Source organism: Ascaphus truei, chromosome 1 (genome assembly GCF_040206685.1).
Source record: "Ascaphus truei isolate aAscTru1 chromosome 1, aAscTru1.hap1, whole genome shotgun sequence".
NCBI classification, from domain to species: Eukaryota; Metazoa; Chordata; class Amphibia; order Anura; family Ascaphidae; genus Ascaphus; species Ascaphus truei.
Window position 1 is genome coordinate 336305224 of NC_134483.1, and position 144179 is coordinate 336449402.

The 144179-nt window shown below is 42.5% G+C and overlaps 2 protein-coding genes across 8 annotated transcripts; one reads left to right on the forward strand and one right to left on the reverse strand.

Moving 5' to 3' along the window:
* Positions 1-17232: 17232 nt before the first annotated feature.
* Positions 17233-119857, reverse strand: LOC142498980 (N-acylethanolamine-hydrolyzing acid amidase-like). 7 transcript variants are annotated; one of them, XM_075607693.1, is made up of 11 exons: positions 119551-119857; positions 115445-115612; positions 114441-114567; positions 108102-108192; positions 102351-102427; positions 65037-65209; positions 52336-52398; positions 26891-26957; positions 18049-18077; positions 17430-17566; positions 17233-17334 (listed from the first exon to the last, which is right to left on the reverse strand). In XM_075607693.1, the coding sequence occupies exons 1-10, from the start codon at positions 119763-119765 to the stop codon at positions 17434-17436; spliced, it is 1143 nt and encodes a 380-aa protein (XP_075463808.1). In that variant the 5' UTR covers positions 119766-119857; the 3' UTR covers positions 17233-17334; positions 17430-17433. The 7 variants fall into 7 exon arrangements, 6 of the variants coding, with proteins under 6 accessions (XP_075463808.1, XP_075463818.1, XP_075463858.1 ...); XR_012802599.1 differs by lacking the exons at positions 17233-17334; positions 17430-17566 and adding an exon at positions 28830-29092; XM_075607703.1 differs by lacking the exons at positions 17233-17334; positions 17430-17566; positions 18049-18077; positions 26891-26957 and adding an exon at positions 18127-18760.
* LOC142468513 (uncharacterized) lies at positions 36629-42508 on the forward strand. The gene is made up of 5 exons (XM_075575115.1): positions 36629-36656; positions 39702-39773; positions 41172-41249; positions 41615-42454; positions 42501-42508. Exons 1-5 carry the CDS (start codon positions 36629-36631, stop codon positions 42506-42508), a joined length of 1026 nt encoding a protein of 341 aa, XP_075431230.1.
* Positions 119858-144179: the final 24322 nt, after the last annotated feature.

Here is a 144179-nt window from a genome sequence, read left to right on the forward strand (position 1 = left end):
GAAAATTTCTAGCTGCACTCTTTTGCAACATCATTATGTTAATTAAGTGCTTATGCAATATAGGCATAAGGGTATCACATTTTTAATTGTTTGTTAATAAGCGCTGCAAGCAATATAAAATTAGTTCCATATGTAGTATAGTAGTCGGTGGCTCCTCCTCACAATCATCTCATATAAAGTTAGACTCTTCTGAAATCATACATTGATCCGATTGTATCTTGCCCGACATCTCTGAAATACAGCAAACACATGATGGTCAAAGATGGCACCTTACTATATATGTATCTGTGACAACGCGTTACACATCTCTATATGATTGTGTAGATACACACGTCACTCAGTTATATGTTAGAAGTACAACTATACATCATTATGTATTCGTTTGTAAAATTAGTAGCACGCATAACTATGTATATGAAGTTAACGTTGGGTGTATACTTAAAAATGTGCGCGCACATCTTACTGTGCGCACGCACTTCACGCTTGGGTCGACTAAGTGTTAGCGCATGCGCAAAACAATGCGCACGTTGTGCGTTCAATACATGTTGTAAATACCATTAACCATAAAATATTTCTTTCTAATACAATGAAGGAGAAACTATATTCGTTCTAAACGACTACATCTGTATTCTTTTTAAACAGACGTGTGTGGACAGAAAGCCCGGCCAATAACACAATGTGCATATGCAATACGTGTGACGTCATGTTAAGCCAGCGTGAAGCGCACGCAAACACTCCTCCCACTCAATTAACATTCGGCTAACACCCAGTGCACGCCCACAAACACAGACGAGCACGCATGACACAGTGCAGTTACCGTAACTATAACAAAACAACACAGCCAATAGGCTTTGACGCGCGCACGTCGCTTGGGGGCGGGACTTACATCCGTAATCCTTTTTAAGGACGCCTTGGCACATGACAAGGGTCCCACGTCATACGTGGTCGACCGGGTTTTTTTTTAGATGTTGCATGATAAAAAAACAGGTGTGTGTTACAGTTATGGTAACATGTTGCTAATATGTTTAAAGGGATGGGAAAGTACGTATATTTATTCCGTGAGCAATGTGTACTAATCTTTCTGGTTGTACTATATTGTAATAGGAAACAATGTGTTTGTGATCGCTACATGTTATGCAGTCTGCAATGTTACGCTGTATCCACGCATTTAAAGTAAAAATGGTGGTTACAAAAAAAAAAAAACTTTTAACGCTGAGTCAAGGCATAACGATTGTTATATTTACCATTCTTGTAGAAGTAACACTTCATCTGCCTGCAACTGGTCGCTCCAGAAAACCAATGCATTTGCATCCATGGTTGACCCAAAGGCTGAATGACCTGTCCTGTATGACACACATCTCCTCCATGAGGCGCTCATAGGAATCGCCACTGCCTTCTTCAAACAATTGGTCCGGAGGTAGGTTCATTTCTTTGGTTACCCATTCGAATGCGTTTGCAGCAGAAAGGCTTGGTAAAAAATCATAGTAGTTATGTCCTTGTAGAATGTGTGTTTCAGGAATGGAGGGTGCAGATATTGTAGCAGGTATCGATTCACACGGAACAGTAGTAGCGGATCCATTGCTATTGTTATTAGGAAGAAATATGCTATTTAGCACAATATATGTGCCGTGTTCCACGGTGATTTTATTTTCCTTAGCAATCTGCCAAAAACCATACCTTTCTTGTAGGTTATCCTCCACACGTTCAAAACATTCATTAGTTGATAAAGTGAATCTTACAGAGGATTTAAAATTTCGCGCCCGCCCAGGTTCTTGGTAATAAGGATACTTTGTTCTAATCAAATCATAGATTTGGCCCACTTTGGCTTTCTGTTCCGCAGTTGAGACGATCGCCTCCGCTATCATCATTTTATAGCCTTTGTGTGGATGGCTGTTTTGAATGATATCGTCAGCCATTGCAGCTTAACAGAAAATGTGACTGTACTTCAATGTTCTCTGCTCAGAATGCTGAAACTATTAGAATGTTATCTATTTAGTGTCTTTCCATTCAAGGTCAGAAAATGTTTCTTCTTTTACTCCTGTTTTCAACCACCAATTGGAGTTTTACAAATAATTGGTTCACATTTGTGGTTTCTGATAGGCATTTCAGTGTGAATGCCACATTAAGCTACTTTTATCTACTTTCTCAAAACAACTGTACAATTTTAATTAAAAAAACAATGTGGGTTGAGGAAAGAAACATTGTCCGCTTTATGAAAATAGTGCTTACACAGCCATATAATGAAATACACACACACCTGCAAATGTTTTTATCTTTTTTTTCTCCATACATTTCAGTGTCTATTTTTCAGTCTGGTTAACTCCCTGACTGCATCAGAGTTTAAGTAAGTGTGTATATGTATATATATATATATATATATATATATATATATATATATATATATATATATATATATATATATATATATATTACAATATACATATGTATATGTGTGTAAAACCAAACTTTAATGTATGTGTATATTACAATATTTAATGGCTTATATGTAAAGAGGGATTTTAATATTGGTGTGATTTATTTAAAGGTTTAAATAATAGAGGCTTACAATGTTGTATGGCCTTTTGCATTGGCTTGTGAGCAATTGTGATTTACCATCAAACAACGCCTTTTTTTAATTTAGAAGGCCTGTAGTGTTACAACCAATAATATATCTATGTAATCCAGTTCTACACAGATCATATTGATGGCAGTAAGTAGGCCTTGTATGAAACCTATTTAAATGGTGATAAACATGAGTGAATTAAGTGATTAATAATTGTTTAAGGCCCATACTGTTATAGGCTCACAGTAAGTATATTTCACAAACAGTAGGCCTGTATTATTACAATACTGTGTTTTCACAAGGAAGCATTAAGTGTATGTTTTGTGAAAATACATGTATACCAGTTTAGATAGTACAAATAATATATATATATATATATATATTTATATTTATATATATATATATACACACACACTGTGTGTGTGTACATATATCCATACATACTACATATATATTACTAAACATTCACAGATATGTTATTGAAAACAGAACTCATAAATGATTAAAGGACAACATTAGAATGTTCAAGCAAGGTGAAGGTAAGTAATATTTAACACTTAATCCTGCTGTACACGGACAAGAAAGATGTTAGCAGTTAAATAGATGTGTGTTTTTAATTGCATGTGAATAATATTTACATGCAATGATTACATCAAGTAACACACCCAAATAAAATGTTTTGCAGGTAAGTAAATGGCAGCTTCTCTAAACATAGCAACTGGGTCCTGGTGGACCATTACTGAGCAGATGATTAATACATAAATATTAATAACACCATTCATTAGGACTGTTAACATTTCCAAAACTTCACGTGTACAATGACATACTTGAATGTTTGGAAACAACAGGTCTTCAGCATACATACAATATTCATTAGATAATCTGAAGTCAACAAAACAAGGCCAAAGACATATTTACTTAATTATAACATTTATTATTTTTTTTCCTTTTGAGAGCGAGTCACAGGCCTGCTTGTTGTCTATTGGATTTTTCTTTTTCGTTTAGCTACAACTTTAGTCACAACAGAGCCACTTTGAGTGGCCTGTGGCACTTCACGGGCAGGGCTTGTGGCCAGTGACTGTTCATGGGCAGGGCTTGTGGCCAGTGACTGTTCACGGGCAGGGCTTGTGGCCAGTGACTGTTCATGGGCAGGGCTTGTGGCCAGTGACTGTTCATGGGCAGGGCTTGTGGCCAGTGACTGTTCACGGGCAGGGCTTGTGGCCAGTGACTGTTCATGGGCAGGGCTTGTGGCCAGTGACTGTTCACGGGCAGGGCTTGTGGCCAGTGACTGTTCACGGGCAGGGCTTGTGGGCAGTGACTAATCACGGAAAGGGCTTGTGCCCACTGACACATGTGAGCAAGTTGGTACACAGTGCACAACTGATGGTTGGTCCGTTTCATGTTTGGGTTTTTTGGTTTGTGTCCAAAAACTGGTCAATAGTAACTGCTTGTGCATTTTTGTTTTTGCCGCCTCCTTTGTAGGTGTCAGCTCCAGAATTTCTACAGATGGCAGCGGTAGGATGTTGTCAGGAACATGCACAGAACTTTTTGCTACTTTACCGGTAACATCCCGACCTGGGGAATGAACATCAGATGCATGGGGTGAAAAATTACCACCATGTAAAGATCCTTCCTGTGATGTGTTAAAGTTGAAATTTGGTACTGTAGTCATTCTCAAGTAATTAGCTTGGGTTTGCTGAACAACTAATGCTTCTAATGACGTGTTTATTTTTTGCAATTGTTTAGGCACTTCAATGAAGACTCTGTGGAGATGTGACAATTGTGATATCGTTTCTTCCTGCAGTGATATCATCCTTTCGTGCACTGTCATCAGATCTGAATGGCGACGATTTTCAGCTTCAACAATTTTTCCCTCAGAAGCTACTATTGCATCGTATGTGTTACTTGATGGACGATTTGGCTGTGTAACTGTTTCAATGTGAACCTCTTCATGGTCACTTGATTGCATTTCTGTGTCTATGGCGGCATCATCATCATCATCATCATCATCATCATGTGCTAAAAATAAATGTACACATTATGAAATGGCATGTTAATCTCTGCTGTTTTACTATGTAATTATACTGTGTGATAAGTAACACCTAACATGTTTCCATACGTTTTATAACATCACATTAAAAACTACCTTGACTTACGAATAATGTTTGGACTCAGTATGAAATAATAATGAATGAAAAGTTGCTCTAAACTCACAACTCCTACATGATACTTAACATCACAAAACAATACATGAAAACTTCATTTTCACTGACACTAAGTAATCCTATTTAAAGAACATGTGCAAAACAAATAATGAACATGACAACATAACATATAGAAGTGCACATATTATATGGGCACCACCTCATACACTCACCTTCTAGGTGTGTTGAGCTGCATGACCCAGGTGAAGACACTTGTTCCGTCTCAGGTGACACATGTCCTCCAGGGGCAACTATATATAACAATAACATCAGTTGTACATTTACATGTGTAAATATTGAAAAACAGTTATTGTATGTTCTGTATTTATGAGTAACTAACAGCATCAGTTCCTTAACTGAAAATGTGAGTGTGAAAGTGAACATGAATAGTTGTAATAACAATGTACATGTCTGTGTACTTAGAACTTTTGAGTTCCCTAACATACAACATACTATGTTTCTGCAGTAATGCGTTAGGATAAATAGATTAAATTTGTACATACAAATCATATGTTGTGTAGTCATATCAGTATAATAATGTACATAACTATCATGAGATGAACATTCACAATGGTTATCATGAAGGTGGTCATATTGCAAAAATATCCGTTTTTGGTAGAGGATATGTGTGGTACATTAATAGAAGCTGTGGCACGCCTGAATGTGGCTACCACTCAACAACACAACACATGCAGTGTGTGATAATGTGTTGTTGATATCAGTTCAACTATAGATATGAGTGAACATATGTGTGACGTACGGTTTCATAACTAATGACTTGTTGGGGGATTTAGTACCTAGAGTTAAGCTTTCAAATGAGTGTGATTACCTTCAGTTTTGCTAGTCAGGTTGTAAGAACGGTATTCCCTTCCCCAAAAACCCTAATCAGCCAGACCTTTCAATTACTTCAAACAGGTGAAAATGGTGTGAACTAAGTTGACCGTAAGATGACCCTGTAATTTGGGTGTGTGCTGAACCCCACCACCTCTGTTGACGTGTATGCTGTGATGACATATTCATTGCAGCTGCTTTAACACAATGGTAGAGGAGCTAAATAGTCGTCTGAAGTGTGCAAGTTATGAACACAATGACATAACATATGCTACGTGTGCCTCATTATGCTGTCTGTATATGACATAAAGCAAAAATGGACCTTTTCATAAACAACTAGACATTTGTTAGTGCAAGTGATGTTTGTAGGCCGTTGCATGCAATATATTCGATGCATGATTAGAATAGGCAGTAATGTCGTGTTTGTAGGAGTAAAATAAATAATATACACATTAATATTATACATATTTATGTTCTGTACCAGTAGCTAGTAATCATTTCTCATTAGCATGTGTTACACATGTGTGCTACCCTGTTGTTCCCCATCTTCGCCCACCATCAATTGCTTCCACTGCAGCAATGCATTTTGGGAATTCACATGTAAATGACCATGCAATGGCACGTGGTATATTAGTTACTGCTTTTAGTAGGACTACAACATATATGTCTATTTTGAGATATATATATATATATATATATATAGAGAGAGAGAGAAACAGACATATACATATATAGATGTAGGTATGCTTATATTGTGAAGACAGTATAAAAAGCAGCGGAAATGTGTAAAATAACTGTAAGCAACGACACGCCTAGTACAGTAAGATTTCTCACCTGGTGGAAATTTTGAGGGATAGATTCCGATGTCCCTGTCACCGGCCAAACCCTCCACGACGACGGGAAGTAATTTTCCCCGAAGCAGCTCCTCCAATGGAGTTAAGATCAGACGTTGTGGTGGCAGGCCACCTCCAGTGCCAGAAGCATGCACGCGTTGGTCTTGTATTTTCTTTTTTAATTTTGCCCTAATATCGTCAAATCTTTTGCGACAATTCACCTTGTCCCTGACACGATTCCCACACGCATTGACACCAATTATTATTGTGTCCCACATTTCTTTTTTGCTTGATGAACTTGTCCGCGCTTGAAATACAAACAAAATATAAGACGTTAATTCATAATAATAGAAGCACCAGTTTCCTACACTGCTAGCTGTTCCAAGAGATAGCAAACATGCTGTTTTAGGTGTAATATGTGAAGCACATGAGCATTCACTACTAAACCTAGACATGTAAGCAAGCTTGCTTTAATATTGTATGCAGTTATCGCAAATTGAACGCCTGAGTTTTGTTGTCCTTGTAACGCATGATAAAAAGCTGTGTTTCCACAATAATTAACATAGAAAGATATTCTGGACCCATATTTGCATATTAACAAAACTCACATGACCTAGGATCACATGTATTTGAAGATTAAATGGAAATGTACACTTACCTACTAAATGTCCATAGAGACTGTCATAGTGCTCCAGAATCCCAGTGACAAGAGCTGTATTTTCCTGGTCATTGAAGCGAGGATTACGTGGATGCTCCACACGTTTCTTCCTAGCACGTTTAGGCTCAGAGCTTGCCTGCTGCTGACTGGACTCTCCTTGTTCCAATGGAAGAGACTCCAAAAGCTGGCCACCAGCAAGCACGCCACCACCAGACACCCCATCAGCAAATGAGCCACCAGCAGCTCTCCCACTCCCACCAACAGCACTCGCACTCCCACCAACAGCACTCGCACTCCCACCAACAGCACTCCCACTCCCAGCAACAGCACTCCCACTCCCAGCAACAGCACTCCCACTCCCAGCAACAGCACTCCCACTCCCACCAACAGCACTCGCACTCCTAGCAACATCACTCCCCTGAACAGTACGTTCACTCTGACGCGTACTCGCACGAGTAGCACTACCACTCACACCAGCATCACTCTTCCCACGCTTTGCGGGCATACTTACAGCACTCACAAAAAACAGAAAACAAATGTACAGCCAATCACACGAAACACTTCCACATAGAAAACAAGACAAATATGTAAACAAAACAACAAAGGACAAAGCTTTCGCAATACACAACAAGTCTCTCAGTCAATATGCAAATATTAAATCGCCCAGCTCTGTGCGTCTCTCTCTCTCTCACTCCCAACAACACAGAGAATGATTAACAGTACACGTTGCCTTTAAATATGGCGCGCTATCCAATACATGCTGGCTTCGCATGATTCAGCAAGATTTTTGATTGGCGAACGTAACACCACCCCGCCACGCACGCCGATACACCTGTGTGTGATTGGCAAATCATCGTGAGAGTGGGCGGATTTGTTTTCGTCTTGATTTTGAAGGGATTCGGCACTTACTGCATACGGAGAGGGAAAATTGCCAATAACATGGCTAATCGGTAAGCTTGCCGATTTCACATATTCGTCGCTTACTGCATGAGGCCCTATGTGACTTTTGTTTTCCACCCTCCCAAGTCCTGAAAAAATCCCCAGATGAGGGGTCTATGTGCCCATTCATGAGCATCTCCCCCCTCCCCCCCAGCATACTGTAGGAAAAATGGATATCCAGAAGGGAATGAACAACCTCACATATGTTAAAGCACCAACATACAGTGCATATCACAGTACCACTACTTTTCACATAATAAAGTTTCACTTTTTACATAACTTTAGGAAATACATATATAGGCAATTCCAGTGCTTTACAATAACCTTTGGGTCATGGGCAGTGACCCTGATGAAAGGGGGAGCAGGACTGGGCTTAACCTTTATTTTAACCGCCCTGCTGCCCATTTCTTCACAACACTCCTTTATGATGAGGCATCAGGAGTAGCAGATCCAATGGATTAGTCCCCTAGGGAAAAAAGTTTGCGCTCCCCTGCTTAAGGGCTTCTTATTGAGCTCCAATTGTCTGGAATTCAAAAGGTCAGTTTACATGATTTAGTGTGGTGGTGCAATCATGTGTGTCTTTGTTTATACTACAGCCCCTGATGTCTGTGAGCTGCATGTGCTACTGGCTCACTGATTGGTGGGATTTCCCACACATGCACAAATCATCTGCTCTACTCTGTTTACATTTGCCGCCTGATCACTCCGGGCAGGACCGCTTTATACATTAGGCCGACTAGGCACAGTGCCTAGGGCCTACGAACCTTTTAGGGCCTACAATATTTCACTTGAAAAAATACCTAAACAAAAAAAAATCACACAATAAGAGAAAACAGCAAATTTTAATTTAAAATGCCTTCGAAGTATTGATACCTTTAAATATCGAAACACAAGTATTGATGCCAAATATCGCTAGTATCGAAATTAGCATAAAAATAAGTAAAAATATCGGGACACAGGCCTCTAGAAATAAAAGTGCCTAGGGCCTACGAAGGTCTTAAAACGGCCACCTACCATCACTAAGAAATTTATTACAAAAGGGTCCTTCAGGTGTGGAGGATGTAAAATTTGCCAATTTATGGTACCCTCAGTCCAATTTGAAAGTGCTTCTTCTGGGTGTTCATTTCCGATCAAAACCTTTATTAATTGTGACACACAGTACGTTATATATCTTTTAACGTGCAAATGTGGAAGTAATTATGTAGGAAGAACCACGAGATCTCTAAAGGTTAGGATATTAGAACACATAAGGTTGATTAAAAAACAAGACTGTTCACATCCAGTCTTGAAGCATTTTTCAATTTGTGATAAAGGAGGGATAAAAGGATTAACAGTGAGAGGCATTGAAAGGGTGTTTTTGAATGAGAGAAGGCGATTTGCTCAATCTTTTGGACTGCAGGGAGGCTTACTGGATATTTATGTTACAAACTAGAGCCCCCTGCGGTCTGAATATTGAGTGGAATCTGAGCCATTTTTTGACCTAAATGAATATGTTTATATATGGTTCTGCTTGAGACTGAATCTTAGCCTTTATATTGTCTAGATTATAGCGATTATGTCTATCTTTCCACGGAAAGTTCTACTTGTTATCAGATAACATTAGTAGTTATTCTGATCGACTGAATAAACTAAATCAATAATGTATTTATTTTTTAGATAAACATTGTGGGTTCACTATTGCATCTTCCAGGAAGGATGCACATATTTCTTGAGCAATGTGATATCCATAGGCATGGCATATTGCCAAACATATCTGAAGAATTTTTCTTCGATTATGTTACTAAGGTGCTTTAAAACTATAGGGATATCACATTGCTTTTGTTGGAATTTATGTATCTTTTTATGTAAAGCTAAGGATTTTGGATGCACATATTGTATTTTATTGTATATGTTTTCTCTGTGGGACATGGAGCAATAAGTGGGTTTCTCTACCCCTGGTGTTTATAGTTGTTGCGCTTTTATACCCTATGTGTATTTATTAGCATGGGTGTTATGTTTATATTAAGAGCGCTATTATACACTATTATGTACTCCTGACCATCCAGGGCCGTCAGGAACGGCGCCGATGAGGGGGGAGTGTTGCCCACTAATTCCAATCTTTGATTGGCTGAGGAGTGGCACCTCTACACCTATGGGTAGCCTGTAGGGGCTTGCCTTGGGGGCGGAGTATTGTTTTGTCAACTTAGACATAGGAATACACCCATCGGGTGGCCTTCCCTTTTATGCGCATGCGCGTGGTGAGCGGGGGGTGTGTCTACCTGTCGATGCTTGTCCGGCGACGGTGGCGCCTCGCGTGACATCACGCGCATGCGCGGTGGGGAGTGGGCCGAGTTCTTTAGACAATTGCCAAATTAGGGGCTTTATGTCATCTTAGATTAGGAGTACACCTATTGGGTGCCCTTCCCGTTGGTGCGCATGCGCGTGGCGAGCGGGGGGGCATGTCTACCTGCGGATGTTTGGTCGGCGACGATGGCGCCTCGCGTGACATCACGCGCATGCGCAATGGGTTGTGGGCCGATTTTTTTCAGGTGATTCAAATTTTCTTATCTAGTGAGGGGTATATAGGACGCCCTGGTTGCTCTATGTTCCACACTCCTTGATAAAGGACCTACCCGTCCGAAACGCATAGGAGGTTGTTTGTTACCCCCCCTGGGGTGATGTTTTTTATCATATATGTTCTGAAATAAATGGATTTTATCTTCTCACCCCCTGACTCCTTGGCAGTGCGCTGTTTGCTCTTTTGTTCTACTTGTATCTGGATTACCTCCATGGCTGGCACACCACAGTGGACCCCAAGAGACTACAGAAGTGGGTAAGGATTATATATCTTTATGTCCGACCATTATAGTTGAGTACTCTAACTTGGACTGTGTAAGCTACCATGAAGCAACAATTTTACATGTGGTTATGAGTAACTCACAGGCCATTCTATTTACTAAACCCACTCTGCTATATTGGGGTCCTTGAAGATTTATAATTTATGGATAAGTCTTCTGTAGTGGAGCACCCCTTGATCTTCCATCATTGGGTTACCCTTTTAAAATCTCAGGTGTTCAGTGTATGTTCACCATTCCAGGAAGAAGTCCAGTGGGCCAAAACGCATCGAGTTGACTGCCTTGGACACACCTTTGTTACTATGGACTCTGCGTTACTTTCTTGAACTTACCACTCAGGTATTTGCTGATTCTGCCTGGACTCATTTTCCAGTGTTTTGATCTTCCGCCTGGTCATCAGCGGAGTATAGTCTTTTGTCACTAGATTTCTCTGGCTATATATATATATATATATATAAAACAAAAAACAAATCAGCGCTAGGAGTAGCACTAGGTGAAATTATAGGTGATAAAATTTAATAATAATGTGTAAAGAATGTCAGGCACTGGTCAGGAGGAAATATGCCATATGAATGCAGCTCTAAAAAGATATGCCTATCCTAAAGAATTGAGAAAGAGAATAAAGCGCAATCCTATGTGGCTGTTAAAAATAAGGGGAAATTTAATGAAGGCAAATAAAGGTTGGTTACTGGATTTACAAATGACACAAATACAGAAAAAGCATAAATAACAATAAGACAATATAAATGGATAAAAAATAGAGGAAAAATAAATGTCCAAAACTGTGTCCAAAAAATGTCCAGCATATCTACTGTGAGGGAGTAGCACTTTAAATAGATGAAGCACTTATTTACCCAACATGGATTGTGGCTGAAGCAACAAATGGGGAGTGGAGTGACTCTGATATAAATCAAATGTGAAGGTAGAAATAGCCGTGGCTGGCTGTTGGATGTTTCCTGTATATAGGATTCAAAGGGAAAGGCAGAGGGGGGTAAAGGTGAGTGTAAACGCGATGAACCCCAAGGGGTATCTGCGTTCCTCCGTCAGCTGTGCCTGCAAATCCGTGACGCAAGTATCACGTGATGCTGATCCGGGTAACACTAGAGACAATGTCCTGTATACCCCCCTCACGACAGCCAGATTTCTCCAAACAAAGGTTGATGCAGCAGGTAGATCTTCACTGGAAGAAAAAAAACCTCCTGTGGCGCTGAGGCAAGGGTAAGGATGAGATTGTAGACAAAGTTCTTCTCTGGATGGATTACCTCAAGAAAAAAGACAAAACATGCAGACACACTGCAATAGTGCATTACCCAGGGACAACAAGGATAATAAAGAGAGAAATTTAATACATTTTGTAAAAACACATTAGGAATCACAATGATTCCAATAAAAAACTTTCTGTGCCTCTGCACTAGAACAAAGATTCTTGAAACTTGCTCCGCTTTGGTAAATATGGAAACCTACTCACCAGAAGTGACTAGGACATACGCATTTGTATAAGTGTCTTGTCAGCAGGTAAACCGCATGCCGTGGGGTGAATTGCACCAGTCAACGAAGGAGGATCCCCTTCTTTGCACGGAGTCTGCTTGCTGCTTGCTACCAGAGTTCGGTCGATCAACTCCTCCTCTGACGTTACCACTTGGATTTCACAGCTGCGGTGTCCCTGCGATGTCAAAAGACCTCCTATGCGTTTCGAAACTCCAAATAGTGGGTTTCTTCGTCAGGGACTATATATCACTGGTTTTTAAATTATCATTGTTTGCATGAGCACTATTGTTCACCTATATTTCCACCAGGTAGATCTTCACTGCTGTACTGCTATGTTGAATACAGCCGCACATAAGCTGGCGCCTTTCCCTCAAATGCCGGTATGAGTCAAACCGCTGCTCGCCAATTCTCACTCCGCTCACGTTACTCGGCTCTCCTCCCACAATCAGCTGGTAGACACAGTGACGTAACCTACGCGTTTCGTCAGCTGTTGCGCCAACTTCTACAAGGGTGTATATTTATATATATATATATATATACACATAGGACTGTTGTTTTTTTTGCCCTTTCCAGGTTACTCTCATCGTGTGTACATTTAGTACTATTATCAAGCAGGGACTTTTTTTTTCTTTCACTTACTATGTGTAGTACTGTTTCTAGCCTTTAAGATTGCACTGTGTTATTCATATATCTGATACCATCTGTCTGCTAATGTGGACCATGTCTAGGCTATTTATTATATAATAGGATATATAATAGGATATATAATAGGATACAATCCATTCACTTTGTGGTAATATCTGTAATAGATATCTCTGCTTATAAGGTCACTGTGATTTAGTACTAGCTTTTATGACCGTCCGGTCGTGCTTGTATTCGGTACTTTGTCCCCAATACTCTCTATATTACAGTTAGTCTTACCCATACCTTGCATGTTGGTATCTCTACTAGTCCTTTTTGATGTGTGTAGGAGCGGGAGGTGTTCAGGTTTTTGGTTCCATGTATTTTTATTGTGTGTTTTAATATAGATGTGTTTAATTACATTTATTTTGTAATCTTTAGAACATATCTGTTTATTTTCATCTGAAATATCACAGTGCTTCCTTTTGGGATTCTTTGTGTGTGTGTGTGCGTATAACACAGAATATAAATGGAGGGTGGGTGATGCTAGGGGTAGCTGGCCTCATATAATAAAGGTGAAGCCCGGCTAGCTACGCCTAAAACCATGTGTTTCTGGCTGAGTATGTGCGCGCAGAAGCCAGATCCATTGTGTGTGTTCTAACCCCTTAAAACCATGTTTCTCTGGCCGCCTATGTGAGCTCCTAAACTGGGTAACATAAGTTTTGTTTTGATCCCTTGGTAGGAACTAGGTAGAAATCTCAGAACTTGGGATTGTGACCCTAATAGGGGATATTTGGGGGGTAAACAGAACTGAAATATGTGTAACAGGAGTCTGGACTTTATTACTGGAAGAACTGTAATTGTCCCCGCTAAACAAGCATGTTTTGCGGGTACGCGTATATATAGTAAGGCCGGTCTGTTCCCTATGTAATGTATTGGCTAAAACCAAGTTGTAGGAGCCAAGTTCTATAACCCAAGTTGTAGAAACCAATTTCTGGGACCAAGTTTCAGAGCCAAGTTTTACAAATATAATGATGTGTATTTTTCTCTCTGAGGCAGCACCGGTAATGAAATTAGCTGAGGTGCCTGCATAGAGATGGTGGAACAAATGCAGAGACTGGGAGGGGCTAGGTGTAGGGCCATCTGGCAAGTGGGGAAGGGCAGCGATCAGCTCTCCAGATTGGCTCTGTGCGTGAGACCCTTTGTTCTATCCAGACTCTGTGGCGCCTACCCAGCGGGCAGTAAGGGTCTGGCCAGGGGAAGCCATTGCCGAGACGGAGCTCGTAGGCATGATTCCCATTGGCCAGTTCATATTTCCCGCTTGTCAGCATCCTCGTCATCACGGGGAGGTCGTCAGCACCTAAGAATGTCCCCCCGATTGGTGCTGCAGGACGAGCCTATGGTGTAGGATTCGTGCTCTGATTGGTCGCCGCTCCTTGCTCCATGTTAAGGATAGCGATAGAGGGCTATGTAAGGAGAGGGCTCGATCACAGTACCAGACTATCTCCAGACTTGATCTGGTGAGGTGCGTGGCGGGCTTTTCAAAAGTGCTCTTCTTGGAATAGCAGAGAGCTCAGCAGGGAAGCCCAGCCAGCGGAGAACAAGTTCTGGTTGCGGGGACAACCTGCAGGCTTGAACCGGTGAAACGTGTGTTGGGATTTTCAAAGTCCGTCCAGTGGAAGACAAGCGCTGGAGGCACGGACAGGCTCCCGGATCGATCAGAGCTTTATCCAGCGGGGGCTGCAAGGTGGCTATTGCGGAGAATAGCCCCTTGTAGTACCAGGACGTAGAGCGGACAGCGCAAGCCTACCTGAAAACAGTCTAGTGACTTCCCCAGGCCCCCAGTTGGTGTGTATTTCCTCTGTTTTGTGTATTTTTGTTATGTCTGTGGGTTTGCCCGAAAAAACCCTATTTATTCAATAACTTTGTCTCGTCTGGTGCTAGTGTTTCCGGTTAAAGGTGTTAAAAGTTCCTGGTCTCTAATGACAGGGTGCATACTGTCCAAAAAGATTTAAAAAAAGGAAAACAGGACAGGCCCTCTTGAGAAAGGTCCCAGTGGGGACAAAAACTTTGAGTCAATAAATTTCACTTTTTTTGCATATAGGAGTGCCTGTCCTGTTTTACTTTTTATATAAAAAATAAAGATTTGAATAATTATATAGGCAGACTTTCATGACAGAAACTAATTTGATTATAAACAACAAAAACAGATTTTAAAATTAAAAAGATTTTTTTTCTTGATTTTTGGAAAACAAATTTATCGATGATATCATCAAACGATAAGCTACAATATCACTTTCTATGCACAAAATGCTAAGTGCAGAAATCTTTTCTTGACGCATGGTCTTTTTTAGCTAATTTTTTATCCCTTTTAACCTCCAAAAAGACCTTTCTCCTGAGCAACTGGTTATCATCAAACTTAAAATTAGACGCAATATTGCTTTAATGTTGGCAAAGCCAAGTGAATCTTATCCTGGGCTATGATATTATACAGGTTTGATGACAAAAAAGTTCTTTATCTGGATAATTTTTCTTGATCTAGAGATGGAACTGATGTTTTTCTCCAATAAATGTTTACAAATAGATAACAAAATTTGTGTTATTCATTAAGCTAGGTCTAATACCACTGTTTTAAACCACACAGTCATGAGTAAGAGAAACATTATTTCAATTGCAATTTTTAAAATTATATTAAAACCTATCTACCTCAAGAAGACAACAACGAAGGACACTATCCTCACAAAGGTTGTCCGAAAACTGAGCAGAAAAACATGATTTGAAGACATGGGGACACAGGAACAGGCTTCTGGGGTTCATACCCCACATAATACTTAGCAGTGCAGTGCCTCCATTTGCCGTAGGCTCCAGGGAAATGGAGATGATCTCCCACGGTAGAGCTGACATTTGTTGGGCTTCAACCTACAGGTGCGCCGACGAGTATTCTAAAACTTGCCTTGGAAAATCTGGGGCAATCACCAACAATACCCCAGTAATGCTGCAACATTTTCAGTGACTTTTCTGCAGAAAAACTAATGGCCCATCGGATTAACACTGCAGGGGTCCCAGGCAGTCCCATTCAGTTTGAATGGGACTGTCTGGGACCCCCGCTGTTTTAATCCAATGGGCCATTAGTCTGTCTGCAGAAATTTCACTGAAATGTTGGCAGCATTACCTGGAGATTGCCCCAGAATTTCCAAAGCAAGTTTTAGAATACTTGGTGCACCTGTTCTCCCTAAGGAGCAGGCTATCAGAAAAACACCTCTCTAAATTTAGAAGGGTGCCATGTTATATATGATGGGAGGGTCCCACTCTTAGGCTCTGGTAAAATGGGTAGCATTCATCCAGTGAGTCCATCCCCCCTGGCACATGGTCCAACGGTTTCCAAGCTGCACCTGGAAACCACAACAAATGAACTCCTGACTTTGGGAACTCACATGCTGGTCCATGTGAGGGATTTAACCCTAACACTGCCTGCACCTTACCAGGACTTACATGTTAGGGCCAGGAAACCTATAGTCAGGGGCACTGGGCTACACAAAGATGCAATTTATAAGCAAACGCAAATAGCATGTATGTAGAGCTCTGCTGTTGGTTTATCATAAAGAAAAGAAACCTAGTTTTACAAATTATACAGTATTAAAAAGGAATCTAGCAGGGAAGGATTACTGCCAATTTAGTACCAGGAGCACTCCTTTTTACACAACTGTATCTCAATTTTCATTTGCTTAAAAGGGCATTTAACCTAACCACAGGAAAAATAGTTTTTCCAGGAAGTTAAAGTTTGATTGGCTAAGAGGTCCCCGGGCGTCTGTCGGAATTTCAACGTTCCCAGTGGAACTGATAAGGCATCGATTACCGGGTTGATCATCACCAATTCAGAAGTTCAGGTGCAGTAATTTTTTTGTTATTATGTGTTATATATTCATTTATAAAATAAAGTTGAACTGCCTCTTTAAAAAGGTCACCAAATAGAAACTGCTATCGAGACAATCACTGACTGTGACCTATGAGCCCTCTTGAGACATTATGATATTTTTGCAGAAGCGAGTAATCGGCATAGTAGGACTGCTGCAATTTTACATTTGGAGATCCCCTTTGTTCGGAGCAACCCCCACAGCAACAAATAGGGGACCAACAAAGGCCGTTGTTGCTTTAAATGATTGTTTTCAGATGTCTACCTTCTGTTGAAAATTACGTATCAAATAGCTATGATTTTTGTAAGATACATTTTAAACCATTATTTGATTAATTCAGAAATTAATTGAGAGTTTAAAAACATTTTATAAGAAATATCGATGTTGTACAGCACAGAAGTGATTGCTAGCTCTTCAACCAATGGCATCTAGAGCTCATCCTTAGCCACCTGCAAAAAAGTAAAGAAAATCACCAATAAATTGTTCTCAGTAGACAGGAAACTTCTTGATGTACAGTATAGGCTAAAGGTTTTGGTAGACTTACATAATCAAATAAAATTCTTACTACTGTGATGCTTTGGAAAAGGTTGGAAGAATCCAATTTGTTCCACTTTGTTCCTCATCCGAGTTTTGTATTTCTCTGGAAAGGCGGCACTCATTACTGTTGTATAAAGTGTGTTACTGAAAAGGAAAAAAAAAGAAAACATCTTCTCACTATTGTAAATTTGATAGTAAAATGTCTATACATGTACTGTAATTGAGTAATGTCAAGAACACAACGATCCTGCTATTTTTTTCCTTCTTAAAATGAATAGAAGGTGCAAAGAAATCTTCTTGGGGTTAGGTTACACCTCAATTAAGACAAACTGTAATCAAAATATTTTTATGTAATGTCTGCCGTGAAGTCCAGGCCTGTGCTATGCTGCTATTTCATTCTACCAAAGAATCTCTGGGACATAACACTCGAGATGCCTCAAATGGTGTCCGATTTTTTAATTACTAAACACTAATTATACAGTTTTTCCATCTTGGCTCCCTTTATTTTAGTTACAGTAGTATATGTATATCATTAAAACATTAACTTAACCCCTGGCACAGGGTCAAATCATTAATTATATGGAATGCACAATTATCTTCTGCCATCTTGAAAAGCCAATACTTACTGATTTAACACATGGTTTACTGACAATACCTGTAATAAATTAGAAAATATATATTAACAGATATTGTGTTACTGTCGCGGCCCCTTTTAACCTCCAACATCCCCGAAAAAATTCGGGGATGTTTTCCGTCTCTCACCCGTCTCTCACGGACTTTTCCGCGCGGCCCGAAATCACCAGATAGCGCTAGACAATGAAAGCGCTTAGCGCTAGACAATGAAAGTGCCCGCAGGCGCCCAAAACTGCCCGCGATTTGCCCGCTATTTTTAAAATCGCGGGGAAAAGGCCGCAGGAGGCTAAAGGCGGCCACCACTGTATATACAGCAACACTAACAAATAAACCAAGGCTCTTTAACTGGCTGCCCATGAAGAACCTTGAAGTGGCCCTTGGACTTTCTGTCCCTGTTAATTTCATACTTGTTGCTTAAGCAGCTAAGTGCAATTCTACACACTCAAAGCTTACTTATAATTTAAGGCGATGTCAGTGTATATGGTACAGATGTTATACACGCTTGGAAATTAATAATTGTATATATAATTATAATTAATTAAGTAATGTTTCATGTATACAATTATAGCGCATTTCCCCACACCCCCTGGGAGATGTGTGGCTACGGTGTGTGTAAGGTGCAATACCTGTGGCTCACAGGAGGCCTGAGCCTCCACTGCTGGGAACCTGGGGTGTACCTGGATCGATGCTCTGAAGCGCCTCCACCTGTAAGGGATTCTAGTGTGTACAGTAGAATAACCCTCTTACAGGACCCACATACAATAAACCACACACTTAGTGAAAAGATAATAGTTTAACTGCATGAACTTAATAGATATTCCGGTTTCACCTGGTCACACACACCCTTATATATATCACATTCAATTGTACAGTCCCACACATAAGGGGCCCTGGGACACCCAACCACCCCTGTGTCCACAAGGTAATACCCTACTCTTTGTGTGGTACAGCGCTGCCCACTAAAGTGTTTGTTGGGGCACGTCTTGAGTAGGGTATCTGCCGGGTACTCCCACAACCGGGCGCGCTGCTGCGCCAAGATGGAATCCATGGATCCGTTGACAAACCGCAACGCCTCCGTCTCTATGGTATCGGGAGGTATCCTGCCTGGACTGTGCTACCATGAACAATGTCTCTTTGTGCAGAGAGGTAATCTGGTCCCAGATCACCTTGGTCCAGGATGCAGCCACGTCCTGCCTGTGTCCCTCACTCTGGTACTACATGGGCAGTGTCCCTATTTATGGGCCTGTCCCTGCAGCAACCACAAGCTGAGGGGTGTCAGGGCTTAGCTGGGCCTAATGAGGGTCTCTAGCCTAGTGCAGGTGCCACAGACACCTGCACACACACCCTACCCTGATGGCATCCCAGCTCCGACTTGCGTGGTCTGCAGTGTGCCAAATGTATCCTTTTTATGGTGCAGGGAATGCTCCAGCCGAATTGGCTGTGGGGCTTCACATGGTACACCTCCCTAGGCATTCTGGGGGCTGTAGTCTTCTGTGGAGCTGTTTGCCTATTGGTCGCTGTTCGAGCACTTGTCACTGCGCATGCACGACTGTGCGCAAGATGGCTGCGCCCTGCTACGAAAGCCGCTGGTGATGCTATCGCCCTGCCTATACCCCCGCATGCAACAGCACTGGCCAAATGCACCCACGCACCTCCCAAACACTGGAGCTACTTCCTGCCAAGCACCAGCTCTGCTGGCCCGGCCATAGGTAAGGGGACCCAGGGGGTCCTTGCTATACAATTATATCACCATAAGCTTGTGGCCCTTCTGCTTCTAAATCTTTTCTGATCCGTCCCCTTTGGAAAACTAGTTGAAGAGCCCTAAACTAATCTATGGACTTGTAATTGTATGGTAAAAATTGGTACACAGACCAATATGATCTTGATTGTGAAACTATACTAAAGTGCACTATATAATAGCCAGATACTGACATGCTATCACTAAGTAGAATGTGTGTCTGATTTAATAACGGAGTAAAGTTTCATGGACAATATTTTCAAAAGATGTGTATTATATTTGTATTTCAAATGCTTTCTTCTAAAAGCATACATTCAGGAAATGTAGGTTTGGGAATAAAAATGTTGTTCAAAAAGTCTCAAAACAATGTGTTTACCATAAAAATGAATATATGAGAAGTTATTTAATAATATCCATTTGTTCTACAGAGGTAAATCAGCTGCATTTAACATATTAAACATGCTACTGCTAATATATGGCTTTGTGTCCCATCTTAAAGGGTCATATTTAAGTGTTGGGCAGAGTTAACATTGGAGTTATAATCTCTGGATGTTTTTCTATATCTTCAATACCTTTAATCATGAATGCATTCTGAATATCTGGACTAACATTCTGATTTATCTCTTAAAACAGGTATGTCTGAGCTGAATCCTATCATCAATTGGCTACAGAATTTAAAATGTAATTGGTATGTTTCCTTAAATCAATTTGCAAGAGAACTTCTTAAAATGTAATGAGCCATTTGGTATGTATCTGTGAGTTGATTAGGCAGACCCCCCCTCTTAATTGTTAATCAAGTGACTGTGTTTTAGAGTATTTAAGACCAACTATATTGGCTGTGTGTCCCATCTTAAAGTGTCATATTTAAGTGTTGGGCAGAGTTAACATTGGAGTTGAAATTGGAGGTGGATTGAGGAAGATCTGGACTCCACACAACAACTTTGCAATTGTGAGAACTTTTACTTTCTGAACGATGTGATTCTTTGTACTCTTCCTATCCTCCAGTACCTGGGAAGTCTCTCCTCCTGCATCTCACTATGCTCTCCCTATTGCCTTTTCTGATTACTGTTTCCTCACTCCTTTGTGAATGTCTCTGTTCTCTCAACTTCCTCACTCCCCACTGCGCCATTATTTAAACACCTCTATCCCAACAACTTCTTTACCCCTCAATAAAAAAACACCCACACAAATCCTCTATTCACACCCTTTATCTACTCCTTCCTGCTGCTGGGGATCTCCCTGAAGCCAGACATACACACTCTCTCATTCATGCCTCACTGCCATCTCCTCCAATGCAAATGGTGTCAACCTTTTCATTTAATACTGACTAACCTTAAAACCTGCCCAACAAATCAAGCATCCCAATAGCCTGCACTCATGGCTATTGTCCCACACCCAGTCACTCCTACCACCCATTGTGGCCAAGCACAGCCATCTACAGCACTTATTCCCTCACCTGTTGTCTCTGTAAGTTCCGCTCAAACCTTAGATTGTAAGCTCTTCGGGGCAGGGATTTCCTTTCCTATTGTCTGATTTTGCTGCACTTATTGTATTATTATAATTCCCTGTACTGTATTCTTTGTGAAGTGCTGAGTACACTTTTGGCGCTCTATAATAAAGACATACAATACATTACAGTATATCCCTCATCCAAAGAGCGACTGTCCCATTCAATGTTTTGGTGTCAGTAGCAATGGAGAAGGTAGATTTAATGCATTAATGCATAGATTGACCCCAGATGAAGTCATTTTGATGAAACATGTTGACCTTTTGATCCTTTGAGGCCACCGTATCAACCCTCTAAGGAATCCTGATTGGGAGACACCAATTGAGGAGACTACAGCCTGTTCCTGCTTTTGCTAGCTGAGTAGCTGAGCAGCTGATTGAGGAGCAGTCACCACGGGAGGAGGGTTGAAGTGCACCCAAAGACACTTCTTGCTCTTATACCAGCAGGGAGAGTGTGAGTTTGTTACCATTCCCCTCTGTGTTGTTTGTCTTCATGAGTAAATGTTAATATACTATACCCTCTGCATTTCTGTTCTTCTCTTCATATGAGGTTAACTAGGAGTCCGCAGACCTGAGGATTTCACTATATGGAGCAACAGTATTTTGTGTATTTCAGTGCTATTTATCACTGGGTTTATTTGCACATTTAACTGTACACTTTTTGTCACTTTGCGCCACAAGCACTTTTTGGTTTAGATTTAATGCATAGCAGAAACTGCTTAACAATGTTGATAAAACTGTAAATGGTATGAGAAATTCTATGCAAAGTACAATTAACCCTGATGTCACCAATCTTCTAGGATCACGACAACGTGATTGCTTTGGATAGCGAACACGTGGTTACGTGACACAAACAGTAGTGGATGGATCTAGAAGACAAGCAATAATGACATTACGTTTCTTAAATGTTATAATGGCCCCCTGGTGCTTTTCATGGAACTTTATTAGGGCAACCTTAGGGTTAAACACTAATCATTCATTTCAAAGATATTCTTTGCTCTCTCTTTCTAATCACAGCAACAGTTGAGGACACATAAACGAATATTAGATAAAACAATCTGCATTTCTTCCATAATAAATTGTTTTAAAATATTATCAATCTATATATATATATATATATATATATATATATATATATATATATCATATAAAAATATTACTTGTGAACACATTCACATATCTTAGAAAGGTCTGCAACCCTGCTTTTCACCATTATCACCTAGCATACAGTGCTTCCACTGCAGCAAGGGATTCTGTGCTCACAAGTAATATTTTTATATGCTATATGGTGGAGGGTTTTTAGACACACACACACACACACACACACACACACACACACACACACACACACACACACACACACACACACACACACACACACACACACACACACACACACACACACACACACACACACACGTAACAGAGCCCCCCTCCTTACCTCCGGTGAGGGGGAGCTGCTTCTTGGGGCTGCCGGAGGAACTCCGTGCCGGTCTCGCGAGGTGGGGACCGCCAGGATTGACTCACGCCTGCGCAGTGGTGATGCGGGCGCATGTGCAGTCCGGGTCCATCCATTTTAAGTTTGCGCATGCGCAGAGGAGGCGTGCACATACACAGTGATCCTGAGTTGCAGCGGCCATCATAGAAGACGGCTCCGCAACATGTCCCAGGAGCCTTAAAGATGTTGCAGAGACAGGGTTTGGCACGAAACAGAGTAGCGCACCAGTAGTGGAAGTGACAGAGAGGAGGAAAATAGTGCCCGGTGCCAGTGGCTCCCGGACTAGGCCAGAAACCCCCCCATGTCCCAGCTAGGCCCCTGAGCCCTGTAAGGTTGTGGTTGCTGCAGGGAAGGCCCCCAGATAGGGATGCTCCCCTTAGCATGCCGTATTATCAGCACATCGGTGACAGGACGCCACGCGGGGACCTGCGGCCTGTGGTCTGGGACCATACCACAGGCCATATTGACATTAAGGGACAACTTCCAGCGTGAGCTCCCTCAAGAGGTGGATTCATCTGGCGGAGAGAAAGGATCCGGTAGATCGTGTAGTGGGATCACGTTGCGACCTGCGGACCATTCATCTTTTATATACCCTGGTTCTGGACGGAGACCAGAAAGGTACCTACGTGCACCAACGGCCATACACAGCAGGTAGCACTACTCCTCACACTTTGGGTGGGCTTGGCTCTGTGGATATGGGGTGGTTAGGTGCCTAGGGCACCTCAGTAATTTGGGGTATCTCACCGGGGTGTGTATATTGTCTGGGTACTGTATATGTGTCTGGTATTGTTACTGTGCTGTTTTGATATATGGTCAGTAAAGATAAGTTAGTTATACCAGTGTGTGTATCTTTATTCAGTGACTGAATTAGTTCCTGTGAGGGGTTATCCTGCAGCGCTTGGATTCCTCTCAGGTGGAGGCGCTATATACCGATTGAACCCAATCACTCCAGGCTCCCAGTGGTGGAGGATAAGGCCTCCTGTACACTAAACAGGTATTCAGCATGCATAGTTCCCTTAGGCTGCTGTCCCAGTCATCACTGTGACACGCGCGCCCGGCGGTCTTCAGGAGAGAGGGAGAAGTTGCGACGGGAGGGGGCGTGGTCGGGTTTTTCAGGGGCGTGGCCATGACCTCACGCGGCTGGTTCGCCCTCATTGGCTGAACCGCCGGCGGCGGCGTGGCCACGGCTCCGTCGCAAGTTCCACGCACAATTGTTTTGAGTGTGTGGAATCTTGCAGTACAGCGCGGCTGCTGAATGTGCGTCAACGCATGTACTCGGCCCTGAGTGACAGGGCCGCCAGCAGAAATCACGAAGCCCGGGACAAATGAATGGAGCAAGACCCCCCCCGAACCCATAGCGCACCCGCCCTCCGAACCCATAGCGCACACCACCCCCCCTGAACCCATAGCGCACCTAGCACGAAAAAATATCGTTTTAGCGCAACTTTTACTTAACTGTTTTCTTATTGTGATACAGTAAAAAAACATTACAATGCAACCTGTTTATTTTTATATTTTCAACAAAAGACATGTGACTGCCTGCCTGGGTGAGTGGGTGAATGACAGTGACTGCGTGGGTGAATGACAGTTGAATGAATGAATGACAGTGGGTGGGTGAATGACAGTGACTGCGTGGGTGAATGACAGTTGAATGAATGAATGACAGTGGGTGGGTGAATGACAGTGGGTGGGTGAATGACAGTTGGATGACGGTGGGTGAGTGAATGACAGTGGGTGGGTTGGGCGGGTGAATGACAGTGGGTGGGTGAATGACAGTGGGTGGGTGAATGATAGTGGGTGGTTGAATGACAGTGGGTGGGTGGGTGAATGACAGTGGGTGGGTGGTAGACAGTGACTGGGTGGGTGACACTCAGTGACTGGGTGGGTGACAGTGACAGTAGGTAACAGTGACTGGGTGGGGTGACTTACCTTGACCGGATGGGTGCAGCTTGCCGCCGGACGCTTTCCCCTCCTGTCCCCGATATCCCCGCGGCAGCTGCACGGGATGGGAGGTGGGCTTGGGGGAGGGGGCGTGGGAGGTGGTCTCAGGGGGGCGCACAGGAAGCTGACCACGGGGGAAGCGGGCCACTGGAGGATATGGCTGTTACTTCCCCCTCCGTCCCACGTTGGGAGCAGGGGGGGGAGCGGATCGCAGGAAGAGCTGGCTGATTCCGCGGGGAATCGCCGCCATTTTTTTAAACTTTTTTTTGTCCCCCCCCTGTTGGCGGCCCTGTCTATATATGTATATATACACACACATACCATTTTGGGGGTCTCAGACCCTTTGTCAGGTGCAGTGACATCCACCTGGCAAAGGGGCTGAGACCCTCAAAATGTTATGTTTTCAATGAAAGAAATAAAGAGAGAAATGTGTGAAATGTCCTTCTTTCCATATCTAATCAATGAGTGCAATTAACCTAACGCTGTTTCTAATCTACATTGGAATGGTTGAACGTCTCCCATCTTGTTGAACTGCAATGCATGCTCAATCAAGACTCCATTTGTGTAAATAACACACAGTGAGCTCCACTTGTTATATATATAAATATATCGTGGCAAGATGACTGTGGTTAGTTGGCAACACAGTTTTCTAGTGAAATATTCTGCTGATGGTTTTATTTGTCCATAAACATAACAAAACAATGGTTGCTCTGTCCCTTTAATTAAAACAAAAACACAAACAAAAGTCTATCCCTGTTAGGGAAGCTAACTAAACTAGGTTAAGCCTATCTACCCGGCTGGTTAGCTAAGCTAGACCAGACCAACAATATTTGGTAATACCACTTGGCTCCTTACCTGAGAGCATTATTCCATTGGGACAGCATAAATCTGTGCAGCCTGGGCCTGTCTGTCAGCTCTCCTCTGTCCTCTCTCAGTGTCTGAGAGAGACTGCTGCCCGAGCGGCATTTCCTCTTCCCCTTTTTACAGCAGGTGAGCCCATGTAATTAGGAACACCTGTGGCATAATGCAACCTCCTGCTAACATATACAAAGTCTACGACTGTCACTATATATATATATATATATATATATATATATATATATATATATATATATATATATATATATATATATATATATATATATATATATATATATATGCAAATATAGCTGTATGCTCATCTGCATGTATTAGGCAGGTCTGCAACCCCGCCTTTCCCCATTATCACCCAGCATACAGCACTTCCACTGCAGCAAGGGATTCTGGGAAATGACATGCAAATGAGCACACAGTGTCACTTTTTGCCTCAATAACCATTTTTAACATGGTTAAAACAGGGAACCATGTTAAAAATGGTTATTGAGGCAAAAAGTGACACTGTGTGCTCATTTGCATGTCATTTCCCAGAATCCCTTGCTGCAGTGGAAGTGCTGTATGCTGGGTGATAATGGGGAAAGGCGGGGTTGCAGACCTGCCTAATACATGCAGATGAGCATACAGCTATATTTGCATATTTGCTTTCCTGTGGAGGGTTTTTGTCACTTTTTTTACTCACCATAACTTAACTCAGTATTATGGTTTGGCCTATCCCATAAGCCTCTCTTGCATTCCCAGTAAAATCAACCCCACACTGATGAGACCCATCAAGGTTGAAACAGCTGTCTGTGGGTGGTTTTCTGGGTATGCACCTTAACCCTGGCTGTGCTCAAAGCTGTGACCATGCAGCAAGCTTAAGCCTATAGGGAACCATGTTAAAAATGGTTATTGAGGCAAAAAGTGACACTGTGTGCTCATTTGCATGTCATTTCCCAGAATCCCTTGCTGCAGTGGAAGTGCTGTATGCTGGGTGATAATGGGGAAAGGCGGGGTTGCAGACCTGCCTAATACATGCAGATGAGCATACAGCTATATTTGCATATTTGCTTTCCTGTGGAGGGTTTTTGTCACTTTTTTTACTCACCATAACTTAACTCAGTATTATATATATATATATATATATATATATATATATTATCGTTCATTCAGATTTTATTGCTATCATTTCTTTTTAGGTTATATAATAGAACCCATTGTTATTTTTGTTTAGTATAAAGGGCTGTGTCTTTAAGGGAACTACTGTACAGTACACTGTAATGAAAATAGATTACCCAACCTCATATATAGTGTCTAAGTTGATGTTTGCCTGTCCGGTTGCATTCATCGCCTCTTTAGCAAGAATCCTGTGAAAAAAAAAATAAAGAACACTTTTTCAGACCTATTATTGAGTTTATGGAAAATCTGAAAACCCTGCAAAACAAGACAGAAAGAGTATGGAATTGGAAGAAGAAAGCTTTAATTATATATAGATAGATATCAACATAGCTGCTTTTCTTTTCAGGGCCTCTGAATGGTGGTTTATCGTCTATCTTTGGGGAGAGAGGGCTTTACATGTGCAAAATCTTGTTGAACTCAGACAAGATTAAGGAGATCAAACCTCTCACCTTACAATATTGAAAATGTTTTTTTAACTAAAGGTGCATTTTAAAATACTTGGTGTTGGAATTTGGTAAAAAGACAGCCATAGCGTAGATTTAACCACGTTGATATGTCACTGCCATTAGTACACTTGGCCCCTACTAGTGACTGAGGCACAGAAAATTAGAAAAGGGAGAATTTTAGACAGCATGGTATATGCAGGAAATATTCGTTTGTGCTATGGAGCATGCACTTTCCTTTTTCATATATATATATATATATATATATATATATATATATATATATATATATATATATATATAATATATACACATACACATACACATACACACACACACACACACACACACACACACACACACACACACACACACATAACCCCCCTACACGGCTTCTAGGGAGATTACATTGTGTACTGTATGGTGACTGGGCGATGAGGCAGGAAGGATGGAAAATAATGGATGCCAGGAACGTTTGTAGCACAACGGACTTTTACTCGTGCCCCCAGGTATGGGGACCGCTCACACACACATGACAACATTGTAATATTTTTTCAACAGATAGTCATAAATATGGTGCTTCCATTAGTGCCCACTCTGAGCACTCAAATGGAAGTGCATTAACTTAGTTGCTCAACTTGTGTGGGACCCGGTCCCCCTTTGTTGCTTCGGGATCATCAGTGGTATTACCCCAGTTAAACTAGGCCCATACAGGCCCATACAGGAATCCTGGTTGTTCCTTTGCAAGTGACCACAATACCTTTCGCCTGATTGGGAACTGCCACTTTCATACAGACAGAAGAATTTTATTCCGAAGCCGCAGTTAGAGCTGAACCGCCGAGACACGGAGCCCTCTTTCCTGAGGCCCTCTGTGGCATGCCATTTTCCTATTTTTTCGATATGTTGGACTCCACAGCCTTCTTCTGGGATCCTAACTTAGAGGGGCACTGTCCCTTTCTATAATATTATAAAGCAGGGGAACCTGGTCTGAGCTATTACTTTATGAACATCCCTATCCACTTTCCCTGAGGTATCTCTCGGTCTTGTCGTCCAGGAACTTGACTTCCAAACACCCCATATCTATTATTTTCTATTTCTATTTATACTGTTACGCTCTTTAGCAGGGGATGTTGAACGTAACCCGGGCCATTCCTACTAGTGACTGAGGCACAGAAAGAAAATTAGAAAAGGGAGAATTTTAGACAGCGTGGTATATGCAGGAAATAATGAAAGATCAATGTACAAATATAAACTAGATATAGTAGCTGGAGAGTAGTACTATACTTGAAAAAGGGGGTTCATGTAGACTGAAATCTACTGTAGATAGAGTGAAGTTGGGGCAAAGATTGAAACAAGGCAACAAAACTATGGGGTATATGTATAAAGGCAAAAGTGGTGCAATTCTACAGAAAAACATCTGCACAATACAGTGTGTGTATATATATGTATGCATGTATGTATATATGTATATATGTATATATGTATATATATATATATATATATATATATATATATATATATATATATATATATATATATAATCAGAAGAATGACCTAGGCGCACGGGGAGACAAAAGAGAGAAAAAAACATGTCTTAGAAGTAAGATATGCACTCACAGTGTGTTGAATTAATTCAGGCGTTTTATTCACCCCGGGATCTGGAACTCTGTCAGTATATTAGGAACGTCTTTGAATCTGTGTCCTAGTCCTAGTATTTTGTTTCCACACACGGCGTGTGTCACTGCCACAGCTCTCCAGCTCTCCAGCATTCAGCAACCGGTTCCTCCGTCCTCTATGCTCCTCCGGTACCTCCGTCAGACGTGGTGACGTCACTGAGCTCTCGCATGAGCACTGTACTCCCATGTGGGGCGTCGCTGATGCTGGGATCAATAGTATACCAAAAATAGTTTAAAAAACGTTTAAAAAACGTGTAGCTCTTATCATTACCATCCACTAATGTGCGACTAAACACTTTATAGTCCACGCCCTACGCGTTTCTCCTTGCGGCTTCGTCAGGGGCTGATCTCCTGATCATACACCAGGATAACAACTCAGGTGTATAGGAATACCTATATGTCATCAGTGACTGCTATAAGCCCAGCTGGGAATTGCTATGTCATATGAGTGTGAGAGACTGAAATTCTCAATTGTTTTTAAAGAGCATACAAAGTGTGAGTTTTTTTCTTATTGTGATTCATTTTTTTTTTTTATGATTAAAACTGTGTTACACTATCCTGTGTGTCTTTTGCCTCTCCCTATATATACATCACCACCCATGAGGAGGAGACTTGGCTGAAAAGAAGTGTCGTAGGATCCAAGGACACAGATTCAAAGACGTTCCTAATATACTGACAGAGTTCAAGATCCCAGGGTGAATAAAACGCCTGAATTAATTCAACACACTGTGAGTGCATATCTGACCATTTATTGGTTAAACTTCTAAGACATACTACCCTATGTTTTTTTCTCTCTTTTGTCTCCCCGTGCGCCTAGGTCATTCTTCTGGTATCTTTCCTTTACAAGCTTGTGGAGCTGTAGACCTAATTGGCAGCAGACAGAGACAGGGACAGGTAGATTGTAAGGGTTAAATACCCCCTACTATATCTATATGTGGTAATAATTGGTTAGATATCCCTGTGTGATTGCGCTGTATGTTTCTTTTTTCTAATATATATATATATATATGTGACAGAATTATAGACAGCGCCCCTTACCAAACACACTAAAACTGCTGCAACGCTGATATATGTGGTAGGTGTTTGCACCAGGTCGATAATTTAAGTTCAAACAGATCAATATCAATATAAAAATATAAAAAGTGGCAGGGGCCGTATGTGTGCCCAAAAAAAAAAATTGAATATATTATAAAAATGTGTTAAAAAGAAAAAGTGTGCATAAAAATCAAAAAGAAAAATAGAAAAATATGAACAAAAATTGATTCAAATTATATCAAAAAATAGAGGACAAAAGAATAACTGTGCAATTGATATAAATAACTAAAAATATGCAAGGTCTAACCTAAATTGTGAATTGATTTCAAATCATAACAAATAGTGGACCAAATATATTAATATTCAAAAACCAAAAGATTGAAAAAATGGTAAAGCAATTGTAAATGTTCACAAAAAATACTTAAGTCCTCAGATTGTCCAGGATAAATGAATCACAGAAGTACAGGCTGCTTCTTCTTGGGTTCACCGAACTCCCACAGCACCTATTTAGAAAAAAAAAGAAAAGAAGCGCCCGATCCTTGTGTAAAATCAGATAAGAATTTTAATACATCACGGACAAGACAAATGCACACTTACAATTTGTCTGATAAAATCAGGCATGTTATGGGACCAGCCCATGCACCAACTGAAGACTCCACGATCGCCTCTGTGTAAACTGAAGTCCTTTGGAGTGCTGGATCTTATGTCTGTATCAGCCTTTGTTCCAGAGAGTTGTCCCAGAGAGTAAGGGAATCAGTACTTTCCTTTGCGGCTGCTTAGTTGTAGCGTGCGGCCGCCATTCACCTCTCTCGTGGAGCACTGGGACCCGGAAGGGACTTCACACACGTCTCTGCGTCTCTGCGTCTTCACGTTGGTAGCTGGGAACTGCTCGACCACCGTAGGTTCACTGCCACATATCCCTACGCGTTTCTTCCGTCCTTGCGGATTTCATCAGGGGAAATCCGCAGAGACGCAGAGACGTGTGTGAAGTCCCTTCCGGGTCCCAGTGCTCCACGAGAGAGGTGAATGGCGGCCGCACGCTACAACTAAGCAGCCGCAAAGGAAAGTACTGATTCCCTTACTCTCTGGGACAACTCTCTGGAACAAAGGCTGATACAGACATAAGATCCAGCACTCCAAAGGACTTCAGTTTACACAGAGGCGATCGTGGAGTCTTCAGTTGGTGCATGGGCTGGTCCCATAACATGCCTGATTTTATCAGACAAATTGTAAGTGTGCATTTGTCTTGTCCGTGATGTATTAAAATTCTTATCTGATTTTACACAAGGATCGGGCGCTTTTTTTTTTTTTTATATATATATATATATATATATATATATATATATATATATATATATATATATAATACTGAGTTAAGTTATGGTGAGTAAAAAAAGTGACAAAAACCCTCCACAGGAAAGCAAATATGCAAATATAACTGTATGCTCATCTGCATGTCTTAGGCAGGTCTGCAAACGGCGGGGTTGCAGACCTGCCTAAGACATGCAGATGAGCATACAGTTATATTTGCATATATATATATATATATATATATAAAAATATATATACACACACACACACACAAACACACTACTATATATATACATGACAAATTACAGCGTCTTACATACATATACAACATTTTCACATATCATTTAATAAAATTAACTTGAAATAAAAATAATAATTTATACTATAGTATAAAAGTATGTGATATGTATATAATCTGATATTAACTATGTGCACGAATAATAGAAATTGAAAAAATTGAAAAAAACGGAAAATTAAAATGATCAAATACCAAAAACAAATTAAAAAGGAACAAACTGCTGACTGACCAGCTCATATCTGGGTAGGCCAAACACACTAAAGAAAACCAGGACATTAGACAATAGTGCTAGTGTCCAAGTTTTCATTGAGACCACCTGGAATCAAGCTGTGAAGCTTGAATATACAGTAGTTCTCCCTATGGAAAATATCTTTGAACCTTTCTCCTGCCAAAATGGAGGGAGGGATAACTTCTAGTCCCATAATTTTGAGATCCTCGGTTTTCTTGTCATGGCAGAGGAGAAAATGCTTGGACACATAGTGATTTGTCACCCCATTCACTATGTTTCTCCTATGCTCCATGAACCTTAGACAAAGTGGCTGTATGGTACGGCCCACATATTGTAGGCCGCAACCACACAACAACAAATATATGACATGAAAGGTCTGGCAATTAATAAATCCCTTGACAGGAAATATATCTCGACTAACATGAGACATAAATGTCTTTTGTGTGTCGAGTAAGGAGCAAGTGATGCACCTCCCTCTACAACATTTGAAATTTCCCATACTGCACCGACACACTTTATTCGAGCAAATACCCAGTATGTACCTGGCAGATACCTGGAATGCGCCGCTCCTCACCTCTGACAAGCCCCGTTGTGTTTGCCTTCCCAGCCTGGGTTCATGCCTGGCTGACGGGCGGCTGATCTGTTAAATGATAATGATTAGGATTTAATAGGCTGCAATGCTTCGCGTGTCTACCAGATGGCATAAATTCATGAATTGTAATGCAGTATATATATATATATACTGTGCAGTATTGCAGCCAGCGGGAATAAAATGCTTCAATCCCTGCCTGGAAAATACCTCAATGCACTCGGGCAGAAAACAGTCACAAACCTCAATACACCCAGGTATACCCGAATTCGTGGGACTAGCCGAGCTCGAATAAAGTGTGTCGCCAGTGTAGGTTTTAAACTATACTTGTTAGTGGAAGGAGATCTTAATTTCATAGGTGCCAACTTGTTTTTGATACTATCAGCTCTCCTATTCATTAGAGAAGGGTATTTTTCTATATGATCTTTGAGGATCGGGTCATAGGTCAAAATGCCCCAATGACATCTCAGAATAACCTCTACAGATTTATATGATTGGCTGAATCTTGTAGTGAAAGTCGTCCTATCATTCCAATTAGATGATTTTGCTTTCATACCCTTACTCCCTTTAGTACTTGCCAATAGAGCCAATCTCTCAAATTTAACTGCCTTAAGGAGAGAGTTCTCAATGAGGGAAATCTTAAAGCCCTTCTGGACAAATTTGTCTTTTAGTATACTAGATTGTGCAACAAAAACGAGGTCCATTGAGCAGTTCCATCTAAGACGACTGAACTGACTAAACGGAATGTTCTTTTTCCAGCTGTGGTGGTGATTACTGTCAGTATGGAGGTAGCTATTGGTAGCCACCTCCTTTATGTGAACATCAGTATGAACAGGGTTATCAAAAGGGTCAACTTTGAGAAGGAGATTCAAGTATACAATAGATGCGGAATCTACAACATGCATGAAAACCAATCCAAATTCATTATTAGAAAAGTGAACAAATAAATCATTAATATCCCCAAAATTAGTGTCCCAAACAATAAGAATATGATCTATGAAATGGCCATAGTAAACAAGGCCCACCCAATATGGGTTGCCAGTCCAGACATGGCTTTCCATCCAACAACCCATAAAGAGATTGGCATAACTAGGGGCGAACCTGGCCCCATGGCCGTTCCACAGATCTGGAGGTAATACTGTGATTGAAATAAAAAATAGTTGTGTGTGAGTATAAACTTAATAATTAAAAGAATAAATTCAGCAGACAGACCTATGTTGTGATCAATAGAGTGGCCCATAGATAGGATGATTGCCATTTGATCCTGGCTACGGAATCAATGACATGCAAGCAGTCCCTAATGTATGTAACATGGGTTTGTAGAAAAAAAATCCCCATGGGATACCCCTGATGAAGTTGGCGTGCAGCTGACGAAACGCGTAGGGTGCGTCATTATGTTGGATGTTATCGGATTATTTGATCAGCTGTAGAGGATTTCCTTGAGGGAGAAACGCTGGTATACTAAAGGTGGTGTTTACATCTCAGCTGTGTTTTGATTCAAAGAGTCTCAGTTCTCCTTGTGAAACAATCTTGCCTTTCGGCTACTATACATCCGGGTCACAGTCCTCATTTGGGGGAAAAAAACATCTGTAGTGTCACCCGGGTGATCAACCCACTCCTGTCGACTGAGTTTTCGGGACTCACCGCAGTGCGGTTACGATCTTTTGGCCACTCAAAGACAAGCTGTAAGGTACTCCGTATACTCACACTGTTTACACCACAGTTCCTATTGCTCTTGGACATTTTAATTCCTAGCTGACGGGTGCGCTATCAAGCATTGATCCTGAAGCAACATACTTTGGAGCCTTAGTTCATACGAGCATACAACATCTCTATGGGACTGCATGTCTAAGTGTCTTATATATCGGAGTTTATAATTAACAACTTACCTTTTCATCCCAGAAGGACCACCACACTTATTTCATCTGAACACTATGTACAACTGAGTCTCTATTAACCCTCAAGGTTAAGATTCAATTTCCTAATTTGTACAGCTTACACCTGAGTCCAACTTTTTATTATTTATATTGGTTTTATTCACTGTCGATCTATTCCCATTTTCAGTGGTCATATATATGTCTGATTTTTATTAAATTTGTATTGCTATATGCTATTAGGAGTGTGCGCTCATCTTTTTGTTTTTTTTTTCCACGTGTTTTAGGAATTGGTTATTCCTTGATGAGCAGCCTTTCCCTATTGCTAATACCCACACTCCCATAGCCCCTAGTTCGTTCACTCAATCATTATTATCTTATTCATCACATTTGTGCTCATTCTATATATTGTTTGTTATATTATTTGTGCGCTATATATAAAGAAAATATTCAGTAGCGCCACTCGTGAAACCAAGTAAATATAAAGTGAATAATAATGTGCAATTATTAAATTAATATTAAAAAAAATTAAAAATTATCAATCTATCGAATAAATAAAAAACAGTGAAAATAAAAAAATAGTGTTGAAAATGTAAAACATGCAAATATATAAGCAAGGAAGAAAAAAGGGGGCAAAAAATGGAAGAAAGTCCAACCCTTAGTATGAGTCCAGTATAAAGTCAATGATGATTTGAAATGCTGCTCAGGGATCCACGGCTGCTCTCAGAAGGAATAACCAATTCCAACAAGGAAACTATAAAAAAAGAAGAACAGAGAGCCACGTCCCATAGTGTAAAACAGTACATTTAATCAATAAAAAAAGAGGACAAGGGGATTAAAAACACTCACAAAGGTACAAGATAAAAAGGCAGTTTGTGATATATATATATAATCACCACCAGCAAGGCCACACCGTCCTGGAACAGATCAGATGGTATATCGTCCCTCCGGTTCACCTCCAACAGATGTCGGCTGTTTAGGAACAAAGTCTCTCAGCGTCCGTGCAGTTTAGAGATTATCTCAGCCTCAGATCAGCTCCATGCGCTCTCCGGCCGTAAAGCGCGCACTTTTTTTTATAGTTTTCTTCTTTTTTTATATATATATAACCCTTCTATGGTACCCACCCGACATGAGATTGAGGGGTACACTCCTTCTGGTCACTCTGAGTGGTCTGGTGCTGTGACCTGCTGGTAAACAGGAGGGCTGAGTGCTCCGCGGTGTTGTGGGGAGAACCCAGGACAGGGACAGGAGGTGTGGTGTGGGACATGTTACCTTGTTCACTCAGGTTGCACAGCGCCTCCAGCCAGCAGGGATCCCCTGGGGTCTCCAGAGGAGAGACCCCCAATGACACTCCATTCTCCAGACACCAGAACAGGGACACACACAGCAGCTTCTTTTCTGTGGATCTTTATTCAGCATAGTTGTGCAGACAGCATACAGCATGATATCACAGGCATGGTGTCATTTCTGCCTCTCTGCTCATGGCAGCTTGAATTGCCCCTCCTTGTCCAGGTGGGGCAAGAGGGGAAGACCTCTTCTTGGCTTCTTATCACTCTCAGCTCTCGCTCTAGACTAACTCACAGTAACTGAATTTGGGAATATGTCTCAATTTGAATATCCTCAGGGAGTGTCTCTAGCTTTGAATCATTACAACTCAAAGCTTGATATCGATTGACTCACACACACATCAGGGGGTGTTCCAACCCATATCCACCCTTTGGATTAACACATTCAAATGTTGCTTAGGCCTGCCCCTGAATATTGCTACATACTTAGAGCTGAAATGCAAAACAGACCATCTGAAGGAATTAACCTTTCCACAGTCCTGTTCTAACAGGACCGACAGAGGAAAGGCCCAGAAGAATACATAGCTGCCGAAGGCCAGGCTATATATATATATATATATATATATATATATATATATATATATATATATATATATATATATATATATATATATATATATATATGAGAGGCGCACTCTCCTAGTGTAATATTGCTTGAACAATTTATTACACTATAAAAATCATCAATGGTTCAACTCACAAACAGCAAGTAACTCCCATTTCTGAGTATAATACTCCGTCCGTCCCCAGCTACGCTGTACACGCTTCACAATATCTTCCACTGGCTCCACACGTGAGGTCTGTGTTGCACGTCCTCCGCTCCACTCGCAGACTGGATGTGGTATCAGAGCACACTGAATTCAATCCCCCTGTTACGCCACGATAGGAATCGCAACAGTTCCTCCAGATTTTCACTGAAACACAGTTCATTAGAGGAACAGAATAGTCTCAAACCTCACAGAGGACCTGTCCAGTGGCTAAAAGCGCCGTATCACTGGGGATTAGAACCGCCTTACGCGTTTCGTCATTAAACAACTTCTTCAGAGGCTAAAAAACTAATGATTCCACCCTCTTTTGAAAGTGCTGGTACCAGCTGCCAGTAATTAGTTAATTAATGTAGTTCCTTATACTTCCTTTGTATATATCAAGGATCTGATCGTAACCATAGAGATAATGAATACACAACACGAATACATGCATACTAACAACATACTTGTAGTACTAATCTGAATCATAGCATTATTAATAATATAAAAAAATATATGACCAAAACACAAAAAATATAAATACCATTCAAAGGATCTAATATTGAGGCACTGGTGTTTAGAGAGACAACACTCTGGAAAACGTAACTTTTCTCTCTAACAAGGTCAAGTAGGATAGAGATGAACTAAGATAAGTCTACATGAAGGGGGACACCCTTCTTAGCACAGCGCGTGCAAATGAAGTGCAAGGGAATATGATGTACTAATATCTAGCCAAAATGGCAAAAACTTGCCTAACGTAGGGGAGAAAACATGCCGAGCCTAAAATACAACATCTCACTCCCAAACCCCCCCCCCAAAAAACAACAAAAAAATCAGTCTATGTGGTGTTTTGTAACCTATCAGCTTTGAGGAAGCGCGCATGCGCGAAACGATCATCGGCGGCAGAGGCTGATTTGTGCAAAGGCTGTATCACTTCAGGCTCCTGATACTCTGTTAGCGCAGCATATATACTAGACTATAGATGTTAAAGTTGCGATTTTTGAGGTTAGTGGTTTCAAAACACCACATAGACTGATAGCCTTAGAAGCTTAATTGTGCTGAGATCACGGAGCCCGTTCTGTACACAGTAAAGCCTGCAAGTGACTCGTTGCATGGAGTGTCCAGACAGACAGTTAATTATACTATAGTAGACTACTGGTTTGGACACAGACCCAGCACCTTATCCTTACATATTTATAAGATTTTTATTATGTTTATGTTATCTGCCTTGCCTAGGTGTCATTTATCACCCTACTATCTACATACTATTCTAACAGCAAAACTAACTGCAATTAATTGCTTCCTCAACATTGGGAGAAATAGCAGCTGCATAAATACAGCTGCTATTGCACTATCCACATATGTGTGTGTGTGTGTGTGTGTGTGTGTGTGTGTGTGTGTGTGTGTGTGTGTGTGTGTGTGTGTGTGTGTGTGTGTGTGTGTGTGTGTGTGTATGTATGTATATATATATATATATATATATATATATATATAGACAGTCTAGGATTCTGCACTCCAGTGTGGACGTTATCTAACACTGGAGTTAGATCGGTTGGTGGACAAGATCATACATGGATCATTTGAGTATGTTTAAACATCTTTAAAGGGTGGCTTAGTATATTATACATATATTATGTACCTACAGTATTATAGGTACTATTATGTTTTAAGTAGAAACACTAACTCTAGCATCATTTTCCGTGTCCCCATTATATGGCTTAAGGCAAGACTCTGTGGGCCTCATGCAGTAAGCGTCGATTAAGTGAAATCGTCAAGTTTACCGATTAGTCATGTTAATGGCGATTTTTCCTCTCCGTATGCAGTAAGTGCCGAATACATTCAAAATCAACCCGAAAACAAATCCGCCCACTCTCACGATGATTATCCGATCACACACAGGTGTATCGGCGTGCGTGGCGGGGTGCTGATAGGTTGCCCAATCACAAATCTTGCTGAATCAGGCGAAACAAGCATGTATTGGATTGCGCGCCATATTTAAAGGCAACGTGTACTGCTAATCATTCTCTGTGTTGTTGGGAGTGAGAGAGAGAGAGACGCACAGAGCTGGCTGATTGAACATTTGCATATTGACGGAGAGACTTGTTGTGTATTGGGTGAGCTTTGTCCATTGTTGTTTTGTTTACATCTTTGTCTTGTTTTATATGTGGAAGTGTTTCGTGTGATTGGCTGTACATTAGTTGTCTGTTTTTTGTGAGTGCTGGAAGTATGCCCGCAAAGCGTGGGAAGAGTGATGCTGGTGGGAGTGGGAGTGCTACTCGTGCGAGTACGCGTCGGAGTGAACGTACTGTTCAGGGGAGTGATGTTGCTGGTGCACCGAGTGGTGTTGCTGGGAGTGGGAGTGCTGGTGCTGGGAGTGGGAGTGCTGTTGCTGGGAGTGGGAGTGCTGTTGCTGGGAGTGCTGTTGCTGGGAGTGCTGTTGCTGTGAGTGGGAGTGCTGTTGCTGTGAGTGGGAGTGCTGTTGCTGGGAGTGGGAGTGTTGTTGCTGGGAGTGGGAGTGCTGTTGCTGGGAGTGGGAGTGCTGGTGCTAGGAGTGGGAGTGCTGGTGCTAGGAGTGGGAGTGCTGGTGCTAGGAGTGGGAGTGTTGGTGCTGTGAGTGCTGCTGGTGGCGCAGTTGCTGATGGGGTGTCTGGTGGTGGCGTGCTTGCTGGTGGGCAGCTTTTGGAGGCTCTTCCATTGGAAGAAGGAGAGTCCAGTCAGCACCAGCCAAGCTCTGACCCTAAACCTGCTCGGAAGAAACGTGTGGAGAAGCCACGTAATCCTCGCTTCAATGACCAGGAAAATACAGCTCTTGTCACTGGCATTCTGGAGCACTATGACAGTATATATGGACATTTACTAGGTAAGTGTACCTTTACATTTATTATTCAAATACATGTGATCCTAGGTCATCTGAGTTTTGTTCATATGCAAATATGGGTTCAGAATATCTTTCTATGTTAATTAGTCTGGAAACACAGCTTTTTATCATGCCTTACAAGGACAACTAAACACAGGCGGTCAATTTGCCATAACTGCATACAATATGAATGCAACCTTGCTTACATGTATAGGTTTAGTAGTGAATGCTCATGTGCTTCACATATTACACATAAAACAGCATGTTTGCTATCTCTTGGAACAGCTAGCAGTGTAGGAAACTGGTGCTTCTATTATTAATCATTTACCTCATATATTTTATATGTTTTTCAAGGGCGGACAAGTTCAGCAAGCAGAAAAGAAATGTGGGACACAATAGTCATTGGTGTCAATGCGTGTGGGAATCATGTGAGGGACAAGCGGAATTGTCACAAGAGATTTGATGATATTAGGTCCAAATTGAAAAAGAAAATACAACACCAACGCGTGCATGCTACTGGCACTGGAGGTGGGCCGACACCACAACGTGGCTTACCTGGTGACCGTGATATAGGAATTTACCCCTCACAATTTCCACCAGGTGAGAAATATTACTGTACTAGGCGTGTCGTTGCTTACAGTTATTTTGCATAGTTACACTGCTTTTTATACTGTCTTCACAATATAAGCATACCTGCATCTATATATGTATATGTCTGATTCTGTATATATATATATCTCAAAATAGACATATATGTTGTAGTCCTACTAAAAGCAGTAACTAATATAGCACGTGCCATTGCGTGCTCATTTACATGTGAATTCCCAAAATGCATTGCTGCAGTGGAAGCAATTGATGGTGGGCGAAGATGGGGAACAACAGGGTAGTACACATGTGTAACACATGCTAATGATAAATTATTACTAGCTACAGGTACAGAACAGAAATATGTAGAATATTATTGTGTATTTTATTTATTTTACTCCGACAAACATGACATTACTGCCTATTTTAAGCATGCATCAAATATATTGCATGCAACGGCCTACAAACATCACTTGCACTAACACATCTATAGTTGTTTATGAAAAGGTCCATTTTTGCTTTAAGTCATATACAGACAGCATAATGAGGCACACGTATCATATTTTATGTCATTGTTTTCATAACTTAAAAACTGCACACGACTATTTAGCTCATCTACCATTGTGTTAAAGCAGCTGCAATTAATATCTCATCACAGCATACACTTCAACAGAGGGGGTGGGGTTCAGCACACACACTAATTACAGCCTCATTTTAGGGTCAACTTAGTTCACACCATTTTCACCTGTTTGAAGTAATTGAAAGGTGTGGCTGATTAGGCTTTTTGGGGAAGGGAATACCGTTCTTACAACCTGACTAGCACAACTGAAGTTAATCACACTCATTTGAAAGCTTCACTTTAGCTACTAAATGCCCCAACAACTCATTACTTATCAAAGCGTACGTCACACATTAGTTCACTCATATCTATAGTTGAACTACTACTATCAACGACACATTATCACACACTGCATGTGTTGTCTTGTTGAGTCACAGCCACATTCAGGTGTGCCACATCTTATATTAATGTACCACACATATCCTCTACCAAAAACAACACTTTTTGCAATATGACCACCTTCATGATAACCATTGTGAATGGTCATCTCATGATAGTTATGTACATTATGATACTGATATCACTACACAACATATGATTTTTATGTACAAATTTTATCTATTTATACTCACGCATTACTGCAGGAACATAGTATGTTTTATGTTAGGGAACTCAAAAGTTCTAAGTACACAGGCATGTACATTGTTATTACAACTATTTATGTTCACTTTCACACACACATTTTGGGTTAAGGAAATGATGCTGTTAGGTACTCATAAATACAGAACATACAATAACTGTTTGTTCAATATTTACACATGTAAATGTAAAACTTATGTTATTGTTATATATAGTTGCCCCTGAAGGACATGTGTCACCTGAGACTGAACAAGTGTCTTCACCTGGGTCAGCCAGCTCAACACACCTAGAAGGTGAGTGTATCAGTTGGTGGCCATATAATATGTGCTCTTCTATATGTTATGTTGTCATGTTCATTATTTGTTTTGCACATCTTCTTTAAATAGGATTACTTAGTGTCAGTGAAAATGAAGTGTAAGGCAACTTGTATTGTGTTAGTGATGTTAACTATCATGTAGGAGTTGTGAGTTTACAGCAAGTTTTCATTCACTCATATATCATACTGAGTCCAAACATTATTCTTAAGTCAAGGTAGTTTTTAATGTGAGGTTATAAAACGTATGGAAACATGTTAGTTGTTACTTATGACACAGTACAATTACATAGTAACACAGCAGAGATTAACATGCCATTTAATAATGTGTACATTTATTTGTAGAACATGATGAAGAGGATTTTGATGATGATGATGATGATGATGATGATGATGATGATGCCGCCGCCGCCGCCATAGACACACAAATACAAGCAAGTGACCATGAAGAGGTTCCAATTGAAACTGTTTTACCGCCAAAACGTCCAGCAAATACCACATATGATGCAATTGTAGCTTCTGAGGGAAAAATTGTGGAAGCAGAAAATCGTCGCCATTCTGACCTGATGACAGTACTGGAAAGGATGATTGCACTGCAGGAAGAAACAGTTTCACAATTGGCACATCTCCACAGAGTCTTCATTGAAGTGCCTAAACAGTTGCAAAAAATCAACACCTCATTCGAAGCATTAGTTGTTCAGCAAACACAAGCTAATTACTGGAGAATGACTAATGTACCACAATTCAACACCTCCCAGCCAGGATCTGTTCATGCAGGTCAGTATTCACCACATTCATCTGATATTCATTCACCAGGCCCAAATGTTACCGGTCAAGTAGCAGACATTGCTGTGCAGGTTCCTGATGACATCCTACCGCTGCCATCTGTACAAATTCAGCAGCAGACACCTACAAAGGAGGCGACAAAAACAAAACAAGACACACATGAAACAGACCAACCATCACTTGTGCAGTGTCTACCAACTTGCTCACATGTGTCAGTGGGCACAAGCCCTGTCCGTGAACAGTCACTACCCAAAAGCCCTGTAGGTGAGTCACTGCCCAAAAGCCCTGTAGGTGAATCGCTGCCCAAAAGCCCTGTAGGTGAATCGCTGCCCAAAAGCCCTGTAGGTGAATCGCTGCCCAAAAGCCCTGAAGGTGAGTCACTGGCCACAAGCCCTGTAGGTGAGTCACTGGCCACAAGCCCTGTAGGTGAGTCACTGGCCACAAGCCCCATAGGTGAACAGTCACTGGCCACAAGCCCTGCCCGTGAAGTGCCAGAGGCCACTCAAAGTGGCTCTGTTGTGCCTAAAGTTGGTGGCAAAAGAAAAAGGAAAATTCAAGAGACAACAAGCAGGCCTGTTACTCGCTCGCAAAAGGAACAAAAAAAATAAATGTTATAATTCAGAAAATATGTCTTTGGCCTTGTTTTGTTGACTTCAGATTATCTAATTACTATTGTATGTATGCTGAAGACTGTGTTGTATCCAAACTTTCAAGTATGTTCTAGTACACGTGAAGTTTTGGAAATGTTAACACTCCTAATTAATGAATAGTGTTATAAATATTGATGTATTAATCGTCTGTTCAGTAATGGTCCACCAGGAGCCAGTTGCTAAGTTTAGAGAAGCTGCCATTGACTTTGCAGCAAAACATTGCATTTGGGTGTGTTAATTGATGTAATCATTGCATGTGCATATTATTTTCATGCAATTATAAAAGCACCTATTTAACTGCAAACATCTTTCTTGTACGTGTACAACAGGATTTTGTGTTAAATATTACTTACCTTTGGTGGCCATTGTAATGTTGTCCTTTAATCATTTATGTGTTCTTGTTTCAAGAACATCTCTGAATTGATACTAATATATATGTAGTATGTATTGATATATGCACACACACACAAACACACACACACACAGACACACACTGTGTGTGTGTGTGTGTGTGTGTGTGTGTGTGTGTGTGTGTGTGTGTGTGTGTGTGTGTGTGTGTGTGTGTGTGTGTATATATAGTACTATCTAAACTGGTATAGATGTATTTACAAAAAACATACACTTCATGCTTCCTTGTGAAAACACACTATTTTAATAATACAGGCCTAATGTTTGACAACTATACTAAGTGTGAGCCTCTAACATTATTGGGTGCAAACAAATGTTTATTACTTAATTCACTCATGTTTATCACCATTTAAATAGGTTTCATACAAGGCCTACTTACTGCCATCAATATGTTGTGTGTACTCCTGCAATATAAAAATAAAATAAAAAAATACATTATATATATATATATATATATATATATATATACACATATACACATATATACACACACACACACACACACACACACACACACACACACACTATACATATAGTACAATATACACTTTATATATATATATATATATATTTTTATGAGAGAGATATATTTATATATATATAGATACACACGTATTTAAACTCATGCAGACAGGTAGTTAACCAGAATTTCAAATACACACAGAAATGTATGTGGGAAAAAAACATTTCATTTTGCAGGTGTGTGTATTTACTGATATGGCTGTCTAAGCACTATTTTCACACAGTGCTCTTTGTTATTTTTATAGAAAACTCAATGTTACTGAAATAAGTGTAGGAATGTTTTCACAAACGAGATAAAAAAATGATACATGTTTTTCCCACATTCGCCTATCACTAACCACAAAACTTAAACCAATTAAAAGGACACATCCAATTGGCGTTTGAAATAAGGAGTAAAAGTAGTTACTTTTGTTGACCTTGAAAACGAAACACAGGAATTTGTTAGCCATTGAGCAGAATCATTTTGATGAGCAAAGAAGACAGAACTGCACACATCTTTTGTGCTACTCTGACATGGCTGATGAATTCGTTAACAATATGAATCCCCTCTTAGGGTATAAGTACATGGTTTCAGAAGCAATTTTAAACAGTCGCGGACAAAAAGCAAGCACACGCCAAATCTATGATTTGATTCGAGCTAAATATCCTTATTACCAAGACCGTAGGCATGCGCGGAATTTTAATTCCTCAATAAGATTCACTTTATCAACTAATGACTTTTTTGAACGTGTGCAGGATAAGCTAGAACACACCTATGGTTTCTGGAAGATTGCAAAGGAAAAGCATTTTACCCTGAAAGAGGGCACATATATTGTTGTGAAAGGCATATTTATTCCTAATGCCAATAGCAATGGATCCGCTACTACTGTTCCGTGTGAATCGATACCTGCTGCAATATCTGCACCCTCCATTCCTGAAACCCACATTGTTCAACAACAAAACTACTATGATTATGTACCAAGCCTTTCAGCTGAAAATGCATTGGAATGGGAACCAGAAGAAATGAACCTACCTCCCGACCAATTGTTTGAAGAAAGCAGTGGCGATTCCTATGAGCGCTTCATGGAGGAGATGTGTGTCATACTGGATTCAGCGGGTGGGTCAAGCGTGGATGAAAATGCCTTGCATTTCTGGAGCGACCAGTTGCAGCCAGACGAACAGTTAATTCTAGAAGAATGGTAAATATGACAACCGTTATGCGTTGACTGTGCGTTTAAATGTTTTTTTTTTTTTTTTTTTTTTTTTAACCACCATTTTCCCTTTCAATGCGTGGATACAGCGTAACATTGCAGACTGCATAACATGTAGCGATCACAAAGAAATTGTTGCCGAATACAATATAGTATAACCTGAAAGTGTAGTACACATTGCTGACGGAATAAATATACGTACTTTCCTATCCCTTTAACCATATTAGCAACATTTTAACATAACTCTAACACATACCTGTTTTGTTATCATGCAACATTTAAAAGCGGGTCCACCACGTATGACGTGGGACCCTTGTCATGGGCCAAGGCGTCCTTAAAAAGGATTACGGATGTAAGTCCCGCCCCCAAGCGACGTGCGCGCCTCAAAGCCTATTGGCTGTCATGTTTTGTTATAGTAACGGTAACTGCAGTGTGTCATGTGTGCGGCTCAGTGTTTGTAGGCGCCAACTGGGCGTTAGCTGAATGTTAATTGAGTGGGAGGAGTGTTAGCGTGCGTTTCACGCTGGTTTAACATGACGTCACACGTATTGCATTTGCGCATTGTGTTATCGGCCGTCCTTTCTGTCCAAACACGTCTGTTTAAAAAGAATACAGATGTACTCGTTTAGAACGAATGTAGTTTCGTATTCATTGTATTTGAAATAAAGATTTTATGTTTAATGGTATTTTCAAGATGTATTGAACGCACAACGTACGCTTTGTTTTGCGCATGCGCTAACAGTTAGTGCAGCCAAGCGTGAAGTGTGTGCGCACACTAAGATGTGCGCGCACATTTTTCAGTATACAGGCAACGTTCACATCATATACATAGTTATGCCTGCTACAAATTTAAAGAAACATTACATACTGATGTACACTTGTACTTCTAACATATAAGTGAGTGACGTGTGTATGTACACAATCATATAGAGCTGTGTAATGCGTTGTCACGGATACATATATAGTAAGGTGCCATATTTGACCATCATGTGTTTGCTGTATTTCACACACGTCTGTTTAAAAAGAATACAGATGTAGTCGTTTAGAACGAATATAGTTTCTCCTTCATTGTATTAGAAAGAAATATTTTATGGTTAATGGTATTTACAACATGTATTGAACGCACAACGTGCGCATTGTTTTGCGCATGCGCTAACACTTAGTCGACCCAAGCGTGAAGTGCGTGCGCACAGTAAGATGTGCGCGCACATTTTTAAGTATACACCCAACGTTAACTTCATATACATAGTTATGCGTGCTACTAATTTTACAAACGAATACATAATGATGTATAGTTGTACTTCTAACATATAACTGAGTGACGTGTGTATCTACACAATCATATAGAGATGTGTAACGCGTTGTCACAGATACATATATAGTAAGGTGCCATCTTTGACCATCATGTGTTTGCTGTATTTCAGAGATGTCGGGCAAGATACAATCGGATCAATGTATGATTTCAGAAGAGTCTACCTTTATATGAGATGATTGTGAGGAGGAGTCACCGACTACTATACTACATATGGAACTAATTTTATATTGCTTGCAGCGCTTATTAACAAACAATTAAAAATGTGATATCCTTATGCCTATATTGCATAAGCACTTAATTAACATAATGATGTTGCAAAATAGTGCCTCATGAATTTTTATTGAGTGTTCTTTAATGACTACTATCATTTTATGGCATGGTGTGTTTTATATATAACAACCATTCCCACTCTGCTAACACATTTGTGTATTCTATTGTGTAATGGAACGTATGACTGTCGAAACTATGTAACAATAATAATAATAATAATAATAATTATAATATGAGCATGTTCATGTATAGCGCTGCTAGTTGTACACAGCGCTTTACAGACACATTTTTCAGGCTGAGGTCCCTGGCCCGTGGAACTTACAATTTATTTTTTGCCGCCTGAGGCACAGGGAGATAAAGTGACTTGCCCAAGGTCACAAGGAGCCGACACCGGGAATTGAACCAGACTCCCCTGCTTCAAACTCTCAGTGCCAGTGTGTGTCTTTACTCACTGAGCCACTCCTTCTCCCAATGTAAAGGACACTTACAACCAACTAGCCATTTATTGTTAAAAATCTCTTGTTACATGGGTATGTTGATAAAATGGTTTGGGACTGTAGCAAATAATGTTATTGGCCAGATGTTGTGGTCCCCTACAATGCATGAAGTTCTGAATATGACATCAACATCATGTAATGAAGTACGTTTCTGTGTATATTTCATTAACCTAACTAACTATAGTTTACTGTGTTTATTAAAAGTTCTAAAAATACATAGTATAGTCAATATGATGATATAAGCTACCATAATAAAGCTGGTGTTATCATTTGTCGGTGTTATACATGGATCCTACACAAATTGATACAGACACAAACAGTTGTCTTACAAAGTGTGTCTATGCTAATGTGCACGTGATTGACGTTACAATTGTGAAAATACTTGATAATTATCATCATGATAATGATGAAGTGACGTGATTTATATTCCAAAAATATTACCAACATTGTCATATTGGTAAATTATAAATGCTAAATGACAGTAACATTAGCGACAAATTTGTCTTCTCTGTTAACAGTTTAACACTTGGTACATGTAGGACACATCCACACACGTGTGACTTATACATACACATGTCACAAATTTAAATTAATGTTGACTATTAATTCCTAGCATTACAAAACACCAACATTGCTAAATATAAGATGTAGTACGCATTGTTGTGATTGCAGGCATTCATGCATGGAGTTTTATGATCAGTCAATTTCATCCGTGATGAATGATCTCCCGTAAGTAAAGAAATAACTACAGTTATCCCCTTGTCTCCAAACAACTCTATATTACATTAATGGAATTTATAAGGAAACATACATAAAATGTGATGAAATGGGAGTAATCATTTTCTAATACAATGCACATGAAAGCTCAAGAGTAGCTAAATGCATATACATGATACAGAAAGTACATATATGTAACATTTGTGTTTAAACCAATATGTTGGGTTTTGACTTCAAATAATTATAGGAAGATTGATGTAGGCACATCTTATGAGAGATGTCAGCAAATATACATACCATGATCAGTCATACTGGAGATATACCTATAATGCAAAGGAACAATATATAAATTGCAAACATTGACATGCCATCTTCAGTACCGTAAACAACACAGCAAAGTGTGTATTTGGTGTTAAATGTGCAACACCATGTATATTTCATGACATTCAAAATGTAAATCAGGCTGGTGTACACATCATATGGATGTACATGTTACACTGCACCAATAACATTGTATGTAAGCATACTAGAAGCATGAATGAGTATGGGCATAATATGTGTATTGTGTTAGCATAAGGAACAACACAATGCTAAAATATTAGTGCTTTGTTACCCCAGTTGTATTCACATACACACAACTAAAGTAAAATTGAAGAGGGATTATATAACCTGTGCAACAATAACATACCGGTGCCACATCCCTTTGTGCACACAGCAGAGAGAAGAAAGGTGTGCAACCCATATTCATCTGTGTCCTACCAGAAGGGTATATAAAAAAACATTATTGTTAAGATAACATAATGTAAGTATAAAAGTATAACTTGGAACATATATGTTTTTACTTACAAGAAAAAAATGAATTGATGAGATTCTGGCGTGTCTGGCCACCACTGGCTGTTTGTTCATTTTCAGCAGCTACATGGGTGGGATGCTCGTCTACCACAGGCTCAGCTAGGTCTGACTGTACATTGTGCCTGAGTGCAACATTGTGCAAAATGCAACAGGCAAGGATAATATCAGACACTTTTTGAGGCTTGTATAGAAGAGCCCCACCAGTTCTGTCCAGACACCTAAATCTGGTCTTGAGTAGGCCAAATGTCCTCTCTATAACAGATCTTGTAGATATATGGGCTGCATTGTACCTCTCCTCTGCTTCAGTTTGAGGGTTTAGCACCGGAGTCAAGAGCCACGGCCTAATTCCGTATCCTGAGTCACCTATAATGAATGTAGCACACATAAGCTGACATTAGTGATCAAATTGTACAATGCCAACATTCCTAAATTAAAAATTGTTTTGTGTTATAACATGTAAATGTGTACTCACCCAGCAGCCAACCATGTTCAAAATGTCCCTCTTCGAACGCATGGAAGACTGAAGAGTTCCTCAGGATAGAGGAATCGTGACTGGAACCAGGGAATTTGGGTACCACATGCATTATCCTCATCGTCGCATCACATACCACCTGTACATTGAGTGAATGGTAGTGCTTCCGATTGCGGTACACATGCTCACTCTGACTAGGTGCAATCAAAGCAACATGTGTGCAATCGATTGCACCCAGCACACATGGTATCCCTGCTATATTATAAAAGCCAGTCCTGACTTCCAGCCACTCTGTCGCCTCTGTAGGAAAATGAATATAATTCCTAGCGCGTCTATTGAGTGCATAGAGAAACTGGGTCAAGGCCCGCGAGAATGTAGATTGCGAGACCCCGCCCACTATGCCCACAGTTGTCTGGTATGACGCGGAAGCAAGATAATGTAATGAGCACAGCATTTTAACAAGCCCAGGGACTGCACGACCTCTGGCTGTGAAAAAATCTAAATCTCCCCTTATCTCCTGATAAAGAGCTAAGATTGCTGCTGAACTCAAACGATAGCGACTTACAATCTCCTCCTCACTCATCCCATCTAACAGGGTTCTCTCCCTGTACAGACGCGGACGAGGCACAAGTTGTCTCCTCTGTCTTCTCCTCTGATCTCCTGTCCCTCTACCTGTCCCTCGGCCTGTCCCTCTCCCTGTCCCTGTCGTATCCGCGTCACTGTCACTGTCCCTCGGTGTGTCCCTCCCTTGCCCTATATGATTGTCTTCATCATCAAGCATGTCATAGAAAAGAATGTTCCTCCGTCTCCTAAACAATCTCAACATTTTGAAATGAGTAGCTGTGAATGAGCAGGTAATGTGCGTCCTTTAAATAGGTATGTGATGATGTCAGGTGACATAGTAAAATGCAAGGTGTTACATTAACATAATAAAGTACTTCTGTGGCAAGCTGTGTGCAGTTCTTGTTATAAGTATTTGTTGTGTGTATTCTGCAGGGAATGATGATATTTGGCAATGATGTGACGTGAACCTTTGTAGAAACATTGGTTGCAAATAAATAGTTGCATGTGCAATGCATGTAACACTTGTGAACGCAACAGTCAGTCATGTAATTAGGCAAAAAGGCTGAGATTGACGTGGGAAAAGTTTTGTGTAACATGTGTAATTAGGCATGTTATTGTGACATGTTGACAACAATGAATAGTCGTGTGCATATGCATGCATTTCTGTAAGGAGGATAGTTGGTATAGAATGAGTTAACAAGGTGTCCCAATGCTGAATTACTGTACATGTGTGTATAAGTTAGGTTGAAGTGCTTGTAATGCTACGGTTACAATGTAAACATGCAATGTGATTGAGCGTCCAATAAGTGACGTCATGAAAATAGGGAGGACCCAAAACTATATGTAAACATGAGAAGACAGATGTACATGAACGTTTAAAGATGCGTCACATTACAAGCATTGTGTAATGTAAAGGAAGATGAATATACTGTGTATGTGTGACATGTGTGACATGTGTAACATCATGTAAATAATTGTCGCTCAGTTCAGTAAAATGTGTGATATGATGTGAGGTTCTCCTTTAAGAGTTGAGTATATTTCCCTTGGCACATCATCACTTGATGAGTAATGTGACCCGCAAATGCTGCAAACATGTAAAAGTATAATGTTATGCAAATAATACACGTCAGCTGTGACACAATGCAGGGAATGCCCCCACACTGTAATGCAAATGACGTTTGTATTGTGAGCAATGAAACGTAAACAGTACTATACTGTTATACGTCCCCGCTCCATTGACTCCATTGATGTACAGAAGTTTTTTTTTTCTAAGTGCCGTTGCGGCAGCCTTAGCGATCGTTCTCCCCTCCAAACTGCCAACTTTAGTTGGCGGGAGAAATTGGCCATAACATCTCAATTTCGTAGTGCCGATCAGGCCCGATAAGCTGTTTTTTTTTGTTGAATCCAGCCGATTTAAAAAAGTGGCGATAAGTGGCGAAAACAGGCTTATCGGCAGCCGACTGGCCATAACAAAATAATCGGCTCCGAAACCTGGCGAAATCAAGCACTTATCGGCGCTTACTGAATCTCAAACCCAATTTTGCCTATAAAATGGCGATAATTCCCTTATCAACGCTTACTGCATGAGGCCCTGTGTTACTAAAGACAAATGATTAAAATAAAGTTTATCCACACAGAAATGTAATTAAAAACGTTCAATCCTAAATCCTAAATCTCTAAAGTGAGAGATAAAACCTCTAGCTAAAGGCTGTGCATGATGATGTGTGCTGATGTAAGCAGCCACTCAGATCGTGGTGTATGGAGTAATGCTTCTGTTACAGTATATCTATAATGCCTTTAAAAAAAGGTATATTTAGTACAATGAAAGTCTGGAGGTTTAAACCACACAATTGCGGTAAATACCTACTTGGTGAGATAGTATACTAATAATCATAGATTGGATCCTCTTGATAGATTAGTGGGGGAGAGATATTAATATATCAATTTATAGTCCCTTAGTGAATAAGAGGAATTGTTCTATTGCAAACAGAAGTGGGTAATGACTGCCATAGTGTTTCTGAGATGGCTATATAAATATTTGTAGTGCGTCTCTCTTGGTCTGATCTCCTAGTGATAATATACCTTAATGCTGTACCAGGTCATCTTGTTAGTACCACTGATACATAGATCTGGACCATATCTAACACAATGTATGTGTATATCTTAGAATGTTGTACCTCACTGTAGAGATTTAGGATTTAGGATTGAACGTTTTTAATTACATTTCTGTGTGAATAAACTTTATTTGAATCATTTGTCTGTAGTCGCACATTTAGACCAAGATATAATCCAACTCTGGTCTGCGGTGCGCCGTCATTTGGAACCTTTGGTGTACTCCTATACAGTACACTCCATTAGATATATTCTACCATTTCCCTGGCAGCACGCGATCTAACTAAAGGGGCTTGTGCGAGGTAACCCACTTTTTCCAAGATTCTGTGTTACGTATTAGTTTTGTCCAATTTGTGTGCACTACTTTATTTTAAATTAGGATTATCAATAAAGAATATTTTTAATTAATTTTCACAACATAGGATCAAGAGTGCTTAACAGCTGAGTTCTTTTTCGCAGGTATCTACAATTAGTACATATTTCAGCACAGCACCATTTCCTTTACAAAAATTACCAACATGTTATTAGGCTGAGCAGAGGTTTCAATTCCCCTTCCCCTCCCCCAACAGGTATATCGTAAAGACAGGGAGAGAAGTTAAAAAACGAGGGGCTGGACAGAGAGATTTATTGAGTGTATAAAGATGTAGGGAGTATAACTGCATCTGGCATTTATGTCTTGCATGCAAGTTTTACCGTTGCATTTCTACATACCTGCGGTAATCATATGGATGTGGGGTAGTCGTGGGCTCATAGTTTGTCACCACACGGAACCACCTGCAACAAACGGTAAACTTGTGTGAAATTATGCACCGTATTCTGTTAAAATCAAACTACAGTAATACAATATTTGGTCAGGAAGTAAATCAATGCATTACTTTTCTCAAATGTATGGACACAAAAAATATGAAATACAGATGGTAAAAAAAAGCCCATGTCAGTAGTATTGCAAGGTTGATATTTCCCCATTGCTCAAGTTAAATAAATCTGGGAAGGGAAACTGACCATCTTTTAGATCAGATCATAAACTCAACTGGGCAAAAACTCCTTGTGCCTGCAAAATTAGGTGTCAGGATTTTGCAAGTGTGAATTTCAGTAGAGGATAGGGAGGAACTAATGTGACACCATGTAAGTGAGCTTGTGTGATAGGGTAAACAGTTGTGTCATCCATTGTAGTTTCAAAGGATGGAATAGGACCTGTCCCAGTTGAAAAATTATAACTTCTGTCTTGGATAAAATTAGTTTTAGGTGGCAGTATGACATCCTGGAATATATACTATGAGTCGGTTAGTGACTTATGACTGGAACCCTAGGAACCGGTCTGGTACACAGAGATACATTTGAGTATCATCTGCATAGAGGTGATACTTAAAGCCAAATGAGTGAACAACATTACCCATGGAGAGGGTAAAGATAGAGAAAAGAAAAGGATTCAAGACAGTACAGCCGGACCATACTTATCCAACCTAATGTGTCCCGCATACCGCCATTGGATAATGGACCATTGGATTGTGGGTCCATGTTAACCCGTGGTGGTGAACGTCAGATAATGTGTCCTGCGGACTGCATTATGCAGCATCGGATAAGGCATTCGACGAAAAACAGACTGTCAGATACCGAGGACCACCTGTAGAATGAAGGTTTAAGAAGAACTAGCTAGAGATACTGAAGGAGAGGTTGTTAATGTATGCCTCAGGCCTTGCAGAAACATCAGCTGCAAGATGTACAGTCTGCTAACCACGTCAAGGTAAGTCTCTATAGCAGGGCCTACGCTAAATGCATACTAATGTCATGTGAAGGGTTAATATATCCAAGCATATGCTTATATAACATAGTGCAGTTAAAATCTGGTATATACCAGTACAGACACTCACATGTCTGCAAGTAAAGTGAATAGTGAAACATGGGGACCTTGCTAGGAGATTATATACCTAGAAGAAGGAGGGGCTGGCCTCCCACAGACTGCTCAATAAGCAGTTGCAGGTGATTGTCTAAATATATTAATTACACCATAATAGTGTTGCCCTCTAGGAGCGTGCTGCAAAGGATTACATTTCTGCGCCAGCTGCATGCTCCTTACATGGAGAAGCGCGGCAATTTATATATTTGTTTTACAATTTCTGTTGGGCTGATTTTAATCCTTAGCAGCACACTCCTAGTGGGCAACACTATTATGGTGTAATTAATATATTTAGCCAATCACCTGCAACTGCTTATTGAGCAGTCTGTGGGAGGCCAGCCCCTCCCCTTCTAGGTATATAATCTCCTAGCAAGGTCCCCGTATTTCACTATTCACTTTATTTGCAGACATGTGAGTATCTGTACTGATATATAACAGTTTTTAACTGCACTATATTATATAAGTGTAACCCATCTTCACCCCCCCCCCCCCCCAGTCGCAGATCGGACCCCTATGGTGTAATGAGGGCTGACTACATATCTGTGGGTGGTGCATACCTGTTGGTAAAAGGAGGGCCTGAGTCTTCCACGATGATATGGGGGACAACAGGGACAGGCTTCTGGGGTTCTTGCCTTCATTCTTTAGTGGTGCAGCGCCTCCATCTCTGGCAAGCCCTATCAGGGTATGGTGAAATCCTTCCAGAGAAGCCCCGCAATAGGGCGAGAGATTTCAGTCTCAGTCTCTTTGTAAAAGTATCAAGTCTCTTTATTAGCAAACAGCTCACAGCAGCAGCAGTACAATGGTCTCTTCCTCCTCCTCCTTCTCCTCCAGACTGTACCCCTTCAGGATGGGCTGTCTGGGGCTCTCACTGCTCCCCGCCACCACCCCAAAGTACAGACACTCAGGATGGGGCTAGCTCTCCCTCACCCTATAGGCAGGATGAGGGGCATTGGTCCACCTTTTTTTTCTATCAACTCTACTCAGGCTGGCCTGAGCTCCTCAAAACGTGGGGCTGTCTCCCCTAGAACTTATTCCTCCTGATCCCAGGACAGAACTCTCTCTTCTCACTCCCAAGACAGAACTCACTCTAACCACTACTGCCACTGACAGGATCAGGCAACTAACTTTAAACAGCCCCACCCATCATGATGTCAGCAGGCCCCTCCCCTGTGTCTCTTGCCTTCCACACAGATTCAGGGGGCCTAACTCCACCAATCAAGGCATGGCTTGAAGCGGGGGAAACCCATGATAACTACTGGCGGCCTGCCCTTAGCAGGACTTACACCAGTAGGAGGATAGAATATAGACCTATTTCTTACCAGGGCTACATAAGCATATGCTTGGATATATTAACACTTCACATAAGATTAGTATGCATTTAGTGTAGGACCTGCTATAGAGACTTACCTTGACGTGGTTAGCAGGCTTGGCATTATTTGATCAAAGGATGTAAACCAAAAGTCTCCTTTATCTTATAGATTTTCACACTATATATATATATTTATATCCCCATTTCTTGCTATCCCAAAGGGAGAAGTGCAGGGATTCACTTTCTGTTTTTTCACATTTGTATGGCCAATTTCTTTGCCAGCTGCATGCTCCTTACATGGAGAAGCGCAGCGATTTTTATATATATATATATATATATATATATATATATATATATATATATATATATATATATATATATATACACAGTGTTCGACAAATCACCCAAAAATCTACTCGCCCAACCAAAAAATCTACTCGCCACCTAGTCCCGCCCCCAACCCCGCCCCCAGTCCCGCCCCTAGTCCCGCCCCCAACCCCGCTTTAAAATAAAATATATAAATAAAATACATTTAATAAATTCCTAGTCAGAACAACATTCGTTTTTGACAAATGCATTTATTGTATTACATTATACTACAATTAGTCCTTGTTACATGTGTGTGTGTAAATGTCGGATCTAGAAATAAAAGCCAGATGTGAATGACTAGTTTCCTGAACCCCTTAACCAATGTCTGGATGCCCCCGCTTCACAATATCTAAAGCAGTAATCCCGCCTGGGATCTTACCTGATCCGCAGTCCCTCAATGTCCAGGTACGCTCATTCCCGCAATGTTATACATTGGGGAGGTGTTCATTACCTGTCTTCTGGGTTAGGGGGGGGGTTCCGATGTCTTCCGTGTGAAGCTTGAGCCAGATCTGGAAGAAAGCAGTATAGGGTAGTTAAGATTTCGGTGTAGTATAGGGCAGTTAAGATATATAGGGTAAATAAGAGATCCAGAGTGTGAGTGACAGAGAGAGAGAGTGTGGTGGAGAGAGAGAGAGAGTGTGGGGGAGAGAGAGAGAGAGTGTGGGGGGGGAGAGTGTGGGGGGGGGGAGAGTGTGGGGGGGAGAGAGAGAGTGTGGGGAAGAGGGAGAGAGAGTGTTGGGGAGAGAGGGAGAGAGAGTGTTGGGGAGAGAGGGAGAGAGAGTGTTGGGGAGAGAGGGAGAGAGAGTGTGGGGGGGAGAGGGTGGGGGAGAGAGAGGGAGAGAGAGTGTGGGGGAGAGAGAGAGAGAGTTGGGGGGGTAGAGAGAGAGAGAGTGGGGGGGAGAGAGAGAGTGTAGGGGAGAGAGAGTGTGGGGAAGAGGGAGAGAGAGTGTGGGGGAGAGAGAGAGTGTGGGGGAGAGAGTGTGGGGAAGAGGGAGAGAGAGTGTGGGGAAGAGGGAGTGTGGGGAAGAGGGAGAGAGAGTGTGGGGAAGAGGGAGAGAGAGTGTGGGGGAGAGAGGGAGAGAGAGTGTGGGGGAGAGGGAGAGAGAGCGTGGGGGAGAGAGGGAGAGAGAGCGTGGGGGAGAGAGGGAGGGGGAGAGAGGGAGAGAGTGTGGGGGAGAGAGGGAGAGAGAGTGTGGGGAGAGAGGGAGAGAGAGTGTGGGGGAGAGAGGGAGAGAGAGTGTGGGGGAGAGAGGGAGAGAGAGTGTGGGGGAGAGAGAGAGTGTGGGGAGAGAGAGAGAGAGAGAGTGTGGGGGAGAGAGAGAGAGTGGGGGGGGAGAGAGAGAGTGGGGGAGAGAGAGAGTGTGTGGGGGAGAGAGGGAGAGAGAGTGTGGGGGAGAGAGGGAGAGAGAGTGTGGGGGAGAGAGAGAGAGTGTGGGGGAGAGAGAGAGAGTGTGGGGGGGAGAGAGAGAGAGAGTGGGGGGGAGAGAGAGAGTGTGGGGGAGAGAGAGAGAGTGTGGGGGGAGAGAGAGAGAGAGTGTGGGGGAGAGAGAGAGAGTGTGTGTGGGAGAGAGAGAGAGAGTGTGTGGGGGAGAGAGAGAGTGTGGGGGGAGAGAGAGAGTTGTGGGGGGAGAGAGAGAGTGTGGGGGGGAGAGAGAGTGTGTGGAGGGGAGAGAGAGTGTGTGGGGGGAGAGAGAGTGTGGGGAGAAAGAGGAGAGAAACGGTGGGTGACACACACAGAGGGTGGGTGATACACAGAGAGAGAGGCTGGGTGAGTGACTGGCTGGTTGAGTGGTTTGCTGGTGAGTGGCTGGGTGGGGCAGGGGTGACTGGGTGGGTGAGTGACTGACACTGACTGGGGGTGGTGGGTGACTGACACTGACTGGGGGTGGTGGGTGACTGACACTGACTGGGGGTGGTGGGTGACTGACACTGACTGGGTGGGGGTGACTGACACTGACTGGGGGTGGGGGGGTGACTGACACTGACTGGGGGTGGGGAGGTGACTGACACTGACTGGGGGTGGGGGGGTGACTGACACTGACTGGGGGTGGGGGGGTGACTGACACTGACTGGGGGTGGGGGTGACTGACACTGACTGGGGGTGGGGGGGTGACTGACACTGACTGGGGGTGGGGGGTGACTGACACTGACTGGGGGTGGGGGGTGAATGACACTGACTGGGGGTGGGGGGTGACTGACACTGACTGGGGGTGGGGGGTGACTGACACTGACTGGGGGGTGACTGACAGGGGGGGGTGACTGACTGGGGGGAAGGTTACTAACTGGGGGGGGGTTACTGACTGGGGGGGGGTTACTGACTGGGGGGGTTACTGACTGGGGGGGGTTACTGACTGGGGGAGACCTCTGGTGTCACACACATACACATACTCCCATACACACATACATTCATTCACACACACACACACACACACATTCTCCCACACACACACACATACTCACACACACAGGGGAGGAAAGGCCGCGACCAGCACCACGCAAATCCCCCACCCACCCGCGCCCATCTCCCGCTCGTGTGGGGGGCAGGCCGACATCCCCCCCCCAATCAGCAGGGTGGGTGGGAGGCACGTGGCGAGGTATCCCCCACTGGGCGCCCCAGGTGACAGTCAGCCCCGCCATGGCCGCCACTGCCCTGCTCCCCTCGCCGGCATGTCACAGTGCACGGCCAAGCTGCAGGCTGCTTCTTTCCCCCCAGCCCACGGCGGCATGAAGCTCGTGGGGAGGGGGGGCCAGGCCGACATCCCCCCACCTCATGCGGCGGCTGCGCCATCATGAAGGTAGGGGACGCATGGGAGGCACGTGGTGAGGGCCGAGCCCCCCACGCAAGCCAACCGGGCTGCAGCAGCGGGGACCTCCCGCCCCTGACATCGATCGGTGGATCGAGGGGAAGGGGACAGGAGGAGGGGAAGGGGACAGGAGCAGGAAGAGGGGAAGGGAGCAGGAGGAGGGGACAGGGGACAGGAGCAGGAGGAGCGGACAGGAGCAGGGGACAGGAGGAGGGGAATGGGACAGGAGCAGGGGACAGGAGGAGGGGAATGGGACAGGAGCAGGGGACAGGAGAGCTTCCGCGATGGGGAGTAGGGAGCCATGTGGGGACCAGGGGGATCGCAGGGAAGGAGCAGAGGGGCCGCAGCATGGAGAGTACTTACCCTCCAACAGAGCTCCAGGCAGAATGGCCGCTCGTTGGGGGCGGGCTCATATAGAGCCTGGCCGCGTGCCCACAAAGCCTGGAGTGCGCGCCAATCAGGAGTCAGGTAGGGGGAGTTTTTTTTTTTTTTTTTCAGCGCGAGCAGGGAAATTTCAGCGCGAACGGGGGAATTTAAAAAAAAACACGTGTGCTGCTTGGGCCAATATTTACTCGCCCGAGGGTTAAATCCACCCGCCCCGGGCGAGTAAATGTATACAATTGTCGAACACTGTATATATATATATGTTTTGCAAGATGTACAGTAGAAGGATAATCAGAGATTAAAATAGGGAAAAAATGTATGAAACGGAGACTTCAGTTTGAAAGCATTGCAGTTTGGGTGAAAGAAGCAGTAAAGCTTATGAGAGCAGAAAAGTGGTAATGGCAGTAGGGAGGATGAGATAAATAGTGTTTTAGGATGAAGCAAGTTATTCAGATTACAATTTTAGGATGATGATGGTAATAACTGTCATGGTAGACCAGATTTTATTTTTAAAGGGTTCATAAACACCAGGCACAACAAGAGTGTTAAATAACGCAGGGAGCTAGACAGGGCACAAAATAGAGCAGTAACTAACCAGAAACACTGGGTACAGGGGACTCCTATTTCCCTAGGTGCTGGGCACTGGCAGAGGTAGCTTACTCAGTATACTATCTTGATCCGTCCATTCCCAGTAACTAGGAATAAGCATTCCTTTGCGTGTGAAACACATTAGAGTGTCAGCTCTGTTACCATTTCATATGTTTCCCAAGCTTCAATAAACACTCTATTTTTTGGTCATCCCATTCTACTTTTGTATTGCTGTGGTGCACCGGCATTTCTTCTCATCGTGGGAACCACTCTACTCTTCTATCAGCGCATGGGAGCATTCACAGCAGGAGCTTTGCCCAACGAGACCGTGAGTTAAAACACTTTCCACATTATGGTGCATTGAAGCTTATGCCAGTGGGATCTTATGTGTATTTGAATCCTAAGAGCTGGTTGAAGTGGGAGCTCTTGAATTGCACACCAGCGCAACATCAGGCTTTCTAGATTCATTCGGACATCAGGACAAGTTAAAATGCACAGTGCTCTAATTGATATGGACATGTCATGATATCTATACATAATCAATACTCCTGCTGAATGTACAAGAGATCTGTACCACTTTAAATCAGTTCACTCTGCTGGGGGTTAATTTTTGAGCACCGGACCAGGAGGTATTAACCCCTCCAATCTGCCCTTATTCTGGCCGGAGCCAACAGGGAGCTACACAGGGCACAAAATAGAGCAGTAACTAACCAGAAACATGGGGTACAGGGGACTCCTAGTTCGCTAGGTGCTGGTCACTGGCAGAGCTAGCTTACTCAGTATACCACCTTGATCCGTCCATTCCCAGTAACTAGGAATAAGCGTTCACTTTTCCAGTTGGACTCTAGTCACTGAGACCAACCATGAACATCTGTGGAGCCGTTATCGGCATCAGCTTGCATAGTTTCCCAGTATCCATCTGAAAACATGGAGAACTGGGTGCTTACCAATCCGCAGAGACCTGTCCTCCGCTGATCCAATTGTGAGCTGGGGGCTTGGCCGGAGCGACCAATTAGAGGCATTGCCAGTGACAGCGCCAAGGACAGCTCCAAGGAGCGGCGCTTTTGGAGCATGTGAAATTGGAACTGACCAATGGCAATCAAGCCAAATGGAGCCAGTCTCAGTTCCCAATGATAGTTCCATACTTCCCATAGGGGTAGATGCCTGGCTGCCGGAGTGGGAGAACAATGCTAATCTTTTAGAGTATGTACCTCCCCTGCAAGAGGGACCAACTTCCCCCACCTGACCAGTGTCCACAGACACTGCACCTGCCCCATACAAAGGCTAGCCCCTGCCTCGTTGTATTCTAGCCAACTGACCGTGTTAGTGGCCCAAGCATACAATGAGTCACATGGAAGTGTAAAGAAATCATAAATCCAATTTAAAATAGAATAAGCATATAGAAACCCTGCTACAGATTCCTAACCACAGGTAAGATATAATAACAGGACTGACAGCCATTTTACAGCCTAAATATGGTGAGTTAACCCTATAACTGGTTTGCCATCTTGGCTGGTAGAGGCAACAAGCGAACTTACTGTGACGGTAGGGGGTAACCAGGTTATACAATAAATGTTAAGCCCTCTGATTACCCCTGAAACCATGGGGTCCCTGGTAGCTACATAAGCACCATAAGCCAGGGACCAGGGATAATACATGCTGAAAATAAAATCACCCCTGCTTTATTCTGTTTTCTTGTTCCCTTGGTCCTAGAACTGTGAGATTTCTTGTGTGTCGGTTATAGGGGGGATATTTGGGTATAAATTCAATTATTTTGTTTGCAGGAGTTCGGGGCCAAAGTTACTGGTAGTCCTTTCATTCTCCCCGGTGAGCAGGCATGATTTGCCAGTACGCAGGGTGAATTACGCCTGGGCAACACTGTGTCCCCCAGACTCCTGATTTTGAGCCCAAATATCCCAAATCCATTTCCCTTATAAGTATAAGGTTCCCCAAAGTGTATATATTATTAAAGTGTATGTTATAATGTTTTAGACATTTGCTATAAGACTCAATACAGTCAGCTAGGGCATCAGCATAGATGCCGGCATATCTGTATAGAGTCCATAGTTCAAAGAGGAGATGGGATGTTGAGAGATGTCGGCGTGCTAAGTGGCCGGGACAAGGTGGAGTACTAGGGGGCCCTCTGGTTTTCCAGACTCAGTGGAGCCTGCCCAGTAGGTGACAATGGATTGACTGGGGGAAGTGGGAGAATGTCGGCGCATTTCCCATTGGTCAATTTGTATGTCCCACCCACGGGGCATCCCGAGCCGGCTTGGCACGCCTCCTCCTCTGATGTCAGCCAAAGGACGAGCCCATATTTCTTTTGGATGGCGGGGAGGAATTCCGACGCTCTAATTGGTTGCTCCTCCTACCTCTATGCTGAACATAGAACAGCGGAGGGTATGTAAGGAGATGGCTGAGTTAGAGAATCAGACCATCCTGTGACTTGAGTCGATGAAGCTAGGGCGGGCTTTTCAAATTTGCTCTGTCACGAATAGCAGCGCAACCAGCTTTGTTATGAAGCTAGAAAAGCCTCAGGGAAGCCTCTTCCTCAGGGAAGACTATTAAGTAGAAACGCGCGTTGGGTGAGTCGTGGATTACAGAGTGTAACTTTGGTGTAGTCCTCCACATCTGAATGTCACAGCAATCAGCCCAGTGTATGCTGTGATTGCCGCGGAGCAGATACTGTTGCTGTGAAGAAATTTGTCTGTCCATATGACCCAGGGTGGTCTGAATGCTCACCACAAAACACTTATGTAAATGGAATACTTTGTGTTTTTAATATTAAAAGCAATATTATACTATTTTGCTTTTTCTCCTTTGTATATGGATTTCCCTTCCTTTCCTATGGAACATTATTGGTGTTGATCCGGAGTACCTATCTGGAAACTAAAGTTGGTAACTTCTAACAACCACAACGCCTTAATATCACGTTGTACACGTGAGGGCAAACTTTATAGAGCTACTGTATCAACACTGATTACATTTGTTGTAGTTTTGAATATTGCACTATTTTGTGTTTTCATTTCTTGTTTTGCCTAATAAATGATCCCAAAAATAGAAATGTGTTAAAAGACATGGTTTACTGTGACACTTACTCTTTAATACATGGTACCACAGTGCCATGCTACCCCTACCGTCACAATAGCTTAAAGTAACAATGGAGTTAAGAAACAATGGTGTAAGGTGCATTGTTAATGAGGATTCCAGAACTAGATTCATTAAAATATTCTGTGGGGTGTGTTATAGATTACACATGCGAGAGTGAGAGGGGTTAGCAGAGTACAGTGATTTAGGTGCAGATGTCCATGTATTCTAGGAATGAAACAAGCAGAGTAGTTATAACAAACTGTAGGTATCAGTAAATTAGATCAAGAGCTAATAGGAGGTTATAGATAGACCAGTTTAGTTTCCGTCACCCCTTCAGCGGCACCCTTGACTGAGTCTTTTTGTATCTGCTTGCAGATTCACTTAAATTGGGAACATTTAGGTGTGAAAATTAGACTTTCAATGGGTTGTAAGGTGCCCTAGGCCCACTTAGTAATTATGGACATAATTGTATTGTATTGTATGTCTTTATTTATATAGCGCCATTAATGTACATACTGTAGCGCTTCACAGCAGTAATACATGTGGTAATCAAATAAATAACAGATAATATAAATAACAGATCATGGGAATAAGTGCTTTAGACATAAAAGTAACATTAAGGAAGGGGAGTCCCTGCTCCGAGGAGCTTACAGTCTAATTGGTAGGTAGGGAGAACGTACAGGGAAAGTAGGAGTGAGTTCTGGTAAGTGCGTCTGCAGGGGACCAAGCCTTATGTATCATGTGTTCAGAATAGCCGCAGTGCTATTCATATGCTTCTTTAAGGAAGTGTGTCTTAAGGTGGGTCTTAAAGGTGGATAGAGAGGGTGCTATTCGGGTACTGAGGGGAAGGGCATTCCAGAGGTGTGGGGCAGTCAGTGAAAAAGGTTTAAGGCGGGAGAGGGCTTTAGATACAAAGGGGGTAGAAAGAAGACATCCTTGAGAAGAACGCAAGAGTCTGGATGGTGCATAACGAGAAATTAGGGCTGAGATGTAAGGAGGGGCAGAAGAGTGTAAAGCTTTAAAAGTGAGGAGAATAATGGAGTGTGAGATGCGGGATTTGATCGGAAGCCAGGAGAGGGATTTCATGAGGGGAGATGCTGAGACAGATCTTGGAAAGAGTAGAGTGATTCTGGCAGCAGCGTTTAGGATAGATTGTAGGGGACACAGGTGAGAGGCAGGAAGGCCGGACAGCAGGAGGTTACAGTAATCAAGACGGGAGAGAATGAGGGCCAGAGTCAGAGTTTTAGCAGTCGAGCAACAGAGGAAAGGGCGTATCTTAGTTATATTGCGGAGGAAAAAGCGACAGGTTTTAGAAATGTTTTGAATGTGAGGGGCGAATGTGAGAGAGGAGTCAAGTGTGACCCCAAGGCAGCGTGCTTGGGCTACTGGGTGAATGAACGTAGTTCCAACAGTAATGTGGAAGGAGGTAGTAGGGCCAGGTTTGGGAGGAAGTATGAGGAGCTCTGTTTTAGGGCAGCGGAGGGCCATCCAGGATGATATAGCAGAGAGACATTCAGAAACTTTGGTTTGTACAGCAGGTGTAAGGTCGGGTGTTGAGAAATATATTTGTGTGTCGTCAGCATAGAGGTGATAATTAAACCCAAAAGATTTTATTAGGTCACCTAGAGAGAGTGTATACAAAGAAAAGAGATGAGGTTCCAGGACAGAGCCCTGGGGTACCCCCACAGAGAGATCAATAGAGGAGGAGGAGGTGTTAGCAGAAGAGACACTGAAAGTACGATGGGAGAGGTAGGATGAGATCCAGGATAGAGCTTTGTTCCGAATGCCAAGAGTACGGAGAATGTGAAGGAGAAGAGGGTGGTCCACGGTGTCAAATGCTGCAGAGAGGTCGAGTAATATGAGCAGAGTGTAATGACCTCTATCTTTGGCAGCATGGAGGTCATTAGTTATTTTAGTGAGGGCTGTTTCCGTGGAGTGAGCAGTGCGGAAGCCAGATTGTAGAGGGTCTAGGAGAGAATAGGTGTTGAGAAAATGGAGCAAGCGAGAGAATACAAGACGTTCAAGGAGTTTGTAGGCAAAAGGCAGGAGGGAGACAGGTCGATAGTTAGAAAGACAGGTAGGGTCAAGCTTCAGTAACATAATACACTACAGGACAAAATGTAACCTATAAATGATAGGTCTAAAATAAAAATACAGGATTTGTAACACATTATTTCACCATTTATTACACTTCTTGCTCCACTTTTTAGAGAAGGTGTGAGCATAACAGCTTCTTCACACCTCTGCTACTCATCCACCACAGAGAATTAGCATATGTAGCTTCTGGTATGTTATTTATGCTAATCGTCTCCCCACTCCACTTGGAGACTCCCTACAAGAGTTTATCTCCTCCTCTACTCATCACTTTAGGATATATATATATATATATATATATATATATATATATATATATATATATATATATATATATATATATATATATATATATAGAAAGCACAAAACCCATTTTCTTCTTTTTATTTTCTGGATCCTATTGGAAGAAGCAGCATTACCCATATAATATCTGGACTGGACTCTACATATACTCATATGGACTTTTTCTTATGGTATATGAATGTGTTTATATTTTCACTTATTGTGCTAGTAACAGTGTATTTAATACTGTCTACTAAGGCATGAGCGCTAGCTGATTCAAGTATCCCTATATTATATTTTATTAATCAATAGTGGTTAGAATATCCTCACTTCAATTTTATGAAATATTTTCAAATCTATTTTGTAATTATTCAGCATTTATCGTTATCTTTTAGGATATATATGTTTGTTCAAACTGTGCTGCCACAGTACACTTGAAGATGCCTGTACACTATAATTGTATCTACAAATAACTTTAATGTTGGTCTGCTTAAAGGTATCACAACCTACACTGAATCTGCTTCTCCAGGAACAATGCAGCTACTAAAACTTTGTGTCAACATAACAAATAATAGTTGATTAGCTGTCAACTTACTCTCCATTTAAGGGATCCAGAGGCAAGATATCAGCAGATCCAAGCCTGTCTCTGGTTATAATTACCCCCTCTCCTGGCATTGTGCCTGCCATGATGTAGTACACTTTAGCAATTATCGGAGTCGTGGATAGTTGGTGCTTGGCAGACTGATAATCCTCGGCATCGTTCAGTGCCTGGTTGAAAGACAGAAATTAGAAGAGTCTTCTTAGATCTATTGGGAGTTTATAGTTCATGTTTGCTTGGCTTTTTCATGCATACAGTCAAACTCTATTCAAGTATACTGAAACTCCTCACATCATATTTCTTTTTTCTGCTGATGTTCCACTGATGTCTCTACTCTGTCTTTTACACTGTTGTCTTTGCACTTGATCTCGGATCACCTCATTTTGTTCAGCTATCATGTCTCTGCCGGCCACACACAAATCTTTCTATTCATTTACTCGCCCCTTTGGCATAGTGTAAAATCACTACTGCTTCTCACTTTCTATCCCCAAATTTTTTTTAAAAATAACTTCAAGTAGAGATGTTCATTGATAATGCTGTTTAGGTTTTAGTTTTTTCTCTAAAAAAAATGTGAGGTTTTCACTTTGGTTGTGTTTTTGGATTTTGGTGAGGATGTGAAGCTTGGACCCTAAATGCAAAGACAATTCAGAAACTTCAGACAACGCAAAGAAGTATAGTATGAAGAGATGTATGCTGTCTATTAACTGAATAGAAAGGAAAAGGAATCAATGGATTCAAAACCCAAACAAAAGTCATCATCACAATCATGAAGAAATTAAAATGGCAGTAGAAGAGACATATCACAAGAAGAAATGACCACTGTTGACGGTATTCTAAAGGATAATAAAAGACCTAGACCAGGACCATCTCAACAACATTAGGGGCCCCCGGGGAAAGAAGTGCACGAGGCCCTGCCTACACTGTAACTCCCAGCCTCCCACGCGCTTACTGGCAGCAGCAGGCACCGGAAGTGCTGCACTGCTAGGCTGCAAGCGGTTGTGACGCGTGCCGGCGGGCGGAGAGCGAGCAGAGCCGGGGTTCCACTTCCGGGCGGGGGAGAGCGAGCTGAGCCAGGGTGCCGGGTGGGAGGAGAGTGAGCAGATCTGGGGTGCTGGGCGGGTGGTGAGTGAGTGGAGCCGGGCGGGGGGAGATTGAGTGGAGCCGTGGTGCCGGGCGGGGGGAGAGCGAGCCGGGGTGCCGGGCGGGGGGAAAGCATTGGTGGGCACTCATGGGCCGGGCACATGGGGTCCCCCTATGCTGTGGGGCCCCTGGGCAACTGCCCAGCGTGCCCATACATTAAGGCGGCCTTGACCTAGATGATGACCAAAAGGTAAGGTGGGAGGGTGAAATCAGAAAATGTGTTGGAGCAACATGGAGAGCAGAGGCTTGCAACCACAGATCCTAGAAGATCATTGGGGAGGCCTGTATCCCGCAGTGTATCGACAAGGGATACATACATATATATATATATGTGTCAATATATATATATTGTGACAAACGGCTTACTCCGGGGCTCCGCCGTCTGTCCGGGACTGTTAGAACACGGTCTTTTAGGGTAGGTTAAATGATGAGACGTCACGTACTGTTCCTTTAAACCGGCTATGCCTGGTTTATTCAGTCCCAGGCACTGAGACTGCCACAGTTTAAACAGAAAACAAAGCCAAACAAAAAGCTGCTCGTCTGAGCGATAACTTAAACTTAGATGTCCCTGACTCAGAGTTGGAAGTGGCTTGTCCACTTCCACCAACAAAATAAGTACCTTTGCAGTCTTTAGACAAACTAACAGAATGAATGAAGCGATTTGGGAAAGAGGCTTTCTCACCCCTCTGCAGTTCAGCAGCCTTCCAGGCTCTTGGGCGGGGCTCAGAGGAAACAGGAAACAGGTCTTATATACCTGAACTCTAATCAGCATGACAGGTGACAGAAAACAGGCAGCAGACAAACTGTGGAATGGAGTGCCTGTACCACGAGGCTGCCCTGTTCAGCTTAGACAGGACAGAAACTGTTCAGTATCCTGGGAGCCCTGTATATGGAGTTTATTACCAACCCCTGGTTTCTGTCACATATCCTCCCCCCCAGCTCAGACCTCGAGGGGTGAGCGACCATGGATATTAGGGAGTGCATCCTTGACAACCCGTCGGCATTGCCATGTTTGTGCCCCGACCTGTGTTCCACAGAAAATTTAAAGGGCTGTAGGCTTAGGAACCACCTGGTCACCCTAGCGTTCTTCTCCCTATTTTGACACATCCAGGTAAGGGGTGCATGATCTGTGACCAATCGGAACTTTCTCCCCAACAGATAATACTTGAGTGTCTCTACAGCCCACTTTATTGCGAGACACTCTTTCTCGACTATGGAGTAATTTTTCTCCTGGGGATTTAGTTTCCTACTTAAATAAAGGATGGGGTGCTCCTCCCCTTGAGACTCCTGGGAGAGTACCGCCCCCAGCCCTACCTCAGATGCGTCGGTTTGGACTACGAACTCTTTGGAGAAGTCAGGTGTGACCAACACTGGTTGGGCACAGAGAGCTTCTTTCAGGCTTCTAAAGGCCTGTTCGGCTTCGGGGGACCACTTTACCATTAGCGGTCCTCTTGCTTTTGTGAGGTCGGTTAGTGGGGTTGCCTTAGTTGCAAAATTGGGAATAAACCTCCTATAGTAGCCAATTAACCCCAAAAAGGTCCTTACTTGTTTTTTTGTGACTGGCCTTGGCCAATTTTGTATCGCTTCTACTTTGAGTGTTTGTGGTTTGAGTAACCCTCTACCAATAGAATACCCCAGATACTTGGCCTCCTCCAGACCAATAGTGCATTTAGCGGGGTTAGCAGTTAGTCCAGCAGACCGAACTGCGTCGAGCACAGCTTGGACCTTTGGAAGGTGGGACTGCCAATCTTCACTATGGATTACCACATCATCCAGGTAGGCGGCAGCGTACCGAACATGTGGTTTTAAAATTTTATCCATCATTCTTTGGAATGTGGCGGGAGCTCCATGTAAGCCAAAAGGCAGCACCTTATATTGAAAGAGGCCGTCTGGGGTTGAGAAGGCTGTTTTTTCTTTTGCCCTTTCTGTGAGGGGAACCTGCCAGTACCCTTTTGTTAGGTCTAGGGTTGTGAGATATCGGGCTTTGCCCAGTCTCTCTACAAGTTCATCCACCCTGGGCATAGGATAAGTATCAAATTTTGACACCGCGTTTAGTTTCCGGTAGTCATTACAAAACCTTGTTGTACCGTCTGGCTTTGGGACTAAAACTATAGGGCTGTTCCACCCACTTTGGGATTCCTCAATTACGCCTAGTTTTAGCATTTTTTTTACCTCTAAACTTATAGCCTCTCTCTTGGCCTCTGGGATTCGGTACGGTTTAAGGTTAACTCGGACCCCCGGTTCAGAGACTATGTCATGTTTAATTACGTTAGTTTTACCTGGCTGTGTAGAGAAGATTTCTTTGTTCCTTCTCACTAAACTCTGGACCTCTCGTTTCTGATGCACGGACAGTGTTTCAGCTATGCTAACCTCTGGGTCAGTTTCTTGATTCTCTGACGGACCTGGGGGTACTAGGGTTAACAAGACCTCTCTATCTTTCCAGGGCTTGAGTAGGTTTATATGGTAAATTTGCTCAGGTTTCCTCCTACCTGGCTGCCTTACCCTATAATTTACTTCTCCCACTCTTTCCAAGACCTCATATGGCCCATGCCATTTAGCAAGGAATTTACTCTCCACGGTGGGAACCAGAACTAGTACCCTATCACCTGGAAAAAAAATTCTGACCCTAGCACCCTTATTATACGTATTCCTTTGTGCTTCTTGAGCTTTCTCCATGTGTTCCCTCACTATGGGTAGGACTGCAGCAATGCGGTCCTGCATTTGGGCAACATGCTCTATTACACTTCTGTAAGGGGTAACCTCGTGTTCCCAAGTTTCTTTGGCTATATGCAGTAAGCCCCTTGGATGTCGGCCATACAATAGTTCAAACGGGGAGAAGCCTGTGGATGACTGGGGAACTTCCCTAATGGCAAATAACAGGTATGGTAACAAACAGTCCCAGTTTTTCCCATCCTTATCGACCGCCCGGCGTAACATGCTCTTTAAGGTTTTATTGAACCTTTCCACTAAACCATCTGTTTGTGGATGATAGACTGAGGTTCTGAGATGCTTGATTTTTAGGAGTTTACATAGCTCTTTTGTTACTTGGGACATAAATGGTGTTCCCTGGTCAGATAAGATCTCTTTAGGAATTCCGACCCGGGAAAACAGCAGTACTAACTCTTTTGCTATGTTTTTAGCAGAGGTGCTACGTAGGGGAACTGCCTCCGGATATCGGGTAGCATAATCTAATATTACCAATATATGCTGATGTCCCCTAGCAGACTTTATTAGGGGTCCTACTAGATCCATAGCAATCCGGTCAAATGGTACCTCTATTATGGGAAGGGGTACCAATGGGCTGCGGTATGCTTTGAACGGGGCGGTGATCTGACATTCTGGGCATGAGGAACAATAGTTTGTAATTTCTGCCAGAACCCCAGGCCAATAAAAGCTTCGGAGAACCTTTTCTTTTGTCTTTTCTACCCCTAGGTGTCCCCCCAATGGATGACTATGTGCGAGGTGTAATACTACGTTACGGAATGTCCGTGGTACCAACAATTGTTTAGTTGTAACTGATTTTCTTTTATCAACCCGATATACTAGGTCGTTCTCTACCTCGAAGTAGGGGTAAGCAAGTGACCTATCTGGTTGGCCAGGAGTACTATTCTGGTCCCGTATATTTCCCCTTGCTACTGCTAATGTGGGGTCCTCCCACTGGGCCTTCTTAAAACTCCCAGGACTGACCTCTAGGTCAGCGAGGGTCTTATCCTGTACTGGGGTGGTAAGTGCCTGATCAACATCTTGATTTGGGGTATTCCCTACCAAAGTAGTGATGGGGAAGGGAATTTCACAGCACTCCTCCTTTTCCCCCTTCTTATTTGGGCCCTCGTCAACCTCCATTTCTGAAAAAGGGAAAGGATTTGTTTCTTCTAACACTTCGTTATGGTCTGCTATTGAACTCTGGGCGCTATTCTGAGCTGGGGACCACATTTTTAGAAAATGGGGAAAGTCGGTCCCTATTAACACATCATGTGCCAGTTTGGGTACAACACCCACCTTGAAATCTAAAGAACCAAATTCTGTTTCAAAAAAAACATCAACAGTGGAATATTCATGATTATCCCCATGTATACAACAAATTGCCACTCTTTGTGAACTGTTTACCTGTTTCTTCTTAATGGGCAATAGGTATTCGGACACTAGTGTGACCATACTCCCAGAGTCAAGAAGTGCCCGAACCCTCTTACCATTAACCTTTACAAATGCCCACAGATGGTTATTCAAGGGGTCCTCTGGGCTAGGGCCCATACATTGGGACAACAGCGAATAAGGTTCCACGCTGTTGCATTGCATGGGCTCATCATTTAGTGGGCAGATTTTTGCTGTGTGGCCCCTCTCATGACAATTTACACATTTAGGTACATAGTCTGTGTCCCACTTAGAGCCTTTTCCCGGCTCCCCATGTTGGCTATTGCCCTTAGTGTGCGAACCACTGTTGCTGGAGCGGCGTGAAGGTGGTCGCCGCTCTTCAGCACCCCTTAACCCCGGTACCCTTTTACCATCTCTGGAAGAGTCCTGGAACCTCGGATAGTGGGGTTGCTCCACGACTGTGGGTTGCGGGTGCTCTTCTGCTGCACTGTACCTTTCTACAAGGGCCACAAGCTCATCCGCATTGTGGGGGTCACTCCGACTGACCCAACGGCGTAAGGCAGAGGGAAGTTTCCTCAAGAACTGGTCCATGACCAACCGTTCCACGATGGGGCTTGCTGAGTTGATCTCGGGTTGTAGCCACTTCCGGGCGAGGTGGATGAGGTCATACATCTGGCTTCGGGTGGCTTTATCCATCGTGAAGGACCATGCGTGAAACCTTTGGGCACGAACAGCCGTGGTTACGCCGAGGCGGGCGAGGATCTCGAACTTCAATTTTGCATAGACGTTAGCTTCGGCTGGCTCTAGATCAAAGTAAGCCTTCTGGGGTTCGCCGCTTAGGAAGGGTGCGATTAGACCAGCCCACTCAGCTTCTGGCCATCCCTCTCTCTGTGCCGTGCGTTCAAACGTGAGAAGATAGGCTTCCACATCATCCGAGGGTCCCATCTTCTGAAGGTAGTGGCTTGCCCTGGTCATTTTCGGAACTGGGGCTGCCTCTGCCAGTGGAAGGTTACTGATAGTCCCCCTCAGGATCTCGAGTTCCTGCTGTAAGCCCTGAGCGAACCGCTGTTGCTCCTCTCTCAGCAAGCGGTTTGTCTCTTGCTGGTTTGCATTAGTCTCTTGCTGGGCTATTAACAGCTGTCGCTGGGTTTCACTCGCCTGTTGCTGGGCTTCATTCGCGTCTTTCTGGACAGCGACATTGCGTACCAGCGCACTCACCACGTCTTCCATCTTGTTTGGAGAGAGAGAAAAAAAAACCTTCTTTTTTTTTTTTTTTTTTTTAAAGTTCTTTAACCCCCAGACCTTTCAGTGTTCTGCCCGCATTCTCCACCATATGTGACAAACGGCTTACTCCGGGGCTCCGCCGTCTGTCCGGTACTGTTAGAACACGGTCTTTTAGGGTAGGTTAAATGATGAGACGTCACGTACTGTTCCTTTAAACCGGCTATGCCTGGTTTATTCAGTCCCAGGCACTGAGACTGCCACAGTTTAAACAGAAAACAAAGCCAAACAAAAAGCTGCTCGTCTGAGCGATAACTTAAACTTAGATGTCCCTGACTCAGAGTTGGAAGTGGCTTGTCCACTTCCACCAACAAAATAAGTACCTTTGCAGTCTTTAGACAAACTAACAGAATGAATGAAGCGATTTGGGAAAGAGGCTTTCTCACCCCTCTGCAGTTCAGCAGCCTTCCAGGCTCTTGGGCGGGGCTCAGAGGAAACAGGAAACAGGTCTTATATACCTGAACTCTAATCAGCATGACAGGTGACAGAAAACAGGCAGCAGACAAACTGTGGAATGGAGTGCCTGTACCACGAGGCTGCCCTGTTCAGCTTAGACAGGACAGAAACTGTTCAGTATCCTGGGAGCCCTGTATATGGAGTTTATTACCAACCCCTGGTTTCTGTCACAATATATATATATATATATTATGTGTCAATATATATATATGTCAAAATGGGAGTTATAAACCTGTCTGATTATTGTCTAAGGGACTAACATTCTGTACCACCACCATGCTGGATCAAATCCAATTATCTTCAGACCTACAAGAATTCTTCAACAGATCACAACTGAATTCTTCAATAAACTTAACATCACCAAACTACCATCCAACACATGGATGTACAGTGGCGACAAAGTTTATTCTAATACGGCTAGAGCCGCAAGCCGCGAGGTTTCGCGGCTTTTTCCCTGAATTCCCTCGGCGTGCCGCGCGTCACAGATGCGCGGTCACGCTTCATCGGGAGCGTACGCGCACGGCGTGCGTGCCCAGGGCTCCCCGAAGGGAGCCCTGGTGTCCCGAGATGTAGGGGATGGCGGTGGGGGGCTCCTGGGGACCCGGTGGACCCGGAGAGGGGAGGGGGATGCCCCGATCGGAGGACCGATCCTCCGAAGCTCCGGTGCGCGCGCGGGACAATTCGGTGTGCGCCCGGTATCTGCCGCGGCCGAGACCGGGCAAATGGAAGAATTAACTTTGTCGCCACTGTATAATCCATGTAGAGTAACATCCCCCACAAAGATGGCATTGAGGCATGCTTGAAATTCATTGCAACATCTCCCCTGGATCCGAAATACAGCACTGAAGTAAATACCAAATTAGAGTCGGGGATGAAGGAGTGTGTTACTCCAGAAGATTGCTTGTGCCAGATTACTATATCAGAAACTGTATTTGATGTAGATGTGAATTATTGCACTTCTGATTAGTTGTACCTTGAACACATTACATTAATATACAAGTAGTAATGACAATGGACAATCAAAACCTGTTTACTTCACACCCCATTGTTAACCAGTATGTTTGGGCTTCTCCCAGACTACAAACACCTCCTGCGTTTTGTAATTCAAATTTAGACCCCAGGGGTAAACAGATGCACAATCCTTATCAGAGATCATACATTGAGAAACCTTTTTACCTGTTCACCAGAATATTACAGTACATAATTGTATTGTATTTAATGTCTTTATATGTATAGCGCTATTAATGTGCATAGCGCTTCACAGTAGTAATACACGTGGTAATCATATAAATAACAAATAATATAATATAAATAACAGGTCATGGGAATAAGTGCTTCAGACAAATGTAACATAATAGATTAGGCATCAAATGAGATTAAGACAAACACACCTTAAGATATCATTCTCACAACTAAACAGAAACCTCCTAACTGTTGTGGAATGGGCAGAAAGTCAATTAAAAAGGAGAGCGGGTCAGTCTATAGTCAGAGAAGAAAAAGGAGAGAGAGAAACCTGTAGGAATTCCAATGGACATCACTTCAAGTAATTATGATCATGTATCTTGTGCACTTTTACATTTGTAAATATCAATGTTTTATATCAATATAATTTTAGAGAAGATTGTATTGTTTTGTTTGGCCTGTAATAAGTACAAACCTTATAAGGAAGTATAATTTAGTATAACCGTGTATTATGATTATATTTTGTTTGCTGTTCTAATTCATTTCTATACAAATGGTAATGGAAAAGAAGGATACCTGGCGCTGAAAAAGACACTTAGTCCATGTAGTACACAGTTCTTATATTGTCCAATTTCTTGATGAGAGAGGATGACAACTTTCGTGTCCGATCTGCTTCTCAATGATACCCCTAATAAAGGTTAGAAAAAAAGCACAACATTGCGCAGTATGCCTGGACTGGAAGGTCTGAACTGAACTTGATGTAGAGTGTCTACTTACAAGATGTGTCTTGTCAGAATACGGTTGAGAGAATCTGTGCTTTAACTCTTCTCCTCTGCTGTCATGAATCCCACGTGCAGTAGTTCAATCTCCTTCACCTTGGAATTTCTCAGATGACCGGTGATTTTCAACCCAGAAGAGGAGAAAGTACAGAGATAGTGCAGATAGTATAACAATTTTATAAAAAAAAGGCTACAACAGCCAAAAGAACACTCACATGTGAATGCTGCATTAAAACAACATTAGGATGCCATCTGCTAATTGTAATGAAGTCCCCTAAGTGCCGCAAACATCTGAGCGCTCGTACCGACCCTCTGCAGTGGGTTCCAGTGCAGGTGCTCCCATCCTAGCGCCTGCTGCTGCTCGTGGTGTACTCCGGCACTGGTCCTGCTGACGTCACACCTTGCGCGTCGCCTTCGTGACCAGGAGACTCCTATGTCGGCGGATCCTGTAACTCTCCCCCTAACGTATTTCGTGACGTGGGGACGTCACTTTCTCAAAGGAATGAGGAGCTGATGCAGATGGTCGCTATTTATTCCCTTAAGGGGTTATGCCCCTCCACAAATGTGATACATTATATTAACATACCAAAATATGATAAAACATCTTAAAAGCACTCTAAAAAACCTGCTGCCTGGTCTATGTTGTCATTGTTTCAGTATGTTTCAAGGGGCTATCAGTATTCCTTGGATTTAAGGGACATGCTGAAAACAAAGGTGTGTTATCATTGTTTATGCATGTCTCAAGGGGCTACTAGTATTCCCTGGGATTAGGAAATTTGCTGAAAACAAAGGTGTATTGACTCATATGATGAAGTGCTTGTATAAAGGCCAAATGGAGATCATTCAATAAGATGTGATTATTCCCTTAGAAATGACCATGAACTATTTTAAAATGGTTTGAGACACTATGGGTTTCTAATCCTCTTTTTATATTATATACGTGCTCAGCTAATCTACGTTTGAGGGGTCTTCCCATCCTCCCCACGCATTGAAGTCCACACGGACATTGTAGTAGATAGACACAAAATGTACTTTTGCAACTAATAAATGTACTGATATCATATACTTTGTTTGATTGAAATTTGTCACATTTGGTACTATAGTTGCATCCAATACATTTCCCACAAAGAAAATATCCCCTTAAATTGGCCAGCCACGTACTGCTGTATTGTTTAAGCCCTGTGGGACAACTAGGTGCCAATGAGGCCTTTACATTTTTTGCTTTCTTATATACAATCTGTGATTTGGAGACAAAAAATATTTTAGAGTGGGATCTCGTTGAAGAATTCCCCAGTGTTTTTTAAGGGTTCTTAATATTTCTGGGGCCATACTGTTATACCTTGTAATAAATGGTATAAATACTCCTTCTTTATCATTTTCACACTTCTTATCCATATTTATTAATGTGGTCCTATCTATATGATTGACCCTCGCAATTGCTTTATTCACTTTTGTCCTATTGTAATCGCGTTCCAAGAATTTATAGATCAGATACTTTTGAGAACAATTTATTTTTATTCTCAATGCCTGTCCCTGAGGGATATTGTTGATCCATTGTTGATAAGTGCTCTATTCGTGAACAGTGCCATTATGTAGTGGTTAGCTGCTGGTGGGTGTGAGATAATGGAACAACGTGCAAAAAACTAACTAAAACCCTGAATGCGTCAGCGCTTGACCTATTTGCTGCCAGGTATCCTTCTTTTCCATTAGCATTTGTCTAACACAAGTTGCGGAGATAACTTGTACTGTGGGAAACCTCGGCAGCTACTAATCACAGCACAATCACAATTGTAATATTGTATGTATTTATTCAACACTGTAATAGTTTAACACTAGCAGCAAATAGGTTAAGCGCTGAAGCATTCAGGGTTTTAGTTAGTTTTTTGCACGTTGTTCCATTATCTCACAGCCACCAGCAGCTAACCACTACATTATGGCACTGTTCCTGAATAGAGCACTTATTAGCGTGGAATTCAATGGATTCTTTGATGAATCCAGCGAAAACATGGATTTCGGCACTGAAAATTTAGAATCACAATTTTAAAAATTAGAGAAGTTAGTTAATCAAGAAATCAGGCAGAAATGGGATACATTTACCCTCAAAAAGTATCTAGAGGTTAAAAGAATCCCGAGGGGTTTAATGATTTTAAAGATGCCTACCATTGATCTAGACAATAAAAACTTTCTAGATGAATGGAACATCATCTTAGACATATGTTCAGTGAGTCTGATGATACTATTAATTAAACATAGGAGTACCACCCTAGAAACCCTTCATGGGGAGAATAATAGGATGAAAGAACAATATGAACCGTTCATGAAGTTAAATGATTTTAAAACCTTGGAAGACAGAACCATTAATAGAATGGACAAATTTGGGAAAGATACTAAACTCTCAAAACAAAAGAAGTTTAGTAGAGACAAAAAAGATTACGATGAAGGGAAACAAAGGAATTGGAAGAGGGATAAAAGTGTTTCCAACATTGAGACTTTAGAGACTGTCCCGGATTCAGCTCCAGTGGTCATTGAGGCTAGTAAGGGCCCCAGCTATAGTGACATAGTTCAAGAGAAAAACAAACAGAGAATCCAACAAGCGAACATGACTAAAGAAGAAAAACACGCACTTAAAACACTAGGTGACGACACTAACATTACAATCAAACCCGCAGATAAGGGGGGAGGTGTCGTCATCATGGACACTAGTTACTACCTTGCTGAGTCTCTTCGTATTTTAGGCGATAGAACGACTTATGAGAAGTTAACACAAGACCCTTCAAGGGCTTACCAGGAAGAGCTAAAACAAATTTTAGGCGAAGCTAGGGACATTGGAATCTTGGGTGAAAGAGAGTTCACCTATCTGCTTAAAACAGAACCAGTGAAACCGGTGTTCTACTTTTTACCCAAGATTCACAAAAACCGCCAGAAACCAGACCAGGCAGACCCATAATTTCGGGTATTGGTTCTCTGACACAGAACTTTTCAGAATATGTGGACATATACCTCCAGAAATATGCGACAAGTGCGAAAGCCTATCTGAAAGACACATTAGAGGTTCTGAGTTTATTATCAAAATTACAATGGCAGGAGGACTATATATTAGTAACCTGTGACGTTACGTCTCTGTATACGTCAATCAGGCATGAGGATGGGTGTACAGCAGTGGCATCAGCTTTAGATAAAGACGCTTCAGTTCCACCAGAGCAGAAACGCTTTCTGTTAGATGGGATTAAATTCATCCTAACACATAACCTGTTCTGGTTCGGTGGGTCAATGTTTTTGCAGAGGTGCGGGACCGCCATGGGGCCAGGTTTGCTCCCAGCTATGCACATTGGGAAGAGACCAATATTTGGTCTGGGAACCCATATGGAGCAAGTCTGGTCCTCTGGCGGAGATACATCGACGATGTGCTCATTGTTTGGCAGGGGAGTGAGAAGAGCCTCGGCCCCTTTTTGACGCATATTAACAACAGTAGTGTCAACTTGAGTTTTACGTCTGAGATAAGTAAAGAAAGCATCAACTTCCTTGACTTAACCATCTACATGTGGTTAAAACCAAGACTTATTTCAAGGAAATTGATGCCAACAATTTTCTGCTTAATAATAGCTGCCATCATCATAGATGGCTAAATAACATACCGTTCGGGCAATTTAGACGAATAAGGCGGAATTGTACGGAGGTTGAAATATATAAAGAACAAGCAGAAATTCTGGGAGCCAGATTCGGAGAAAGGCAGTACAAACCAGACGTAATTGAAGCAGCGCACTTGAGAACCTTAGATTTAAACCAAGAACAATTGATGGTGCCAAAACAAAAAAAAGACAAAACAGATTTTATTGTACCATTTGTCACCAAATATAACAATGAGTCCCATAAAATTAAAAAAAAATTAGGGAAACACTGGCATGTGCTGTGCAAAGACCCAGTACTAAAAGATTATTTGCCAAAAACACCCCGCATAATTTTTAAAAAAGCAGAGAATATAAAAAGTAGACTGGTACCGAGTGTATATAGAAAAGAATCGGAAACCAAGGTTACTAATTGGCTACCGAAACCAATAGGATTTTTTAAGTGTTTTGAGTGCAAGGCCTGCAAACATGCACTTACTGACAGAATACACTTCAGTTCAAATGTCACCAAAGAGGTCTTTAAGACCAAACAATTAATTAGTTGTAGAACGAACTACGTAGTGTATTTACTCCAGTGCCCATGTGGATTGCAGTATGTGGGCCGGACCTCAAGAAGTCTTAGAGTCCGCATACTGGAACACTTGGGCAATATAAGAAGGGGCCTGACCACACATAGCGTGCCACTCCACTTTACACAACATCATGGGGGAGACCCCTCAGGACTACTCTACAGAGGATTAGAGGTGGTTCCTGAGAACTGGAGAGGGGGAGATAGATTGAAACGTCTCCGACAGAGAGAGACGTTTTGGATATATCGTTTGAAATCTATGTCCCCAGCTGGTCTTAATGTCGACCTTGATATTGCAGCATTTAATTAAAAATATAAAAAGGCAACTGCGATTTTCTAGAGGTATAAGACATTTTCATAAGTGCCACATATATGTCTAACTATTTAAGAAGAGTTTTATATATTATAAAGTATCTAAACAAACTTTTTATTTGCGCTTGTTCTTTTCCTTCTTTTCAGACTCTTTTTCCGATCATTATGCATTTCTAGACATTTTTAAACATTTTTATGTATTTATGTAATTATTTATGTTTTAATGTATTAATAAGTAATTTTTGAGTGTGTCGAGATTATTTAGAGAGTAATTACCTTGAATTTTTAGATTACACGTGAGGTGTACAAGTATATTATATGAATTTTAATTATTTTTTAGATTTTGAATATATTGTTTATAATAAACATAGCCCTTTGCTAAAACCATTCTTTGCCCAAATTCAATGCCAAATGCTTATCGGGTATACATGATATTAATGCAAGCTGGTAACATAATAGGACCATTAATTAATGATGAAAGAGTTAATGGAGAATTTTTGTGACAATGGCTATTTAATGATTTTATAGATATTTGTATAAAGACTGTATTGTATTATATATTTATATATTTAAGACATTATAAGTAAACACTGTCTTAAATCCTTACCCATATCGGGTGATAGTTTATTCCATTTAGCCCTACCTTAATGGAGGCTTGATTAATGATTTTAACATGGTTAATGAAACCAATATAGATTTTTAGATTCATATTAGTATGGAAGTGAGCCAGAGGCACATATGTGTGTTAGAATATGTACAGAAAGGATTTTCCATATATATGCAATGCTATGTCATTGAAAACAACACAACCAAGCTGAATTCAACTCTTACAAGAACTTGAAACAACAGATCAGCTTTAATCAATCCTTTAATCATCCAGAGGGTCTATAAAAAGCCACCAGACCCCTGCAACGTCATCATTTGAGCCTGAGGAAGTCGATATATCGACGAAACGCGTTGCTCTAAACCACCAGAAGATTTTGACCTAAGGAGGCTTCCGTAGTCAGACCGTGGAGCAGTGTTTGCAGCCCAGCAGGATAGTTTTTCTTCCTGCATCCCGGACGCGGGAAGGGCGCACAAAGCTGCTCAAACTCGATCCTGGACTGCGTGAGGAGGCCAGGGGTCCATTCTATATGTATGTGAGTCCCTTTGCTGTTTTAATTAATAAATGCGATTTCTTGTGAATATTTAACTGGAACCGTGCCTCACTCGTTTTTCTCATTACCCAACCCCTCCCCCCCCCCCACGCATCATAACACTTGGGGGGAGAGCCTGGCTGACGCCTGGGAGTTAGCACTGATTTTCGTGCTGCCCTGGACACTGGAGAAAACCCCCATTACGTGACGAATAGATGTGGATGGGTTAAATTTAACCCCAAAGTAACCAATTTCTACACCAGCTCACACAGGGCCGTGTGAGTATAGCCTTATAGATTATATATCATTTCCCCTAACCCTATCAACATACAGCTATATCTAGCTGGGAGAGGCACAGCTCGCCCTCAAGGAGGTGATCACTAATTGTGGTTGCTTACACATGGCCGTGTAAGTATTATTATATTTACAACCCACCCCCCACCTTTGGAACTACTGTCAATATTCATCATCATTATTATTGTATATGTCTTTCTAATCCCATGCTCCCCCATTGTTTGTTTGTTCCCAGAGAATCCAACAAGAAAGGTCTATAGGGAATTCAAAGAATAAAAACAAGAATAAAAGTAAACATCAGAGTATTGAGAGGCCCAGAATAGTTTCTCAGAGAAATCAGGAAGAAGAGGGAGATCAAGTTTTTCGAAATTACAGAGATAGATCACCCATCCATAGGCCCACTGAAAGAACTAATAAGGGACACCTTCATTTTTTTGAGCACTGCAGGGACAACAAACCCTTTCGAGAACAGTGGAGGGAGGTTACAAGAAAACAAGACAGCGAAAGGATAGAAAGGAAAAGGTCGAGAACAGACGATTCAGAGGAAAAAGAGGGGGGTCGCATAAGAGAAAGAGAAAGAAGAAGACCAGACTCAGGACGCAATTGGTAGAAAATAAGACCAACATTTTCAATTTGAGTGAACATAATCTCACTGAGATTGAAACCAAAGTCTTAGAGAAAGGTCTAAACTTCACACAAGTGCATGGCCCCAATATGTTTGAACTGTACGTAGACGTCCATAAATTCATACGGAGACTCACATTGAAAAAATATTTTCTACGTGATGCCGTGAGTAGGACACCTATGGTGACGAGTTCAACTACCAATGGCACAAGTAAACACCTCTCACTCCTTTTATAAACAGCTCTACCTTTTATCTAAGGGCTATCAGAGGTAACTTCATTAATATCTTCACAGATATGGTGATTGGAGATCTAGAATCCTTGGGAGAAAATTTCAAAAAGTAAGAAACATAATCTAACCAGAGATGAGAAAGAAGCGGTCCGATCCCTAGCAGAAATAGTCAAATCGTAATCAAAGCAGCTGATAAAGGGTGGGCTTAGTAATAATGGACACCAGTTATTATAAGGAAGAAGCTGATATGATTCTTAGTGATAACAAGACTTATAGAAAACTGGATAGGAATCCAACAGATCAGTTTAAGCAAGAGTTATCGACTATAGTCAACAGAGGATTTGGGGATCAGATAATGACCAAAAGAGAGCTGGAATTCTTGACTGTAGAAGAAGCAAGAATACCGTTTTTATGCTTCATCCCCAAAATCCATAAAGATCCTATTAGGCCCCCGGGGAGACCGATCATCTCGAGAATTGGTTCCCTCACATCCAACCTTTCTCAGTTTCTGGATCACATCCTACATAGGTATGTCATACAGATCCCATCATATCTTAGGGATACCAAGCAAGTGTTAAATATACTCAAAGAACTCACCTGGGATGAAAATCTCATCTGGGTGACATGTGACGTGGTATCCCTTTATACCATTATTGATCATGAAGCGGGGCTGAAAGCAATTCAACTAACACTGGAGCAGGACACCAATGTTGATGAGAATCTGAGAACTTTTGTTTTGGAGGGGATTAAGTATATCTTTGGACACAATTATTTTTGTCATGACGGTGAGTTCTTTCTCCGGACGCGCGGCACCACAATGGGCACCAGGTTTGCACCAAGTTATGCAAACATATTCATGGATATGTGGGAACGGGACCACATTTGGAGTGGTAACCCGTTCGGTGCAAACCTGGTGCTCTGGAAAAGATTCATCGACGATGTGCTGTGTGTCTGGAGAGGAACTCCGGAGGAACTAGCCCTTTTCCTAATACATCTCAACAACAATCCCTATAACATTAGGTTTACTTCCAATAGTGATCGAGTGTCCATCAATTTTCTTGACCTTACCCTTTATATAGAAAATGGCATAGTGCATACTAAGACCTATCACAAAGAGGTAGATACTAACACGTACCTCCTAGCATCCAGCCATCACCACCCTAAGTGGATCAACAATATCCCTCAGGACAGGCATTGAGAATAAAAAGAAATTGTTTTCAAAAGCACATATATGACCAACAAGTATCTGAACTAAGGGATAAATTCTTGGAACGCGATTGCAATAGGACAAAAGTGAATAAAGCAATTGCGAGGGTCAATCATATAGATAGGACCACATTAATAAATATGGATAAGAAGTATAAAAAAGATAAAGAAGGAGTATTCATACCATTTATTACAAGGTATAACAGTATGGCCCCAGGAAAATTAAGAACCCTTAAAAAAACACTGGGGAATTCTTCAACGAGATCCCATTCTAAAATCTTTTTTGTTTCCAAAGCCACAAATTGAATATAAGAAAGCAAAAAATTTAAAGGCCTCAATGGCACCTAGTTGTCCCACAATGCTTAAACAATATAGCAGTACGTGGCTGGCCAATTTAAAGGGATATTTTCTTTGTGGGAAATGTATCGGATGCAACTATAGTACCAAATGTGACAAATTTCAATCAACAGTCACAAACAAAGTATATGATATCAGTACATTTATTAGTTGCAAAAGTACATTTTGTGTCTATCTACTACAATGTCCGTGTGGACTTCAATACGTGTGGAGGACAGGTAGACCCCTCAAACGTAGATTAGCTGAGCACGCATATAATCTAAAAAGAGGATTAGAAACCCACAGTATCTCAAGCTATTTTAAAATAGTTCATAGTCAAAATCCTGCAGGGCTTATATGTACGGGAATAGAGTGCTTTAAAGCCAATTGGAGGGGAGGTGACAGACTTAATAATTTGTTCAGAAGAGAAAGCTTCTGGATATATACATTAAAAACTCTGTCACCTAAAAATCTCAATATAGAGTTTGACCTAGCTTCATTTCTAAGGGAATAATCACATCTTATTGAATGATCTCCATTTGGCCTTTGTACAAGCACTTCATCATATGAGTCAATACAACTTTGTTTTCAGCAAATTTCCTAATCCCAGGGAATACTAGTAGCCCCTTGAGACATGCATAAACAATGATAATACACCTTTGTTTTCAGCGTGTCCCTTAAGTCCAGGGAATACTGATAACCCCTTGAAACATACTGAAACAATGACAACATAGACCAGGCAGCAGGTTTCTTAGAGTGCTTTTAAGATGTTTTATCATATTTTGGTATGTTAATATCATGTATCACATTTGTGGAGGGGCATCACCCCTTAAGGGTATAAATAGCGACCATCTGCATCAGCTCCTCATTCCTTTGAGAAAGTGACGTCCCCACGTCACGAAATACGTTAGGGGGAGAGTTACAGGATCCGCCGACAGAGGAGTCTCCTGGTCACGAAGGCGACGCACAAGGTGTGACGTCAGCAGGACCAGTGCCAGAGTACACCACGAGCAGCAGCAGGAGCTAGCATGAGAGCACCTGCACCGGAATCCACTGCAGAGGGTCGGTACAAGCGCTCAGACGCTTGCGGCACTTAGGGGACTTCATTACAAGTAGCGCACGGCATCCTAATGTTGTTTTAATGCAGCATTCACATGTGAGTGTTCTTTTGGCTGTTGCAGCCGTTTTTTAATAAAATTGTTATACTATCTGCACTATCTCTGTACTTTCTCCTCTTCTGGGTTGAAAATCACCGGTCATCTGAGAAATTCCAAGGTGAAGGAGATTGAACTACTGCACGTGGGATTCGTGACAGCAGAGGAGAAGAGTTAAAGCACAGATTCTCTCAACTGTATTCTGACAAGAGACATCTTGTAAGTAGACACTCTACATCAAGTTCAGTTCAGACCTTCCAGTCCAGGCATACTGCGCAATGTTGTGCTTTTTTTCTAACCTTTATTAGGGGTATCATTGAGAAGCAGATCGGACACGAAAGTTATCATCCTCTCTCATCAAGAAATTGGACAATATAAGAACTGTGTACTACATGGACTAAGTGTCTTTTTCAGCGCCAGGTATCCTTCTTTTCCATTACCATTTGTCTAACACAAGTTTTGGAGATAACTTGTACTGTGGGAAACCTAGGCATATACTAATCACTGCACAATCACAATTGTAATATTGTATGTATTTATTCAACACTGTAATAGTTTAACACTAGCAGCAAATAGGTAAAGTGCTGACGCATTCAGGGTTTTAGTTAGTTTTTTACACATTGTCCAATTCATTTCTGTTTATTTGATTTAAGCTATCTCTATCATGTCTAAAAACCTCATTGGAATACAAATTTACACATCAGTTTCCTTGACTAATACATTTTGCTAGTATTTTTTTTTTAATTCTTATGAGGCAGAGATACTTTTATAGATGAATAAGTAATAAATGCATCTGTATTTCTATTTCTGGATGAAACCAAAATATATAGTTGCTACAGTAGTTAATTCTTGTAAGCCAGAGATATTTTTATATATAAGCACAAAGATGAAAAAAGTATCCCAATAGAGCACACGGGTATACCAAAAATATCACAAATTTTATTTCACATCTTATTAAAGTGGAAAAATGAGGAGTACAGAGTGACTGTGCCCCATAGAAAATTCACTTAAATGCACACCACCAATTTTTAAAATGTATCTTTTATTACTATTATATACTTAAAACATATATTACCGAAAGTGTGTGTAATAAAGAATAAAAATAAATTAAATCAGATCACATATGCACCAGAATCGCCTCTCATGTATAAACACTCCTATACATAATTGAAAATAGGGTGCTAGAGGCTCAAATGGTGCAAACAGCCAGGGTGAGCAGAAAAGCCCACAACATCAGTAAATAGCTCAATATTACTAACAGTTGAAGTGAAGCACTATACTATCCTAGAATAGATGTTAACTATAGATGGACAATACCAAAGTATACAGAGAACCATAACCTCTGTTAGAATGTTGTAATATTAAAGCTATTTTATATACATATACACAGGTAAACCCCATTATAACTCGGTCCACCCCGAGACCACCGCGTTAGTAACGGGGTCGCGCTAATTTTTTAAAAAAATGGCCGCCGCGCGCCTGATTGGGAGGGAGTGTGGAGGGAAGGAAGTTAATTAAATAAATAAATTTTAAAAAAGTTTTAAAAAAATGGCGGCGATTCATCCCTCCTCCCTTTCCCTCCCAGCCCCCTCCCTCTCCCTCCTAGCCCCCTGGTTTTGCGGTGCGCGGCAACGTGTGTCTGTGTCTTCCCAGCCAGATCTGCTACTGCAGCCTATGTGAGTGTATTTCCTACCAGGTCTGCTATCGCAGCATTGTCCTCCCAGCCAGATCTTCTGCTGCTGCTGCTGCTGCTGTTGCAAGAGGTGTGGTGTGTGTGTGTGTGTGTATGTGTGTGTGTGTGTGTGTGTTTGTGAAAAATGGGGGCTGCTGACCTGTGAAAAATGGGGGCTGCTGACCTGTGAAAAACGGGGGCTGCTGACATGTGAAAAACGGGGGGTGCTGACATGTGAAAAACGGGCAGGTGGGCTGCTCACATGTGAAAAACGGGCTGGTGGGCTGCTGACATGTGAGGGGGGCGGGTGGGCTGCTGACATGTGAGTGTATTGTGAGAGCTGTGTGCAGTGAGTGTGTGCAGTGTGTGCAGTGTGAGCAATGAGCAGTGTGTGTGCAGTGTGAGCAATGAGCAGTGTGTGTGCAGTGTGCAGTGTGTGTCAGTGTGAGCAATGAGCAGTGTGTGTGCAGTGTGAGCAATGAGCAGTGTGTGTGCAGTGTGCAGTGTGAGCAGTGTGTGTGCAGTGTGCAGTGTGTCCAGTGTGAGCAATGAGCAGTGGGTGTGCAGTGTGTGTCAGTGTGAGCAATGAGCAGTGTGTGTGCAGTGTTCAGTGTGTGTCAGTGTGTGTCAGTGTGAGCAGTGTGTGCAGTGTGTAGTGTGAGCAATGAGCAGTGTGTGTGCAGTGTGTGCAGTGTGCGCAGTGTGAGCAATGAGCAGTGTGTGTGTAGTGTGCAGTGTGTGTCAGTGTGAGCAGTGTGTGTGTGCAGTGAGCAGTGTGTGTGCAGTGTGTGCAGTGAGAGTGTGTGCAGTGTGTGCAGTGTGCAAAAAAAAATTTTTTTTAAACGGGAGCCACGGGAAAACCGCGTAATAACCGAATCGCGGTATAACGAGGCGCGTTATAACGGGGTTTACCTGTATATATATATATATATATATATATATATATATATATATATATACACACACAGAAAAAGACAGAAATCCCTATATATATATATATATATATGTGTATGCGTTTAATAGCTTTATATATTACAACATTCTAATAGTGAGAAAAGTCCTATTCCAGGACCGAAACGTCGGATTGGGTGACTTATCTTTTCTATTCAGATGCCCAATACAGTTTTTCATGATTACTGAACTGAGTGCAGTCTTTCTTTACCGGACGAGAGAATGGTAATGTTGTTTATATATATATATATATATGCGTTTAATAGCTTTATATATTACAACATTCTGTATTGTCCATATAAAAATTGGTGGTGTGCATTTAAGTGAATTTTCTTTGGGGCACAGTCACTCTGTACTCCTCATTTTTCCACTGATTCACTTTTCAGTTCATAGTTGCACCCACCTTATAATTATCGATTGTATTTGTTTAACTAACATTTATTATAACAATTAGTATGGTTTAGTCGATCACTCCCTAATCCTCCTTCCTTGTGATACATCTTATTAAAGACAATACAAAAGGATTAAAAAGTGGCAGGAGCACCCTACGTAGCAGCTAACCAGTATGTGAACTGATAGATTGAATATATTTTTATATATGAATATGTTACAAAGGCCGCTATGTTTCTATTTCTGGATAAGTCTAAATATTATCAGTAACTGGCTCGGTGAGTAAAGGCACGTACTTTGAAAACAGTGACACAGAGTTTGAAGCTGGTGAGCCCGGTTCAAATCGTGGTGTCTGCTCTTTGTGACCTCAGCCAAGTCACTTTATCTCCATGTGGCTCAGGCACCAAAAATAGACTGGGCTATATGAGAAAAATAACTATTATTATTACATCACACACAATTACTCCAGCATGAACAAAGAAATGTATCTACAACTAATGGGGACTGCTTTGGGCACCAGGATGGCACCACAATATGCCAATCATTTTATAGAATATCATGAACAGAGATTCCGAACCACATCCCTACACAAACCTTAGAAATATTACAGATACATTGATGATCTATTTATAATATGGACAGAGGGTGAAGACAATCTTAAACTATTTCATAAGCCTTTCAATTAATTCTATCCATCAATTAAGCTCAAAATACATTATTCAGCAAACCTAGTGAACTTCCTGAATACAACAGTAATACTGAAGAGTGGCAAACTACACACATCTGTATACAAGAAACCACAGACAGATGTACACAGTAGTTACCTCCATAACTCGAACCTCCATCCCACTCATATAAAACAATCCATCATAGACAGCCAGACTACAAGATATCACTGCATATTTTCTGACACTAAAGACAGTAACAGACACCTCACAACCCTGACTGAATCATTCAGATAGAAGGGATACAAGCTAAAGACTATTACCAAAAACTATCACATCTGCACTAAAAGCCTTACAAGAACATGTGCTCCAATACAAAAAGAAGGAAACAACATATGCATACAACCCTGCCTTAAGAGGAATGTGCCTTTTTCATGTTTTTCATGCTCTAGATCCAAGTCTCCCTGCTTCTCTACCTTTGTCCCTGACCAGACCAGATGCGATAAAGGATCCTATTAAGGATGCGGGCGGAGATCCGGATGTCCCAGTTAACTAAGATGTGGACACAGATATGAATGCAGTGATTGGTGAAGCGTGGGACCGGTATATATATATGTAGATAACCGAGTGGCCCACACTTTACATCCTTGGTCATACAAGTGATTCAAGCTACAGAATTGATGTGCCCATCTGTATATCCTCTGTTAATCTCTAGTCCATATACTGAATGCTCACGGGACTCTGGTGAAGTATTTACTATGTACATCAGTTGATTATGCTCTTCAACTCATGGACCTACTCACATACTGTATGTGCAAATTTGATTGTTAATGTTTGCACTATTTCATGCCCAGCTTATTTACATCATTACCTGGACACTAAATGCTAATTTGCATGTCATTTCCCAGAATCCCTTACTGCAGTGGGAGCACTGTATGCTAGGTGATAATGGTTGAAAGGCATGGTTACAGACCTGTCTAAGACATGTGAATGTGCTCACAAGTGATATTATTTATTGGCTATATGCTAACGGTGGAGGTTGTTTGTTGCCTTTTTCACCCACCATACCTTAATGTATATATATATATATATATATATATATATATATATAAAAAAAACAAAAAAGTGTGGCGCCAAAAAATAATACTGTGATATGAATAAATTAATGGAACTATAATTAATAAATAAAGAATTGTGTAAAGTGTGTAATGTTTAAAATTGTGTATATCTCTTAAACTAGTGTGACCTTTTTAAATTCTATTATAACACAACCAATAAAAATTATCATAACAGTGCATAAACGTGCTAAAAAAAGAAACAGAAAAATCAATAAAAATCCAACCAGTCCTTCAATAATTAGTCCATAATGATGAGGTTTCCGATGTTGATAAAGGGGTCTTTGGGCTGCTCTCACACGGGGTAAACCACCTCCACAGATATCTACAGACAGAAAAAGAGAGAGAGCGCACGCCCCATAGCCTCATATTGCATAAAATTTATTAAAAGGGGGAAGGGGGTGGGGGGTGGGGGGGGTAGGAATCGCACTCACAGGATGCAAATAGTTAAAAGGCAGTTTGTGAATATATCACCACCATCCGGTTCTGGATACTGGAACACGTCTCCGTGGACTCCCTCAGGGCTGCCAGACACGATCACCAGGAACCAGATGTATAAGGCTCCGTTCGCTGTCTGTGTATAGTCCAAACTCCAGCTCTCACTTCCAATGGTCGCCGATTGTATTCCCGCGCTTGGTGTAGGCTTCTGCGCGTGTGCGGCGGCGTCGTGATGACGTAATCGCGCTCTCAGTACCCTAACGCGTTTTGTCACCTGACCGGTAACTTTCTCAAAGGGCTGATGCTGAATGGAATCAAGTCCTGCCCTTGTAGTGTCGGGAAATACTATTGGTGTTTAGTCCCTTAATGACACTCCTTCTGTGCTCTAGGAAACGGGTGCAGAGGGATCTAGTGGTGCGTCCCACATAGCGTAGGCCGCAACCACACTGGATGCAGTACACCACAAATGAACTAAGACAATTGATGTAGTTCCTGACCTGATAGATAATATCTCTGTTGGAGGAGCTGAAACTGGATCGGGCTTTCAAGTGCCTACAGGTGATACACCTGCCTCGTCCACATTTATGGTTACCTAAGGGGCCTTTTAAAGTTGTTTTTTCAGAGTTATTTACTGTTTTTAATTTAGATGGAGCTATAATACTCTTCATGCTTCTGGTTGCGGCCTACGCTATGTGGGACGCACCACTAGATCCCTCTGCACCCGTTTCCTAGAGCACAGAAGGAGTGTCATTAAGGGACTAAACACCAATAGTATTTCCCGACACTACAAAATCAAACACAACCAGGACCCAAAATGTATGTCAATCATGGGCCTGGAATTTATTTCTCCCTGTGCTCTGGGGGGCGATCGGTATAAGATCTTGTGCAGACAGGAGACTTATTGGATCCACCAGTTGGGGACTCTCACCCCCGGTGGACTCAATGAGTGTCTGGATGCTAGTACACTGGTCTGATCTCCTGACCTCTTGGACTCTCTTCGCTCTCCTCAAGGGAACTTATGGAATAGTTCTCGTCTGCGGTCCTCTTTTTTCCACACTCCCTCATTTAGTACATTTTCCCTCCCTCCTCTCCCATCCCAAAATTCCCCTTCCTGAAGTTTCCCCTCCTTTCCCACCTCCCCATCCATTCCCTATTCCCCCATTCCCAGATTTTTCCCTCCATTTCATCCCTACCTATCCCATATAGACCTCCTACAATATTTGAAGAGGTGTTTATTATTCTTTTTCTATTTTGGTTCTTTTATATAATATTATAAATTTAAATAATTTTTATTTAGAAATTTCTTTTATTGTAGGCCTTACTATGTATAAGTCACGTCCAAAACCATTATGATTCAATACCTTGCCCTTCCTCTCTTCTTTTCTCTCTTAACCCATTGTATTAGTACAGGGGTATGAGTGTGACTATTATAGGTCATTCTTTTCTTGTTTCTGTGGTAATAAGTGAATTCAATTCCTATATCTTATAGTATTTGAGGTATAAAGTGTAATAAATTGAACATCGAGGAAAATATATATAATTTGTATGTATTTGCAGTATACAGAGATATTGAGAAGATATACAGATACAATCTATTAACCCAAAAGGGAATTTATTAACTTCTCAATATACATCTTTTTCTCTGTGTACACTCATGCTTTATATTGACTATGGGTCCTAAATCTTTCTCTATGTATATATGGATATGGAATTGGAATTTATGGGTAATATTGTTCTATGTATGATTGAGATCTGTTGTTTTAGATCTGAATTCATTGTTTTAATTAATGTGATCTTGCTTTTATGTGGTGATCATGTAGTGCAATGTATGGTATAGTTATCCACACTTATGGATAGTGTGAAAATAAAATTTGTATATATCTTGTACGATTAACTTATCTTGCGGATTTTCCTATTGGGAAATCATTAAATATAGTTTGAGAATAGTGTTTGAAATTATACATTGCAGTACAATGATTGATGAATTTATATAGTGTCAAATTGCTTGAATTTTATTGCTAGTGTTAGTATTAATGTTATGATATCCTTCTTGTTCCCATATTATTGTCCATAAGGATTTTCAATTATATATCTACTTTATGTTCATTCCTTAAGTGCACTAGTCCAAATCAGCCTTTAGAAAACTAGTCCTCAATGTGATTAGCATCTATGACATGTATTAGCCCCATTAGTGCCATTCAGGTTTATTCAATCACCCGATCACGGGTTGCCTGGCAACGGACTGGTTATAAAAGGGCAGGACTTGATTCCATTCAGCATCAGCCCTTTGAGAAAGTTACCGGTCAGGTGACAAAACGCGTTAGGGTACTGAGAGCGCGATTACGTCATCACGACGACGCCGCGCACGCGCAGAAGCCTACACCAAGCGTGGGAATACAATCGGCGGCCATTGGAAGTGAGAGCTGGAGTTTGGACTATACACAGACAGCGAACGGAGCCTTATACATCTGGTTCCTGGTGATCGTGTCTGGCAGCCCTGAGGGAGTCCACGGAGACGTGTTCCAGTATCCAGAACCGGATGGTGGTGATATATTCACAAACTGCCTTTTAACTATTTGCATCCTGTGAGTGCGATTCCTACCCCCCCACCCCCCACCCCCTTCCCCCTTTTAATAAATTTTATGCAATATTATGCTATGGGGCGTGCGCTCTCTCTCTTTTTCTGTCATATATATATATATATATATATATATATATATATATATATATATATATATATATATAAAGATCACTTGTGAGTACATTCACATGTCTCAGGCAAATGAGCCAACCGCGTCACCTTTTGACTGAAAAAACATTGTTACATGGAGCCCATATAAGCTAAGGCTCGCTCGCCCCACCATAACTTAAAATGTGATGGTATATATATATATATATATATATATATATACCATCACATATATATATATATAACAGCAGGCACTTCAAAGGCTCCAAAGAAATAGGTGCTTGTTCAACAAAAATAACCGGAAACCAGGTGTCCCACTAGGGAGACAAAAAACAGCACTCAAGGTATATTGCAAAAGTGTATTGAAAAAAAGCAGGCACATATAAATCCAACGTTTCGGTCCTGTATAGGACCTGAGGAAGGTCCTATAAAGGACCGAAACGTTGGATTTATATGTGCCTGCTTTTTTTCAATACACTTTTGCAATATAAAACATAAAAAATACTGTGCGCTACTACCTAACTAACTAACCTATAAATAAAATATATGAATATATATAATATATAATATACAGTGCAGTGACTAAACCAAATAAATGTGTGGAAAAGAATAAACCACAACTCCCACAGTGAGGTATATAGAAAATAAATAAATTATATCACATAACCGTGTTGCTGTTAAGGGCGTCTGCTGCTATAAACACAGGGGGTGGCTCAGCACCCCACACACTCTAAGAAAATGGAAACAAAAGAAAACAGCGCACAACGCCAAATAGTGAAGCAAATTTTACAATATATTATCAATTAAAGGGGTAATAAATCTGCGTACATAATAAAGGTTGGTAAAGTGCATTTAGTGTGTTTCACATTGATTACCACTCGGCAGCTGTTGTCAGGAGAGTCTGGTGCTTGCTTCTCTCAGGTAGTGCCACTCCGTTGGTTCTGGGGCAGGGTTCTTGTCTGGACTTCTCATCCGTCGGTACTTTGCTCCCAAGGGAGTTTCCCTTTAAGCAACCAGGCTCCGCTGCAGGTATTGGTGCTCAGTGGGACCACTCAAGCTTCCAAGCCGTCTGGAGCAGCTCATGTAGCTCAACAGATAAATCCTCTGCACGGAGGTTAAACCGCAGCTTGCAGGGGCACACTCGGCGTGCCACGATGCCGCTCCGTCGCGGGACGCTGCGTGATGACGTCACTGTCTCCGCAGCAGTGATGGAATCGGCAGGGAGGTAAATAAAGTCTTGCAAAGTCTCTCAAAAAGGCTCAAATCAGCACACAAGAATGATAATAGCAGGGCAAAGCCAATAAATAGGCAAATAGCAAATATAAGGCAATAGAAATATGTCATCCAACGCGTTTCGTAGAATAAACTACTTCTTCGGGGAATAATTAGGCCATTACCCAGAGGTCTTATATACCTCACAAAGATACCTTATTGGTTGACCAATTAAAAGTAAACCAATCATCTAAAATAGGTAATGGTCTGTGTGATAGGGAAGATGGTAATTTACTTTTAAAACAACAACTTTATTAACAAAATCGAAAAATACATATTAAATTGAAACCTACACATAAACAAAACCTAGCATAAATAATTAAAAACATGCTGGAATAAAAGAAACACAATATTAGTAACTTAAAATAGACACCATCATTAAATATATATAAAAGATGTAACTAGAAATATAGAGTAAAGCAAAGCAGGGAAAACAGAGATACAATGATTAGTAGCACATCCCCTGGGTTCAAAGGGGGGAAGGGCTAGAGATTTAATAAAATGCCCAAATATCCACATCCTCATTTAACCCCTTAGGGGACATAGTATCTAACTTATGTATCCAATAAGTCTCTTTAGAAGACAATATTTTGACTCTGTCCCCACCTCTCCTATTTACAGGAATAAACTGAATCCCCTTAAAAGTGAGACTAGACGGATCTTTATTATGGTGTACCAAAAAGTGTCTGGATACACTGTGTTTTTCAAAACCATTTTTAATATTTCTGACGTGTTCCTGAATACGGACCTTAAGGCTGTGTTTGGTTCTGCCTACGTATTGATACCCACACGCACACTCCAATAAGTAAACAATATGTGTGGATGTACATAAAATAAAGTCATCAATATTAAAAACTTCCTTTGTGATTTTTGAATAAAATGTATGTTTGTCAGGATGTTGGTATTTACAAATTGTGCACTTACCACAGATAAAGTTGCCCTTTGGTTTAGGCCCTAGCCAATTCTTTTGCGATGTAGTATTATTTTTACTTATAAAAACATCACTAGGTGCTAACAAGTTTTTAATATTTTTGGCTCTCCTATAAATAAACCGTGGTTTGGTGTTTAGATGTGATCCCAAAATAGGATCATTGCACAATATACCCCAGTGTTTGTTAAAAACCTTTTCAATGTCCCTATGAACAGAATTAAAATCTGTAATAAAGGCCACATTGAGAGTATCGTTTTTTATATTTTGTCCTTCTTTATTTCTAGTCTTGGATCTATTTTGAATTAGCATATCCTTACGATCCATATTGCGTACCCTTATAATCTCTCTTTCTAGAAGTTCCTTAGGATATCCCCTCTCTCTAAATCTCAAGAATAGTTTATTAGCCTGCTTGTTGAAAACCTCTAAACTACTGCAGTTACGTCTGAGTCTAACGAATTGCCCTCCTGGTATATTATTTATCCATGTACTTTTGTGATTGCTATTCGCCATCAGCAAGTTACTAGTATCCACCTCCTTAAAGAAGGTCTCAGTCTCCACAGTACCATCCACTTTGGAAGTAAGTCTTAAATCCAAAAAATCTATCTGGGTGGCATCCACCTTGTGTGTAAACTCATTGAAACAAATGAATAATCACTTTACAAAAAAACTTTACAAAAAACAGCCTAGCTTCAGATCCTCATTTAGTCCATATCGGGAGATGGTCTTAAGAACTTGAACTTAAGACCATCTCCCCATATGGACTAAATGAGGATCTCAATGTGTTTATGTATCATCTAGCAATGTCGATTTCCTCCATCCCCCTTTCCCTTGCATGTTTTATTCACGTTACTCACCTTTGGGTGTTCTGCATCACTCGGTGTCCAATGTTTTAGAACAACACACAATCAATACACGGTTTAATATGGATAGACCACCACTGTAACCAACAATATATGTGGACTGACTTTTCGTACTACTAGCATTTATATGTTACTTTCTAGTATGCATGTAGTACACTTGCTCACTATATATTTTGCGAGCCTATTATATAGATTATAGTCACTGCACCAACACTCTACCTGGTAGGGCTTCATGTATGCTGGAATTATATGGTTCCATCTATATTACAGTCTTCAATATACAGACATTAGTATCTTTATGTACATGCTCATTTACATGTTTGAGTTTATCATTTGTTTGGTCTTATGCTTATCCCTGCACTATATGTATTCAGCCTTTGGCCACATGGTGCATTGCATCGCTATTATTTGTGCTTGTGGTGTAATAGCCATTTTTATCATGTCCATGCCCTCTCTATGGCTGGCTAGGACGTTGTCAGATTGCCAGGGCATACATGATGCGTACGTCATAGACCCATGCTCCATTGCATGCATCATCTGTATTTCCACCGCTCGCGCTACCAGCGCAGCATTGCGCATGTGCATTAGCGCAGACACACGCGTACCCCTCCTTACAGCAGTCAGGGACGCGATTGGGTTGTTTGGGACACACTGCGCATGCGTGTGTCAACACAACGGAACGTAATGCTCAATAATCATTCTCCCTCCCTCCACCATACGTCAGGCAAGCGATCAGTTCAAACAAACGCGCTGCAATCGGGTTTGAGATCGCAAACTGCCCGTTCCACCTTGATTGCTTTCACCAGACATGGTACACTTTCCCTAGGACTATCCAAATAAAGGTATGCTTGTATGGGATATCATAGCAGTATTAATAGCATGCATCTATAGTATTAAGGGCGGTCAGCTGCCTTAGGCATTACTGTATATGTATTTCCACAGTTTAGAATTGATGTGCATTTAAATGTTACGGTATGCATAATGTAGTCATGGTTACCTAGACATAAACAGGATGTACTGTGACGTCACTATGTGGACAGCATGGATTTAACATGTGACCAATTATACATGAGTTTAGATCAGGCTGTTTCATTGGTGCTGACCAGTGTCAGCATGTTGGATTGGCTGTGAAGCATTGTGGGTTGTATCTGGGATTGCAATTTGGATTTTCATGATTGTTTTCAGGTGTTTTTTTAGTATGTTTTAAGGGGTATATATGGGTGCTTGTGTCAGTCTGAGGTGCACTGCCCTGAGGAAGGTCCCGTTGGGAGGACCGAAACGTTGGCGGCTCTGTGTCACGTAATACACTTTTTTTGATACCAACTCTGCAGTGTGCTGTCTTCTTTTGGCTATCAGGATCCCCTGGTTACCACATGTCTCTATATATATATATATATATATATATATAACTAACTCAACCCCGTTATAGCGCGGTCCTCGGGGGTCACCCGATCCAACCGCGCTATAACCAGTGTTGCGCTAATTTAAAAAAAAATGGCCGCCACGCACCCGATCGGGAGGAGGGAGGAGGGGGGAAGAGGTGGCCGGCAGCCCTACATGTCCCCAAGCAGCCCTACACGTCCACTCACACTTCCCCTAGCAGTCTCACTTCCCTTAGCAGCTCCACACCAATTCCCCCCGCCAGCACCTCTCCGATCCCCCCCCGCCAGCCCCGCTCCAATCCTCCCCACCAGCCATTCTCGGTACCCCCCGCCAGACACGCTCCAATCCCCCCCCCCACCAGCCACGCTCCGATCCCACCTGCCAGCCCAGCTCCGATCCCCCCCGCCAGCCATGCTCTGATCCCACCCTGCCAGCCCCACTCCGATCCCCTCCGCCAGCCCCGCTCCAATCCCCCCCCTGCCAGCCTCGCTCGGACCCCCCCACCAGCCATGCTCTGATCCCACCCTGCCAGCCCGCTCCGATCCCCCCCGGCCAGCCCCGCTTCGATCCCCCCAGCCAGCCCGCTCAAATCCCCCCGCCAACTCCGCTCGATCCCCCCCGCCAGCCATGCTCTGATCCCCCCCGCGAGCCACGCTCCGATCCCCCGCTGCCAGCCCTGCTCCGATCCCCCCCTGTCAGCCCCGCTCTGATCCCCCCGCCAGCCCCGCTCTGATCCCCCCGCCAGCCCCGCTCTGATCCCCCCGCCAGCCCCGCTCTGATCCCCCCGCCAGCCCCGCTCTGATCCCCCCGCCAGCCCTGCTCCGATCCGCCCCGCTCCGATCCCCCCCGCCAGCCCCGCTCTGATCCCCCCACAAGCCCCGCTCTGATCCCCCCCCTGCAAGCCTGCTCCGCCCCCCCGCCAGCCCTGCTCCGATCCCCCCCTGCCAGTACCGCTCTGATTCCCCTCCTGCCAGCCCCGCTCCGATCCCCCAGCCAGCCATGCTCTTATCCCCCCTGCCAGCCCGCTCCGATTCCCCCACGCCAGCCCCACTCCAACCCCCCACCAGCATCCCTCAAATCCCCCCCTGCCAGCCCCGCTCCGACCCCCCCCTGCCAGACCCGCTCCGATCCCACCCTAACAGCCCAGCTCCGATCCCCCCCTGCCAGCCCTGCTCTGACCCCCTGCGCCAGCCATGCTCTGATGCCACCCTGCCAGCCCCACTCCGATCCCCCCGGCCAGCCCCGCTCCGATCCCCCCGCCAGCCCCGCTTCAATCCTCCCCGCCAGCCCTGCTCCGATCCCCCCCGCCAGCCCCGCTCTGATCCCCCCCTGCAAGCCCCGCTCCGATCCCCCCGCCAGCCCCGCTTCAATCCTCCCCGCCAGCCCCGCTCCGATCCCCCCGCCAGCCCCGCTCCGATCCCCCCTTGCCAGCCCCGCTCCAATCCCTCCGCCAACCCTGCTCTGATCCCCCCACCAGCCACGCTCCGATCCCCCCTGCCAGCCCCGCTCTGATCCCCCCCGCCAGCCACGCTTCGATCCCCCCCTGCCAGCCCCACTCCGATCCCCCCACCAGCCCCACTCCGATCCCCTGCGCCAGCCCCGCTTCAATCCCCCTTCCTGCCAGCCCCACTCCGACCCCCCCCACCAGCCCACTCCGATACCCCCTGCCAGCCCCGCTCTGATCCCCCCACCAAACCCGCTCCGATCCCCCCCGCCAACCACGCTCCGATCCCCTCCTGCCAGCCCCGATCCCCCCCTGCCAGCCCCGATCCCCCTCTGCCAGCCATGCTCTGATCCCCCCTGCCAGCCCCGCTCCGATTCCCCCCCGCCAGCCCCGCTCCGATCCCCCCCATCAGCCCCGCTCCAATCCCCCACAGCCAGCCCTGCTCCGACCCCCCCTGCCAGCCCCGCTCCGATCTCCCCTGTCCGCCCCACTCTGATTCCCCCTCCCCGCCAGCCCCACTCCGATCCCCCCTGCCAGCCCTGCTCCAATCCCCGAATGTAGAGATGCAGCGCACAGCAAAGAAACAGGATTCCACGGGACAGCAGCAGTATAATAAAAATCCTTTATTTTGACGTCATGGTGCAGACAGGAGTAAGTGCAGGAAAAAAGCCTCTGTCTCTAACGCGTTTCACGCCTGTGTGGTGCTTCGTCGGAGAGTACAGGTAGGTGTGCCATAGTCGCCCTCTTATAGTGATGCCAATTTGCTAGAATTGCAAACCGCCGTGAAAATCAAGAACCGGAAGTGACGCTGCCGTCTCGCTAAACCGGAAGTGACGTTCCGCAATGCGCGAGTCAATATTGTTTACATTCTCTCTTGGCAGTGATATTCACGTCATCTCTCCAATGGAGACAGCTAATGAAGAGATTGCCAAGTCAGGTGGTAATGTATCATTAGGATAAGATAACCGGATGTGATGTGGCCGAATCTCTAAACCGGAAGTGACGTATCGCTACTATGTGCGAGACAGCCTTTGTTTACAAGCTGTCTAGGTAGTCATGACAACCTTGCACGTCAACCCTACAATAATATAGGGAGGGGAAAAAGATATTTGATGAGGGGAGTATGGCACGGATATCTTGCTAAATGGTCATTTGATCTACATAAAGCAAGATATATTAAAAACAAATGGACATATATAATGACATATCAGAGGACATAACACTATAATAGTTTATAACAATTGTAACAATCTATAAATATAATAGAATAGTTATTGGAGTGAGAACAAGAAAATGTATTATATTGTTCAGATTAAGGAACATATAGACAGAGCAGTAGACTAGTAAATATCATTATTTATCATTATTTAGAGAGGATATCAATTTCAATCTTAACCAACTAAGTAAACCTAATAATATACAATCCTTATGGTAGTTGTTGAGATTATTGTAAAAAATGTTTCAACTCCCAATCAGTATTTATACCCCCGGGTGATAATGACCCGAGGGTATAAATCCAAAACATTTCTCTTTGATTGAGAATCCCTTCTCTGTTGCCTCCCCTGATGTGTTTGGGGATATGTTCCAGAGCATTGAATGTGAATGTTTCTATAGAGCCATATGGACAGTCATGAAGATGTTTAGCTACAGGTAAATTTAGATCATTCTTTTTAATAGAACGTAAGTGTTATGAGATTCTAATTTTTAACAGACGGTTGTCCTTCCAATGTATATGTTACCACAAGCACAATTTAGTTTGTATACTACATAGTTTGTGTTACATGTCATAAAATGATTAATTTTATATTTCTGACCTGTATGTTTGTTAATAATTTCTGACAGTGGAGTGGCATATTTGCAGTAAGAACAATTCCCACATTTATGGAACCCTTTAGGAAATTTCCTATTTTTAGAGTCTGAAACAAATAAAGTTGGTGATAAGTGATACCCGATGGTTTTGGCTTTTTTGTATACAAACTTGGGGGTATTAGATACAATAGTAGTAAGATCTTTATCCAACTGTAAAACCCTCCAATGTTTTTCTACAATTTGTTTAATGAGTTTTGCCTGATTGCTATAAGTCATAATAAAAAGTGGTGTTTCTGAACCTTGTTCCCTTAAGTTCCTATTTTTGGATTTATTTCTTCCTGTACAGGTGATTAATAATTCTTTTCGTTCTGTATTTAAGGCTTTTTCAAAAGCAGATTGAATATCCAGTAACCTCTATTTCTGAATCTTTCATGTAATATCTCAGATTCTTCCAAGAAGGATTCCTCAGTAGAACATATCCTTCTTAGTCTGAGATATTGTCCAATTGGAATACCACGTAGTAGTGGTTTCGGATGACTACTATTGGCCCTAAGGAGGGAATTGCGGGCATTGGGTTTGCGGAACAAATTTGTCTGAATTTTATAGTCAGTATCTATATATAAATTAATGTCTAAATAATTGATACGGTTGATGTGTATTGATGAAGTAAATTTTAGGTTAAAAGTATAGTTGTTGAGATAAGCAATGAAATCCTGTAGTGTAGAGCAGTCTCCCCTCCATATCAGAATGAGGTCGTCAATGTACCGACGGTAGAAAATAATGTTGTTACGGAATGTTATTATATTTATAGATTGTTACAATTGTTATAAACTATTATAGTGTTATGTCCTCTGATATGTCATTATATATGTCCATTTGTTTTTAATATATCTTGCTTTATGTAGGTCAAATGACCATTTAGCAAGATATCCGTGCCATACTCCCCCTCATCGAATATCTTTTTCCCCTCCCTATATTATTGTAGGGTTGACGTGCAAGGTTGTCATGACTACCTAGACAGCTTGTAAACAAAGGCTGTCTCGCACATAGTAGCGATACGTCACTTCCGGTTTAGAGATTCGGCCACATCACATCCGGTTATCTTATCCTAATGATACATTACCATCTGACTTGGCAATCTCTTCATTAGCTGTCTCCATTGGAGAGATGACGTGAATATCACTGCCAAGAGAGAATGTAAACAATATTGACTCGCGCATTGCGGAACGTCACTTCCGGTTTAGCGAGACGGCCGCGTCACTTCCGGTTCTTGATTTTCACGGCGGTTTGCAATTCTAGCAAATTGGCATCACTATAAGAGGGCGACTATGGCACACCTACCTGTACTCTCCGACGAAGCGCCACACAGGCGTGAAACGCGTTAGAGACAGAGGCTTTTTTCCTACAGTTACTCCTGTCTGCACCATGACGTCAAAATAAAGGATTTTTATTATACTGCTGCTGTCCCGTGGAATCCTGTTTCTTTGCTGTGCGCTGCATCTCTACATTCGTGGCTACCTGATCTTCACTCAAATTGCAGAAGCACGCATCTTGGAAGGCACTATGGGCATGGTCACGTGAGTTTGTACTTTAAACAGTACTTAGAGGTATTTTATTGGTGTTCCAAGCTGGTTGTCAGATCCAGTCCACATTGGCAGTGAGGGGGTGGGGCTCATATATCTCCATTACCCACACTCACCAGGACATTTATTCAGGTCTTAGACACATACGCTCACCCATATATACCTCACTTACTCATTTATATACCTTAACCCAGCCTACTATCTTTCTTCAATCAAGAAATTATTGATCATTATATCCTTGGCATCCAAGGTCCTTAGAGCACTATTAATGAACTATGTTGTTCTACCCTGCTCCAATCCCCCCCCAGCCCCACTCCGATCCCCCAGCAGCTGACACCAAAGGTAGGGATGTAGGTAGGGGGTCTGTGAGCGAGCTGTGTGTGTTGTGAGCGTGTGCAGTGTGTTGTGAGTGTGTGCAGTGTGCTGTGAGTGTGTTCAGTGTGTTGTGAGTGTGTGCAGTGTGTTGTGATTGTGTGCAGTGTGTTGTGATTGTGTGCAGTGTGTTGTGATTGTGTGTAGTGTGTGTGCAGTGTGCGTGTGCAGTGTGTTGTGAGTGTGTGCAGTGAGTGTGTGCAGTGTGAGAGTGTTCAATGTGTTGTGAGTGTGTGCAGTGTGCGAATTTAAAAAAAAATATTCGGGGTTCACGCTCAAATCGCATTACAGCAGATTGCACTATAACGGGTTTGAGCTGTATATATATATTTTTTGTGTATATATCATTTCAATATAATGTAACTGTTTACTAAAATCCCAGGTAGCTCAGCCTCCGCACCCTCTACAAGCCCAGTCAGCAACCTCACTGTTTTTCCATCCCTCAATGCCACCAATTTTGAGGGAAATACTGTGAGAACAGTATTTTTTTTTTTTTTTTCATTTAATACCTAGCTATTTTATGTACTTGTTGATATACCTTGTTGATATACAGTACATTTTGTATAGACATTACACACCATCTAGTGGTCATTGTGTATTACATTTCAATATTATCAGTACAGATAGTGTTAAGCTCATGGTAGCCACCCTTGCCCTGATAAAGCTCAAGCGGCGAAGCGCACTGTGTGAAGCCTGGATGTTATGAGGGACAGCACCCAAGTGAGGATACGCTGTTTATTGCCTGGTGATGTCCATGGCAAAGACGGAGGAGAGGTACTTTATTAGAACATGTATCACACACAGGCCCAATGTTATTTTTAAAGAAAACACTCCTTTTTACTTACGAATAAATCAGAACTGCGTCTGACAATTATTTCTGTAGTTTAATATTGTGTCACTTTAATGTTCTATTATATTTAGTATATTAGTTTTACCACCTATCACTGGGTGATCACTGCCTTAAATGCATTCTTTTTTTAAATTCACTAAATATATAATTTAGAGGTTTTAAGCTTCCATATTTCTGCTCCTTTCTTGTAACCATATTGGTCCTGCACAAATGTTGATTCATTGTTTGCGTTACATTTTATGGGTCCGACATGGAGTTCATCATAGACAAATTAATACTATATAGAAAGAAAGCATAGATATCCAAAGGTGAATGACATGGGTACTAAAATACATTCACAACTTTAATTATTCTCCCCTAAAATTATTACAACCTACAACTAATCTATAAAACATACTAATATGCATTTTGTAATGAAGTTTAAATAATATTTCTCCAACTGGATGTTCACTATATCTTCATATACTCACATCCCTCATCAGCCAGCTGACAGGTGAACTTCTCATCAAGAAAGCAGAGACTGCGCTCCTCCACCAATCACCATGCACTGCAAAGTAAGAGGGGAACCCCACAGATCAGAACAATGCTGAATACAAAAGGTAGAGTGTTGTTCTTTCAAATAGCGGGAATTAGAGCTGCGCAAACCCCCCTATTTTGTGTTCCTGCTGAATTTCTATGGAATGTTTTAATCATTTGATGTCATGTGCAAATTTTCACTACCGATTGGCGAATTTATAGACTTACTGTGCTGGGAATTAATGTTAAGAGCTGCTGAAAAACTTCACTTGAAAATATATTCGTTTTTTTCCATGCAGTTCTTTAAAATCCCCCAATGTGTGGTTGACTACATATTACCTGCACTCCTCCCTTTAGAAGTATGCTGCTGGTAAAAGGATTGGCCTTACAGTACATTTATGGAAAATGTTAGAAAACAAAAGAACAGATCCTGTGCTCCTACCAATCGGGCTAAAATATACTAGTACATGTTTACATTTAGAACCTAAATCTGTGTGATAAAGGAGTCATTTGGTTGCATCTTTTGATGAAAACATGAGGTTGGCAGGCTGGAATCATGTTTTGATTCCTTTGTCAAACAGACGTAGGATCTAAATGTAAACATTTCACTAGTATATTTTAGCCCAATTGGTAAGAGTGCAGAATTTGTTCTTTGTCCACTAATGTGTGGTATTTAATCCTGTTTTGTGTCTCATCCTGAGGAACTTTAATCCATAGTACAAAAATAATCCCTGAGTAATGTATTATATTAAGTGTTGCATCTAATTATGAATATAATCTAATTATGAAATATTTAAACTATATTTAATATTGATACTGAGATCATTCTCTTTTCTTTTCCTTTTATCAATGTGCGTGCCATGCATCATATACGGTGTATACGTCTATACATACACACAGAGAAAGAAATTCTCTGTGTATTGAAATGTGAGTAAAAGAGACCAGAGCAAGAGAGAACCTGATACTTGTCGGTCTGTCAAAGCGCAACGGGAAATCAGATTTCTGGGAAGACTTTCTCGCAACTATCGAGCATTTTATTGTGTAATACACACAATAGCGTAGTGTCCTAAATTTACTGTTATGTACATGTATATATATATTATTGTACAAAAGAACAGCGCAACCTGGGTTCACACATTTAAATAAGTGAAACAGTGAACACTAACAAATCTTTCCCTGCATCCTGGTAAGTCTCTCACACATTTCACCGTAGCTTCCTCAGGTTCACCCCTTTTCCTCAGGGGGCTGCAGGATACTCCTGATGAAGCTACAGCAAAATGCATAGGGCAGTGACTGCGTATGAGCAAACAGCTCCAGCTGACAGATCAGTGAGGTCACACAGATTGCTCTGTCTAGTATGAACTCAAACGCTCTCAACTGTCCACCACCACGTGACGCGGAAGTCATGACCATTTGATGCACATACCCATGAGAGGACGCTCACCTGGTGCTGAGATGAGGAGGACAAGGTTCTAGCTGCCCATGCTTTGAGTCGGTTGCACTCACAATGTTCTATCACTAAAATGTGACTGCGATGTGCATACGTTTTATGCTCAAGTGTCCCACATATGTTCCTGATACTTTGTCTGAAGGTCCACTAGATCTATTTGTCCTGAAAGCGTGGATCCTCATTTGGATTTCCCCCATTGTGTGATCCCTATATATTATTGAGTATTAAGTATAGTGTGTTTTTGTTATATTTTAGAGTAAAGGCCGCCGGGTTAAGTTTAACAAGGGGTCATAAAGTACATACATATATATATATATATATATATATATATATATATATATATATATATATATGTATCTGGTCTGATCATACAAGTGGTCCAATTATAGTTTACTAAGGGAGGAAGGACTCAGGCCCCGAAATAGCACATATAGGGGTCTATTCTAGTATGCTTCATAAAACGTCTCGCTGGGCATGTTACGCCGGGTTTTTTTTGCAGTGTATTTAACATGGTAAGCAATTGTGTTGACCGTACCACTCAGCCTAATACTTAACGGTAAAGGTATAACAGGGTGCAATAGGACAAATAGACACATTTTAACAAGGTAGGTTAAAGAAGAACCCAAAAAAAGGTCCTATATCTAGCACTCACTGTGGAAATTATTTTTGTGCATATTTAATCCATGAGATACACAATATCTCTACAAAAAGTCAAATGACCAGGGGCTAACCATCAGCTGACATATATTTTTCATACATGTCCACATAGGACTAAAATTCCAAAAACAATACGATTTTAATATGCATTACTAAATAAACATGGGAAATAAACATATAATAGGATATACTAAAAATCCTCATGGGAGGCCAAGGCCAGGTGTGTAACAAATATATACCTCAGTTCATAATAATAATGCCACCTAGATGGTATGATGGAAGCTAGTTAATAAGTACAATAACACTTCACCAAATAGATAATGGTGCAGCAGCAGAAGATGAAACTCGCAAAACAAGGGGTTAATAATGGTATACACATCTGAAATCATTAAGTTCAACATATTCAACATATATACTTGCATATAAAAATAATGTTATACTGTACCAAAATACTATTAAATAAACACCTAACCAACAAAACAATTCAAGAAATAAAACCGCTAACAAATCCTAAAATGTAATAAAAACAAGCCATCCAAATACATAACAATTTAGTGAAAAAATAAACATAAATAGAAAAAATAACAATCAATTCATAACAAGAATTTGCCAAAAAATGCATTGCCTGTCACTGTATTTATCTGTACCTAAGATAAATACATTAGCCGTTAAAAGGCTATATTATACATATCTGGCTAATAGTAATTTTGCCCATTACTATACTGTATATGTTGGGGGGGGGTTGTTGGGGGTAGAGGAGGTGGGTAGTAGGGTTTTGTGTTTTTGAATGTTGATTGTGGGTAGCGGGAATGGTGAAGGTGGCATTTGGCCCTTGATGGGTGTTTTTTCCTACCGGGTGGGTAGCGGGAGGGGTTAACTCCACCCACAACCCACCCCCCGCAAGAAATAAACACTCACCATGGGCCAAATACGACCATCACCCACCCCCGCTACTCACGATGTAGCCAGGTCTCCCTTTAACCGGCGGACCCCCTCCCCTCCTCTTACTCACTGCGGCCATTCGCAGGGAGGTGTGGGGGCATGTGCGCGAGCAGCACGCTGTTCCCTGACGCGGCCGGTTTCCAGGGACACGCGCGGGCCATTGCTAGGGCCGCAGTCGAGTTGCCGAGGTCCCGGCGGTTCACGGTGCAGGGCGCCACCATTGCGCATTGTCTTGCGCATGCGCAGTGAGAGCCAGGCTCCGGAAGGACCCCAAACAGCTCACACATGCGCAGGGATGAGCCCGCGAAACCCTAGCCTACCAGGGAAGGCTCTAAGCAGGGACTACGAGTCCCATGAGCCTCTGCGCACCCCACGTGATGCCATGGAGCCAATAGGGCTTAGGATCTCCCTGCAAGGGGAGACTAGAAAAATTTCGCGCGCTGAGGAACGGCAGTTGGAGCTGGGAGCAAGAAGGGGAAGGAAGGGTGCAGTGAGCAAGTGGCTCCTGCACCAGGTAAGGTTCCCCAGGTCCCAGACAAGCCCAAATCCCCACCAGGCTAGTGTGTAATTAATAAGGGACGCCCCCTAGGTTAGGGACTCTGCCCTTAGGTGCGTGTGAGGTGCATTCTTGTCAGGTCACAGCAGTCGGTGCTGTGAGGGCTGACAAGAGGGCATCGTGTGAGGTTGCAGTGTGTGGCTGCAGGTGTTGGGAATATTAGGTAGGAGTTAGTCAGAGGGGATCCGGGTGTTACGGGAGAGGTAGTGTGGGTGCAGGGGGTCAGTGACCCACCTGCATAGGACAGGCTACCCCGTAGGCCCCTATGAATTTCCCCGGAAGACACTTAAGGTTGCTAGGGATGGCCTATAGTAGCAGCGAGCATCACCTTAGTTCACAGAGTCAGTTAGGGACTCAGCAGATGCTGCGTTTCCATCCAGAGGTTTGGGCTCAGACCTCCGCTGCCGCTGCAGAGGCTTTCCACGTGGGATCGTCCTGGATGGTGGTTCCGGTGTTCTTCTCTCATCGGATCCTTTGTGAAGCCAGTTGCAGGCCCGAGCACTGGAGTGCTCGGCAGGTAATCCTTATCAACAAGTGCACCAACGATCCTATTAGCTTCACTAGTGACTGCGCAGTCACCCATATCCTCTCTCTGTAAGAGTGCGGGACATTGTGTGGGGATTATTGGACACGGGTGGGATCACCCGGTGTACGGGGGAGCGTCCGGCGAGACACCGTAGTCAGTGTCTCCTCTAGAGAGGGACACCTGTTGTTCTGTTGATGTTACAGTGGCGGCGCCGCTGAGTCTAAAGCGGCTGGAGACCGCAAGCCACGTGAAGACCCGTTTTTTTCCCCTCGGCGTGCCATGCGTCACCGATGCGCGGTCACGCTTCATCGGGTGCATGCGTGCATGGCGCGCGTGCCCAGGGCTCCCCGAAGGGAGCCCTGGTTGCTTGACATGTGGGGGATGGCGGTGGGGGGCCCAGGGGACCCGGTGGACCCGGAGATGGGAGGGGGATGCACCGATCGGAGGACCGATCCTCCGAGGCTCTGGCGCGCGCGCGTGACAATTCGGCGCCAGCTGGAAATCTGCCGAGACCGGGTGAGTGTTAGACTCAGCTCGGCAGCGACAGTATATGGTTCCTATGATCACAAGTAAAGGTATTGGTTATTATAACATACGGTGTGCTGAGTATTTGTATGTGTCCTGCGAGGAACAATCCCCGCTCTGCTGGGAACCATCGCAGGTGGAGGCGCTGCACCGAGTACAGGGTTACTCGTGGAGGCGCTGCACCGAGTACAGGGTTACTCATAATATACTTGCCCCAGGTTCCCTGTGGCAGAATCTCAGCCCTCCTGTGAGCCTAACAGGTAAAGCACCACACCTGGTAACTGTAGGTTCTCCGCACTCAAACTATATCTGCTATTGGGTGGGGGAATACCCGTTACAACAATAAACATGGCACCGGTAGTTAACCCTTCATTCACTTAGCCGTTAGCCGCTAAGGTAATGAAGTTGCCTTTAGATGCATTTATATTGCACTGGATTGATGTCGTTAGTCACCGGTGCTGGTATTAATGTCTATCAGATCAAGAGACCCATGGCATCAATCCGATGTCTTCTCACCAGCTTCCAACAGCTTCACGCCAACTTTTACTGGCGAAAGGAATTTGGAAGGCAATTGCCATTCTAGAGCCTCAATAACCTAATCGAGGCTACTAGAATTGCACGAATTTCAAAACTGCCGATAAGGGGCTTATCGCGGCACACCTGGCGATGTGTTTTGGACGAGAGCCAAAAATGTCGATTAATGCTTTCGCCGCCCACTTATCGAGGCTTTCTGAATCGCTGTAGCTATTTTTGGCTGAAACTGCTAAAAAGCCCGATAAGTAGATTATGAAGGATTCTAGCATAGGCCCCATAGACTGTTGAAATGGTGTCACACTCACACACACACACACACACACACACACACACACACACACACACACACACACACACACACACACACACACACACACACACACACACACACACACACACACACACACACACACACACACTGTAGGGCAGCTATTTCAATTAATTCCATTTGCTACAGTGAATGTGAAATCTGTCAATTCCAATATTGCAATCAACACACATAATTAAACATGTACCTCTTTGGTTACCAGAGACCGTAAATTTGTATGGGCTTTGTCCAGTCCAAAGCCCTACATAACCCATGAAGGCGGTACCTGTATATGCGATCTGAAATGGGAAGGGACATGACAGCAATTAAACATACAAGCATGGCCCATTTTAGGATGTTTTCTCTGCATAATGCTTTTTAAAGAGTGCAACAATGTGCATTAAGGAGATGAGTGCACTTCATGAGCTTGTAATAATTCGATGATATGAGGAATTTTAAACCACAAATAAAACCTGTCCCTTTCTTCCAATACCTTCTGAGTGATAACAAGTATACTGATAAACCCAACTATGAAGATTTTACTGTATACTGGCAATATCCTGCTTTGTCTGAGCTCAGAGAAGGTACATTTTTAGTGATCGATCAAATGAGTTATTTCCCCTGCATGTTTATTTATTTAATTTTTTTAGATATGTTTACAATATTGTACAATATAGTGTTATTTTTTCCACCTCTAGTTATTTCCCTGCTTATGGATTTTTTTAAACTGTGTTTTTCAAAGAACCTTGTTTTAGAAGATTAGGATATTGGTCAGACCCTTTCATGTCTGCATGGAAAACAGTTCTGTGCTGTAAGGTAGCGAGGAGAAAGTGAGACTAAAAAGAGAGAGATGCCATGGGAACTCTATTGCAGGATCTGTATCTTTTTAAATACATTTAAAAATAGGTACATAAGAAAAAACTAAGGTTGTGTTGCTTTAAATAGCAACACAAGGAGATCCCTTTTATATAGTCCATTTTGGGGGAAGTTACACCTTTAAATATTACATATTTACCTAGCTGCACCGCTTAGTAAGTATGGCTCATAATGGTCTTTTACCGACATAATGTGCTTGTTTTAAATACATTATGGAAATAAAATGATACACCAAAACTTCAGGGTATTAAAAACCATAAAATATATGTAAAATTTGCTGCTCAACTGCTGAGATGTAATGCTTTCCTACTGGTACTCTTATAATGACATTTCCACTTTGGGTTCACAGCCATCCATAGGGCATTCTTTAAAAAAAAAAAAACAGATTTATAGCAAATTCATTTCATATAATATCTTAATTGTGGCAATGTTGCATTCCACTAACAGGTATTAGGTATCAGGTATCACAAATGTATCTCGACTATTGTAACCTTCTACTGGCCGGCCTCTCCCTTGTCACCCCTACATTATAAACCTTAACGCTGCTGCTAGAATCACTTTACTCTTTCCAAAATCTGTCTCAGCGTCTCTCCTGCTGAAATCCGTCTCCTGGCTTCCTATTAAATCCTGTATCACTTACAAAATTTTCCTCCTCACTTTCAGTCATCTCAGTCACTATCCACATGCCTGACTCTTCTGTCTACCCCTTTTGTATTTAAAGCCCTCTCTCGCATAAAACCTTTCTCACTGACTGCCCCATGCCTCTGGAATGCCCTTTCCCTGAATATGTGACGGCACCCTCTCTCTCCACCTTTAAGATCTTTCTTAAACCACACCTCTTTAATGGAGCATATAGTAGCTACGCTGGCTTATACTATACACCCCATATGGACTGACATTGACCCCTTGCAGATACACTTACCAGAACACTCCCCTACTGTCTCTGTACATTCTTCCCACTTACATTCTATGCTCTTCGGGGCTGGGACTCCTGTTCCTATTGTTAATTTTATGTCTGAATTGCTTATTCTCATTATGTTATATTTGTAGCCCCCCTGTGATGGAGGGGGCTGCCCCAGCCCCCTCCCAGACCCCAGCACCTCTCTCAGATCCCAGCACCTCTCTCAGACCCCAGCACATCCCATACCTCCTTCCCCCACACCCCCTCCCTCTCCCTGTGCAGGGGCTGGGTTGTTGTGCCAGGGAGAGAGTTGTTAATCTAGCCCTTATGATTGACTCACCACAAGCCCCGCCCCCTCCAAATGATTGGCCCTGGAGCAGGACTATGAGGTCAGCCTGTTTGTTGAGACTCTCTGGGGGAAGACATTTTAGATGCTATGAGCTCTCATGGTTAGAGGGGTTAAGGCTGCACTCCACAAAAAAAGAAAATGCATACAATTTACCGGTGCTGCTGGTTCAAGGAAGTACCTGCCATAAACTCCAAAATACACCGAGGAAAAGAAGGGATCCAGCGCTCCACGGATTTCTGAATAAGAAAGATTTATTGTGCCACACAACGTTTCGACCTCATGGTATTTATCAAGTGACTAGGCATACATAAGTCAGGATCTACCCAGTATATATATATCCATGACCATTACCCATATACAGGTGAATAACAAGTGAATTACAAGTGAAAAAACAAGTGAACATTACCCCCAGCTGACCGGACTGATCAGGGGAGGCAAATTGGGGTCAGCTGGGGATAATGTTCACTTGTTTTTTCACTTGTAATTCACTTGTTATTCACCTGTATATGGGTAATGGTCATGGATATATATATACTGGGTAGATCCTGACTTATGTATGCCTAGTCACTTGATAAAGACCATGAGGTCGAAACGTTGTGTGGCACAATAAATCTTTCTTATTCAGAAATCCGTGGAGCGCTGGATCCCTTCTTTTCCTCAGTGAGCTCTCATGGTGGCATGCACAGTTACCTCACTGCCCTGCATCATCCCAGAGACTGTATTCCTGCTTCCCCAGGTGAAACTGACCCCTTGTAAGTTTCAGAGTAAAACTCTGTCATTTATAACACCCTCCCCTTTACTTTACTGATACTGACTGTATGCTATATTTGTGTACTGCCCCCACTAGATTAAACCCTTGTTCAATCGCTTAATTGTCGTGACTGAGTGTGAGCCCACATGTTTGTGTAACTTGTGACCTACGGTATACTGGGATATTTGCTCAGACGCTACCCACTAGTGAGTTCAGGCTGGGGTTGTTGCTGTATGTGCCTTGTAATTCAGTAACTTGCTGGGAGCTCTGGAATTCTCTAGGTCAAGTGGAAAATCATTGTGATCTGCGTGCAGGCATTGTGGAATTGTTTTGTGTGTTCTGGGAAGCCTGGGGACCCTCTGCATTAATTTAGGTCCCTTTGTCCCCAGACCCAACGGGTATCAGGGTAAGGTTGTGTAATCTGTGTACCAGGCAGAGGAGTGTGACTCTTAGGTTGGGGCCCATAGTCATTCTGGGTGGTAGCTACCCTCCTAACAATGTCAGGCTAGGATTCCTAGGGTTTAGTCTGGGTCAGTGTTCCCAGGATTGGATGGAGGGTATCCCGGGTATAGGAGCATGGCTCTTTTAGTGGGCCCTCTAATTGTTCTGTGGGATGAGGCTACCATCCTGGCAAAGTAAGGCCATGGATGTTAGTGGATTTTTTTTGGGCACCTTTTTGCCTTAGCCAGAGCGAATACCTTGCGGTCAGTAGGACTGAGGCACGTGCCCAGCGGGAAGAGTCTGGATAGACTCAGTATACGGGTGACCCTGTGTTTTGTGATTCGACAGTCTGGCGCTCCGGTATGATCAGACCTCTCCATGACAGCTGACCGTCACACCCCATTTAGGATTACTAGGGCCGTAAGGGGTTAACTGTGTGGGCTCACACTGAGTAACACCCCTTCTGTATGATATGGTGCTGGTGATTCTGCAGAAGTTAACCCCGTCCCTTTTCTGCCTGGATACAGTGACATCATGCTAGGCTATCAATATAGGGGGAATGGGGGGGAGGGTTTTTTTTTTTCTGGATGAGCAAATCCCAGGAGGAACTGAAGGAGATCTCATTGTGAATAGTTATGTAAACCTCTTAGTATAGGATAGCTTCCCCATCCCTTTTATTGTTTTCAATTAGGAAGAGTACCCTGTGTAGTTTGAGTGCTCCCAAGATGGTCTGGCATTACTCCCAAGATACTATGAGAGACATAGAGGGAGCTTCACAAGCCGCAGCCCCTATGCATTGTATAGTGGGGCCCACCCCACCGGATGTTCCCATACTGGCTTTCACCCAGAAAGCAACGCAATGAGTAGTTCTAGGTCTGCCAGGGGGTCTATGGATAGGGAGCAATACTAGCGCAACATAGCAGAGGGATTCTATGAACAGACCATGCCATACTAAGCCTCAGCACCTTCCTAATCGGCCAAGATGTGGTTCAGCTCTGGAAGCCATGCAAACAGCGTAAGACAAATACATGTGCCTGGAAATACAAAAGGACCTTACATGTGAGACTTTACATGCCAGATAATAAACTGCTGTTTTGAATTAATAAAGTTTCTGGCGCCCATCATTGTATACCAACACACAGCCTGCACCCCGACTAAGGTAATGTATCCTTAGCAGGACTAACACAGACATCGATATAAACTCCCTGAGAGCTTGGCAGGGAGGGTTAAATATTAGCTCACATGTATTACTGCTGTAAAGCGCAATGTACATGGATGGAGATATACACCTAAAGATATCTGTACATACAGTACCTTCAAGCTGCCAAATCTCAGGCCAACAGGAAGCGTAAAGATTTTAAATAAAAATACGAAACAGTGCTTCTTGTATATGAGACTCATCCTGCAACAGGAATGCTATTAACCCCTTGAGTGCTGCCTGACATAGGGATTCCAGCCCTAATAGTCACGCTGTCATGGTGCATAAGTTTCTGAACCCCTTAAGTCTACATCAGCGTCACCTCAAAGGCAGACGCTTGATGGGGTTTCCCAAGAGCTGCTCCCCTCTGCACACAACTAGCATGCTAAGGGTTAATTTCTGCGTTTGCTTCCTGCTGTGTTTCGTCAGCCCCACCCTCTGGAATGCTACTGCCCTGGAGGACATATGGACTCTGAAATCACAGCGGCATTCATTCTAAATCCCTTCAGTCTACATCTGCATCGCCCCAAAGGCACACAGCGTTTGGTGCAGCTGAAGGGCAGCCAAAGGGTGTGTGCTGTTTGCTGCCATTCGCTGATGTTTGTTGGTGTTAAAATTGCTGTAATACAATTCGAAACTCTCCAACCCATTTATCCACTGCCCCCAATTTTCCAACTCTAACTGTTAATGACATGTCTGTGAATTGACTGTATAACCTCTGTTCGTTTAATGTAACCATGTACTATTATAACTGTTCCCAGGACATACTTAAAAACGAGAGGTAACTCTCAATGTATTAATTCCTGGTAAAACATTTTATAAATAAATAAATAAGATAACCATTATATTATAAGATGAAGACCTCTCTAGTATCTCCCAAAATATCTAAAGGCCAGAGAGGGTTTTTTAAAACTAAAGCGGGGACATCAGCCTTTAGATACTGGGTCGGCAGTAGCGGGTTTCCCATTAGGCCCGGGCCTAGGGCGGCAAAATTTGGGTATGGCAAAAATCTCTGCCCCCATATGCATTTGCTGCACTCTCGGGCCTATCGGACCTGATGGGAAAGCACTTACATCTGTCCTGCCGCCTCCTTGCTGCCACCCTCTATCTCCTTTGGAAACCCAGCATCAAATGACACCGCGGACATCCCAACGTGATGCCGCACAGCGTCGCATTACTATGGCAACGCGACGCAGTGCGCCATCACTTGGATGACGTCCGCGGTGTTATTTGCCGCTGGGATTCTAAAGGATATAGAGAGCGTCAGAAAGGAGGCGGCAGGACACATGTAAGTGCCATGGGGCGGCGTTTTTTTAATCCGCCGCTGGGTGTCGGGTAAATTCCCTCTGTGAAATCTCTGGTGCCTGTTTGTTTATTGCAGCAGCAGCCGCCTGTGGGGGTTGATGAATGTGCATTTGGGGAGGTTTCCTAGAAACCGGGCAGTTTAGAGAAAAATTGACATGGGGAGGTTTGTCTTTCAATCTTGGATGAGTTGACACCTCCCCTCTCCCTTTAAAAAAAAGAAAAAAATACCACAACAATCTCTTTCGGGTATGGTTGTATCCCCCATGGGCATTTAATTTGGCTGCTGCTGGGGCAGAGCCTGTGTGAAAGTATTACAGAGATAGGTTTACGCCACTTCAATATGAGTAGTTAATCCTAGTTTTACACAAGATTTGCATTAATAAAATATGTTAAATAAATTAAACCACAGAGAATTATAACCTACAGGTTCCAACAAAACTAAGTCTATATTATTTTTTATGACTTTTTCGGAGGAATATTATCGTCGCTAGCACCAAAAACGGCAAAATGTCTTCGGCACTCAGGTTAACTAATCATATAAAGTGTTAAAAAAAAGACTATTCTAGTGACATAGGTAAAGATACGTACAGTATGAAGCTTGAAATAATGGGGTTTGTGCCATATTTACTGGTGCTAAGCTATAAACCAATTTCCATGCCAATTAATTTCAGTAAGCCAGCATCTAGACTCCCTTTTAAATAGGACATGTTGGTTGATGTACTATACCTGCCCATCTTTTACAAAATTCAAATCCAAGGTAATTTTTCTTAATGTTTCACCGAAGTGGTAATCCATGTTTCTTCCATGGTAAATATTTCCATTTTCATCTTGAGCTATAATGCTGGTACAAAATCTTTTTTGTAAAAAAAAATAAATGAAAATACACTTATTACTTTTGCAAACTGCTTAACATTATTTGTCTACACAGTGCAAACAGGCTGTTTGGAGAGCAGATAACTTTAAGCTGTGGCCTAATGTTTAATTTATTTTCCCTTAGTGTGTGCATCAGATCTAAGAAATGTTTATCAAATGTGATGCAGGTTTCTATAGCAGAAAAGATTAACATGACCTAAAATATTTTGGATTATATGACTAATAAATTGCTGGGGTAAAAAAAAAAAAAGGTAGAAATTGTTACATTCATTATCTATTGGTGGATTTTAGCCACACAATCGACAGCAGTTACACTATATTGATCATTGACACACGCAATTTACTATACTGTTTCATTGATATCTTCTGTATAAGATACCTATGCCCCATCTAAAACAGTACCTTGCAAAAGTTAAACAAAACTTGTGCAAGCAATATAAATATACTGTGATATATACAGCTCCGAGAAAAAAAAGAAAAAAGGATTGGAGCATTCTTAATACCTCCTAATTATTATTATATAAGTTATGTGCACAAGAACGGATTGTTAAGGTTTATTTATATATTATTGTGGATTGAAGTTATTATAGAGTTTTTTGAGAGGTATGTACAGTTCTTCAATATTCTTTTCTTTTACGAGTATTCAGTATCTTGGGGAGTGGGGGCCCCACCAAAAAAACATGGTTTAGTTTAGGAGCAACCCTTGGCACAAATGATATAACAGTAAATACATTTTGAAAATTCGTCAGGATTGTTGCTTTAAATACCGTTTTTATAGTACATGCAGTAATTATCTGTTAATATAATCTCACAGGACCAGGTGAACATAAAAACACATATATTTTTTTTGTACTTACGCAGCAGCTTCATAAGCAAGGTTTAAGATGAGAACGTCCGCAGCGCACATACCCAGTCCTCTGGATAATCCTCTGATCTCTCCAGCATAGGGCTCACGTACAACAGATTCTAAATCCATCTCTGCCAGTGGACAGATTACGGCAAGGGCCCATTTTGGTACTAATTGGCTGCAAAACACAAGGTACAAACACTTAGATTACTTAACTAATACAATAAAGCTGCTATTGGGCATGGGCACCGGCAAATTTGTCATTATTGGCTGTCCCGTACAGCACACCTGTGAACACATGACCTGCATATGGGACAAGGGTTAATACAGCTCATTAGCTGACCCACTTTTCACCTTCCGCAAAGGTCCCTCCAATTAACAATATCTCCCCTCAATCCATCTCTATATACCAACAGTCACGAACAGCACACTGGTGAGAACATGACTTATGTTTGCAACCAGGGTTAATTCACACAGCTACTCTAGCCAACTCCCCTTTCTCCTGGGCAAGCTACTTCAAATTAGTTAATATTTATCCATTACTTTATTGCAATCATATCTATGTGCTGCCACTAGAAAGGTAAGATATTAAAAAAAAAATTCTTAGTAAACAAAGGGACCAAAGATTCTGCAAGTGCGTTTTGATATCTCTTTGGCGGTGGAAGCAATATAAGAAATATATTGTGGTGGATAGGGGGGAGATATTACTCATTAGAGGGACCCTGCGGTAGTGAAAATGGATCCAATTGATAGCTGTGTGTATTAATCCTTGTCACATATACAAGACACATGCTCACAAGTGTGCCATATGTGACAGGGGATAATGAATGTAACAGTAAATAGAGGAGTAATAAATATAACAATAAACAGTAACAATTAGGTGAAAAGTCATACATTCCCTGCTTGAATTATAGTTATTTCAGGTCCTCTTTAATTATGTGTTACTCAAAATTTTCACCAGTAGCTGTACACGGTTCGTAACTAATAAAAAAAGTGGCTAATCTATGTATTATGATGGAATCTCTAGCAAATTACATGGATCCACAACTTGACTAATACTTTGCCTGTACATGACAGCGCACTTTTCTCTGCATGAAGTTATGTGAATAAAGACAGCGGACATCACTTTTGTGGCAAGATATCCTGTTGTGCAGTGATTCTTTTTGCCAGCATCTGACGTTAAAGAGTCTAATGTGCAGGATGCCAATTGGATTGATCAGCACCAGGAGTCCAAAGGCTAAGCCACATGTAAAATAATACACATACACGAAGGTTAAACTGTGCCGGTAAAACTTAGCGCTACTCATTTTTCTTCTTCATAGAGGTTCATTTTCTTGTGCGGTCTCAATGATAACATTTGACCTCCTCCCCTTCAACTTAGCGTCGGACCGTTAAGTATGGACCAGGATATAACAAGACATTCCCCCGCCCCCCCTTTTAGTCAGTATCGTCTGTCCTTTCAAGGTGAGGGTAGGCCATGGGAAGCCCTCCCCTAGTAATATCTTTTTTTTATTTTTTGAGGTTGCCTTTAGGGCGCCCACACCAGGCTCTGGCAGCTGGATGCCCACTGGCTCTTCGTGATGCTAGGCCCACTCTATATATACACACGCACACGCACACGCACACGCACACGCACACGCACACGCACACAGACACAGACAGTGCAGCCCCACCCTCTATATATGCACAAACATTTCAGCCCTCCTCTATACACACACAAACATTTCAGCCCCCCTCTATACACAAACACACACAGGCATTGCAGACCACATCTACTGTATACACACACACTGCAGCCTCCTCCTATACACACACTGCAGCCCTGTCTATACACACACACACACATACCCTGCAGACCCCTTCTATACACACACACACTGCCGCCCTGTCTATACACACACACACTGCAGCCCCCTTCTATACATACACACAAACATTGCAACCCCCCGTCTATACACACACACACTGTGCCCCCTCTATATGTAACACCCCCCCCCCTTAAGGGTGATCTGTTGGTTTTGGTACTGTTATGATTCTGAGACTGAGTCTCTGCATTGGTATAGGGAGTAGACAACAGGACAGACTTTCGGGATGGTGCAGTGCCTCCGTCCTGCAGGACTCTGCCAAAGACAGGGTTTCATCCCTACAGGAACCTTTTCAGTAACTCAGCCATAGACCAGGAACAGTACAACAGGTTTATTGCTGGACCTTCTCCATATTACTCGCATGCAAGAGAGGTACAATCCCACCGATGTTTACAGGACATATCCCATGCAGCTTGCATCATGCATCATGCATCAATGGTCAGAGCCTGGCTCGCACATTCTCCTTGACTAGGCCCCCAGGAGCGTGAGGCCCCTGGTCTAGTCCTCACCCCTCACCCCCTGATGGGGTAAGGTAGAATCTAATCTACTCCCTAAGGAGCAGGCTACTGGGAAGCACACAGAGAACAGACTCAATTTGGAAGGATGCCATGTTTTATACCAGGGGAGGGTCCCACTCCCAAGCCCCGGTAACTGGGCAGCACCACTCCAGTGAGTCCACCCCCCTCTGGCACATGCTCCAACGGTTTCCAGGCTGCACCTGGAAACCGCAACAAATTAAGACTCACATGCTGGCCCATGGGAGAGGAATGCTACCTGTGTGCTGAGTTGATGTACAGTATTATCAAGGTGGAGGATAACTGGAATAACCAATTGACCTCCAAAAGAAGCACACTAGTAGTGCACACCAAGGCAATTAAAACACAATATTTAATGGTTATAAAATAATATATGTCTACACTTGCTCAATAATTAATTGTAGTGTGTATGTTTAAAAATAAGCAGTAATAAGGACAGATGATGGACGGTGTCCTGGTGTCCACTATTAAGGATGCTGATTAGCTCTTAATTGATAGAACTGTAAGTAACTGCAACATACCCTGCATAAGTCTTCCAGTATCACATTGTGTTATATTTATGCTATACTATTTGCTACACTAATTTGATATGCTACAAGTTGATGCCTTGGCTTTATCAATGTATATTATATCTTTATATGTATATTATCAACCTTGAAAATACATCAACTCAGCACACAGGTGGCACCCATTGTCAATCTTGGCAATAAGACACCATCAAAACCAATCTACTCTTTCAATTTATTTCTGGTGAGCGGTGTGAATTATATGTGTGTTATTGGCCACATTACTTCCCATCACTGGTTCTGTCGTTTGTAAGTAAAATGTGTTTTCAAATTTAAAGAAGTTTTTATAAAGAATGAAATGGAGCAATAGCATAATATAGTATAACTGTGGGATTATTTTGATGTACTTCCTCTAGTTCTTGTCTAATGACATTCAGGCCATCCTTATGGGGGATTATTGTATAGAGATTAGTAACATCCAGTGTTAATAATAAAACATATTTTCCGTCCAATGGTATGGATCATATTTTATCAAGGAAATCAAATGTATCTCTGATATATGATCTACTTTATGTTACCAATGGTTGTAAAAACATGTCTACATATATTGCTAGAGGCTGATTGATAGAGTTTGTGGTAGAAATGATCGGTCTTCCTGTCGGGTTATGTAAACCCTTGTGTATTTTAGGTAATAAATAGATTACTGGACTTCTTGGATTCTTCATGGTTAGAAAATCTACTTCCGTTTCATTAAGCCATAGATTATTAAGTTCGAATTACTTGTTTAGTAACAGCCCCATTAAATAACCAAGATTCAATTTTATTATTGATACTAAGAAAATGTGTTAAACTATTACAAATTATACTATGTGTACACGCATACACAAACACACACAAATGATTTATTCAATTACAGATGATCAAATTATATGTATCTTGAAGTGAGTTATAATAGCTGCTTACTTGAAAATAAAAAGGAAAATTAAAAGCAACATCTGTAATGGGGAAAGAATGTCTCTTGTTATTACCATTTGATTTATAACGTGCCAAATACATTCTGCAGTACAGTAAGCGAAATAAAGATGTGACATAGAAATATTACATTAACACATAGTTTAATATCAATATGTAAGGATGCTGATGCAAAGAAAATATAAAGTCATGCAGTTGGTCATGTTACAGCTGTATGTACATAGTTACAACACTTACTTAATGATAGAAGTCAAAAGTTCTCGCAGGTAAGTGCTGTTGTAATGCTTCAGCACTGGCTCCCAGCGCTGCTGAGGTGGCAAGTCCAGGCTTATATTATAGAGAGGTGGATCAAAGTCAGGGACATCAGAGGAGGAAGACAGAGAGCAGGGCACCAAGAGGACCATCAGCAAGCAGAGCCAAGCCATGGGATGCCCAGGAAACCTGCACCACATCACAGCTAGCACTGAATAACGTGATTAGATCAGGAGCTTTGAAGCTTGTCTGTCTTGTGATTGTGCTGATCTGTGAGAAGAAGAAACCTCTGTGCTTATATAATCAGAGTACGGGGCAAAGAGGAGGAGCATAGGAGGATGTCCTGGGAATGGAACCAATGGTTAGCCTTAGCTGATTGCAGGCAGGGCTGTAGAATAAAGGGGGCATGAGGGGGAGAGGAGGAGTGTGGAAGAAGGGAAGGAATTGGAAGTGTGGTCACACACAGCTTTCATACACTAACCAAAATGACATTTACTGCATGTGATACAAATTCGGATCAAAACGATTCAGTTGGTTACTGGACAGCTATTTGCAATGTTACCTGACAATAAATGAATGGTGGGTATGTCTCTTGTGTATAGTCACGCTTCAGATTCACATGTGCATGTGAGTTATGATTTACCAAGTCCCTGTGTGCAAAAAAATGGAATATTGGGGGCTACATTCTGCCAAATGAATGTTGATTTTTTTTTCGTATTGGGAGTTATCAAGGCTGAAAAATAGAAAATTGTTCCATAATCTTACCGTCATTTTCTTTTCCTGAGTAATAATGGTAGTGGGCACCAAAGGGGTACGTCCCATCTTCCAGCTGGGCTAGGACTGATTGAAAACTTGCACCTGTAGGAGGCCCTAAATCTGGATACACCTCCTCCTCAAAGGTAATGCAGTCTTGTAGTTCTTAGCTGAAATACAGTATATAACATTCATGTTAATGCTGTATCTTTAACTTTAGAGTCGGCCGATTGGTGCCCACTGCCATGGAACATTACTCAGGAAAAGAAAATTACAGTAAGATTGTGAAACAATTTTCTATCCATAACAGTGGGCACCAAAGGGTCATGCTCAAGCAGTACCAAATAGGTTGGGTGAACATATGTCATACAACATACTGATACAAACACTAATGAATTTATATTAACACACACTTTCCCAGTAAGCTCAAACTCCAAAGTGTGTGTGTGTGTGTGTGTATTAAGGAGTGCTACTGAGTGTGGCAAATGAGCGTGGCTTCCTGTTTCCCCGGGAGTCGGAGGGCCAGCGCTTCTAATGGTAAGTAAAATATTGCATGTTTGTAAATGTATTTTTTTAACAGGTTTTGACATTGGATGTATATTATGTTTTTTGTTTTTGCCACTGTGGCAGGACGGCCTGTAGCCGAGGTCAGGGAACAGTCCACACGTGTAGTTTCAGGATAAATGAAAATGTTCAGTGGCTTTATTTCTCCACAGCAACATAACATGCGGGTACACTGTCCCTTTAAACAAATAAATCCTGCTCCACGTTGGGAGAAAAACTGACTAACACAGCAGACCTATCTAGCAGGCTGGCTGGCTAAACCATAACCAAACCTTAAGAGTCTTTTCAGCAGTCATGCAACAAATGAAACAAATCTTACTTTGCCTGCAGTAAGTAGTGTGCTGTATCTTTCTGGCTAGCAGCACATATGTCCATGTGCTTTGGTCTGAGAGAGGCAGCTACTGCTAGTAACAAGATCCTTATCTACCTTGCTGACTCTCAGGTGTCTGCTTACATCCTGATTAGCTAGCTTCCACCTGAATGAACCCTTATGAGTGCTGGATGAAGCACTCAGACATATGTTTCCCAGGCATAACTGATAGGGGTTGACTTCACCCTGTCACATACCATCCCTGTTTGTGTGTGGCTAAGGTCCCACACGGCTGAAGCCCGACCCTCCACTCCTTCTCTTGACAAAAAAATCAGCATTTCCATGGTCCTTTCCAGGTCTATGCTGAATATCAAAAGAGAAGGGTTGGAGGGCCATATACCACCTGGTCAACCTTGGATTTGTGTCCTTCATGGTGTTTAACCACTTCAAGGGCGCATGGTCAGTGACCAGGGTGAAGTGTACTCCGACGATATAATGTCTCAAGGCCTCAATTGCCCATTTTACAGCGAGGCACTCCTTCTCAATAACGGAATACCTCACTTCCCTTGGGAACAGCTTCCGGTTGATGAACAGTATGGGGTGTGCAACACCATCAAATTGCTGAGACAGCACTGCTCCCAGTCCTACCTCTGAGGCGTCCGTCTGGATGATGAAGGGCTCTTTAAAATCTGGGCTCCGAAGAGCGGTGCCCTCTGACAGGCACTTTTTTAGCATGTCAAAGGCGTCTTGGCACTCCCAAGACCATTTAACTTGGGTCGGGCACTCTTTTTTGTCAGATCTGTTAGGGGTGCAGATATTTCTGAAAAATTGGGGATAAACCGCCGGTAATACCCTGCTAACCTCAAAAGGGAGCGGACCTGTCTTTGTCTGTGGGGTGGGGACTTCCTTTATGGCGGCCACCTTGCTAGCTAGTGGCCTTACTATCCCTCCCCCAACGGCATAGCCCAAGTACTTTGTAGTGGATTTACCCAGGGCACATTTTTTGGGATTTGCAGTGAGCCCTGCTTCTCTTAAGGATGTTAGGACTGCCCTTAACCTTTTTATATGAGACTGCCAGTGTCTGCTATAGATGACAATGTCATCCAAGTAGGCCGCGGCATATGCCCTATGGGGTCGTAGTACATTGTCCATTAACCTTTGGAACGTGGCTGGAGCCCCATGTAACCCAAATGGCATAGTGACGAATTGGTATAACCCGAGAGGGGTGGCGAAGGCAGTTTTGCATTTGGATTCTTCCGCTAGTGGTATCTGCCAATATCCTTTCGTGAGATCTAGGGTGGAGATATACTCTGCTTTACCAAGCAATTCAAGCAATTCATCCACCCTAGGCATTGGGTATGCATCAAATCTGGATACAGCATTTACCTTTCGCAGATCGACGCAAAACCTCACCTTCCCATCTGGTTTAGGGACTAACACGATAGGGCTACACCATTCGCTGTGGGACTCCACGATAACGCCCAATTCCAACATGTCTATTATCTCCCTCTCTACCAGGTCTTTTCGGCCCTCTGGCAATCTATAGGGACGGGACCGTACTTTTACGCCAGGTTCTGTCTCAATCCTATGGGACACTAAATCAGTCTGCCCTGGCAGCTCAGAAAAAACATCTGGGAACTGGTCACATACATCTAGTAGGTCTGACCTTTGTTCCGTTGTTAACTGCCCTCCCATGGGAACCTGATGGTCATTGTACGTACTACCCTTTGGAAGCTGTGGACCCAAATCCGTCTCTCCTTCCCGAGGGTGAATGAACAGCGATCTCATCGTTTTCCAGGGTTTCAGGAGGTTCACGTGGTAAATTTGTTTACCCTTCCTGGAACCTGGTTGAGAGATCTCATAGTTCACCTCCCCAGTGCGGTGGAGAACTTTGAAAGGTCCCTGCCACTTCGCAAGGAGTTTACTCTCTGATGTCGGTAGTAGTAGCATCACTTGGTCCCCAGGTTGGAAGACCCTCAAGCGAGCATTTTGGTTGTACTGCCTCTCTTGACGTTCTTGAGCAGATTTGAGGTTTTCCTTAGCAAACCGACCTATCATGTCTAGGCGGTTTCTAAGGTCTATGACATACTGAAGGGTATTCTTGGAGGGGGAGGGCTCCTCCTCCCAGGATTCCTTCAGTAGGTCGAGAATACCCAGAGGTTGGCGTCCATATAGGAGCTCAAACGGGGAGAAGCCTGTGGATGATTGGGGAACTTCTCGTACCGCAAACAACAGGAAAGGGAGAAGTTCATCCCAAGCTCGCTTTTCAGTGTCCACAAACTTCCTAAGCATGGTTTTTAAAGTACGGTTAAACCTCTCTACCAATCCATCAGTCTGAGGATGGTAGACCGAGGTCCGGACGGATTTTACCTCCAATAACTTCAGGACATCCTGCATTAACTTTGCCATGAAATTTGTTCCCTGGTCAGTTAACATTACTTGGGGAAGTCCTACCCTAGAGAACAGTTCTAACAGCCTGTGAGCAACCTGTTTAGCAGTGGCTGATCTCAGAGGGAAGGCCTCAGGATATCTGGTGGCATAATCTACAACAACGAGTATAAATTTATGTCCCTTCGCAGAGGGTTCTAAAGGTCCAACCAGATCTACCCCAATTCTCTCGAATGGGACGGCTACCAAGGGCAGAGGAACCAAGGGAGCCGGCTTCTGTCCTTTTTGGCTAGTTAACTGGCATTCAGGACATGTCTCACATAGTTTCATGATGTCACCATGTATGCCTGGCCAGTAAAACCGGGATGAGATGCGGTCCGTGGTCTTATCTCTGCCCAAATGACCACCCCATGGGAGAGTATGGGCTAGGGTGAACACTGTTTATTTAACCCTTTAGGGACTAGCATCTGTCGAATGACCTCCCCTGTTTGTGTAACCTTATTCACCCGATATAGGATGTCATTCAACAGTTCAAAATGTGGAAACACTTTTACCCCTTGTTCATCCATTATCTTGTTGTTGACCTGTACCACCTTCTCATATTGTCTAGCCAGTGCTGTGTCCTCCCTCTGCCTCTGACGGAAGTCAGGAAGATCCAGGTCTGGCAACATTCCCGTATCTATCTGTTCCCCACCCTGGTCATCCCCGGCCATGACCTGCAGTCCTTTGGGCTGACTAATGTTACCAAGAGTCCCAGCCTTTCTTAACCAGTCCTCTTTTTCTGCACGTCTCTGTTTACATGTCTTTGGGACATGGTGTCTACGGGGGAAAATCTCTGGGGAAAAAGGGAACAAGCCTCCGGGCTTCTCCGGTACCAGAGAAGTAGGCTCCGTAGGAGTAAGAGCCAACAATGTTTCAAGGTAGGGCCAGTCTCGGCCAAGTAGAACAGGAGCAGGTAGCCAGGGAGCAACTCCCACTACTAGGCTAGCCTCTTGATCCTGGATACACAGTAGATCGTTCGCCGTCATGTATCTCTTTGTATCCCCATGGATACACTCGATATTCCAAGGAGAGTCATAAGATAGTCTATTGCTTGGAATTAGGCCCTCTAGGATCAGGGTTTTTCCAGAGCCTGAGTCCAGCATGGCGTTTACTTTTGTCCCCTCCAGAGATGCTGGGACTAACCACGGATTGTGGTCCCCTCGGAGACAAGCTGTGGCAGTGGTTCTGCCATATGAACAGTCCATCTCATCATCTCCTGAGTCCGCAACCTCGGTCATCAGCGGAAGTTCTCAACGGGGCTCGGTGTTTGGACCTCTCTGCTGTTGGATGGGATCCTCCCTTCTGGTTGGTGGGGTTATCCTCTCCACCGGGTGGGTGACAGGAGTCCAGGTTCTCGGGGAATACTGTGGGTGGCGGCCTCCCTTGAGTGATCCAGTGGCCTCGGACCCGGGACGGGCGTCACTGCGGGAGTTTGTACCAGGAACCCTCCGAGATGGGAAAGGGTCTTCCGATCGGGTTGACTGGATCTCCCGAGCTGGTGGGTTGTAGACCCCTCGATTGTCTGCCCTCCTGCCTCTAGCATCACTGGAAGCAACTGGTGTTTACACCAGCCGTTCCCAGCTATCCTGTTGGGTGTCATCGCCGAGGAAGTTTTCCACCAAGCGGACCGCTGAATCCAGGGAAAATGCAGCGTGTCTTTTTACCCAGGAGCGGGAGGAGGGGGGCAGTATCTGTATGAACTGCTCGAGCACAAACTGTTCAAGGATCTCTGCCTTGTCATGTTTTTCCGGTTGTATCCACCTGGTACATAAGTCTACTAAGCGGTGGGCTACGACCCGGGGTCTGTCTCTGTTTGTATATTTGACTGTCCGGAACTGCTGTCGGTAGGTCTATGGAGTGAGGCCTAGGCGATCCAGAATAGCAGCCTTTAGTTTCTGATAGTCCATGGCCTCGTCTGCTGGAAGAGCCTGGTAGGCTGCCTGAGCTTCCCCTATGAGGAGTGGAGCCAGAGTCGTTACCCAGCGATCAACTGTCCAGCAATGGGCCGTGGCTACCCTTTCAAAAGTGAGGAGAAATGCCTCTGGGTCTTCGGTTGGCTTCATATTAGGCAGCATCACCGGTGGGTTATTTGCAATCCCTGGTCTGCCTGGGGCTGGGCCTTCGGCCAGCAATTGGAGTAGCTTTTCCTCTCGCCTGGCCTGTTGCTCATCTTGCTGGGCCTGTCGCTCAGCTTGCTTCTCTACTAGCTGGAGCTGTTGCTCAAGGAACTGAGAAAAAATTGTCTTCATTTTTTTTTTCTTTTGTGTGTGTGTGGCCCTTCAGATACAGGGCCCGTCCGACATCCCACTTCTGACACCACCTGTGGCAGGACGGCCTGTAGCCGAGGTCAGGGAACAGTCCACACGTGTAGTTTCAGGATAAATGAAAACATTTAGTGGCTTTATTTCTCCACAGCAACATAACATGCGGGTACACTGTCCCTTTAAACAAATAAATCCTCCACGTTGGGAGAAAAACTGACTAACACAGCAGACCTATCTAGCAGGCTGGCTGGCTAAACCATAACCAAACCTTAAGAGTCTTTTCAGCAGTCATGCAACAAATGAAACAAATCTTACTTTGCCTGCAGTAAGTAGTGTGCTGTATCCTTCTGGCTAGCAGCACATATGTCCATGTGCTCTGGTCTGAGAGAGGCAGCTACTGCTAGTAACAAGATCCTTATCTACCTTGCTGGCTCTCAGGTGTCAGCTTACATCCTGATTAGCTAGCTTCCACCTGAGTTAACCCTTATAAGTGCTGGATGAAGCACTCATACATATGTTTCCCAGGCATAACTGATAGGGGTTGACTTCACCCTGTCACAGCCACATTGACTGATAATGTCCTGCGTAACGTGATCGGGATATTTCCATGTATAGGAGATACCGGCACCCCATAAAGGGGCCTGTATCTCAGGAAGCAGGGGCTCCCCAGACCTTAAACCAACGCGGTTCGGCTCTGGAGACCCCCTGCACATCTACACTAGGAATAAATATATGTTAAAAAACATAATTTTCTCGCGAGATTTTCCCTGGGATAGGCGGCTTTCTCTGAGCAGCTCTCTCTGCAGCAGAAATGAATCGCCGGGTTAGGCCTTTTCAGAGGCTCGATGCTCTTGCTGGCAGCAACTCGCTCGTTTTGGGAATTTTGCTATGACAGGTAATGAAGACTTTCTGAATACCGTGATAGCAACGTTCCAAAAAACAGCGATATAAATGCCCTGTCGATATTTTTTGGGAACTTTTACTGCATCGGCCCCTTGAACTTTAAATTAATTGGTAAGGAGTCCCAGTTCAAACACTCTTTGCAAAAATTGATGCTGTAGAAGAATTCCAATAATCGATATTATAGAGTTTGCACAAATGATTGAAATGCTGCCATATCCTGTGGTACACTTTGAAGGTAGAGGAATTTCTTTCTTGCATTAAAGTTTTCATAACTTTCTTGGATAAGCCTCTATTGCGTAGCAGGCCCCTCTTAAACTCTAGTCCATCAAAGCCAGTTTGAGGTGGAATATTGGACCCTGTATTAGAAGATCTGTCATCACTGGCAACTTCCATGGTTGATCCAGTAGCATACTGACAAGTAGTGAAAATCATGTTGTGCGTGGCCAAAATGTAATGATAGCCACTACTGCCTTATCGCTCTGAGTACCATTGGTATTAGAGGTAATGGAGGAAAGATGTAGGCTAGGCGGAACTCCCATCTGAATGAGAGGGCATCTGAATAAGAGGCTTCCGCTTGACACATTCTTGAACAAAATGCTGTCAACTTCCTGTTTTTGTCTGAAGCCATCAAGTCAACCTGAGGTCTTCCCCATTTCTGAACTATCTTAAGAAAGATGTTGTCTGCCAGGGACTATTCCCCTGGGGCAACAGTTTACCAACTTAGAACTGCCCGTGAATTTAGGTTTCACAGACTATTCACCGCTATGAAGACTTTCAGATGTTTCTCTGCCCAACTGAAAACAGGAGAAATATCTTTCAATGAGTGGAGACCTTGTTCCCTCTTGATTTCTTAGATACGTTATTGTGGTGAGATTGTCTGATCTGGCCAGAGCTTTCCCTTTAATTTCTTGAGGGGAAAAAATGATTATCGCTTGCATCACTGCTCTCAATATTAATATATGTACGGGCATGTTGACTCATTTCTGGATAATTTCTTTGAGCCCCCAGCCTGTCCCACATCCATCTGTTGTCAGTAAGATCCATTCTTGGTCTCGCAGTGTGTGACTATGCTTCAATTTTCCTCTTGTTCTTACCAGATAAGAAAATATTTTACCTGTTGTGACAGGTGAATTTTTTAAGCGTCTTTTTTCTTCTTTTTTGTCTAATTGACAAATTAAATTTAATTTGAAAAACACTTGTACCTTCGCACCTTCATGATGACCTGTATGGTCTTGTATAAAGTACTGAACATCTTCATACAGTGCAGAGCCTGCAGATAGTCTTCCAAAGGCAAAGCCGAATAGCCAAAATAAAGAAACAGCCACTGACTATTCCTTCTGACATCTGTAATTGAACCCTGTAAGAGACGTGTGCAGAGGTACGCAATAGAGACTGGTTTTAAGGTAAACAACAATAAGGCTTTTATTGCACCTGCTTTTTTACACATGAAAATCATCAAACGTATGCAAATAAGGGCCCAAACAAAGCTTCTGCTCCACTTGGGAGTATTTCTAGTTAAACATATGCAGTCCAGAACTCCTTTAGATAGCATGTTTCCCAACCCCAAACATATATTTTGATATGTGCAGATATAGAACAGTCTTAGAAAGTAAAGCTTATCTGTCTCTTGTAGTTATAGGGGAAGGCTTCTCTGTTCTCCTGGTTGTCCTCACCCTTGTGTGCAAAGTCAATGTCAGAATCCAGGTTTAGAATCTTGTCCCCTTTGTCGTGTTATCATCTTGCAGCTCAAGACCTAAGTTTGTGTGCAGTCTTTCCTTGGTTCAGTCCCACGTCACGTGTGAGACGAAGGAATTCCCTGCTCTTTCTGCTTCCTGGTTCAGCTCAACTCAGTGTGAGCCCAGGAATATTCTCCTTCCTGTCTCAGAGGCAGGATTTTTCTGATATATGTAATCAGCCAGTGGTTAATTGTCTACCAGCAGTTAACCACCACACTGCTGGATTAGAGGCACATTTTTAAAGTCCCTTGTTACAAACCCCTAAGAACTTTAGGTCTTGGGAGGGAAGAAGATGTTGCTTCTGTTTATTACCCATCTGTGACGCTCAACATTTCAGCACTCTTGTGAGATGACAAAGAAGAAGATCTGTCTTGATATTTTTATGAAGATATTGTTGAGATAATGGAATATCTGGATTGCCTCATTTCCTTAATTCTGCAATTGACATCACTTAAAACCCTTTTGAAGGTTCCTAGAGAGGTTGCAACACCAAATGGAAGATATGAATTTTTTTTAATGGTCTCAGCCTATTGAGCACCTTAGATACTTCGATGAATAAAGGCTATGGGGACGTGAAAGCATCCTTGAAGTCTATCGAGACCATTCAATCTTTGTAATCTGCGGGTGCTTTGATGGAGTTTAGCGACTTAATTTAGAATGTCCTTACTTCCAGAAATGCGTTGATCCTTTTGAGATATAAAACCTCTCAGAATGATCCGTTCTTGAGACTTTTTTCTAGAAACCCACAGGCCCCAACTACAGTGGTCAGTTAGGTTGGGATTGATACACCTTTTCATGTTCTAACAGCAGAGCTGAGACCCAAAAGCAGGTTTTATCCCACTCCAGAGCATCATGCTGTGGAGACCTATATTTCATTAGTCAAAAGGGATATAGAGAGGCTCAAGACTGTAACTAGCCCAACATTCCATAAAGACCCAATCTTATGAGGAAAGAATCCTGTATCTTGGATTCCTTAAAGAAAGATAAAAACTGATTATCAAACCAGCGGATGAGGGGGGCGCAATTGTTGTCGTAAATCTTGATGATTATAAGGGAGAAATACTTCGGCAACTTGATGTACAGGAGAACTATTTATACCCATCCCAAGATTCACAAAACTCTTACACATCCCCCTGGCCGCCCTACAGTATAGTGGCCGGTTCTGATTCATTTTTTCAACCAGTGTCTACTGTATCTTAACAAACTGCTGGGACCTCTTGTTGTCTCAGCAAGGTCCTATATACTCTATGTGAAACATCTGACTTTCTCTGTAAAATTGATGACTATCCCAAGATTAAAGGCTAGTGCCTCCTAAAATCCCTCGACGTGAACAGCATACATACATCCATCACAAAAAGGGTTGGTATCTCATTAACTATTGTCCTCACTATGAATTTCTTTCTTTTCAAGGACCAGTTCTTTGTACAGAGACAGGGTATGGCCATGGGTTCCAACAGACGCCAACATATATATGAATGTGTTTTAGGGCTCCTTCATGTATATTGATCCGGGTTTTAGGAGTTTGTGCGTATGTGGATTTAAAACATGTATGATGTCTTTGTCACCTGGACCAAAGGTATGGATTCCACGGAAAATTTTGTAAGAGATCTGAATGGTGCCCGACAAACTATTGGTTTTAGTCTAGTGTACCATGAAGCCTCTATTAGTTTCCTAGACACTACTGTACTATTAGTATAAATGATTGCTTGATACAGTTTGATATATATATAATCAAAAATAAATAGATGGTACAGTTATGTGGCTAACGAAATGCTTTTATTTGTACGACCTTTCGAGATACACAGATCTCCTCTTCCGGCGATGTTACAATGAATGAAGCAAGCAAAGGTTATACTTAAAAACAGTGTCTTTTGGAATGTTATCTGTGCATGTCCCTCCCCCGTATGTAGATGTGATTTATGGCTAGAGGTGTTAAATGGTTCCTGAAAGTTAGTGATGTAAGAGTGTGTGTATCTGTGTGAATATAAATGAATGGAGAATATTCACACAGATACACACACAGAACGGTATCAACTATTTATTTTTTGATTACTGTAGCTCGGCTAACACGGTACTGATACCTCTACATATATATATATCACACTTATTAAGGTTATGGTGGGTAAAAAAAAGTGACAAAAACCCTCCACAGTAAATGCTATATATATATATATATATATATATATATATATATATATATATATATATATATATATATATATATATATATATATATATATATATATATATACCATAATACTGAGTTAAGTTATGGTGAGTAAAAAAAGTGACAAAAACCCTCCACAGGAAAGCAAATATGCAAATACAACTGTATGCTCATCTGCATGTCTTAGGCAGGTCTGCAACCCCACCTTTCACCATTATCACCCTTGTAGTCCGTATAAATACTAAAAATATAGACAAGGACATCAACTACATGTTTGTTTTAATTATTTTTATTTATTTATTTTTCAGTATAACTGGTATTCATCAGTATTTTATATACATTTCCATGTGCTGGCAAGTATTCAGTGATGTGGATGCAAAATTAGGTGTTCACATGTGTACTTAATCTGTTCCACCTAAAATTTAGATTGCCAACACAGTGTTTTTTGCCTTTCAACTAATTAAGCTAATTGGACTTGGGGGGTATATAATATGAGACACCACACACCCAGAGTCCATCCCCTGAAGAAGTCTGTTAATCAGATGAAACGCGTAGGGAAGGTGTGCAGTGGACTTTTCAACGCTTGCAATTGAACTGCTGAGTATCTTTACCGATCCGGTATTAAGAACGGTTCCCGTGACGTCATCCGCTGGTCCGCGACTTCAACCGTCCCCGGTGGGAACTAAAAAGCAACTGGTTGGTGTGCACCGGGGGAGAGACCATCGTGGAGTGCCTGATTCGTCAGTTCCTGCAGGCAGTGAACAACGGAGGCAGCAATCTGTTCCAGTGGAGCCACGGAGTGACTTCAACAGCAAAGCAGCGTTTCCTGGTCCTAGGAGCATGAGTATTACTCATACAATGCTTTTAATTGTTTTATGTTTGTGAGTTCATTTTTATTGAGATTTTTGGGAATTAAATATATCGATTTTTGCACAGTAATGCACTAGGATTTGGCGCTTTTTTTTCTTATATTTTTATATATATATATATATATATACATGTAGAGGTATCAGTACCGTGTTAGCCGAGCTTCAATAATCAAAAAATAAATAGATGATACCGTTCTGTGGCTAATGAAATGCTTTTATTTGTGCGAGCTTTCGAGATACACTGATCTCTTCTTCCGGCGATGTTACAATGAATGAAGCAAGGATTACTTAAAAACAGTGTCTCTTGGAATGTTATCTGTGCTGGTCCTTCCCCCGGTGTGGATGTGTTTTATGGTTAGAGGTATCAAAGGGTTACTGAAAGCAAGTGAAGAAAGAGTGTGTATGTGTATCAGTGTGAATAAAAATGAATAGAGAGCCCACAGTATAAACAGTGCTCTACACAAGGTGTGTGTGGAGTGAGAGGGGATATAAATGGTGTGGGTGGGTGTGGAAATGTGAGAGTTTGTAGCACAACTAAACGTGTGTGTGGATACTATGTGGTCCCTATTGGTGTATAGGGATGGAAAAATAAGGAGTATTAGTATGTGTGAGAGACAGCTGTGTGTGCATACATATAGCACAGTATGTACAGACATGGCCTTTAGCGCTCATGGGAAGAGAGTTCGCTAGTGTCAGTAATGACTCATAAAATTTCGATCTCTGTTTAGGCCACTGCTAAGTGTCCCGAACAGTTGCATAAATTTGTATTCATGCAAGTGTCTCTCTTTCGGGGTTTTAAGATTACCTTTGAGTATGGCAACCCTCAGATCGTTCATCTTATGGCCAGAGTCAGAGAAATATTCGCCAATAGGACTGTCTCTTGTTCCGCGTGTGATGCTGTGGCGATGCAGGTTCATTCTCTTGTTTAGCCCCTCTCCTGTCTCACCTATGTAGTAGCAGCCCCCTGGGCATTTCATGCACATGATGAGGTACACGACATTGCTGGAGGAACAGGTGAACCCTCCTCTGATTTTGTATTCCCGATTCTTTTGTGGTATTTGTATTGTGTCCGCTGTGTAGAGCATTGCGCAGGTTTTGCATCTTGGGTCCTGGCATGGTTTTGTCCCGCATTCAGTTGTACTGCTCAATACTTTACTCCTCACCATAATATTCTTGAGATTATGGGGTTGTCTGTATGATAATACGGGTGCTTCAAGGAAGACCTGTTGCAGTCTTGTATCTTCCTGGAGGATGGGTTGTAGTTTCCTGGCGATCTTGCGTAGGGCTACTAGGTGTGGGTTATATGTGACCACCAAAGGTACCCTGTCGCTTGTCTCCTTCTGTTTGTATTCAAGGAGATCACTTCTTGGTATTCTGGTGGCTTTGTGAATTTGCTGGTCTACAATTCTGTGGTTATATATATATATATAGATCCCCTGATGAAATCCGCAAAGGCGGAAGAAACGCGTAGGGACAGTTTACATTGAAACTACGGTGGCTGACCTGCCTTGGCACCAGAGAGAAATCGTGGAGACGCAAGTAAAGTCCTTCCAGGTTCCAGTACCACATGCGTGTGAGCAATGGCGGACGCACGCTGCTGAGAAGCTCCTTACAAGTGGTTAATATCCATCCTGGAGAAAACGGCGTTCTCAAATACTGGACAATGAACTAATCTGGAGATTGCAGAGTGGAGGGGACGTGGAGTCTTCATTTGGTGCATGGGCAGGTCCCATAAAATGCCTGTTTTTATCAGACAAATTGTAAGTGTACATTTGTCTTGTCCATGATTTATTAAAATGTTCATCTGATTTTACACAAGGATCAGGTGCTTTTTCTCTTTTCTTTTTCTAATAGGTACTATGGGAACTTGGTGAGCCCAAGAAGAAGCAGCCTGGACCTTTGTTTTATTCATTCATGGACTTCATTTGGACTTAAGTATTTTTTATAGTTCATTGTTTGTAATTTTATGCTATATTTTGCAATTAATATTCAACAGATTATTGCAACATTCTTTTTCACATTTTTGCACATTTTTTACAATTTTTTTGTTTGGTTTTTATATGTTTTTTTATGTATATTACATTTTTATAATTAACATTTTTTCTCATATAGGCTAGCACTAGTTGGTTCATGTAACTATCTTATTCAATATTGGTATTTGGTGCAACATTTTGGCACACGTCACCAGCAGGGCAGCAATTTGGGTGTGCTGGAAAAAGGTGCGCTGTCTTTAAAACTGTTCATATATATATATATACACACAAACAGAGTGACTAGTCGCTCACCTAGTAGTGGGTAATAATTGTTTGCTCCTCCCAGCTGCCACACTACAAAACACAGCAACCCTAACATTACGGAGTGTGACTCCTCCCCCTGAAGAAGCGTGGCAAGCACGTGAAACGTACATCGGGGTATGGTGACGTCAGACGCTTGACGCACACCAGGAAGCACGGCGAGTATGGGCAGCAACATGCAGTGAAGGTAGTATGATACTGACTTAGAGACGCGCTGCTGCGCTCTGCAATATAGGGGCCTTAGGTCTATTAAGACGGTTGGATCTTGAGCTATCAACACAGGCATACCTATACACGATACTGAGCGTCTCATTGTATTAAGATATACCCTCGGACCGCACACCCGCTGGCCGCGTCACACGCAGTCCACCATCTGTACGTGGGGCTGAGGTCTTTATACTATTTTGCAGTGTGTTATGCCTTGTGATGTACCATAGCAGGATACACAGCTATTACCCTATATTGACCTACATCTATGTGGTAATTCCTTTTACTTGAAATGCACAGTCTACTACCTTCCATACAAGTACTGTAAATTCCAATACATGTGTATACAGTATACGCATGTGCATGTTGCTAGACATTAGCCCACCACCGTTGACTCCGTGAGGATTTTAATATCCAGTATGTGTGTATGTTTATTTTTCCCATAGTTGTTTATTTGCGTCGGTCATTGAATTAATAAAATTTTATTATTTTTGATTTTATCTGCTGCCTGTAGGTTTGTGGCAGGAGGCTATATACCTCCCCTTTTGGTCCTAGTGATTGCACTTATGTTCATCACCCCATGCATACCTTTGTATGATGACTTCTGAGTGCTATTGTTAGGGCTTACAGTGACTTTCTCTAGTCATTTATTCAAGTGTTTTTATATATATATATATATATATATATATATATATATATATATATATATATATATATATATATATATATATATATAATCAATAAGACTGATAGAAACAATCTGCTTGACTTTAATAGTGTTGATCCCCTGTGTACTATTGAGGATTTGCCCGTTAGTCAATTTCTTCAGGCAAAATGGATCATAAGTAGACCGTAACTGGTACCACAGGGCCTCGATTTGATTCAGCTGTTTCCTTCACAGGTGATATCCAAGAGGGCTTCTTGAATGTCAGCGACACTGTAACGCGTAGCTCACCACAAACCAAACGCGACCATGAGGCTGAGGTAGGGAATTGTATAAACGCCAACCCACAACCGCGAGGGCGCACCTAGAGTGTAGATTAGTCTGGCAATCCGGGTCAGGAGTATAGAAGGTAGAGTAGTTGTTTATACTTGCCGGGTCTGAAAAGGAGAGTAGCGGATCGTTGGAGTACTTTGCCAAGGTCAGGATTGAAGAGTAGCGGATCGTTGGGGTACTTTGCCAAGGCCAGGATTGGAGAGTGGAGAATGGTCGTACGTAAACCGGGTCAGGAGAGGAGAGATGCGGAGTCCAATAACATAGCAGGGTCAGGCAACAGCAGAGACAAGGCAGGATGCAGCCAGGCACTTGGCAGGATTCAGCAAGGTACAAAGCATGAATGCAGCAAGACACAGCGTCATATAGGTTATGCTCAGCGATGAGTGAATGAGCAAGGCAGGCATATAAGGAACCTCCCTCCAATGGGAAGACAGGGTGGAACCAAAGGGAAAGCACGGATAGGCTGCTGGGTCACGCAGGTGCGCCCTATTGTACAGCCCTGGAGGTGGAGCTACGTCCGCACGTCGCCGACGTCAGAAGATGGCGACTTGGTCATGCGCCACTCGCGCACTGCGCATGCCCGTCGTGTGAGCATAAACGAAGTCTGGAGGCGGGTCCAGAGAAGCCCAGTTCCACGCGCATCACCAACGTCAGTGAAGGATGTCCCGAACGCACGTCATTCGCGCACCGCGCATGTCCGACATCAGGGCGGGGGCGGAGCTTGGGAACCGATGCAAGAGGGAGACTGGACGAGCGAGCAGACCGCACGTCAGAGCGGGGGCGAAGTTATGGTGCTGAACCCATGGAGGGACAGACCGTTCACACGTCGTCCACGTCCGAGCGTGTAGCGGAACCGCCGTGGCATCATGCCTCCTGAGTGCCCGACGGAATAGGATGGGGAGGATGAGTTCCGGCCCTCAGGATTGCGAATCCTCACAGACACAAGGTTGAATCAACATCTAGATTGTCTCTTCTGGGTAAGGGTGGTAGAGATGTGGCCAAACCAAAAAAATAATTATCAGTTCTATTTGTATCGGTGTTTAACACCATGAGTGTCAGGATAAGGAACATGATCACCTCACACTCTTGTTTCATGATTACAGTCTTGGAGACATTAAAATTTCCAACTCTTTTTTTTGTACAAAAGTGGTAGGAATCTCAGAGATAATCCAGTAAGCACTGATCTGGGTGGTAAACCAACACAGAAGACACTTTTAAGACCCTCAAAATCTACCCAATTGGTTGAGGACAGAATTGGACAGCACAAGGCGGCTATAAACAGGGGGGGGGGGGATCTTGATACACCATATACAACATCAGTTTATATCTAAAGGTTTCAGGGTATTGAAGGGATGGAGAGACCACGGAGGGGGGCACTAGGCTGAGGCTATTTTTTCAACAAGAGGTGGCATGGATTGAAAAAAAATTAAATACTATGACTGCTTTTGATAGGAACAAAAAGCTTGATCTTAAGCCATCTAAATGTGGATGCCGGACCCTTACTTTTTGGACTCTATATTGCATGCTTTTTAAAGGTGGTATTTGGATATTGGAGTCACTTTGACATTTAACACTAAATGCACTGTGACATCGAAGAAGTCTGTGTACTTTCAGTGCTTTATATGTTGAACAAAAAATTGTGAACTAGCGCTAAAGTGTAAAACACAGTGTGGTAATATAAAATAAGTTATAATAAAGGTTGGCTGCCCGGTGATACTGCCAGTACTAACAGAAAAACACAAAAATATAGAAAAAACCTGGCGCCAAATTGTCAGTGGAATGTCCTGTACTCCTCAAGGGATCCGCACACTTGCTCGACAGACCATGCAAAGAGAAAAACACAAACAAACAAAAATCATAGCGCAACACTGTAGGGTAAGCAGTACTGTACTAATACACACAAACAATTAAGAGTCCTAGCGACAATTAAAAAACTATTTATTAAAGGAACTATGCCAAATCAGGCATTGGCAAATACAAAGAACCGCAGGTCATCTGGGACACAAAAATTGTAGCCCTACTTACAGACAGCAAGGCTTTAACTCGCATTGGTAGGAACAAGTCCTAAATACAGATGGTCTCCCTGCCTAGTGATGTCTCTGCTCCGTTGCGGCTTAAGCTCCAAACCGTCCCTACGATGGTAGCCGGAACAGCTCCGGCCGTGGAGGCTGGTGTGCGGGGTCTACAGCTCTGCACCGCGTGTAGACACACGCCTCACTTCCTCCTCCGGAACAAACAGGAAGTCATTGCGCGCCCACGCGCGATAGTACCCGTGGCCTTAAAGGGACAGCTGGCAGCTGCCTTCCTGCTCCTGGCTCCTGTGGCTGCGCGGTGTCCCGTCCCCTTCTGCCCCGGGTGACAGGAAAATCCCCTGAGGAAGTAGAGTGACATCTACGAAACGCGTAGGGCTAGTGGCATTGCCACTGTTGGTCTGGCTTTGGACGTTTATGGTCATTTGAACATTTGAACATTGGAGCCCAGCTTTCCCTTCAGCTTGCCAGCTGTCCCTTTAAGGCCACGGGTACTATCGCGCGCGGGCGCGCAATGATTTCCCGTTTGTTCCGGGACTTCTTGCTGGATACAAAAAGTTTTATTGGCACATAGTAGCAGAAGACTAACTCTTACGCGTTTCGCGCATCACTCCGTAAAGCGCAGAGTGATGCGCGAAACGCGGAAGAGTTAGTCTTCTGCTACCATGTGCCAATAAAGCTTTTTGTGTCCAGCAAGAAGTCCCGGTCTGCAGTTTTTCTTCTCAGGAGCAGTTGCACCGCCAGATCCACTCCTTCACCTTCTATCTGTATTTTTTAAAGTACTGCACATAACTTGGAGTTCTATTCTTTTTTCCCCTCTTGCTTTACATCCCACTGTTTCCCTCACTTCTCAGCTCCCACCCACACACTCCAATTCCTTCCTCATCACCCCCCATCACACCTCTCTATCCTTCTGCCCACTTTGTTCCCCTTGTACCTACCACAGACCCTTTGTTCCCCACTTCATGACCAATATTCTTCCCAGTGCACCCACATCACAGTGCCTACCAATGTGCCACCCAAGGGGACCATCAGTATTTAGGCATACACTGCTGGGTTCAAAACCGCCTTGTGTAAGGGAGATGCGGGATGCTCTCACCTCTCTCTTCTGTGTCTCTCTTGAGCCAGAAGTGCAGCATGGAACAGAGAATTTCTTTGTTCCTTGACAGGTTAATTTGATCGATTGGTTAGACTAAAATTGCAATCTTCGTTACTTCTGGCACCTGTTTCTCAGCATCAATATTTCACAATGATATGCCGTAAGAAACTTGTATTATACCTTAACCTCTGGCACAAAAGGGGTTAAAAAACTGCTTACAGGTGACACATGTAAAAGGAACATATGTTAATAGCATCTGCCAAATACATGCTAAAACTATTGACTACGACTTGTAAAGTTTCTGAACAGCAGTCTGACCAGTAATTGTCCCTGTATTCTTAAACCAACCATGTTGGTTATGTGTAAAATCCTTATAAAGAAAATGTAATTCAAATTCTTTAGTAATGTCATCAGTTGCTTTGCAGATACGTAGCAATTAGTTTGCTTTGTGTCCAATGTTTTGATAATAAAGAACAGATTGATAGTTCCTGAGTGGGCAGTGTATCTCTATAAGAATGTGTTAGCCATCCTTGAATTATTAATCGTTGGAAAAGCTCATCAGGCAGTGTGTATTTAAGTGATGTTGGTAATCGTGTGAATATTATCTAATAGAAGAAATCCCTTCTCAACCACCTTGAAGAAAGATGGTCACTAAAATGCCAGTTTATAAACTGGGGACCTGGGAGTATTTCAAGGTCTCGATTCTTTCATGAAAACTCTTCCTAAAGAATCAGTCACTGATCCCGATTAAAATTGCCACTATTCATAAAAACCCAAAACGGCTAAACATATACTAAACCACAGAAAGGAGATAATAAGAAAGTGCTGACAAGAAGATGCAGCTAGGGTGGGGGGAAAATGAGTATGCATGATGTAAAAATGGAATAGGGATACAGATATCTTCGGTGCTTCAGGCGAGATCATCTGTCTTGACCAGGTGTTTGCTCTCCTCACCATGAGGCAACACTGTACCATTATTCTAATTATGTGCTGTTATTAAACTAAATATAATTTGAGAAACATCTACATTAAACTCAACTTCCTTCAAATGTTCAGGCCTAAAAAAAAATATTATCTCAGCTTATAAAAGAATAGGCAAAAAAAAAACCAGATACAATGCGCTCAGTATATTAAATCCACCAGATCATCGAGTTTTGAGGTGGTCTAACCAATTCTAGTTTTGCAAAATAGCCTTAGCCATACACAAATCCTCTAACTGTAGAAGATTAAAAATATGAGCACACATATCAAAAGTATTTTGTAAGAATTAAGTGTTGTATTTGTACAGGAAGAAGGGGGTAAGATGGTCCGTGGTTCACAGCAACTTCAGCAGCCAACGCATGGATGTCTAAAAAAACTTTATTGATCGCTAGCAGCAAACATCAGGCAACCACTCTAACATGTTTCGTCCAGGCTATGGACTTTTTCAAAGACTCTTTGAAAAAGTCCATAGCCTGGACGAAACATGTTAGAGTGGTTGCCTGATGTTTGCTGCTAGCGATCAATAAAGTTTTTTTAGACATCCATGCGTTGGCTGCTGAAGTTGCTGTGAACCACGGACCATCTTACCCCCTTCTTCCTGTGTCATAATTTCCGGAGGAGCACGCTGACGCCAGCTACACCAGAGGAGGAAGCCGCTGCAGAATTCCCTGCACCAACAGGGACGGCTTTTTCGTGAGTACTCCTAACCTCCACGCGGTATTTCAGGGAGATTATTGAGGCGGTTAGTGCCGGGCTGTGATTTACTTGGGGGCGCCCCTTAGGGAGGTGTCCCCCTGTACCTCTATCCGGCTTACTCTTACCCAACTCCCTGTTTTCAATACCGGAGGCTTATTGTTTCATTAATCATTGCTGGGTCTCTCTTCAATCAAGTTGCCATAAAGTGTGTGCACTACCTGTTAGCAGCCTCGGTATACTGGGTAATTCCATATTCTCTTGTATTTGTACAGGATAATAAAGGGAAAAGGAGTAATACAAAAATAAAACGTCGCTTCTTCTTCCGAATGTAAAATATTTTTTCCTCACATGCGTGTAAGTCTAATTGGAACCTTGTTGAAACGCACATGCGTGTCATCACATTTAGGCACATGCGTGTATATCTTTGAACTACAGGTACAGGTATAATCCTGCACACCCGGATGAGTGTGTTACGGGTAAGTACTTCTTGGGAATTTGGTGAGAATGACTCCACATTCAATGTGAATTTCAAGTCTGAAAAAAAAAGAGACATCCCTTTTTTTTCCTCGCCACATTGTATTGAAGGACTGATTTTAATAAACCATTATGTGAAGCATGTTTTTGATACTTTATCTGTATACTGTACTGTATGAGGTGGCAAACTGTAATTTTTATTTGGGGGTGGGGTGGTTCAAATGATTCAGAATCCGTTGAACTGTTCAAAAGATTCTTTGAACTAATAAACCTGCACACACACACACACACCCGGACTGGCAAAGCTACTGTATAGTAGTAGCACCTCCTCCACTCCCCACCACAAAGCCTATTAAACCAAAACGCTTTAAACTGCGTATCGACACCTCCCCCAGAGCCATTCATTATACAGTATTTCAAGCTTTGATGAACTGTGTAGAGTCTTCTTGAGGCCGGTTTCACACATGCATGTGCATGTGTGATAAGCCCTTCTTGGGAATTTGGCGAGTATGACTCCACATTCAATGTGAATTTCAAGTCAGAAAAAAAGAGACACCCCCCCTTTTTTTTTTCTTGACATAGCCTTAACAATTTTGCCATTCTTACAATCACTTGCTTTTTAATTCTACTTCTATAGCTTTTTTTTTTTCTCGACATGGCCTTAACAATTTTTACCATTCTTACAATCACTTGCTTTTTAATTCTACTACTATAGCTTTGTCAGTCCAGGTGTGTGTGGAGGATTATTAGTTCAAAGAAATCTTTTGAACAGTTCATCAGAATCGGATAAACTGTTCAAAAGATTTGTTTGAACTAATAATCCTGCACACACAACCGGACTGGCAAAGCGATAATGTACTGTAGTAGTAGTAGCACCTCCCCTCCCCTCACACACACACAAAGGCTAACAAACCAAAGCGATTTCAACTTCTTATCGACACCTCCCCCAGAGCCATTTATTCCAGGACATACTTGAAAACGAGATGTAACTCTCAATGTATTACTTCCTGGTAAAATATTTTATAAATAAATTCATTAAGTTTCAGGCTTTTATGAACTGTGTAGAGTCTTCTTGAGGCCGGTTTACCACTCGCATGCGCACGTGTGATAAGCCCTTGAGATAGTGACATAGGGAGGGTCTCAAGTAAACAGCACTAAAATCTAAGCAGCCATTTTGTCTGTCATCCATTTTGATGTGTTCTGTCTCTGTGTATCATCCATTTTGGTGTTTGCCTGCTTTGTCACATTTAAAGTGGTAGAAACAAGAGACAGAGGTTGGATCTCACACCGCAAGAAATGCATAAACACAGGAGACCCTGGATGCTGCGTATATGGGGGAAAGGTTACAAGCTTGCATAATGGTTTTAGCTGACTCATATTCATTTTGTTTTCATTATACATTTATGTTATTAAACTGATGTTCTCATATTCATTTTGTTTATCTAATGCGCATGTGTGTCAGGGTTTCCTAGACCTCCTGTCTAGCCATAGTTCTTCTTTGTCCACCGGGTGTGCTGCTGCCTTCTGTGTTCTCTGGGGTTCCTCTGTCTGTCTTCTTGTTGCTCCTGTCTCTGTCCTTTATAGCTTCTGCTTCCTGTTTGTTCCCTTGCCTTTGTTTTGAGTCAGACTCCTATGCACATGCTTCTGTCTCTGATCCTGATCTGTTCCTGTACCAGTCCTGTATTTGATTCTGTTCATAGTAAAGGCCCTTGCTGGTAATCTGACTTGTCCCTGTTTGTTCCCTGGTCTCAGTCCCTGCTTTCTGGTCTCAGTCCCTGCTCCCCGGTCTCAGTCCCTGCTCCCCGGTCTCAATCCCTGCTCCCCTGTCCGGTTCCAGACTCCACGTTGCCGACCTCTGCTTGTTACCCGACTAAGCTATCTGCCGCCTGCCTCGGACCCCTGCTTGTTACCCGACTACGCTATCTGCCGCCTGCCTCGAACCTCTGATTGTGACCCCTACTACGCTCCTGCTGTTCTGGCCACCACGATTCTACCCGTCACAGGAGTCTCTCGTGACAGAAAACAAAGGCCACTTCTGGACCTCGCTGGAACAGATTCTCTGCCTTCCTGCTTCAGCAGACTCCATCCGCTTGGAGGAAGATAAGTACTTTTTTTTTGTTTTTTAGAAATCTCAGTTGGGATCCTGAAGGTTTTGTTGCTGCAAAGGTTTCTGCAGGGTTTTTTGTGCCACTTCCTCCCTGAGAAGAATTCCCTTTTTAAAAAAAAAAGACTTCCCTGCAGTACCTGTTTTTGCCATTTTCAGACTTTCATTACCTGGGCAAAGATTGTCTCTGCATTGTGGGTGGGCCACTGCAGATTTCCAGACTCACATTTCTATTTAAGACGGTTGCCTTGATTTGCTGCTTTCCCTGGTTGGACCGCTGCTGTTCACAGGGTCCCCATTTCAAAAGACAAAAGTGCTCCCATTATTTCGCTGCATGCTGTGATTTTCCTGCAATCTGTAATTCTTCCTATGATTGGTTTCAGGTTTCCCTGTAGTTTGTTTCTCTGTCTGTTATTCCCATGCTTAATTCTAATGTTTCAGATCTAACTGCAAGTTTTTTTCTGTAGTAGTTTCCTGCTGTCTATGATATTTCTATGCCTGATTTCTAAAGATTCAGATTTAACTGCATGTTTCTCTGAATGATATCCCTCCGCCTGATGTCTAAAGTTTCAGATCTAACTGCAAGTTTTTTTCTGTAGTAGTTTCCTGCTGTCTATGATATTTCTATGCCTGATTTCTAAAGATTCAGATTTAACTGCATGTTTCTCTGAATGATATCCCTCCACCTGATGTCTAAAGTTTCAGATCTAACTGCAAGTTTTCTCTGTTGTTGTTTCCTGCTTTCTATGATATTTCTATGCCTGATTTCTAAAGATTCAGATTTAACTGTAGGTTTTCTCTGTCTATATGATATCCCTACACCTGATGTGTAAAGATTCATATTTAACTGCAGGTTTTCTGTCTATATGATATCCCTACGCCTGATGTCTAAAGTTTCAGATATAACTACAGGTTTCTCTGTCTATGTTTTTTTTTTCTTGCATTTATAATACCTCTGTGACTGATGCTAAGGTCTCAAAAGGTTAGCTCTCCTATCTTGTGTCTCTCTGTGTCTAATATTCCTGTTGTTCATTCTAATGCTTCTGCTTTAAAGACATTTCCGCTTTACTGGTTTCTTGGGAACTTTGGTTTCCCTACAGCATGTCTGAAGTTATGGCTCCCATCTGAAAACAGTTTTGAGCAGTAAATGTGAACACAGAACCACCGATTCTTCAGAACTTCTCAAAGCAAGGAAGAAGAAGAAAAAGAAAGGAGGTATTACTGTGGAAGTTGCAGAAGGAATTAAGGATGAACCTTTAACCTCAGAGTCTGCATTTGATGAAAGAGATATGCTGCAGTTTAAGGCAACTCACAGACTTATCCCAAGAATAGTGGAAGAAAAGAAAGATGTATTTAATCAAGGAAAAGATGCCCTAACTCAGACACTTCAATCTGCACGAAAAAAGATTGATTGTCTTCATGGACGTTTAGATATAGCGCAAGAAACCAAGGCTGCACTACAGGGCTGTCTATCCTCAGCAATTGCTAAGTGTGTTCTCCAGGAAAAAGAAAAGCACCAGTTGGAGAGTAACCTGGATGTCATGTCAGGTGAGCTGTAGAGGGCATATGCTGATACTGCCGAGGATCAGCGCCTCGCATCTAAAAGTAACGAATTCCTGGAAATCTCTATGAAGGAAATTGACAGGCTTAATACAGAGCTTGAAACCTCTCAGAAGGGAGTCCACAGGCTTAATACAGAGCTTAAAGTCTCCCAGGAGGAGATTTGCTATTTTAAA

What these genes read in the sequence shown, in the direction of transcription:
- LOC142468513 (XM_075575115.1), top strand. Translation starts at nt 36,629, where the DNA reads ATGATTCCACCCTCTTTTGAAAGTGCTG. An exon ending in ACCCTCTTTTGAAAGTGCTG is followed by an intron (nt 36,657 to 39,701) that starts GTACCAGCTGCC and finishes CTGGCACTGGAG; the next exon opens with GTGGGCCGACACCACAACGT. An exon ending in CAGCTCAACACACCTAGAAG is followed by an intron (nt 41,250 to 41,614) that starts GTGAGTGTATCA and finishes ATTTATTTGTAG; the next exon opens with AACATGATGAAGAGGATTTT.
- LOC142498980 (XM_075607693.1), bottom strand. Translation starts at nt 119,765, where the DNA reads ATGTGGTGCAGGTTTCCTGGGCATCCCATGGCTTGGCTCTGCTTGCTG. An exon ending in GGTCTCTGGTAACCAAAGAG is followed by an intron (nt 102,428 to 108,101) that starts GTACATGTTTAA and finishes CTTACTTTGCAG; the next exon opens with TGCATGGTGATTGGTGGAGG. An exon ending in ACTTAGACACTATATATGAG is followed by an intron (nt 18,078 to 26,890) that starts GTTGGGTAATCT and finishes AATTTATTACAG; the next exon opens with GTATTGTCAGTAAACCATGT.